This window comes from Phaethon aethereus (assembly GCF_964289735.1).
Source record: "Phaethon aethereus genome assembly, chromosome: 11".
NCBI classification, from domain to species: domain Eukaryota; kingdom Metazoa; phylum Chordata; class Aves; order Phaethontiformes; family Phaethontidae; genus Phaethon; species Phaethon aethereus.
Window position 1 is genome coordinate 8,760,675 of NC_138587.1, and position 144,179 is coordinate 8,904,853.

The 144,179-nt window shown below is 47.0% G+C and overlaps 1 protein-coding gene across 1 annotated transcript; it reads right to left on the reverse strand.

Annotated features, from left to right (window-relative positions):
• Positions 1-3,164: 3,164 nt before the first annotated feature.
• Positions 3,165-114,458, reverse strand: SYNPR (synaptoporin; the record flags this gene model as incomplete). The annotated part of the gene is given in 8 exon segments (XM_082004579.1): positions 3,165-3,431; positions 4,195-4,386; positions 13,473-13,671; positions 31,216-31,340; positions 110,391-110,456; positions 110,537-110,579; positions 110,581-110,736; positions 114,421-114,458. Coding segments are annotated over 8 exon segments (1,086 nt in total).
• Positions 114,459-144,179: the final 29,721 nt, after the last annotated feature.

The window sequence follows — 144,179 nt, forward strand, 5'->3', positions numbered from 1 at the left end:
ACACGTGATAATGCAAATACGCTGCCATCTCCGCAAGCTGAGAAATGGGCTATAAAGAGAAACACATGGGAAAACAGGAGGGACAGCACAGAAGATCAAGGAACATGTTTTTTCCCAGGCTGACCTAGTTATTTAACTAACTGGCAGAGATACTCACTAATGATGAAGTAGGAAAGCAATAGCCTGCCACCAGCAGTTTCACAGACGATGCTCGAGTTTACTTAGCTATTTGTCTTAAACCCTGGAAACATCAAATACAGTCTTTTCCATCTTGCTGCTCAACACTTTGCTATACAGTCACTATTCCCGGTTCAAATAAACTCAGATTTCTCAGTGATTGACGAAGGATGTGATAAGACTTAAATCCAGAGGGGGGAACAGATACATTTTCTTGTATGTAACAGAGACAAGTACATGCATCATTTCTGTTTTCACTTTTGCTGCTGCCACACAAATGTAGAAGCTATAGATGAAGAGATGAAGAGATTTTTCATCCCTCCTAATGCACAGTGAAGACTATAGTCCCCAAAGGATAACAACCAGCTCAACTGCTCTGCGTGGCAGCCAGGAGCTAACGTACCTGTGAATGTCTGGCCAATGGGTAAAGCAAAGGGCACGTCTTTCACGAAAACGTGCACGGCTCTCGCTACTTTTGTCAATTCTCCCACCAGCTCTGCCCTTCATGAGAAAATCTTAGATTTGGAGTTCTGCAAATAATACCCAAAATAAGTCATCATCTTAATTCTGTCCCAAATCTTCCATTAGAAACTGCCCTTTCTCCAGGGATGTCAACCCTTGAGGGTTTGAAAGCTGCCGTTCCTGTGCTCGCATGGTTACACAAGAATTTCAGCTTGTTTGAAATGCAGGAATAAACCTAAGCAAAACCCAAGTTTCTAACCCTCAGCATTGGACAGAAAAGTTTGGAAAGGGGACCCTGCTGATCTGGGTGGAAAAGTTGATGAAGAGAAAGCTAGTTGACACAAAAAACTCTATGTCTAGTGGAGAGGTTTAGGTGACCCAGCTTGGGATATTCCTGATCAACTAATACAAAGTGGATTTTTTTTTTTTTTAAAAGGAGAAGTAGGACTATGTGGGAGGGGGCATGAAGAACATACATCCCATCCCTTGCCACACACAGAGATTTCACTTTCTCCTGGCTTGCCTATATCTAACTTTCTCCAAACTTAAAAAAGCAAGGAACAAAAGAACTGAAAGCCAAACCAAAATTTTTCATTGATCCAGAAAATTGTATTTTGCTTCCATTTTGAATACCAGGACATGTAGATATTCAGGTTTGTCCTCTCTATAGCTCAAACGTGTCTTTCCAGGAATCCACAGAACTGGGATAGTTAGCACAGCACTGGGCTAGTCCTACCGACAGGTGGAAAGAGAGGTAAAGAGGCAGGCAGGCATTAAATTGCACAGTTTTAATTTTTTTTTTATAAATCTTGTGATACTGACCTTTAATGACAAGTGTCTGCAGAAGTGTCATAGTCCACTGTACATTAAAACAATCCTCATAAAAGTGTTGGTAAACAGTAAGAATATGACCAGTAAGGTCAAGCACAGGAATAGTTATTTATCTTTAATAGTTATCTGAGTTATTTTGCAGTGACATTTTAATATTAACATACTCTGAAAACATGCATTGTATGCAATAACTTTATTAGGGTCAAATAGATATCACAATATAGATTCATCCACCGAGTAGCCGTAAATTGGTTACAACAATCATAGAAGAGACTAAGCTGTTTTAAGCTAAGATGCTTTCAACATTACAGCTCATACAATAAGATTATATACTGATACACTTTGATCTAGAAATGCAGATGATCAGTTTTGATTAGTCTATTGTGCTTCAGACTTTCATTTCTGTCAATGCATCCCATTGGGCTGTAGTGAGGAAGGGCTGAGCTTCCCAGGGAGAAATCCAAACGGGCTACAAGCCTGGCTCTGGCTATTTTAGGCTGAGTTCCTCTGAGCCTGGGTTATTTGGTCAATCCAGTTACATTCTCCAGTAGCACCAAGCTAGTGCTCAGAGCAGCGACGGAACAGAGGGATATCTAAGAATCTTTACACAGCACAGATGGAAAGATTTTCTTATTATAAGAGGGTGTAAAGGAATATTTATGCCTTGTAAGGTCCCAGCAATACATGCGGTTTTCATGTTTTGCTGTATTAAAGCAACAGGGCATTTTCACATGGTTTTGTATACTGATATCTGCACCTCTGTTATCTTAGTTAAATAAATACCTTTGTAAACATATAACACAGTTACTTGGTCCTTATTTTCCACAGCTCACGTTAAAAGATTCACAAAACATCCATAGAAATAGTGATTTATAGAATGAATACTTAGCTGAGTTAACTGGAATAAACATTGGTCAGGTACCATAAATACTACTGAATGCCATTTCAAGGAAAAACATTTTAGTTACAAAGCATTCAGAACTTGGGTAAGCCATATATTCAACTCTGCAAAATATATAAAAGATGCATACTTTTTTAAACATACATTTAACAAAATGTAGTGGCAGAAGTTGAGAAGTTCCATCTACACAGTTCAGACATTTGGTAGTATGAAACTGCTTATCCATGCACTAAATTACAGATGACTCAGTTAATTGAAATAATAGTAAAATCTTCTGAAACAAAAAGGTATAACCAAAACAAATGCTCTGAAGAGTCACAGACAGGCAGTTTTGAAAATTTAGGTGCGATGTTACATGCATGGATATACAGAATAATCTGTAGAAATAATAGTAAAACACTTTCATTTTTCACCAAAATGCAGAAGGAAATTCCATTATATTATGCATATTAAATACTACAGACTTGAGGCTACAAAATGCTTCTACCATCTTAACACATACAAAACTACCATAAAGTTATCTCTACAGTACATACTACAACACCGACGCCAGGTCACCACTTGCGATGAGCACGTCCCCTGTATCTGGCTAGTCAGGGTAAAAAAGGCCAAGTCCAGCCCACTGGCCACCTCCCATCTGTCTCAGGAGGTAGGCTTACACCTTCAATTGACATTAAACACCGTGTTATAGTATTAATTTATGTAAAACCCTTAAAAACCTGGTGCAACTGAAACTTGAGACCTGTTAAACTCTCTACATGTGAGGGATGCAAGAGCTTGTGCTGCGTGAACCCTAAATTTGATTAGTGAAGGAGGTTGGCCCACTCTGGCCGTAGCTCTGGGACTGGCCGTATTCACCCACCTGGCCGTAGGAGCCCGGCTGGTTGTAGCCACCGGCCGGCCCATAGCTGTCTTGGTTGTAGCCACCTTGGTTGTAGCTGCTGGTCTGCTTCTCCATAGTGTCCGGAGGGTGCCGCTGGCCCGAGGAATGCCAGCCCGTCTCCTTAAACACAAACCAAATGTTGCCTGCCCAGAGGATAAAGTTCAAGAAGCCAAAGACCTAGGTGGGGAGAAGAGGAGCTCGTCACCCGGCAGCCGCGGTCTCCCAGCCCAGTCTAATGTTTTGGACCTTGCATGGTCCTGTGAGAAGTCAAAGCTGCTCCCAGTCCATCCTTCCCCCAAAACCTGCTGGAAGATTTTCTCAGCTTTGGAGCAAATTCACAAATTCACCTCCCTTCACTGTAGCTCACAAGGTATCTGTTTTCCTTTTTGTTTCCAAAAAAAGGTTGAGTTTTTAGGCCAAAATAATTTTTTTTGGTTTGAAAACGTAATCTAGTTTAAAGAAACTGTGGAAAGATGAAGTTGAAAGAAAATATTTTAAAAGAGAGATATTAATTGCTCCACTGGCCTAAAGTAATTTCTTTTGTTTTTTAAACATTCTGAAGACCCATTTTATGTTGGTTTTTTTGAGGATTTTGAAAGGAATCTGCAAGGCACAAACCCTTTTCTTCCTAAGGGAGCGCACATACCCCTTTTCAAAAGCATCGCAGCGAGCAAGTTAAAAGCAGACGGGCCAACCAATGCACTTGGGCAGACACTTTGCTTTCTCCCCGTCCCAACCCTGCCCGCTCGTCCCGCTGCTGCTCCACGGCAGAGAGCTGATGTGCGTCACACTCTGCCTTTCCCCGCAGCAAGACCGTACTTCCAATTAAACCATGTCAGCAAACTGGTTTACACCAGCTGATTTAGGTCAGTGCATGGGTAAAAGAGATGAAAATATGTTTGCAAGGTAAGGGTGAAAAGTGGTAATCAAAGTCACTTACAACCGAAGTGTTGAGGCTTGACATAACAGGGCTGCGAACAGGCAAGCATTTGTTGGACTGCTGTTTGCAGGCAGACATCAGTAATAGCACTTCGTCTGGGTCGGTCGCAATCTTTACATCTGACAGTCCTTTGGCCCAAGCAGATGAGCCCACTAGCCACAAGAACGAGAAGACCACTGTCACAATGAAATCCTAAAAGACAAATTAGTTAGAATCATTATACTGGTGTGTCCATTGGAAAGAAAAATATTAAAAATCACCAGAAAACTGGAAGCTTGTGACAGAGGAGAGAAAAAACAAGAGCTTGTTATTTTGTGGAAGGTTGTGATTACTGTCGTCACCTACAGAGCTAATTTTCAGAAGCGCTTGACGTGCCTAACGGGGCAGAGCCCTTCGGCTGCCGTTTGCATCCCTGACCCCGGGGCCAGATTCCCACAAATGCATGGCCGGTACCCAGGATGCTGGGATGCCTCGGAAATCCGGCTGTTGACAGCACCTGGTTGATGAATTGGGATCAATTAAACAACGTAGGTGCCTGGAAAGGAGCTGGGCCCTGCTGAGGGCTGACCCTCACCCTGGGTGCTCCGACAGACAAGCTGGGGTGGGTTTCCGATAGGAAGTGTTTCCATCCGCGGCAGCATCTCAGGGAGAACCTGAAACTGGCTAATCCTCAGCTGCCAGATGAGGAGTTTTCTCACCAGCTACAGGTAAGGCCGGACGTCCCTGCTGCATGAGCCACGCAGCCGCTGATTGTCACGAGTGAACAAATAAACAGCAAGACTCGCCAAGCGCAGGGACTCCTCTGCTCCCCCCCGTCCTGGTAAAGCATTTGCTCCTAATTCCCATCCACATGAAAAGAGGGGAAAAGGTGTGGTGGTTCCCCCAGGATCCTGCGCCTCCGAGCAGCTCTGAGCCACCCTGCTCACTTTTCCCTCAAAAGACTCTCAGGAGCACACACAGGCATAAACTTCTCCTAGTCTTAGCCAGAAGAAGTGGCCAAGTGACACTGTTATTGTGTGGGTTTTGGGGGAAAGGAGGGAGGAGGTGTGAGTTTTCAAGCTTTCTTGTGTCTTGCTAAAACAGAAGAGCCTTTCTGCTGGCGTATTTCAGCCCATCTGTCAGCCCGCAACAGATGGTAGAGGTGCCAAAGTCTAACATACCACTAACTGCATCGCTGCGTCTTGATATCCCACCTCCCATGGGGGCTGCTTCCGCTTCCCCCGTACAAAGTAAAGGTGTACAGGGAAGGAAGGGAAACTGTTCATTAAGAACACAGCGCTTCAGGTTGCTATCCAAAGAAATACGTGATCCCTGGGAAACGTCATTCTCCTCCTCTACAAGCACACCTGACATTTGGGGAAGGAGCTCTCCACGGCACCGCAGGGACGGAGGACCCAAGCTTCTTCCACGATGGAAGACGCACCAGTCAATAAACCAGCCATACAAGCAAGCCATGAACAAAGGATTTCTCTGCTCACGCAGATGGGATTAAATTAACTGTGCTTGGATGCCTTCCCAAAGGATACATCTTTCTCTTTTAACAGTGCCACAATTTGTTCTCTGCCGGCCTGTGTCTGCTGCCAAGCTTTGAGTTGCTCTGACCTCCCTTCATGCTGGCCAAATGGGCTCTCTTGAAGAACGTGAAGCCCAGGAGCTGACAACTATCTTAACACCCAAAAAGACTCCGGGTAGGCAGAGACATATAGCCCAGAGTAATTTTTCTTCTCTTTCCAGCAAAAGAAATTACTGTATCTTGTATGCCCTTAGCAGTAAGTGAATGAGAAATGGACTCCTAGAGGCAACAGTTCAACTGCAAACATTTCCTAAAAATTCCAGCTGGTAGAAACACCAGATATTCACTGAGCTGTGGATTATTATGGGATATGCTCTTTATTTGCTATGAGGCTTGACACGTTATCTACCTGGATGCCAAGCCCACATATAGGTTCTGATTGACGCAATAGACAGGGACGCACCAGAGTTTTGGGGAATACGTCTTTTAAACGACAAGCAATTCTCTCTCAATGCCACCACACTATTAGACTTTGCAAGCTAAATCAAGCTCTGCGACCAGTGCCTTGGCAATAACAATAACACAAATGCATAACAGCAGGTAGAAATATGAAGCAGAGACAAATTGACCAAAACCAACAAAATGTAGGAGCTTAAACTTGCTAAAAAGAGGGAAGTTTTAAAAGTGAGCAAAGTTCTTCAAGCAGGTGATGGCAGCAGGCGTTCAGACCTGCATCAAACTCACAGAGCCTGACCACATGTTGGTGAGGCATTTGCACAACTCGTGGCACAAATGACTGCAATCTGCATGAGCCCCTCACTCTAATTACTAGTACTTCGTGTCTTGAGCTATAAAGTCCTGCCAGGAATATGCAGTAGCACTGTGCGGTTGAGGGGCTGGTCCTGAAGGGACTAAATCTTTCATGTTATTTCTCAGGTCTTGTCTTCTCCATCTCACCCCATCCTCCAGCCTTCTGCTGACCTCCCCTGCTCCCCTGCACCAGGGTGTCCACACAAGCCTAATCCTACCCGATCCTGCCCTCTCTGCCACCAATTCCCCTGCGTGAGAGCAGATCAGAGCCTTGGGGAAAGGGTCCCTGCGCTTTGGGGGCTGGGATCCGCCCTTTTACGCAGGAACTCCCCAAAACTGTAAAGTCTGGTTGGGTGCAAGAAACACACTGAGCCAAAAAGGAAAGATCACACAGCTGGGCTCGAAGAACCACCCGCCCAAACCTCTCCATCAGCTGGAGGACATGAGCAGTCCCAGAAATACGTTACAGGACAGAAAGGCTAATGAAACACGAGGGTTTTTTCCGCAGGTGCTCTCACCAAAGCTACGTGGCCAGACTCAGGCTCTCGGAGGATTTGTTCTGTCTCCTCTGCGCCATGCAAGGAGCAAAATATACAACTAGAACAAAATTGCATCTTCCTCTTTATTCTGAATCTTTGCTAACCTTCAGCTTTGGCTGGAACTTGAACCTCTCGTTTTCAAGTGGGCTTGGATTTCTGGCTGAACATTTTCACAGCTCTGGGTGGAACAGTTACAGGATAATGACATGCTGAAAATAAAAGTGAATTTCAAGCTAAGCTGTTCTGTGGCTTAATGTCTATCTGGGGAATTTCTCCTTGGTAATTAAAGCCAGAGTGTCTGCATACTAAAACAAATCTTGCATTTGAATGTCTAATATCCCCATAGCATGGGTGATTTTTTTTTTTCCTTCGGAACAAAGTAATTTTTGTAGTTGTTCTCTTGAAATGGTGTCTACAGATCTCTTCAGTGTGTACTGTTGTATGGCTACGCTATGCTCCTAATTACAAAGTTTCTATCTCCCATCTCAGCTGAGATAACTTTGGTCTGCCTACAGGTGCCTTTGGGAAGGAGGCAAAACAGGAACATGTAGGAGAAAGCAGAAAACAAGATTTAAAATATGCTGAATATCCAAGGAGGAGGTTTTTAAGAGCCTGAAGTATGTGTAACAAAAAACTCTTGCTGCCTTTTTCAAGTTGAAACTTGCTATTACTGAGTTTGCCAAAAATGCCTACTTGGAACAATTTTATATATTATATGTTTTAGAATAGAACTGTGAATGTGCCTTTTTTTTTACATGGTAACTGAAACATTTCTCCTTGCCTTCAAGCTACTGGCTTTTGCAAAATGCCCGTGTTCGAAGGGGACAGTCGTTCAAGTCTCCCGAGCACAGTTTCGGATCAACCAGCGCCCAGCACAGCCTCACCCGGCCAAAACCATCTGCAGAAGCTGCTTGTTTGCTCGGGAAGGAGACGCGTTTCGCCCGCTCGAGCGGCCGGCGGCTTCAGCCGCCCCCGGCGCGCCGTGCCGCGCGTCCCCGCGCGCTCTCCGTGCCCCGCGTCGTTCAAGTGCGGCACGACGGCCCCGGGCCGCCGCGTCTGAAAACGCGCAAGGGCTCAGCTCTGGCCTGGCGTCCCCGTCCCCGTCCCCGTCCCCTCCCTCGCCGAACTGCGGCTGCTGGCCCCGTACCTGGCTTCCACACCGGGCTTTCGGTGCCTCGCCGCCAGCGTTCCCAGCCGCTGATGCTCATGCTACAAAACCCTCTCATTTGACAAAACCCTCTCGTACCTTTGCAGCACACCAGGGAGCAACTCCTCAAACGCCAGAGCCTAGAAGCTCTCCCAGCCAGAGCCTGGTGGCATTGCCCACAGGTTCCATGCGCAGCCACACCGGAGCAGAGGGAGGTTTCTTTACCCCAGGAGAGGCAAACCGCTCAGAGGATTTGCTTCCACACTCACAACCGTCCCAAAAATTCAAGAACCACCGCAGCGAGAGCCATAGCCCCTGCCCCAGCCCAGGAAAGTGGCCAACAGCAGGTTGCTGCAGGCACCACAACGTCTTCCTACAGTGGCATTTTAGGTCTTTTTTTGCTTTGAACAAGGTCCCACCCCAGATTTTCTGCAGCATGAAGCTTTGAAAGAATTACACGCTTCTTGCAACGGTGTATGGTCTTGCAAGCTTGCTGCTGGCAGGGACGTGCAGAGCCCTTTGGGAAGCACCAGGATGTACAGCAAGGTCACTGTGTCTTGTGTTTCAAAAAGGAGATGACAAAGGCAGGCTGAAACAGCTCTTTGAAATGCAAAGAATTATTCAGGTTATTCATAATTTCATTTTTTAACTGCAAATGATTAAGTCTTTGTTTTTACCGATGGCTTTTCGTATCTGTTTACGGATCCTTTTCCTACCTATTTTCCAGAAAGCCAGACAAAGGGGAGGAAATAGAACATGTTTAATCAAAGATGTCTCCAAAGAATAGACTAGGAGTGTACTTAACTCACTTGGTCTGCAACATATGTAAAGAACCAAATGCCTTTCTGCTTAATGTGATTACTCACAGGCCTCCAGATGCAAAGGAAAGATCTCATCTTCTTACATGTAAGCATCTTTATGCACTGTAAGAATGAGATTATCAAGTAATCACTATAAAAATGAACTATCTCTTTTCAGGGCTACGTCAGTCACTTTTCTTGGCTAAATCATTTTATGCTTTTATATTAATTGACTGGAATACTAATAAAGTGATTTACATTTATACATGAACACATAGTTTGGCCATGAAAAATCACATAACTTCCCAAAGACAAACCTGAAGGCACATAGAGACAGTGTTGTCAGAGTGTCGCTTTTAAATGGAGTACATATGGGTATTGAAAAAGTAGTAAGTCCAAGTGATGGGTACTGATACACATTGACCATGACTATTCTTTCCTTTATTTTCCCACTCCAGAGATAGATGGAAGCATCTACCCTTGATGCCCTAAAACTTCAGCACAGGACTAACTGTTGGGTCGGTTACTCTCTGCTTGCAAGCAGCTGCAAACATACAGAGCTGAAGCGTCGAGACAGAGGTGCTTGGGGTGGCAGTGCCAGGGTGCCGCTCATCTCTGCTCTCATTGCAAACCAGCAATGCCTCCCCAGAGCATACGGTCTCACACAAGTGGAAATCTGCTTAGGTTAGGCTTAGAGATGCAGACACACTAAAAACTGGTGAGATTTTGTACATCGCATTCGTTAAAAATCCAAGTCACCGTCTCCAATTAATTTCTTGAAGATGTTCCTGGCTCTGGAGCACTCATCAGTCATTTGAGAACCTGGCTTGCACTTGTTGTAACCGCCGAGGCGAGCTCCCAGCGCCCCGCTGCACACGTGCGTCGGGCAGGAGTTTGCAACGAAATCAAAATCACAGCAGCGGTTTGCAGAGCTCAGAAACACATCGCACATATCTATTGGGCATTTAATCCCTGGTAAACTGCTCCTCGTTCCTTTAGGAACTGGGACTCCAAGGTCCTTTCTTAGGCTTCTCTCTCCAGTATGAACCACCCTGAATGATCTCCCCGCGGAGCCGGCAAGGCAAGCGGAGGGTGCGTGCAGCAAGGGCTCGCTGCCAACAGCCCCGCGGGAAGGGGTGCCTCCCACCTCCGTCGCAGATGAATAACACAGCCGGGGCCCTGTGCAACCAAAAGGAAGATTTTTATCCTCAAAATCTGAGAGGCATCATTAGCAACAGACATGGCTCACTGCACAGTGCCATCCAAACAGCCACGGAAGGAGTTAACGGCTTCTCCTACTGGAAATATTTCCTTGCCATGATGTCTCGCTTCACAGTGAACGTTAAAATATTTTTCCACAGTTGAAGTGATGCTTCGCTGAGATCTCAGCACATGCAGTTGGGTTTCCCTATATTTGTATAAACAAGGTAAACTTGAAGCATTTGTGACTGAAATTTTCTCTGTGAGTTTCTCGTGACTTAGTGGTCATTAAATTCTTTATAATTGTATATTCTGCATCCAGTAAGGCCGCTGCAAGTTGGTAATTCATTGATAACTGCTCTGACTGCCTGTGCAAGGGTTTTTGTGAAAAATATTTTAAAATCTCAAGTGAAAGCTTCTTTTTTCCTCTCTCCACTTCTCTTGTCATACCGATTTTTCAAATCCTGAAAATTTGTCAGGAGGAGAGGCAGCCAGCTCTGAGAGGGTGCTGCTTAAAGGCAGATGTCATCCCAGACTGAGCAAATTCCAAGCCAAGAGGAAGTACAAGGCTTAAAATGGGAATGGTTTTAAATATGAGATTGTGATCAGGCACCGCAGAAGCAAGGACAGATGAAATTATCATCTTCCAACTCTTCACTATGAGGCAAAAAACCGGTAGTCTGGAAACAGTGCCTGACACATGGTGACGAGGAAGGAGCAAGGACTGCCCGGCCAACCTGCACCCACACGTGCTGAGTGGCTGCTGGCTGGGCTCAGGCGTGCACACAGCACCCCAGATTTCTCCTGCACTTTGACTTGGGAGGAATGATCTCAGGGACGAGATGCTCACACATCTGATTTGATATACACATGATCTTGCTGGGTACATCAGCTCAGTGTAGCATCTGCCTGGAGCTGGAGGGTGCTTCGCCCGCCTCCTTTACACAACGCGTTACATCCCTGAGGTGAATCCCGCAGCCGTGGGAAGCTGGTTTTCACTCTGAGTTTCCCTTGACCCTTGAACTTCTCCTGGCTCCGGCTGCTTGCTTGTCCTCTGCCCGGGGCTCTGCATTCTCCCTACAGCTCCATGGCACAGTAGGACTCGCACCCGCTCCCAGTCAGGCTGTGATACTGCAATCATTGCACTGAGCAGAGACCAGCAGGGATGTTCTCCACATGAAAAAGGGTCTTTCCTGTAAAAATACGCAACACATCGGAGCTGGCAGTGCAGAGGAGATGCTGGAGCATGTGGCTGGGGTAGGTGTAAGCCGAGCATAACCCTAAGCCACTTCCCAACACCACTCACTGGCAGGAGCTGCTTTTGCTCAGAAGGATCTTTATATTCTGAACAAATAAGGTCATTTAGGCTTGGTCTAAAGACTGGCAAATTGCGAACAGCAGCTTCGGTAATGGACACAGGTTAAACTTAACCTGTAGATTCAATTACAATCAATTACACAAAACAAATTAAATCAATGCCACGTTAATGCTGCAGCGGATTGCACCGTGCATCCTGTGACACACACGACTGCCGCAGCTGCATCAGGAAAGTCCTGGACAATGGCAAACGGCCACATCACAATCTGACGTTAGTATTTTTTCTCTTTCCTTTTTCTATTGCTACACAGGATAATGTGGTTGGTCAGAAGAAAGAATTATTTTCCACGAGAAAATTAAAATAGCAGATCTGTGCAACTAATCCTTTGATGAGGCAGTTTGAAATGAGGTATTATTTTATATACATTATTATCCACTGAATCAAGCAGAAGCAAGGCACTTTATTTATTTACTGTTTCTGTAGGGACCTCTTTATGTTGCCTGTTCTCTCTCTCCTCTGTGAAGATTTCCCCTCTTTTCCTCACCATTTTCTAAGGAGAGAGGAAAGGTTCAAACAACCCCAAAAAGAAGAGGATTCATTTCCTTTGATGGAACGAGAATTTTTCCTTCTGTATCAGTTAATCAGTTTTGAGTTATGCAAACTTAAATAAAACAAATTCCATCTCCTTGCAGCAGGAAAATTTTTCCCCTCAACTCCCCATGATGCTGATTACCTTCCTACAGTTTAATCTTTTGCTTACTGTTACTGAAGTTATGTCCTTTAACAGGCACAGCCTTTCTGCGCTGATGATTTATTTTCCTTTCTATTATATTGTTCTGATGCTCCTTATTGGTGGCTTTGAGTCACAGCCTCAGCCAAATGTCTGGTTTCTGTCAATCATAAACTTACTTTTCTTAAATATAATAATAATCTTTAAGATTGTTCTTAAAGCCAGAATTAACACTTTCCTTACGTCGATCCTCACTAAACTCCCACCACCTTCCCTTTGAATTGCTCTTCACGTCAAGATTTCAGAGAAATATTTCCTCTACCTTAGTGTAACCTTATCCTTGCAGTCACGGAGGAGAGCGTTCCCTGTGGAAGGGAGAGTGAGGCAACCCTATAGCCTGCAGATGCCGAGACCTGACCCAACTTCAGCGCAGCGGAGAACCAGCACACAGCCCTTACCAGCCTGGCAAGACCAAGGGGTGCCTCACGGGGTGTGAGGCACTAACAGGTAACGGACACCTAGGACAAAACAGCTCTCACTGGCTTTACAGTCTCTATTTATAAGATGACGAATGCACAGTAGCACTTGCTTTTTATCACAAGCCTTCAGGCATCAGTAAAAAGAAAAATAAAGGCATGAACAGCCACAGCTTGATGGGTGCATAGAATGATTAACTAGAAAGTGAAGAGTCTCATAAGCCAGCACGGAGACACAAATATACTGGGAGCTCAGGGTAATACTGGAAAACCAGCCACAAAATTCTCCAAAGCAAAATCATTTGGCTGAACCCAGCAGTAATTAGCAATAAGCAATCTCCCTGCCTAGGCTTTGGTCAGGGGCACAGTTTCATTTACCTGCTGATGATGCCTAAGATCTCCTCTTCCCTTTTTTCCCCACTGATGAAGCTCTGCTGCCACAAGTGTATGGCTTGGACCCCAATCCTGCAACTACCCAGCTACGTGTTCATTATTTGCGTGACCACCATCACTGCAGGGAGAGAAACGGTGAATCCCACAAGCACCTAGAAGATTAGGACCGAACTCCACTTGCATATAGTCTCTGTTACTCTTGATGTTAAAAGCTTAAACCACCATTAAGATTAAAAAAAACAGGTGAATGCAGAGATGCTTTGGGCATTGGATCTCCCAGAACACGCCACAGTCTCAACCACCAAAAAAGCAAAGAGGTTAAAACCTGAAAACACTGCAAGTGCACACTTACAATCAGAGGCCCTCTATTGTTTTCGCGGTACTTGTTCTGGAAGAAGATATAAACCACGGTGGCAGCCAGTGAGTAGAGGAAGGCAAAGACCGCAATGGTGACGAAGAACTCTGCCGAAGAGGAGAAGTCCCCTATCAAGGAGAGCTTTTCTCGGCGCTTGCCTTCACAAGTGGGAGCATCGAAATTCACTTGATGCAACCTGGAAAACATCCCAAAGAGCAGCAGGTGAAGTGTAAAAAAAGGAAACTGTTATCTGAACAAAGATACAAATGCATTTGCTGTCTCCCTATCTTATTCCCGATGCACATTGATCTCCCGCTTGAATAACTGGCCCTATAAGTAGTCTTGTGAGCTGTGCTCTTCAGAGCTGCTCGTACACGTGAGGTTACTTCCATCTGAGCATCCAGGTGAGACTGAGGACCTGAACACATCTTTTAATCAATCTCAGAGAAAAGTTGATGTTCCAATGGTTTGGTACCCCTCATCCCCCAGGGTTTTGCCATAGCAACAGCTGAAAAAGAAACTACTTCATTCTTGAATCCTTACAATCAAGGTGGCAGAAAACAGGTCTTATCCTCTAGACTGAGCCCATGAAATACCTGGGTTTGGAACTTCACAACTTCCTTGCGTAAAATTGCCTAGTGCATGGCTAGCTGTGGCTGTTAGCCCACGGGGCTGTGAGCCATATAGTGCTTCTACATTAAAAGCTTTTAAAACCAAGCTGCAGCTGAAATAGACAACTTGGGTCAAAGAAACAGTCTGCATGCCCTGGTTTAAGCAATCGAAGCCCTAACCTTATACTCACACACCATTTGCAAAATCAGCGACCGAGCTAATAGATTTGCGGTTCTGTCTGGTGGCTTCTGCCAGAGCCTTTTTTGCTGTAATAATTTTAATTTCCGATTCAGAGAGAGAAAGGGGATCCTTGGAGGGGCTACTTCGGCAGGTCCTGCTGCACGGCCCAGATTAGCATCAGCGGGGACATGGGGCCCAACGCGGGATCACGCTGTTCTGCTCCGCGCAGGGGGAGCGGAGGGGACGAAGCCAGCAGCAAGTTAACAGCAGCAATTAAAGAAGTTACGATTCGGCGCAGAGAAAGGATGAGGCCTTCTGGGAGACATTCCTCTGCTCAAGGGCAATTAGTGTGTGCAACAGCGACCCAAAAGCAGCAGCAGCCGTGAATATATGACTAAATAAAAAGTTAGGTCCCCAGAGGAAAACGAAGTACCCACAGTAGAAATCACAAAAGATGGATTAACGGATGTTGGAGGATTACATGACTTTTTGCTTTTCCTGGTCCAAACTAAATGTACCCGAACGCGTAGGCAGAACCTTTTCATCGGCAGTTGATGCGTAATGCCGGTTATTTGCCTCAGGCATTTTCTTCCCCGAGCTTCTGTCACTATAGTAGTGGTGGGATGAAAACAAGAAACACGTCTGCCTAGATTGAGGAGATGAGCAGCGGCTGAGTTGCCTCCCCTACGCAAACCCAGCGAAGTCTGATGAAAACCGAACACATGAGAGAGAGACTAACGCTCGCGATCAGACAGTTTCCTGACTTGGTTTCAAAGCTTCCTGGCATCAGTGCACACACACTTTCTGTCAGGGCTTATTGTTCTTTCCTAAAAGGGGGGAAAAAGGGGGAAGGAAGATTTCCTAGTGCCTGTCATGCCGATTTTGCAGCCTGGAGAAAAAGTGGTTTTGTTTTAACCATCACCAGGATTATGGAAAGATTTGACATGAATGATTTGCATGGTCTGAAAAGAAAGCTTTCTCTGCTTTCCTCACACACAGCTGCTTGGCTGCTGTACTGACACAGAACGAAACTGGGAACCTGGTTCAAAACCCCTTGAGAACAGCGGCAGGCTCCGTGGGGTGCTGGATCGGTAAGAAACTTGGCCCCATCCCTCCTTCCCCAGGAGAAGGCAATGCTGTGCAGCCAGAGGCTGTCCTCACAGTCCTCCTCAGGTCTCCCCTCCAGGGCTTGAGGCTGGGTTCAGGCCAGGTTTCACATTCCACCTGGCCCATGGGGCAGGGGGGACCCCCACGACGGCTGGGGACCACCCTGTGCTCCCGTCCACGGGCCAACCCCGGGTCCCCTGATCAGCCCAGACTTTGCAACTCAGCTCAGAGGCACATAAGGTTGGGTGTTCCCCCTCCCTCAAACCACCAAATGCTTCAGTAGCGTTTTCTGGTTCTTAAATAATTAACTATATTTGCTGTGTTTGAACGCCATGCACGGGCACTGCAGCTGCTTGCTACGGGCCCCGCTGCAGCGTGCGGTATCTGCTTTTCCAGCTGCGCGCAGCGGGAAGGCTCTGGCCGCTCACGGGGAAAGCCAGGCTTTGCTGCGATGGTGGGAGCTCCACGGTTTGATGTTACCACCTCACACTGCAAATAGGCTTTAGAGAATTGCTCTGGTCCTCACATTTCTTTCACAAGCCCTACGGAACTGAGCAAAGGTACATTAAATACAAGCTGATTGCTTTGGGGAAAAAAAAAGCAATGGAAGAATAAGGCAATTCTGCATGCGTTTTATCATGTAAAACACATCTTCGGGGTAGTTGGGTTTTTTTCTCCCCTGGAGTCCTGACATAGCAGACTGGGCAATGTATGGTGTTGCATTGCAGGTCACACTCCTGCACATACCAGAGATGAAATAATTTACGGAAAGATTCTCTCCAGATTTTGACCAAGAGCTGCTGCCCACCCCCTGGCACCTCCAGCTGGCCTCAGTCACCACAGCCCCATCCAGTCTAATCACCGAGAACCCACCAGCCTTTCTGAAACATGGCAAAGCAACTGAGACCCCTTCCCTTTTCTATTCCCTGTTTTCCTGACTGCACCTTAGTTGTGAATCATGAGCCAGAAAGAAACATTCATATATTACATTAACATCTCACTCATATCTTCCCAGCAGTGTTTTGTGGCCAAGCATCTGCCAGTGATACCAGATCACAGAAGCTTTGTTCCATCAAGTTATTTTTATTCACTTGCTTTTTTTTAGATTTCCCTAGCCTGTAAGAGGATGTGCAGTAATTGGTGCGTCTTGTGGCCACCTCCCCTCTGCCCAAAAAACCGAGATCTCGGTTGTGCAAAGGGCCCCAAAATAGACCATGACTCAGACCTGGGAAGAGGAGAAGGTGGCAGGGAGGAGAGGTGAGCCAAGCCCTGGGGTGGTTAGGGTGGATGCTGACTTCACAGGAGGCATTTGAAAAGTTTCTTTAAAGCAGGGGAGGATCAGTGACAGAAAATCCAGTTTTACCAATTGAAACCTCTTTGATCCGGAATGGCATCTCAGAGGGAAAGCTCTGATTCTTCCACCAATGTTGCTGAGTCAGCCTTTCTGGGCACAGGATGGCTTAGTGATTACTCACAAAAAATTAATTGCCTCTACCTCTGCCTCCCACTTTTTATGTAATTCTACCTGTTCTGCCTCTTACTTCCTCTGACTTATTCTTCTTTCACCTTCTCTTATCTCTCATTCTTTACACCCCACCTTTTCCTTCAAGCGATCCTTGGCCAGTGTCTTCCTTCTGCTGCTTTTCTTATGTCCAGCACCACCACTGCATTTCACCTTTGCCTCTCCATTTCCCAAACAAAACCAGGGGTCCCAGGAGCAACCCTTTGCAATCACGTCCCTTGCACTTTATTAAACGTCTGAGCAATACTGTTGGGCTGCATCAGCAGGAGAGATTTTTCACTGATTGACAGAAAATGCCAATAAGGAACACTTCAGTAATAAATTTACCTAATTAGGGAAAAAAGTAATGAAAAATCTTCCCTCCCCAAGTTCCTCTAAAAATGAGCTGGCCAGTGCTTTTTGCCTTGTATTGCACTGAGTATTGTTATTAATTCAGAAATAAAGCTGATGACTCAGGAACATGACCTGGCACCCCACGCTCAGCAGAGCAGCGCTAAGGTCAACCTCACTGCTCATGGCTACTGACACCATCCCCTTCGCCTGCTGGGTCTGTTTGCCAACAACAGCCACCATTGCCAAGCCATCCGGGTCTGAATTCCCTCAAATTCACTTGAATCTGAAGCAAGTCCACCAAAGGCAGTCAAGTTTCAGTGATGAAGTCACAGTAATTAAGGGCTTCTGAGGTTTCTTCTACCATTTGGCAAACTTTCCGTTGCCGTGGGAAATATGATGACAAGACAGCTGTATTGTTTAGCTTGACAAGATCAAAAGAGGGCAGGAATGTTTTACAGTGAAAAAAAGGATTTTTACATTGTTCCACAATAGCGAAGAGCGGTTAGGTTTTCAGACACTAATTACCCCTGCTCTGAAAACAATACATGAAGCCAGACATGCCGAACAAAGCTACAGCTGTTACATGTGCGTGGGGGAGCAGAAGCTGTGCTCTCCCTGTAAATGTGAAATTGCCTTTCTTTCCTGAACTTCCCTAGCACAACACTCAAGCCACAATTTACTTTTAATTATAGCCCCTCTTTCCTTAGAGCAGCCCAGTCTACCTGATGACCCTTGAGCACAAAAATGGCCTGAGCCAACAGGCCCAAAGACCAATGCTGTCCCATGTCCCACTCTACCAGCGGGCACAGAAGAGCCCAAGCAGGAGAGTATGCACCAAGTGATCTAATCTTGTCTGACTTGCAAAACCTCCCCCTTCAGCAACGCACACAAGGGGGAAACCAACAGAACATGCAATTAACGGCAAGGATGCGCTCAAGTATTATTGATGAACTGGCACAGATTTCCTCTCCCAGGCTTTGATCAACGCCTGAATTAATAAATAACAGAGCTCTGTCTCCAAAAATTCTCAATGGGGGTTAGTGTTTCTCCATTCCTTTACTAGGACGTGGTGAAAAACAGGCAAAAAAAGCTATCTGTTTTGGCAGGTTGTCCTATTTTCTGAAAATAGCATCTTGCAATCCACCCCCCAACCCATCTACAACATGCTTGAGCAAAATCTGCAACACCCACACAAAGTGCTTGCAAAAATGCAATAATCTGTTATCCTTTCATTGGGCTTTATTTCCCCCTCACTTGTTTCTGGTAGTCAAACTGTCAATTGTATTTACCATCTGCAAAGCAATGGGAGAAATACACCACTGGAAATTAGTTAGTTATTAGTTCCTCATGCAGGAATTTGCTGTGAAATGTTTATCTTGGCTGATAATCTCCAAAATGAAGGAAAAATGAAATTTCAAAGTACAATAGTGAAATGCTGAAATGCACAGGGCCCCTTAGCAAGTCAAACTGCTCTGGTGAAGCACAGTAACAGGACAGGGGTTTTTGCCTTTCTTTCTCTGGGGTACAAAGTAAAGGCATTTCTTTTAGTCAGCCCTGGAAACACTGCGGCTCCCTCATTTCGGAGGTCTGTGCTGATGTGTTTTCACACCCGTGCCTCCAGCCAGCCAGTCCCTGGGCAAATGCCCCTTCTCGAGGTGTCGAATATGGATTTTCTGCAGGGTTAGTGGAAGAACACTAATAAACGAAAGCCTTTCCTCTCATAGTAGAGCTCATCATTCCCATAAGACCTCCCTAGAGATATTACCTGCATGGAGAAAAATACTTTAAAAGTGACCTTTAATACTCAAGTGAAAGTAGAAATCTGCCTGAAGAAGGAAAAGTCTTTTTGTTAATGAAATCAAGGTCCATTGACTCTTCCAACACTCTTCAGGAGGTTCTCAAGGAGGAAGCAAAGCACACAGTGCTCCTCACTGCAAAGAACACTTCCCCTGGTGCTGGGCAACCCCGCGTGTTCGGGGATAAATCCTGGCTATCTGAAAGGCTGCCCACACAGCAAGGAACAGGCTTCTTTCCTGCCTTCGGGAGCATGGTTGGAGCTGAGCTCTGCAGCTTTCTCCTCCTCCCCCCAGATCTGCTCTCCAAGACAGGCTCCTGAGGGGGAGAACCCTGCAGCAGTGGAGCCATGCCACAAGCTCTCACACCCCCCGTGAGCTCTTGCAGAGGGGGCCACTGCTAAGCAGTTGCCCTCAGTCCGTATTTTTTGCTAATTATAACCATTATCCACTAATTCCTGTAGGATCTGAATCTTTGCGCCCCGGCATCCTGGAGCTGTTGAAGTCAGTCTCTTTTTGAGGCAGCCAGCCTGTTAATACCACATTTGAACTGCTTGAAGTCATTAATGCTGAAGTTGTCTCCAGCCCCTCAAAGTCAAATAGCTGAAACGTTAACAGAGCCCTGGACAGCCGTGGGGATGCGATGGGCTTAGCCCAGCAGCGGGACAGCAGGTACCACGGAGGCGACGGCTGCCTGGCCCTTTTGCACTTGAGATGTTCTGGCAAAACCAGAGTTTCCCACCCCTTTGCTAACAGCGACAAGACTGTTTCTCACCCCAAGCCTGCTCTCTAACAGGTCTTTTCCCAAGAGGAAGAAATCACCATTTACCCAGGCATTCCCGTTCCCCACTGCCCATCTGCCATGATGGGCATCCCAGCGCTGCCTGCATATGCCACAGCCATTCGAAATTGTGAGGTGCTTCTCGATATTTCCTGTCTCAGCAGTTTTCCATACCTCATTCTACCAGCCCCCAAACAGCAACACCCCCTCCAGACTCCCCAGTACCCTCCCAGTACAGTGGTGCCCTCACTACCATCCTCTCCTTGGTCTCCTCCCTTTCCAGAGCAGCAGCACATTAGTTTCTGCCACATACCTATGCCTAGGAAATCAGTTCCTTTTTCTCTGGAGATAGGAAACAAAAATAAAATTATCCAGCTGACTCAGCAATCCAAGCTCGGTCTTTTGTTTCTTTGCTTTCTAGAGGAAGAAACAATACAGTCTGCTGATCAAAGAATATTTGAAAGTGTTTCACTTTGAACTTCTGTCCTCTCAATGAAACCTCACAATTTTTTAAAAAAACATCCCAAAGCCCATCTCTCTCTAGAATTATTCAACACTACCAGCAGTTTCACACAAATATATACTTCATCTTGCAAACATTTATTCTTAACTCCTGTCCTGGATCGAACATCCCCTTTGTCACAGCTGCCTTCAGCGGCTTATACCCACCCAAATGCATGTCCAGAGCAGCATCACCAAAAAACCCCAGAAGACGCTGCTAGAAGCTGACCACGAAAGCTGTATCAACCTATGTAGTCCTCTGGTTTGCATCCAGTCAAAACAATGGAAAATATTCCCCCCGGCTCGTATTTTCAGTTTCTTTACTTCTCAGGTTTCCAGCCCTCACTTGCACATAGCTGTTGCGCAAACATTTGGCCAGTACTATTTTCTTACAGTATCGTTTTTAATAGGACAAGCTGTCAGCCACAGTTGCTGTCTCAACACACCACATTGCGTGCGCCGTGCTGGGAGAGGTGGCAATTCCTCCAGCGCCGGCAGCTCGGAGCGCGCACGCTGCAATGCCTACCCAGAGCATCGCAATACCGCAATACGTACGTCTTCTGCTCAATCCCTTCTCCCATTAACACAGCAAGTCAGAGACCCTCTGAGGTGCTCAGGTCTTGAGGAAGGGAAGCTACAAAACCCTTCTGAGGATGGGGTCTAAAGACATTGCAATAGGGACAGCCCCAGCGGTGGTGGGGAGAGGGCACCAGTGCCACGCCTGCAACTTGGGATCCCTCTCGCAGGACCTGCTCCCAGTGACTGCATTCATAAAACTCTTGAAAAACAGCCTTCACAATAGCTTCATCACACTCCCAGAGGAAGAAACGTCCCGGACGCACGCCAGCCATAGCAATGAACCTCCCCAGACTGTGCACGTAACAGTAATGCAAACCCTAGTACTCTGCCGTAGCACCAAAAAGGAAATAAACCGGCTCATTATAGAATACACGCCGCCGGGAGCGCTCAGAAAGCTGAGTGGGTGATCCCAACCCCACTTCCAAGCCTACATCCACACCCAGATTTATCTCCCGAGATATTTTCACAGCTCTTCTCAGAAACACACGCTTTTCCTTGCTGTGCAAGCAGAGCATAGCACTCAAAGACATGCTCCACTGGTGTTTACAAACCCAAATACCTTCTCAGATTGGGCTCTTACATTCTTTGTGGTATAGACTGGTGGCATTGCCCTCTGATTTCCCAAAAACCTGAGCTATTTTCTTGGGGTGAACTGCTTCCTAGTCACTGGGAAGCTTAGGTACTACCTCTGAAGGAAAGTAGCCCTTGATTATCGTTAAAAAAGTCATTGTGTCTGTGGAACAACGCAAATTAGGAGGCCTGGAAACGCCACAGGCCCGTATTCTCATTGCCACATACACAATGGTCCAACGTTACCGGGTCTCACAATGAGATGCTGACTGAACCCATAGCCCTGATGTCCCTCCAGCTGCCCCGTCCTCTGGATGGACACGGGAATCAGCTTCTGAACTGACAAGCCTCTGTCAAGGCAGAACAAAAGCATCCATTTAGAGAAATGACGGTCTAAATATCTAGAGATGTAACATAAGCAGTAGAAAGCATAAAGCAAAGGCCTAAAAAGCAGTCATTGAATCTAATAAGACCGTTCCTGGGAAGTGGGTGCATCAAGTCCCCAGGCGGCGCAGTTGCGTGGAGCGATGTGGGGCTGCTGAGCCCCCCTCACCTCAACACGCTCTGCTGCTGCTCCCATTGCTTCCACCTCCAATTCACCTTGCCTTCCACAGTCGCAGGGGCTGGGGACCTCCACGTAAAGTCAGCACAAATTCTCGGGCATCACCTGATGTTCAGCCAGAACCACCTGAAAGCATACATCCTTTGCCCTGTGAGACGTAGGGTTCACATGCAGTTTAATCTAGGTCTATAAACCCCGAAAGCAGCAATTTCACCTCCAAAACCAGCTGAGCTAAATGCAAGAGCAATTACAGAAGATGCAGCAACGTTCATTCCTTTGTATCGTATTTTAACATTAATTTTGTGTTTTAACTATAATTTTCCCAGGTATATATTGTCCTAAGGCACTTAAAGCATGACTCCAATAAAACTCCCAGCCAAAATATTTTCATTTGAAGTACATGCCAAATCCTTTTCTCAGGGAGCCTGTGGGCTCGATTGCAGGCTGAGCAGCACACAGGGCAGGAGCCAAGGCAAACCTGCAGGTCTGCGGACGGACCTGCAGGCAAACTGCCAGCATCTTCACACTGAATGACCCATGAAGTGTCGCTTCTGGGAGTCCACACAGGACAGTGAGAGGTACCTCACTGAGTGGGGCTATGTTGGATGGGGTCGGATGCCCACCCTCTCCAGAATCTATTGAACGAGAAGAAATATTGTGTTAAACTCTTGGCAAATAAATTCATGTAGAAGCCACATGCAGGAGGAGACCAAACACATCCTACATATCCCATTCCCTATGCTCCTGGGGAAACCTCAGGGCTGTTGCACTGCAAATACACATTTGGGAGCAGGGGAAAGGGGAAGGACGTGTGCTTGATCGTCCCCTAGCCGGGTCACCACATGCTGCCTGCGGTATGGGATCAAATGCCAAACAAAGCAAAGCCGAAGGGTTTCTGCTTTGGTTGCTTCTGTACCAGCAGCATGAAAAGGTGCAAAAAGACATCTGCAAAGGAAGTTGTAAAAAGCCTGACTTTTAGAAAAACCCTTTGTGGCAGGCACAGATAAAACACCATCACTGCACAACACCACAGAGACTATTCATGAATATATATTAAAAATTCAAATTGGGAAAAGCTGCATATATTAACAAATCCAAAAGTGACTTCCACTTTAAGAACAAAATTCTGGCTAAAGTATTAACGAAGATTTTTTCTGTCACCAATACAGTGTTAAGCATAAAACACTGCCTCTATGAAGCAAAATAAGACAGTCTGGATCAATACAATCCAAATTCATAAACAATCCAATTGCTTTGAGTGCCAAAAGAAAAGCTTCTACAATTTAAAAAAGATTTAAGAAGCAGCGTTCTCCCTTCTCTGCAGCAGACACCATCTCCAGAAAGTTGCTACCGCTTTCCTTCCCCATTTACTTCCCATCCAGCTGTGCATCCATGAGCTCTGTGTTGATGCAGTGTTTGTGCATGGACGTTCGTAACAGAAGACGTAACAGCTGACCAGCCTGAAGAGCTGCAAAGCAAGACAAGTCTCCTGTATGGCCCCAGTTCAGCACTCAAGAACGTGTTTGCCTCAGGTTTTAAGGGATTAAAATCTACAAAGCAGAAGTTAGAGAAAAATGAGGATAGTGACAACAGAGAAGACCTCAACACCTGGAAAAGTCATCTCCTCTGCAGAGCTACTGCCCTGTGACAAGCCTACTGGCTGCAGCAGTCAGCCTCTCCCTGGTCATGTGGTGACTGGGGACTTCACAGTTCTACAAATACTGGCAGCCAGACCTCCTTCTCCGATCTACGCAAGCAACACACCATTGCGCACAGCCCAACACACCAGCAGCATGAATGAGCCAAGACTTATGTAGCCACCCTTGAGCTGTGGCTTCTTGGCTGAGTACAAAATAGTTTGGCACAGAAGCTAAGCCTTTGAGATCAGCTAGCAAATTGTGGGGGTGGATGATCTCTTCCATCATATGACAAGAGCATCGGATGTGCTGAGGACCACGTGCCCAGGGTCAGCTTCAACGAGAAAGTGAAGATGTAGCTGTATCAGATTTCTGGTGGTTTTCTACAGATCTCGTGCAGGAACAAAGTGTCAAATGACTGGAAGCATCTCCCAGTCCCTCATTGCTGGGAAAAGGATACTTGCATTTATCCACAATTCAAACACTGGCAGTAATAACTATTCTTTGGCCAAGTTGCCAATCTTGAACATTTCTACAAAGTGGGTTTTGAGGACTGTAATTAGGGTCAGGAGGAGGCACTCAAAACTAGAAAAGCCACAGAGTCATCCTTATTTTTATCTCTTTTAATCAGACCAGCAATGATTTCAAACTCCCTGACACCAGGAATTAAATGGTACATTGTGCTCATGGACAGCCACTACTGCAGACCACGGCTGTCCAAGCACAAAGCACAGACATTTTCTCCCATGCTACTATCCTCTTAGTCTAAAAAAAAAAACCCACAGGACATGCAGGAGCAGAGACAAAAAACAGAGACAGTATTCCCAGAGCCATTGCGGTCTCTGAGGACCCAGGGGTGCTGGAGAACACCGATTTGCAGATTTTAATTACTTCAGTAGTCTGTAGCCATGCACAAGTAAACAAAAGTCATATCAAGCCTCTGAATTATGGCATTCACTCTCTAATAACAACTACAGCTGGTTACAAAAATGTGAAATATTCTTTCCTATTGAAAACTATGTTAATTCGAAGCTGAAAAGAAATATATTTATTCTGCAGCCTTGGATCACCTTTTCCCTGGCCCAGGAGACAATGTAAGAGCAAACAGCTCTAAGCCAATAGCTCATTGATTAGAGTGCTCAGCTGGGCTGTGTGAGCTCCATGTTCAGGTTGCTTATGGACTTGCTTCAGTAGAGAGACTTGACCGAGGTCTCTGATGCTTTCACTACCAGAGAAGCCATTAAAATACCTCAAATAGCTCAGGAAGTTCTTACGTTCATGTCACTATGGAATAAATCTTTTTATTGGGTTTCCAGTAAAAAAAATAAAAGATTTTGAAAAAAATGGAACTGCAATTTTCTGGTCAGCCCTATAAATTGCCAGAATGTATGAATCACAACTAAGAAAAAAATAATATCTGTACTTCCTAGTTAAAAATACAAGACCAATACTTTGGTCTGCTTTGCATCATTAGGTCACATTAAATATGAAGAGACTTTTGTGAAGGTGTCAGTTAGAGATATCTGTATCCTGAAAGATGTATTTCCTGAATTTTGCTCAGCAGGATGCAACATTAGGCTCCTCACTTGTATAATTTCCAGCTTCCACTAGCAGTAGTTAAAACCTAGAAGTCCTTGTTAGGCAAATCTATTCAACAAAAGGCCAAAACTAGGTATAAAAAGCACTGCTGAGCTCAGGGCTTGAAACTGTTGTGGAAGATGATAATTAAAGCCATGACCAACCTCTCAGTGCCCATCCTAAAGAGCCAGTATATGTAATCGGGGCATTGATGAAAATCTCCAGCTTCACTGATGTATTATTGAACGCCGCTCCTTGTCACCCCAGATCTGCAGTGCTAGATGAGGTGGTCACAGTTTGGCAAGAAAAGGGACTAAACTGATGAAGCTTTTGTGGACCGACTGATCGCAGACCCAGACGGGACCACTGTGACCAAGCAGTTTGTGCTCTTCATTGCTGAACTTCACCCGACCATCCCTGTGACTCCTGTTTGTGCAAAAGCACAGCTTTTCAGAAGGCACCAAGTTTTGATCTAAGGAGTTCCAGGATGGATATTTCTCCCTTCATTAAGCTGGAATTGGTCATACAGAATTTAACCAGCACCTCTTACCTTCCCAGGAGCTCTGCCAAACCTGCCCAGGAACTAGGGCATCTACATTTTGGCACAGAGCACACCTGAAGCTGCTGCAACTTCTGCTGGCTTGCTTGTGCTTCTGTCTGCCCTCAGAAGTGTTATGAGGCCACAATTTGCCTTTGCAGAACGGGCATCTTCTGTGTGATGAACACGTGCAAAATAAAACATGAACCTTAGGGAGTTTAACTGACTCGATGACTTCCTTCCTTCCCATCTCCCATCCTCAACTGGTTCAGCAGTCTGAGAGCGGCGAGGAGAGCCTGCCATAGTTGCCTGAAAGTCAGCATTGCAGGCAATTACTTAATTTAAAGACTTTCTATTTACGAGCAGTTTCTGGTCTCCCAGCCACAATAGACATTTATAATCTTTTGGCCAAAATGTTTTCCACTGAATTCTGGAGCAAGATTTACTACAAATGGATAATAAAAAAAAGAAGGCTAGTACACTCTGGCACAGAAATGTGCTAATATCAACAGAGGCTTTTTCCAAAGAAAGATAGTTGCAAAGCACAAAGAGTTGCCTACTTTCTCCTTAATTATCATCTATAGCTTCTAAGTAGGCAATTTAGATCTGGCTGTCATATTTCAGATGCAAGACTAGCCTACCCATCGCATGCAGATGAGGTGTATAATTTAGAGGGTGCTCAATGGGAATGTCTTTATTCAAATGAGATGCTTAGAGAGTGAACGAAAAACTCCCATAAAATACAATTTCCTTTTTCTTCAGAAGCAAGGATTACTTCAAGAGACAGTTTTATTAGCACAGTGGAAAGATACTAATAGGTGATTTAAAATAAAATGGAAAACAACATTTGTTTTGCTCACTGCTGTGAGTCAGACATATTCCTTCATTGGGTTCTCACGTTAGTACCACCAGGCAATCCCATTCTGTCCCACTAGTACCTATGGCTCAATTCTCCTGACAGCTATGCACATACTTACCTTAACCACTGGTTTAGGTGAGACTGTGCTTAAAATTTAATCATATGATCCTCTGGGCCAGTATTTTCCAAATAGCTTGCAGGATGTAAGCCACAAGAAAAGGCAAGATATACTCCAAATGACTTCCCATGCAGCATTTGACTTGGGGATACCCTGTGTGTGTAGGCTGGGCTAAAGCACCTCCAAAAGTTAAAGGCAAAGAGATTTTAGTTCAGGATCTGCCTCAAGTCTTAACAGACAGCACACTTACGGGATTGTAGTGAAATGCTCCTCCCTTCCCATTGCACTGCGGACCCGCGCAGCCCAGCGCCGCCGCTCCTGGTGCTCACCCCTACCGCAGCCCCGTGCAGCATCCCCCTGCAGCCAGGGTCTGAGCGGGGCATTCCCCCCTTGGTCAGGAGAGGATTTGCAGAAGTGAAATAACCACAAGGCAGCAGGTGATGACATGAGCAGATAATATCTCTGGCTGGCAGTCCGCTGCCTGTCTGTCCGCACAGCAACATGAGAGCATTTCTGCTATGCAAAGTTTCATTTAAATCGGTAGCTGAAGCCCAAACATTTCAGTGCAACTCTGCCAGTTACAAGAAAAACATTAAATTTGTGACATGAACAATTATATAGCAAAAATCTTCAGGACGGACTTGGTAAGTCAATCCTGAAACCAGGCTGGCAACCAAAAAATTTTACTTTTAGGAAGATTGGTTAAAAAGCACCTTAAAATGATGAATACCAGCAACCAATACATGCACAGCTGGTATACTATTCAAGCACTTACCATCAAAGTAAAACTGATGAATAGCGAAGTACATGATAAAAATGTTGCTGGGAGCAGAAGAAAATAATAAACAAACAAAGAGAACCTTCACTAGTACCCTCACTACAGAAAAAATATTGCTTCAGGGCACTTGGATGAGTGACAAATCTGATCTGAAAGGGTGATGGACTGCAAGAGTAACAAATAATTCCAAGATGCTGATTCTTTTCCCCCACTCGAAGAATCATTACTGAGGTGAGGGTCAAGTTGATGAACGTCCTAATGTGTGCCAAATTTGCAACAGATGCTTTACCAAGCACAGATCCTAATGCTAAGAAAAATGGCTACTGTGGGACCAGAGAACGGGGTATCCCTCAGACAGGGAACAGCTCTGCCTCACCATGCTCCTGTCACACACAGGTACCCACCACATGGGCTCTTCTCTGAAGGGATTGCTTCTCCCAACCATGCATAAGCACCACTTCACCAGATTACTCTGATGGTCTTCTCCAGTGATTAACGTACTTATCTGTATTTCCTCCTTTCTCCCTTTTCAAAGGGCAAATGAATCCAAGTCCAGAATTAAACTGGGAAGAGAATGTGATTCTGGTAGAAATGAGAAGCAACCACCTTGTGCAGGGGGTTTCTCTGGGGTACTTTTTTGGTGCTCCAGAAGTTCCTGCTGCCAGAGTTACAATGGCAGTAAGATAATGCAGGAGCCAAGCACAGCTATCATCTTACCATAACTTTAAACTAATATTAATTCTTTCTTGATTTTTTAACTGTATCCTTCAAAACTGTATGATGGAACTAATGCTTTCTCTTGAATTAATTTACATGGTTTGCAACTTGTAGGTTGGAGCCAAGAAAAATCTCAGTAAGAGAGTATGAGATGCTCCTTGGTTTGCAGGAGCATCTGGAGCTACCTGCTGCGGAGGGCAATGCTTCTTCAGTATATTCAGGACTGGCCTGGGGCTAACGTGAACCACAGGTTTAAAGTCAGCTTGGCAATCCGCATGTTTTAATCCCACATCCCCAGACCCCATCAGCACTGGTGTTGCCCTCCTGCATCCTCCCTTTCTTTATCTAAGGTGATGGGCCCCAGAAGCACATGGTCACAAGTGAGATGCCCCCCTTTCAGTCTGGAATACTCCCTCCCTGTTCCGATCTTGCTTTAACATTTTCAGGCTCCTTCAATCTCATTTCCAAAACAGCCAAGTCCTCTTGCTTTGCCAACCTGTCCTGTTGAGCCTTACAATTTTACTTGCTTAAAGTTCTTGACACTTACTCATCAACTAGCCAAGGTCTAGCAGTTCAACTTCTAGGAGAAGAAACCAAAACCCCAAACTCCCAGCAACAGGAATGAAAGCAGCTGCTAGCAGCACTGCATGACTTTCTTCAATCAAGTCCTGCTGGAAGGCACAGCTCAAGCAGCAGCACTCAGGTATTCGACGGCTTCAGTGTCGTTGCTGACAGCCACAACAGCACCATGGTGTCAGATGCTCAGCAGCATCTCTCCTTCCACCTACACCTCCCCCAGCTGTCAGACAATAATCAGAACACTGAAGGCATTTGAAAGGAAAATGCCATGTGAATATGAACTTATTCAGACCTGGATGCAAGACAACTGGTGGGAAATTCATCCTACCTACAAAAAGTCTACATGCCCATGCAGGCAGATAAGCTTGAGGACCACAGTCTCGATGAGGGAGCCTGAACTTAAAATGTGTCTGCTTTTTTCAAGGGTATCAGCTGTTCATACATGAGATATTGCCTTTCCCAACTAAGCTGACTTCTGTTTTTAGAGTATCCTCTTTCCATTCTCTGGAAGGGGCACTGGACAAAAGCAGAAAGAGCAAATTCATGAGGAAGTCACAAGAATATGTAGATTAAACAGTAAAATGACACCAAGTTCCAGAGGCAGCAGCAGGCCATCTTTTCCAGGCACACAGCTGCTACCCCATGCAGTCTGTACATCTTTGGACACTTTTTGCACATGCCTCAGGAACGTGAAGTTCTGCATTGCACAAAAAACGAGTATCTTCATGCTTCTCCCAAAACGTCAGCTGCCTAAGTGTCATCTCCCTTCACACCTGCAAATTGCAGGTACATTTCTACCATAAAATGTACCTGTAGATGTCCATTCGCAGGTACAGTTCTACCAGGAAACGTACCTGCGACGCAACACCAGCCATGCCACCGTACGTGCCATACACCCTGCCTGTGCATGCCGAGCACGGCCAGCCACAGCTGGGAGCCACACAGGCCGTGTAAAACAACCTCAGCTGTATCTCTTCTGCAAATAAACTCTGGTTTGCATCACCTTTCCAACACGCCGGAATGCTACAATTACCCAGCAATGTTTCCAGTTTTCTAATAAGCAAGACTGTGGGAAATTGCAGATCCAGCCACATCCTTCTAAAAGCAGTGGTTGACGTGCCTGTTAAAACACCATGAGATACTTGCTGGCTACTTCTCTCTATTTTATTAACATTTTACATAAAGTACTATTTATGATTATGCAAATTAAAAGTGCTTTACTGTAGGGTGTATTCTGTAATGAATACTGGAGAGATGACCTATTTGGAAGTGAATCACATTACAAATTCACATAACTCAATTTTCAGGATCTCTCTCATGCATACTAAGCAGGAATTAAAGAAAATGCAGACAAGTTCAAGACAAAAAATAAACATTTGTAATAGGAGTAAATGTGCCTCTTTAAGAGTAATAAATGTGTGTCAAGGAAGAACAACAGTTCAAGGAATCAAATTTAGTCCCCACTAAATTCCACTGTTTGGAAAATGTTATATTTTAGAACATTTTAAAGTAGATGCTATTACATCTGGTCTGTGCATAGCAATCATAAGAAAAACAGCATGTGATTTCCCAAGGAAGCAAAATAATTTTGGAGTCATAATGTACTGGGCTTGAGATTGGATTATGCATTCTTTTCTTAATCATCTCAATTCCTTAAAGAAATAACTTATACAGAAGTGAAAGGTTTCTAGAGTGGACTTGACATCTTTAAAAACAGAACTGCGGATATTCTTTTGAAGCAGGATCCTAAATGGCATGAATTTTTTATATCTATATATATTTTAACCTCACTACAGCTTCAGACTTACTTAAACAACATAAAATCTGTTTTTCTAAATCACTAGGTTATAAGGTTTAAAGTATGCAGGCACCAAGAGATGCAGACAGGCAATGAGTACAAGTTTCAAAAGCATTTCAAAATTATGGTTGAAACTCGTTTTGTCTTTTGCTCCCACTTCCCCATGGAGTGGCTATTCCAGATCCTCGCTACTCCAATGGCTGGGAATCCTCCCTCATTTCCAGTTTAGTTAATGGCTACTTTATCCCCACTTTTTTCTTGGGCCAATGTGGTTTTGTTCTTTTTCCTCGCCTGCTGTTTTCCACCCCCTGACCTGTCCCGGCCTTTCCGGGGCTCTGCATGCCCACAACTGCTCTCCTCACCTTTGCTGAGCTCCCGTTCCCCAGCGGTTCCCGCGGCCACACCGGGTCTAGCCAAATTCATTCCTCCCGCACACCCAGAGCCTGAGCAATACTGTGAGGAGAATTCAGGAGCCCCAGATCGCTGCTTAATCAAAAGTTGTTATGAATGATGGGAAACCCCACCGAAAAAGGGCTTTGCATCAGCCCCCAACGCCTGCCTCCCTGCCAACAAACCGCCACGAACCAAACCGGGTTACCTGAAGGGGTAGGCAAAGGCTATGTCAATGCTGAGGTCACTCTCTGACTTGTTTGCACAGTCCACACTGAGGCGCAGTCCTCCAGAGTACCCACCGCATGTTGCAAATGCAAAGATTGCAAAAAGCTGTCAAAAACAAACAACATTTTTATTTTATTTCGTTTCAGCAACCACCACAAGCAGATCTGTGCAGCAGCTCTCGCTGCAGCACCAGCCCCCTCGGGTCAGGTTATCCATCACTCCGTGCACTCAAGGCATTGCCAATACATTACTCCTACGCCCTTCCCAAAAGCCGACACAAAGAACACAGAAGGTGAAGCTCTGTTGCCACACGTAGACAGACACAGCACCACTTGTCTGTGCCAGGCATCTCAGCCCTCCCCTCCTGCCTTGAACCCCATTTGGGATTCACAACCCCGGCAGCTATTTAAATCATCCAGCTGACAGGCAAGCTTGGACAAGAGAAGGATGAATATTGACTGAGCATAATGAGTCAGTCTTAACCCAAATAAAACCCTGGCAGAAGTATTTATAAGGAGCAACCAGGAGTAGCAATAGTAGACCAAGACAGTTCCTGTGGCCACCATCCCATTACATGGCAAAACACAGACTTGTGCTGCCCCTCTTCCATTTAATGTATAACTTGGAAAAGACACAATGATTTTTATTGTTTTTCCTAAATTACTACCATAACCCAAGATGGATACAGAAGTACAGTAAGCTGACACTCAGCAAAACAGAAAAACAATCCAGACGTAGGATAAGCTCAGGCAAACTGGAGAGGAACAGAGCTTGGGTGGTTCTGCTGCAAACCTGCATCACGTCTTAATCTTCCAGAAGAAAAAGGTGAAGAAGGGAGTGTGCAGGCCAGAGGATCATCAGCATCTACATTTATATCAAGGGTTCAGAGGAAGTGGAAACAGGAATGGGTGTCTTAAAACATCATTGATGTAGGCTTCCCTGGAAGACCCTGAGCAGAAGTGGGGACAGCTTATTTATGCACTTGTAATTTAAATTAAAGGACAGGCTAGATTTTGTTGATTGCAGCACTATAGAGCTGAAGTAACACTATCAATCAGCTTTAACAGAGTTGCTCTGAGATCTACAGTGGGGTAGATATGGCAAATGACAAGTAAACCCCTGATCCCAGCCACAATTAAATATGCTAAAAGCCATCAACACAGAGGAAACAAAGAGTGCACGCATCTGGAAAAGAAAGATTGTACTTGGACACTGAAAAAATATACAGCAAGCAGATGTAATGGCAAAATAAAGGACTGAACGATTCAGTAAAAGCAATATGGAAATATAATAAACAGAAAAAATAGACCTATCCTTGCTGCACAAGGCTCTGCAAAACACGCTGTTAATCTGAGTTCTCCCAACTCCCCGCACGAGCAAGGCCAGGCGTTTCAGCAGCCTCCTTGCACTTCAGCTTTGCATGTGCTTCTTTTCCCCAGACACTGCCAGGTTACAGGAGCAAGTCCTGAGCGTCGGGGTAGGGAGAGCCTCCCCGACTGCGAGGTGATGGGCTGAGCACGATGGAGCAGAGAGGATAACCGGAGAACAACGCAGGTTCCCACTCTGCTACTCACTGCCAGTGTGACCAGGGCATATCACCGAGGACAGATCTGCAATGCTGTTTAGGTGCCCAATAAGGAAAGTTGATAAAAACTTCGATGGAATCAATTCTTCATGCTGACCTCACTGAAAAAAAGGAAAGCTGAACCTTACTGTGAATCGACTTGTTAAGTATGTGCATGAAATAAGTGTTTCTACTATAACTTGAATAGTGTTCTTTCATCCTAAATGAGACACTTCCTCTGTAAATACAGGAAGTTTCTGCCCTTACATGTATTACAACACTGAAAAATCAGTATTAATCATCTCAGTTTAATTTGTGAGGCGATGTCAGAAAACAATATATTAGGGAGAACAGGAGAGATTAGTGCTGACCTGCTTTCTGGCCTAATTAATGGAGTTGCAAATGCAAGTGTTTTGCAGATACATAGAGAGGCACAGAGATTAATGCAGTGAGAGAGGGAACTGAAGGGCTGCCGTGTGACAGACCTGCCATCAAGGAAGAGTCACCTCTCAGCACGGGGACAAGCAGAGGAAAGAAACGCAAGTGCCATGCATCTCCCTTAATCAAGTACTGGAAATCAGCGTAAGTGTGTGCCACCACGTTTGTTCACCACGGCCACGGAGCCATGCCCAAAAACACAGCTCAGGCTACCCCTTCTCAGACAGGATCTCCTCCGGAGTTCCTAGTTTTGCCTCTCCGCTGTTGAGAGCGCCTCTGACAGCAGACTCGGGCACCCGAAGTCTCAGTCCCTCAGGCAGTTCTGATCTAGCCCTTACTCACCTTCAGCCCCGCGTTCAGAGGCTGGTCGGATGCTTTCACTGCTCAGCAAACCCTTCAGCCACATCTCCCCAGGGCTGCCCGCGGGCTCCCACCCGCACCCGGCACACGCTCTGCTGCAAGCGCCCGGGCAGCACCCACAGGGCAGGTGGGAGAGGGAAAGGACCCAGCTGGAGGTTTTTACACCAAACTTCTGCGAGGCCTCCGCCAACCCGAGCCTGGCTCTCTGCCGCGGCCGGGCTCGCCCAGCTGCCAGTAACGCCCGGCCGGTCCCTGCAGCTGTGTGCCGAGGCCGCGCGGCACCTTGTGGAAGCGTATTTATGTTTTGCGTTGCAGGAGAGCAGGGTGAGGGCTGTAAATATCTGGTATTCCCTGGTGTATCTTGGCCAAGCAGCTGGGATAATTCTCTTCTCGCCCAAGCAACCACCTCCTTCTACCTCTGCATTTTCCCTTCCCCCCCGCCAAGTTTTGCTGCTTTTTGTTGGCAGCGGAGCGCCTGGTGCATTAAGCCGAGATTTACTCCTCGGTTTTTGTGCACACTGTAATTCTGTGGCAGTTGCAGGAATGCTGTAAACACCACTGTATTTTATTATAGCAGGATTTGTTGTAAATGGCAGTTGTGAACCCCATAATGGAAGCTTTATGGGCCAGATTCAATAAAACCTCCATCTGCGAGGTAATTTTATTGAATCTGGCCTCTCTGAAATTGAAAAGTTTATGGAGAAAGGGAAAGTGTTTCCCTATATTCCTACTTACTCCTTGCCTATAAATCCACACTCGGCTCCAGTCCCATCCGCAGCGTGCGTGCAGATCGCTCTCCCCTTCTCATTAGACAGACCCCCCAGCGCACAGACACCGCTGGTTATCACAGGGCTGCGGCCTCTCAAGGCTCGGCCCCGACGGCCGGTGCCGCGCCTGCCGTCCCCGGAGGAACGGGAGAAACACGTTGCCCTTGAGGCAACAAAGCTTCGCTGCCGTGGCTGTGCTGGGCTGCTCCTGCCTGCTGGCACGGGAAGGGGCGAAGCCCAGCCGTCCCCCGCGCACCCCGACCCTCCCGCAAGCACGACGCCGTGGGGAGGTCGGTGCCTCCGCTCCTGCCTGGACCCCCGAGGGAAACGGAAAATGCCTGTACCCTGCGTGGATCAACGTCCACGGTCGATGTGGGATAACGCCCCAAGCAAGCATCGCGCTCGTTTGATGTGCGCTAGCGAAGCAGCTACCAAACCACCCGATGAGGCCGCAGACCAAAGGGAGGCGGAGGACGGGATGCTATTTGTGCTCCCCGGCACAGACCGGAGCAACACACATCCCCCGTGTCCAGTCCAGCCTGGCTGGGAGATCACCCTCCTTCCCCATGGTTTCAGACACATCTCGAACAAGGCAGCACATCTCTGCAGCTCACAATGCCTTTTTGTACGGCAATTAAAACCCCATCCCCTGCTCCCGACATGGTGATATTCCCTCCATGACCTTGCAGCCTTGGCCTGCTCTATTGGTATATTTTTGTAAGGAAGTCAGGTAAATACTATAGTCTAACTTAACCAACAGAAAATACATTTATTCTGGTACTGTGCAATAACAAACAGTCTTCACTGTGAAATCAGATTAGCATGTTTTAAAGATCCGTTGGCTCCTTAGCACTTTGAGAAAAAAATAGCAATATAATTTGCAGCAGAGCACATGCTTCTCACACCAGCTCAGGGCAGGCAAAGGTTCATCAGCTGATTTATGGGATCAGCTGGAAGCCCTCCTTTTTCTGGTGCCAGGCTTCAACACAATGGCAATAGATCCTCTAATTCAGCTTTCAGGAGCTGTTATTTATCCAGGCTCCAGACTCAAAGGCTGGTCCCCTCATTTCCCAGCCCAGGCATCCTTGGTGGCCGTGGGCTTGGGGTGTGTGATGCCCTGGGGGAGCTGAAGTCCCAGCTGTGCATTAGACAGTTGGCAGCGCTCAGCACGCAACCCCGGACATCATCCCACCGTGGAAAGGAAAAATGGGATGATTTCCCATCGCTTCTCCGCGTTCAGCTTTCCGACAACTCCCCTCAATGCCTGCTGAGCGATGGGCTTGCTGTGCGCACCAGAAGAAGGCAGAGCGGTTCCTGACAAGGCGAGTTAAAAGGCTTATGTAGAGCATGTTACAGCTAAAACATCCTGTTAGGAAGATAACACTGTCATTTAAAATTGATGAAACTTTTATATAAGCCACTTGCTTTTCCCGGGAGCACATCTGTCCCATGCAGCATCCTTTGGCAGCTTGCTGGCAGATGAGATGGAGTTGGCCTGGGGATGCACCCCAAATCGCCCTCATGCAAAGGGGAGATCCCTGCTCTGCATGAAGGCTCCTCGGCTGCTCCTTCAGGATGGTGAGATCTTAAAAAGAGACCCTGTCGGTCTTGCCTGGAGCTGTGGTGGCCAAAGACAGGCTGCGAGGGACATGCAGCTCACTCTGTGGGTTGGTCTTCACTGCTTTCACTTGGGGAGGAAAATAGGAATGAAACTGCTGACGCTTTCCTGAAGAGGTCCCCCCAGGCCCCCCACTCCTGCTCTAAGACTAGGAACCCGAAGGGAACTCCTGACACTTTTAAAGAGCGAAATGAAATAGTTGAACCGCCTACGCTTTTATTAGTCATTTTACGCGTTCCAAGTGTTTTACAAAAGACATATTTTTCTGGCACCATTTTTGGATGTAAGACTTCCCTTCCTCCGAATCGCCATAATAAAGAGACTGCAGAACGTTTGCCAAATGCTATATTGCTTTACACTTTCTGCCGCTCACCGTGGCCAGCAGCGTGCGTGAGAGCGGGGAGGGAGCGTGCCGCTCCGAGGGCCCTGGAGACATCCCCCCACAGCCAGCATCGCTCACCCAGCAGTGTCTCGTTAAACTGAGATTATTTATTTATAGAGCAGAGCCAGTAATTGAACATTATTATTAAGACTGTAAAGGGAAGGTTCAAAGGCACTAAATGACTGTACGGGAAAACATTTACTGCAGAGCTGATGGCCCAAAATATGTCACCAGTGAAGGATTAGGAAGCACTCTCTCCTCCAGGTCCCTGCCTGTTTCTTTTTTAAAATCTGGCATTTTTCCTGCACAGATCTGAGCTGCAGACTTCCTGGAATCACTTCTCCTACATACAAGCCTTTCGTGCACTGGAGATTATCAGATTATTGACTTTGGGTTTCCTAATTATATCAGCTTGACTGGTTGATGAATTGGAGGTGGATAGCACCGCAGCCAATGCAGTGCTGGGGGGGTAGGTGATGACTAGCAGGAGTCATTTTCCTCCGACAAGTTATACAGGGAGAAAGCTGAAATATGTTCCGCTCCTGCTGAGCATAAACCCTAAAGCAATTGTTCGCTAATTGCTGGGATTTTGTGTGCCCCCTTACAAACAAACAGCAGCATTGCAAAGAACGATCCCCGTGCCTGCCCAGACCTGGTCTGCACGGAGGGGAAAGCCTAGGGGATGAGGGAACACCTTGGAATTTGGGGGCTTGAAGAACTCACCTGAGGAATGCTGTACGTCTGCCCAGACATTGACCCCAGCGGTGCCTCAGTTTTAGCGCACCGCTGAAGGACCTACTCAAGCAACTGTCCCACACCAGGAGCCACAGGCAGACCATGGGCACCTCCAGAATGTGGTGGCAGCTGGGAAAGGGCTTTTGGTGTCACCATGCCGGAGATGGGGACATACAACCTGCCCAGATCTCACGCAAAGCACCTCATAGTTTTCACTTGGCTACCAGACTGAATGTCTCCAACGTCTTCTGAAAGGGAAATGGAAATGCAGTTACAGTTGTGTTGAAGGAAAATCTTTGCATCAACAATTTTGTATGGCTTTACATTGAGCTAAGCAAGTGAGGCCCTTTCTTAGGCACGCTGTGTGGTGAGGATGGCTATCGCTGGAAAACACCGTGTCTTCCAGCCTCTGAGGCCGGTGGGACCCACCTGAAGGAGACCAACCCACTCCAAGACCTCCCCATTTTGCTGGGGTCTTTGCCAGGGTGTTTGCAGCAGCAAACCTCTGTTCTGGATTTTAGGGCACCCTGCAGAGAGCTGCCCTCGATGCTACCGGCTGGACGGAAAGACCTGACCCCGCAGCGGGCAGGAACCCTGCAGCATCCTCGGTTTAAAGCACAGCATTTTATCTAATGCTTCACATTTTTAAAATGAAAAAAAAAACAACACCCACCTTAATTTGATTCTTAATGGAAAGATTTATGGAAATGAAACTGGGGTATTTTTAGTGAGTAAAGATCATGTTATAATAATATGGGTCTACAATACTTTAATCCCAAGGAGACAATTTTCTCGCTTTTTCTTTGAAGAAAACCTTTATCTTTTTTATTCATCTTTCATCGATTATTCTAAAAATCCCATTTAGGTCCACCACATAATGGTACGTAGTCTTTTCTCATTATATTTTAATAGAATAAAACTCAACTGTATATGAGAGGATTAGATAGCCATTCGTTGAGGTAAAGAACATTGTTCCTCCAGATGGCCAGACAGAATCTGTGTAATGCCTTTCCTATTTATTCAGTTCAAAATGTAATGCAAGCTGATGAGATGTGTTTCATCCAGTATTTAATGGGTCAGCCATAAATCTGAAAGCTAATGATGAGGTTGGCAGCATGCATGGAAGAGTTAACAAGCAGAAAATAAAGACATATTTAGAGCATCTCTTCTTGGACTCAGTGAAATGGAAAGTTGTCAGAGGACAAAGGTACTTACACAAATGCGGCAGAGATGGTAAGCTCTTCCAGCCCCTCTAACAATTTGCAAAGGTTTGAGATAATTAAAGACATTTACAAGGACCTGAGAAGTTTTTTTTATTTATTGTAGAAATTGCTTTCTGCACATGGACATTGATGGGTAAGCAATGAGTCTTCCACGAAACAAAGCACACCAATACTTGCTGCAGACAGATTTAGGAGTACCTGGGGTAATTACTGGGTGTACACTGCTTCGTTTGGGATGTATCACAGAACAGTAGTTTCACTGCATTTACAGCCTGCAGCCCTTTTTTCCCCACAGCTGTAGAGCAGTCTGGAAGCTACTGCAGTCTCCACAACTCCACATTTGTACCCTCCTCTTCTAAGGAGGTGGGAGCACAAGTTGGACAGACTTGTTTAGATTCGTACATGTGATCCCTGAATAACTCATGTTGTGACACGCAGCACTTCAGCAAGAGACGTGCGCTCCTTTTTGGGCCTGAAAACTTTTCCAGACCTAGTCTGCCAGCAGAAAAGACAACCGTGGTGGTCTCTACCAGGATCCACACTGCAACAGCGCCCAGAGCATCGCAACTGCCAGCCCAGGAGAGCGGCCACCCCGGGGCTGTCCCCCCCGCATGCCCACATCACCTCATCACAGGCAAAAACCAAGGAAAGGCACGGTTAGTTAAAGGAGAGGTTTTCTAACAGGTGATGTTAATTCTTATTTTATTAACGGGTAAGGTTCGGCAACACAGCAAACACTCAAGTTCATGCATAAATGTGATTCTGTGCCTGCTCCCTCTTGAAAACACAGGTTTTGTGCAGGCTTTACAAGCTGATTATATGGGATTTATTGTGTAACAAGTGTAAACATTTAATTATAAAATAAAAAAGATTGGACGGTTGCTCATTTCCTTGCTCGCTTGGTGGGTTTAAAAGCATCTGGGTTTAAAATAGCCCATGATCTAACATTAAATGCATACAGAGATCCAAGTTATTACTAAGTAGGATTTACTCCTGCTAATAAACACAGGGATTTACATTATGGCTGAGTGAGATACACACATGGGAAGCACTCTGAGAAGGGAAAGTGCCCCCAAACTTAATGTCGCTAACCCCTCGATGGTCAATACAGCCTCAGGGGCTCGGCGACAAGCACAACTACACCGTACCTCCTCCGCCACAGCGCTGGATGGCAGGGGACCCCAAACCCTGCTTGTGAAAGCAGCGTTGTACACGACGCGCACACCTTCTGCCCCGGGCTGGAGCTGGGACAAGGCACCTCCCAGCTGGGGAGCCCAGCCCCATCCCAGCTCTCCCAGCATCACCACCAGGCAGGTCGAGGCCCTTGGCAGCACCGTCTGACGGCAGTTGCAATTTGCTTCATTATCTAATTGGCTTTGTTCTTTCCGTGAGTTTCGGCCCCTTTCCCAGCACTGCCTGGTAGACCTGGGCTCCGGAGCAGCGTTCTCCGGCTCTGGTGCCAGATGGCCGCCGCGGAAACGCGAGGCGGGAGCGCGGCTCTGACCAGCGCTGACAGCCCGGTCCCCGCGGCGGGGCACCGCATGGGGCTGCAACAAAACCCTCCCCGGGCCAGCACCAACTAAAAAGGATTCCTACAGGAAAGGCTCCTGTCCTTCAATCACGCTGTATTATTTATGACCTAATGATCGCCCATTGACTAGCAGGGATTATACATTCGCTAAAGCGTTTCTGGGTGAATGAAAGGGCATTAACCTCATTATTATCACGTCGCAGCTCATCAGAGGCCATTAGTAGCTTCCTCTCAGCTCCTGCTATCTGGTGTCCTCTGCTGCCTCTCCACCCGCCGGCCCCACAGGCACACCCGCCCACCCGCGTTCCGCTCTGTCTTCTTTCACAGGCAGATTTAAGGAAATAGGTGAAAATTATTTCATTTGGGAAGGAATCCAGAAAACCCTTGGAATTAATAATCTGGCACAACAGCTCTTTCCTGTGAGGATTTGAGAGTTCTTTCAAATTGCTAGGCAATGGGGCCTCCAAACCCTTCTTACACACCCAGCAGCACTCTTTCAGATGATGTCTGGCCGTTTTTTTCCTTTTTTTCAGTCCCAAAACACCCGTATCAGCAAGACCACCGGGAACCAAGGCTCTCCTTTTGGAAAAGCATGGCTGGTTTTCTAGGCAGTACATATGCAAAGCCCTCTAGGCACCACCCAGCCCTGGCCACCAAGACCCAGTAAGGGTGTCCTTCGCTAATCCAACCATCGCAGATGTCCCCTTCTTGCTCCAGACCCAGCCTCACCATGGCACCTTTTACAACAGAGGAAGGCTAGAGCGCTCTGTACGAGAGCTCAGCCCAGCGTCCCGTGCAGGGGGGACCCAAACGTGGGACCCATCGGCTCAGCTCAAACCAGTTTTGGATGGAAAATTCCACTGGAGCTGGCTCTGACCTTGGCACCCGCCTCTGTGCAAAAGGCTGGAAGAAGAATTCGCCTCTGGCTAACTATCAGCCCACATGGTAAAAATAATTTCTTTTCTAATAATTAAAATGATAGTCTATAAATGAATGTTTGCCTTGCTGAGCTCTGGGAATTCACAGGGAACATTTTGAGCAAGAAACATTTTTAAAATTAAAACCCCCCTTTCCTCTTTTTTCCCGCCACTTCTCTTCTAGTCTGTCCCCAGAGATGGTATTGCTCTCCTTCCCCATAGTTAATCATAAAAAGCAACACCTAAACACAAACATTTGTAGGAAATGCTAATAACAGTGTCCTTAAATTAAAATAAAAAAGATTCCTTATCTCGCTAGCTCTTGATACACTTCATCTGGACAGCTTAAGTTGTCCTGTTTCCTCTACATCCTCCCCGTCACTGTGCTCCTCCACACCTCTTGCCTATCTCTTTTTCTTTTTACGCCCTTTCATTCATGTTCCCTGAAATCTGCAGCCATACCTGCCTCTAAACACAAAAAGAAAGCAAAAAAAATTGGCAAAAGCCTTGCCTGAATGTTCTCCATTTCCTTCATGGTTCAAAATACTTAATTTTGAAATAACCAGGTGTCCTTTCCTTTCTCTCAACTGCTAGCAGCTGCTGTACACCTCCTGTGCCGCTTCCCAATGTACTTCAAATCCTCCCAGACCTCGGAAAAAAACAGGCACTTGTGCAAACCCAATAATGCATCAATATATTTTTGGCTGTTGCAATCTTTATACCTGCACTGCTGGATATCATTATCTAGCTTTTTTTATCTGTAGATTCAGGCCTACAGAATAAAACCAGCGCCAACACAAGAGAAGGAAGCAAAGAAAACACAAGCAGAATGAAAAAAGCAATTGAACATGCTATAAATTCAGAATCAGGTGAAAGCTAATTATGGCCACGCTCACTAAAAAGATGAGGACACAGCAAGTGAGACAGACTTATTAATTATTTGTGTTATGGTAGCACTTAGAAGCCCCAATCCTTTCTCTGGGACTAGCTGTGCTATACATGGCAAACACTCAAATATATCTTTGTGTAATTGCACATAGTTTTACGGAAAATGTGCAAATGCTCTGTTCTTTCACCTTCAGCAGTTTCTGGTTTGTTAATGCTGTTAAAGGAGTCCCAGATCACCATCAGACTCAATTGGAGCAGCTCATGGGGTGGTCTCATAGGTCAAAGAACAAATAATTTGGTAGGAGGGCACCCTCCACCCATAGCTGGATTGGGCAAATCACAGCAAACCCCTCAAAGTGGGCATGAGATAATCCGTCGACATCCCCATCCCCTGGCGTGGGGGGGACCCAGTGCTCACTGTTGCCAACAGGGACGTTTCATCCTCATTGACTCTGCGCAAGTTTGATTGCTTTTCTAATTAAGATACATTTTATGGTAATCTACCAAGCCCCTTAGACTAAATCACTCACTTAATCTGTTGTTAGTGCCCATATGTTTACAGCTTTCCAGCCTGCTGCAGCATATTTGCTTTGCCACGGCGCTGGGGAAGTTTGGTGACAGATGAGCCGCTGCGCAGCCGTTCAGGTGGCGCGGAGCCCTTCCACCCTGACAGCCTGCACACGGCACGGACGGACGGACAGACAGACAGACGTCCCCCGGCGATTTGGGGAGGAGGGGAAAGGCGCAGCACTGCAGATACGGCACCCCATGCTGATCACCTGTCTCTTCCCCTGTCTCTGCAGAAGGGCTCAGCACATCTATCTCATTTTCCTTTCTTTCCTTTTTTTTCCCCTCCAAAATAAGAGGTTGTATGTGACAGGAGAGGAAGGCTGAACAGTTTCGCAGTATCGTCACATCTCTGGCCCCAGAGCTTGCTTACCGCGGAGTTTCATTGCAGGTTCAAGGGCTCTGAGCATCCCCTCGCGTGGGGGGCGACAATCACATTTGCAAACTAAGGGCAGGCAGAGTCAGACCCTCCAGCTGCACTGGACCCTGAATTAAATAAAAACTCTGCGAGCTCTCCACAGTTCTGCTCCTGCTGACCCTGCGAGCCCAGGCAGGAGCGTGCGTTCCCAGCCCCAACCTTGCCGGCAGCCCAGACACACCGATGGGCCCCTTCCACCTTCTTCAGGGCGGGCACTATGCCACCCTACATCTCTCCTTCAGGCCCGCCTAGGCTCTCTAGCAGCCTGCACCCCCCGTACGGACATGCGTGTGCTGTGCTGGCAGACAGCAGCTTCACTTCTTCGTCTTGAATCAGGCTGCCCACGCCGGCTCTAGATGAAGGAGCGAGGATGCGCCAAACGGGGCCGTGGCTCCTGCCTGTCCCCAGTCCACGGCTCTCCTCACACCCTCCCGCACGCCTGCACCCCGTGCAGGCAGGGCTCAGGCAGGGATCGGGGACCCCAGTTCTGCTCAGACCGGCTGGACTGAGCCCCCAGCCCACCGCACGCAAGCGCGTGTGTTTACGAGGGTGTTCCATGATGCTATTTGCAACGCCCTGTGCTCAGCTTGCTGAGGGAAAGACAGCCCAAAGGCAAAATCAGGAAAGACCAACCTCTAGGTCAAGTTGCCATCTGCCATCCTATGTAGATGGAAGTATTCCCTGAAAAAAATGGTCATATAATTGAAATATTCCCTGAAAAAATATGGTCATATAGTTGTACAGGAACTCCTAATCAAGAGTGACATGAAGAATAACACATCACCTGCCATCACCAGCAGTGACAGGCTGCTGCTATCTCGTACCAACATGAATACCTTTCCCCTGTAGAGTGCCTATTGACCTGACCAGGATTAACAGAGGTGAGGAAAGTACTCATTAAGTCTTCCAAGGACTTGGCTAAAAAAAGAGTATCTAGCATTCAGGAGGAGCCAGGTATGTAAAGAAATCAATTTTTTAAGAGTTTAAGGAATTTCTCTGGGAACTGTTTGAGCTGCTAGGGGAGCCACCATGGAAACAGGTCTCAGAGAAGCTCCCCAGGATCCAGGCACCCCTAAAATAACGCTTCAAACTCCTTTCAAACCCTGATGCACCTGCTAGAAAGGGACAGCGACTCCTCCATCCCACTAGCACAAATCTCACGTTTTCAGCCCTGCCAGCTTGCAAAGGACCGCACTGTGAACCTGTCCCTGCGGCCGCCCCAGCCCTGGTTTGCATATCAGCCTGAGGTCATCTTGCGAGAGGATGTCACGCTCCTGGGAAGGTGGCAGAGGCTGCTCTGAGCTCTGAGAGGCGAGTGGTGGTTGGGAGAACTGGACTGGGGAGAAGCTGCCCCCAGACCTGCTGCCACCAAGTAGCTGGAGGTGAAGGAGCACCACACATTGCAACATTAGGATGAGCAGGTTTTCCACGACAGATGGAAAACCACGAACACTGAAGACTTTTGCATGTACAACATGAGGAGCAGGGCAAGTTCTCCTGTCCCCCTGAGTTTGTCTCTGCTGTATCCTGTAGCGACGGCATGTAGGATCATTTCTGCTCAGCCACAAGCTCCTCTGCCAAGGGAAAAGTCTGTAGCTATGGACTTTAACCACATTAACCCTGCCTTCGGGGACAGGAGTGAGACCTCCCCCTGCCTGCAGTCAAACCAGCCATCCCTGGCCACTTTTCCTGCTTCAACGCTATTAAGATGAGCTCAACTAGCTTCCTTAATAAACCGCAGCCCAGCTTGCAGGGCAGTCTGGCACCCTGCCATGATGAGTTATGTGGCACAAAAAACCCAGGCCTTTGGTTTTGCAGGGTAGGAAACGGGAATCATGCTCCTCAGTTCACACTACCCGGCCCCTTCCCCTCCAGGGTCACCCGGACATACTCTTTGAGGACACTGCACGGAGCCAGATAGCAAGGCTCAGCTAAGCTAGAAATGCTTAGTGCCGTCCTCAGGCAAGCAGGATCGTGCTTAGGAAGTGTGTGAGAGGTGCAGTGCTCAGACACCCATGCCCTCCATGCCTAGGGAGTTAGGCGACTGTGGAAAAGACAATGATTGTTATGTACCACGTTCTCCAACACTGCGGTACGTAACACATTTTATGTACCATGTTCTCTAACACCGTGCTGAGCACAATACTTCCAAGTTACGCAGCTGGTATAAATATATATGGTCCTTATGAAACAGCAATCATGCAAAAACCAAAAAGGCACTGAAACTGGGTGCCTCTTAACTACGTTTTCAGGAACGGGGTGCGCGGGCTCGCCCGTGTGCCGCGCGCCGGCACCGGCTCCTGCCCAGCCAGGGCTGGGGCAGCCGCGGCGCAGACCCCAGCAGAGCTGGCGAGCCCGCTGCGGAGAGGCACGCCGCAAAATACTCCCATCAGCTGCTCTTCAGGCAGGTGAGAAGGCAAGTGCAACTATTCCATTTTGAAAAAATCAGGAACAATTAAACCGGTCCAAAAGCAGGTTAAAATGACTAAGCAGTTATTGGCAATCTGAAATTACTCTCTGGAAGACTTCAGCTTGGACTGCCAGACACAACGCCCTTATCTTCTCTGGGTTTAACAAACCCAGTTACAGCCTTCTAACATCTTATTAGTTAGTTAGTACCCTTCATTCACATCTATTAGCATACCTTGGTATCACAAGAGTAGGCAGATAATTCTGGGTCTAATATGTGGATTTTCTGAGCAGATATACACTCAAGCATGTTCTCACAGCAGTTCCAGCTTATGCTACAGTTGGACTTTTTAAAGACTTCTGAAACACCAAAGCGATTGACTCCCAGGAATATGACTCAAGCATGAAAGATTGAAAGTGCCAATTCAAGTATTTATTACTCCAAAAGTATTACAGCTACGTATCTGGTTTTCCTCAGCCATACTATTACAAGCACTGTCTGGCACTGCCTGGAAAGCACACCAGGAGCAACGAGGGAGAGAGAGAAATAACTGCACCTCGCTGTTATTTACAGGTAACAAAGAGGTCTCCAAGTTAGCTGAGAGCGCTGAGGAATAAGCCTGCTGAGCTGTACAAAGCAGAGGCAGGGAGCAGAAAGTCAGAGCAACAGTCTATTGACCTGTATCCATGATGTTACACTCTGAAAAGCAAGCTATTTTCTTAATTACTTTACAGATTTTATTTCTTTATTACGTTTTGACGAGGAGCATGTTGGTGCCAACCTGCCATACTTTAGATTGATCTTTCTAAGGTAATATGCAGTCAAATATTCATACTTCAGCTTGATCAATATTAAATAGGTCTTATTGATTTTTTTTTTTATATCAAATATTGCTGCATTATTTTTGAGGCACCTTTGATTTACAGTGCCAGAATAAACACAATAAATCAGAATTCCTTTTCCCCTTAATCCTCACTCTCCACATTTCTGCTATAAAATGAAGTGCAAAACAAGTTTTCAAAGCAGGCAGCCCCTCTGCAAAGCAAAATACAAACCAAGAATACTTCAACGTAGCTAAAAACCACGGAACAGTTGGGCTCAGCATGACAGTACAAAGAAACCAAACCTAAAAACAATTTTGTGAGCTTCACAATTCCTGTAAAACCCCGCTTCTCCCCCAAACACCACATTTACACAAATACATAGAGCTGCATATAACTTACCGGAGCAAATATCACCATACACATTTACAAAAGGATTTATAATCCAACTTGCGTCTCCTGAAATAAAGCAAGGTTTGTCTCATACTAAAAATAAAGGCTCCCAAAAGCTTCTCACGGTAGAGAGGGAGGGAGGGAGGGAGAGAGGGAGGGAGAGGGAGTGAGCGAGCACCGGCTCCTTGCCTCGCTTTTTATGAAGCAAGTAAGGAGAGCAAGAAAATCAATGCCGAGAGAAAGTGAGATGATATACCAATCAGGCGGCAGCCTCAGCCTTATTTGCAGAGGGATGGCAAAATGCTCGTATTATTAGACAACGACTACACACCGCCTAAGTGGAGAAAGCGAACACTTCCCCCTCGGCGAGAGGCTGAGCGCGTTGCTGCGGTGCAGGTACCACCATGCGCACGCAACCCCTCCCTCCCCGCTGCCGAGGCAGCCGTGCTCCGGCCCTCCTGCGTGCCCTGCGGGAACAAGCAGTTCACAGTTCTGGGCTAAAGTTGCGCGAAGACTGAAGAGCCTCCAAAGCTCTGACGCTTACAGACTGTTACCGGAGCAGCGCGTCTCCCTTGCTGGCTCTGGGGGCTTTTTGGACTCTCTGTTACGTTTTGAGATGCCTTTCACGGCGTCTCGGGAAGCTGCCCTGCAGCTACGGCAAGGAGCCCACCCAGAAAGGGGGAAAGACCTCTCAGGCCTCCCATACTTTAACGTGCACTGAGCTGCTCCTGTGCTTGCACAGGACCAGACCTCCAAAGCGTCTTCCGAGAATTTGAGCTTTTGCCCTTTTTTGTGTATCAGAGGAAACCTATGGGTTCCCTTGTGGCAAAAGGGAAAATTTCTCTGCTATTAACCTACCCAAACGAAACCTTTGCAGTGCCTCCATGCGTGTTGGAAGGAGGAGGAGAAGGTAGCAGGAGATAAGCTCGTTGCCTCCAACATCCAGGCACCTGCCTGCGAACGGGACACATCAGTGCCAAACGCACGGCCCTTCTTTGGAAAGATGCCACATTTGCTCCCCCCCGGCAGCTGTACAGAGACACAAAACCCCACGCCCTGTCACCGCGAACCTCCTCGTGAAAGATGTTTCAGTCCAGCCCTGTGTCTCCTGCTTTGTGTTCAGGACTCCAGCACATTAAGAGCACAAAATGGATCCACGGGTCCCTCTCTGCAAGGCTCTGCGCTTACCCCGCGCGCCTCCGTCAGCACCAGCCCATCGCCCCAGCGCTCTTTGGTGTAACCGAGACTGTGAATCATGCTCTATGCTATTTATTCATCAGCCCCGGGTTTACTGCTACTCTGCCCTCTTTTCTACACTGCATCAAATATGTTCAAATACATGTGACTTAACGGGTGAGACACAAGGTGAACTTCCTCTTTTATTTGGACACCGAAGTTACATGCTGGTATACGGAAATACCTGCTGGGTGACAACAGTTCTCTACGCAGCACAACTGGAGCACAATTGCTTTTCCCCAGTGGCTTGGGATTTACATTGTGCAAGGAGAGCTGGAATTCACAGGGAGAATGCTGCAGACAAACCCAAGGAGACTGAATTCATCTGGTAATTCAATTTCTCTGTTCAGGGTTGGCACTTCTAGCACAATCCAGGCTCAGAGGAGACTCCAGGAGCCCTGTACGAGCGCTGAAACTCGGGGCTCCGTTCCCACGGGCGCAGCGGCACGGCCACGCTGACGGGCGGCACCGCTGGCGACGTGGCCCCACGCTTCCAACAGATACAGCCTGATGCTGGCTGGTGCTGTAGTGAGACGTCATGGTGCTGAGAGGGTTCTCCAGGCTGAGGCACCGCTCCACAGATCTCACTCCTTCCTTGCCACCTCTGGAAACGACAGAGCAGCCCAGACAAGGTGTGGAGGAGGTTTTGTGGGTGCAACACAGAGCCAAAGAGGAACATGAATCAAAAGCCAGCAATGGGCAAAGGTGACCGTGGACCACACAAAACTTACCACCATCAGCATGAGGGGTGATGCTGGATCTCCCACACTTCTCAGAGAACTCTTCTCCAGCCTGCAGGCGCCTGGGCTGCTCCCACACCTTGGCGGAGGATGGCAGGAGGATGCTGAGCCTGCCTGAGCTCCCCAGCTGAGACACCTCATTGCTCGTGGCCTTTTTCATTGCATTCAGCTCTCCAGCTGGCACTGAAACTCGCTGTATCTCATGGTGACCAGCCTCTTGCTGCAAGGTGTGACAGTAAGTGAATTGCAAACATCTCTCATTTTCATTTTCCAGAGAGATAATTTTATTTTCCCTTCCCACAGCTACAAAACTGCCGTTACTTAAACTCATTAAATTCTTCTGAAAACTTTGAAAAACATCCATTAAAATAGTTTTGCAGAGGCTCCCCTGGCAGCTGCCAGGTCTTAGCCCTCTAAGATACGTGCCCACTTGGGCATCGGCACGGCACATGGGGTGCAGGACGCAGTTTTAACCAGAGCACGATGGGTTGCAGCAGGCGATGACCTGTGCTGTCACACAGCTCCCTCAAACAACACTGCAACAAGGACTCCACGGCATAAGGAGATCAAAGCCTGCTTTTTTTCCCCAAATCGGTGACACGCCATGAATGCTAGACCTGATCCCGAGCATTGCTGAAAGCAGATGTGTCGGTGTTTGCTGACAAGGCAAAACGCTTGTCGGGCTGCGGCGGACCCTGCAGCACTGCGGGCTGGTGCTTTCTTCAGCTGTATTAGAGATTCGTTTGCAAAAATTCATCTGAAATACTTGATGGGCCACTCGGCATCACCAAGCATAAACACAGCCGCTGCCAATGCCAGCGCTGCTATGCCACGTCTCTCTCGGTGCTCTATCAGAGCTTTCCACTTTTGATTTCTAACTTGGGATTTTCAAAGCAAACTACAAAGCTTCATAGGATTTAAGCCCCAAACTCCTTTAGATACTACTGAAAAGCTGTACACATCCAGCAGATTTCTGCCAGCTTTGCCACGTCAGTCAGGGGCTGAAGAGATTTAATCCCCCACCCGTACAAGGTTCATGGTTCACCAGTAACGGCGCGGGCTGCAGCCCGGGGATAGCCTTCTCCTCCCCGGGTACTGCAGTCATCACGGGAGGCATCTGCACGAGGACAGCATGAGACGGTGCTGCCCTTCTGGCTCCCCCCTGCCCTTTGCCATCTTTTCCCACAGCCCCCAGCCCACCGCAGGGTACCTAATGCCAGGGGTGTGAGCCCAAAAGCACTGGTTACGCTTGGACGCTCTCATTACTGTGTTGCTTTGCTCTTAACGTAATTGCTCCTGTTACCCCCGGAGCCCCGTTCATGCTTGCGTGTGTGTGCAGATTCACAGATGCCTATAAAATCACACAGACGGCGCGGCGGAGGTGAAGTGGTATTGGTCCTGCCATGGAGGACCTGAGCTGGAGTTTTTTCAGCATCAGGGTCCTCAGCCCTGCCCAAGGCTGCATCGCACCCATGCTCACCCTGGCCAGGCTAAGGCAGGAGCAGGCAGCATTTGGACCATGCTGCTACATCTGTGCCCACTCCACATTTAACAACATCAGAGCCTCCATCCCAGCTGGGCTGCAGAGAAACTGTCAAGCCCTGCAGCCCCAGGCAGGGAGAGAGGAATCAGCCAACCCAGAGCTGCTGCTGCAAATAACCCACCGGCCCAGGAAATATTAAGATGGGCTGCCTGTTTGCCAACAGGGATTTTCACATTTCTCTTGCAATCTTTATTTAAATTTGGGAAGACAGAAAATTAACTAAGTCTGAGATATGTAACTGGAAACCATTTGCTTTTCTTGTGGAAATGGAACGTTTCCTAATGAACCTCCCCTCCCCCTGTGCTGTTCAGGCTCTGGATGCAAATATTGCTGCGAGTTTATCAATCTGCGGCTTGTTTCACGCAGTTTGCAATGCTAATGAGTAAACTAATTTTGACATATTATGTAAGCCAGTTTCTGAAACAGAGATTCTTGGCAGGCCAAATGTAAACACAGACACCCTCTTGCATCCAATTTAAATGAGCATGTTGCTCAAAGCACTAAGGGCTTGATTCTGTTGACTTATTCCTGATTTACTCCAGTGCAAAAAAAAAAAAAAAAAACAACAAAAACCACCCTTCAATTCAATTACTATCGCAGCAGCAATTTGCAAAATTGAACTAATTTTGTAAGAAGGAAATGTGCTGCAGTAAGCTAATGCAGGGTGGTGACTCGGGCACGGTCTGAGCATCAGCACAGCACACAATCAGGAGCGCACATGCCCTTCCAGATGGAGCTAATGGGGGAGATGTCAGCTCGCCTTTCCCTCAACCTCCCAAGCCAAATTTAGGTCTGGGTAGAGCCCCATGGGTTGGGCCAGCCCCAGAGGGTGACTCCCTTCAGCCTCCCTGCTCTTCCACCACAGCCTTGCAAGAGGACATGTCCCACCTGGGCAGCAGGCAAAGCCCAAAAGCAGCACTGGGCATTTCAAGCCACAAGCTGCCCCTGCTGCAGTTACGCTGGGTGGTGGGAACCCACTGGGTGGTGGAGGGAATATTCATCTCTGCAGCCACAGAAGGTCTGCACCACACCAGTACACACTAGTACACTTCATGGGTGCCGAGATCCCATGAACCACTTGCTATCTTGTCTACCTGGTCCAAAACAGGCAGGTGGCCCCACCACTGAGACAGTTGGACACCCTGATTAATGGATTATATCCAGTTTTTGTGTGTGGTTGTTTTTTTTTTTTTCCCCAGACTATGATCTGAGCACCAGAATGACACGCTGGAAAGCACACGCGTCAGACAGCAGACTGCAATGACCAACAGCACACCTTCCAACAACACAGGGATGAGCTGAAGGTCACAAGCTCAGTTAGGGGTAGGAGAAGGGATGCATTTCACAGCCCCTTAAAAAAAAAAAATCTACCAGAAAGATGAACAGGATTTATTAAAGCGAGGAAGAGCTGGAATCAAATCTTTCTTTTGCACTTTTCCCAGTACCATCTGGAGCACTTGCATCTGCCAAAAGCACAGCGTATTTCTGTCGACAAGCTGAAGCAAATGGGGTAGCAGCATACCTGGAGGTTGGCCTTTGTCCTGCTAATGGCTCCAGGCACCTCCAGAGCATTTTAAAAGTAGAACACAACTGTGAAGCTGAACTGTGATGTCCTACCATGGGAGAGGAAAAGAAATAAAGTAAGAGACATGCTCTGCTGTGAGGTCGGGTGTGCTGCTGCAGAGCAGATTTATTGCACGTGTCAAAGATCCCACCAGGCACAGGAGCTGCAAAACACAACCTCACACTCACTTCCTTTCACAACATCAGGACCAGGGTATCATTTATCATACCTGGCTCTTTTACATTATAAAGGCAAGAAAAAGAATACTTTTAGCCTCCAAGCAAATATCCCATCCTGAGCTTTCAATGATGAGAGCAAACCTGAGAGCTCTTTCCTTTATGCTGCGCAGCGCTTTCAAGCTATGATCATAAGCAACTGAAATGCCACACATTTGCTGGCTCATCGAATTTTACCCTGCAAGTTTGGAAATATACAGATGCTAAAGTAATTCAAGTTTTTACAGCATAAGAGAAAACTTACTGCTGTCTAGACACAAAAAAAGAAAAGGGCAGTGCTTGAAAGGAAGGCAGCAGACCAGTAAGCATCACTTGGGATGTAAACGACAGAGAGAGGAGATGCCTGTACAGCCCCAGCAACCGGCGTACGGACTGACGCACGACAGCATCTCCCTCCCTCCCAGCAGTTCATCTACCTATGGAGCATTACAGTAACAGGCAGGCAAGAGAGCACTTAGAATTTCTAACGTCTCATTTTAACTCCAATTTTAAATGATTTTTAATAACTCCTGTGGTTAGAAATCCAGCTGTTACTCAGGGTGAGTCAATCTGGAAAGCCCTCACTGCACATCCAAGCATCCCTTGGATTTCTGATGCACAGAACAGGGCTACTGCCACCCCCTTACTCTTAATGCTTTCTGCATTTTTCAACATTAAGTCCCGTTTCTGCACATCTTAAATACAAGACACTAAAAACATATAAAATAATAATCTGAAGGCCAAATGGGCACAGACTGGATGATGAAAAAAGCATGGAATAAAAGAATCAGATCAATTTCTATTCTAATTTTTATAGCTATTTAACAGGAAGAATGAAAAAAAAATCTAATTACTGTCAACTGTAAGTTTTCAGCTACCCAGCCAGCAGAGCACTGTTATTAAACTACTGTATAATTGCTTCTTTTACTCTGCTTCCCCCAGAAGTTGCGTTATTTTGCTCATAGTTAAACTCATAATATTGGCTTCACAACTAATCCTGTCAATCGAAATCCCTGGGGGCTGGTGCAAGGATAAAAATAGGAAAGAGTTGTTTCTTCCCTCCATTTTCAAAACCCATTTCTGCAAGGACCGGGGCTGCGGCGCCCACCACCGAGACCTGAACGCTGCTCCTCCGGCTCAGGCAGAGCCCGGGCGGGGGACGGGCTCTTCAGCAGGCAACGCATCCCCCGGCACGGTGTGTCTGTCCCGGACAGGGTGCATCCTGTCCGCCTCCTGCCGCAAGCAGCTCCGGCAGGGTATCCGTCCGGCGCGGCCGAGGCGTCCGGCTCTGCGGCCGAGCGCCGCCCCGCCCCGCCGGGACCTGCCTGCCCCGGGGCCCGGTGCCAGCACCGGAGCGCAGCCGACACTTGCAGTCTGCGGATGCAGGAGAAGCACCCGTTTCTTCCTTCCCTGAACGCTGACGGCTAGGATGGCCTCGCCTAAAGCACCCGACTACACGTCCAAGCACCAAAGATATCCCCCGACACGAGCGCAATTTGTCTGCGCACTTAATCAGGTGACTACATAAAGCACTGGACTTCACCCATCCAAGTTTTGTAAGCTCTGTCTGAACCCCTACTTGCTCCCTGTGCATTGGACTGATGCTCCCGGCTAACTCCTTCCCTGGAGACGGCGGTGGATTTGCTGCAGAAGACCCAGGCAGGGTCTCCTGCCAGAGCCTCACGTAGCGGGATGTCCTCCCTGTCGGGTGGGATGCTCCTCTTGCCCAGGATGCAGCGTGCACGGCGGGGCCAAACCCACCGTTCAGCTCCGGTTTAGGACGAGGTGATAGGGCTGGAAAGGGTGAGGGAAGACGATTTGGCCTCGCACCCAGACCTACCATCCCTGCCGCCTCCTCTCTGGAGACAACAACCCTGTGCCAGGGTTGCTCTCTGGTGGGCACACACAGAAACTGCCGACAGCCGGCAAGGAGCCGATGGGAAAGGACAATTCCCAAAGTGGTGTCCCAGAGCGAGGGCCCGGGGTGCCGTGCCAGCAGGGAGCCAGCGCCAGGGCTGCACGCACCGGTACCAGCTCCAGAATCATCGCACCTGCCTCTACCCTGCTCAGCCACCACTGCGGCAGCCCCTCGCCTTGCCGTGGCCAATGCGCACTGCCCGACAGCACCAAGCGCGCCAGCACACTCGCTGTGCCATGGGTCCATGGTGGAGTGACGGGAGATGGCTTCAGCTGAGGTGTTTCCTCCTGGCAGAGCCACCACCCTGCCTACTACAGCCACGGGCAGGTGATACCACACCGAGCTGCGGTACTGCAACCTTCACTCATGGGCTGCAGCTGCAGCCATCCTCGGGATGGAGGGCAGCAGCGTGCATCAACCCAGGAATGAGAAAAGCAGATAAGCAGTTTAAAAATCCGCACAAAAAAACCCTGCTTACTCCATCCCCCACCCCACAGCAAGGAGGGACCAGCCCCAGTTTGCAGCCACACGGAAACCATCACTTTCCACACAAGCCTGAGATACTCCCACCAGCCCTCGGGAGGGGTCCCAGGGTTAGAAAACCCCTCTGTGCACTGCAAGAGCCATGAGTGTGCTCAGCGCAGCCCTCTGTGGGAACACAGCTCTTCCCTGAGCTGCCTTCCCCCTCCCTCCCTCCCTCCCTCCCATCGCTTTACCGTTTGAGACGAGATCATAGAAGGTCTTTCACGCCACGGCCCATGCTGCCAAGCAGCACCACGGTGCTCTCTGGCAAACCAGAAGAGCTCCCAGCAAGCCCAGCCTGGAGAGCCCCAGTGTTCCCAGGGGCTGGGGGTGTCTCCCCAGGAGCCTCAACACCATGTACGGCTGCCCCCCAGGAGGTGGTCCTCACAGCTTGCAGACCGCAAGGGACACCCCTGGAGCTCACAGGACCGCCTTGGCTGACACAGCTCTCGGCAGCCTCTCGGATGTAAAGTAAACACAGCCTGATGCGGCACTTGTTTTCTCACCCATGGTGTTTGTGCAAAGGAACCCTCAGGCTGATGGAGCTCCTCACCCAGAAAGCTGCAGAGACCCACAGCCTCCACATCTATGCCAGACATGGAAAGGCTGAAGGAGGGAAGCACCAAAGCATTAGGGCTGAAGCAAACCCATTAATGTGACTGAGAACTATCCGTGTCCAACTACAGGATGAAAGAAGAGTAAAGCAGAAACAAGGAAAATTGACACTGCCAGATACAGGGGCACCAAAAACTCTTATGGGAACAAGAGTTGTTGACAGCACAGCATGCTGAGAAGCTCAGAGCACCAGAACAGATAGGGTGGCACGATCCAGCCTGCCTCCACTGCGGGTGACAGCATATACCTCCTCTTTGGATGCTCAAACAGGTCTTCAAGGAGAGTATGGCAAAGCCATTACCCTTGTAAACACAGGCCTTAATATCTAAATGAACATCCTTCAGAACCAATTCTTCAAAGCCTCAAACACTGCCAGGAGCTCCTGATCTTCCTCCATCTCCCCCAGACTCAACTGCTCATGGTGTGTCCAATTAGTCTTGTAAACTCTTCATCCTCAAAGAAGAGGGACAAGACACCCAAGCTCTCCTATGCTCTTCCTGATGTGGCACAATGCATTTCAGCACCTCCCCATCAACCAGCAGCAGATCCTTCAGGAGGAACCTGGAAGTGGAGAGCACAGGCTGCGTAAGCTCCAGGTAAATGAAAGTTGGACTGGTCTTCAAGTTTGTACAGTGGTCTGAGCACACAAGAAAGTGTGTGCAGGGTCTGACTATTCCCTAAATTAAAATACAATAGATAAAATGGGGAAAATGCATTTCAACTGACTAGATGGCCAGGGAAAAAGAAAAAACCCACCATATTCCTGCTTTGATAACTTCTAATTAGCAGTGGGATTTTAGATGCAAAAGCATTCACCTTGCCACCTACTTTTCGTTTAACATAGTTTAATCAGAGGCCATCAACTTTTCTAGATGGAAGTAATTAAGGAATGCAAGGGCTGCTGTGTTTGCAGTTGAGAGGGAAGCCTTTCCTTTGGCAAATCTTGTGCCCCTGGATGCAACTAAGCCACGAAGTTTTCAGCCAGCTGTTAGCCCAAGGCTTGTGCCCAGATGTGGGGCACGCCACTGCTCCAGCAATGACCCTGCACTGCTCCAGCTCCCTCAGATCTGCAATCCTTCCCCTGCCACATGACTACAGCCATTATGGGAGCAAAACACAGCTGCTTCTGATGAGCACATGCCACAGACCAACATGCCCGTGTGCAAGGGACAGGAGTGGACTGCATGCACCCATATCATGCTGCAGGACGCTTGCACTTTGGCCCTGTGATGGATGTACTTCTAGTCACACCCAAAGGAGTAGGTGGCCCCATGTGACAAGACCAGGGACTACTGAAGAACCTCCACATGGAGGAAGAAGCTGGAAGAAGGTAAGGGGTTGGCCATTTGGTGAAAGATTAGTCTTGAGAGATGCCCAGGCAGACAGTGCACTGTAAGACTGAGAAGGTGGCTACACCACTGTGCTGGGTATCTGTTCATTCTGTCTGAGACATGCTGACCACTGAATATCATGAGGGTCTCTCATATGGTCCCAATACTCCAAAAAAAAAAAAATTCATGCAGCAAGTAACATAGCCGATGTAAAAACCAGATAATATCTTACCCAAATCATCATCATCAGGGATCTTCAAAACATCAGCTTCAGGAAGGTCAGGTGGTGAGGTACTGTATTTCCCCTGTGAACGAAGGGGAATGGTGCATTTTTTAAGTTTCGCATTAGGCAGCTGCATAAGTGCTTTAGGTGGACCTTCCCTGTGCATCACAGAAGAGTGTCCTTGTCCAACCATCAGAAGGTTTCTGTGCAAATCAGCTCACTGTCCTTGGGCTTTCGCACATTTTTGTGCATATAAGATTCAAGTGTTTGTTATTATTTCTTGAAGTGAGGAACCTGCAGGAGCACTTAGTGGGTTTGCATGGAAGACAATACTCTTGCACACCAGTCATTTCCAGTAAAGTAATCCACAAAAGTCTGGGTGTCCAGTACATGCTTGTTGGGAATTTATGCATATTTATTCTACAAATAATCCTGACAGAGACTGTCTGAGATCAAAGGTGTTAGATTATTAGACACAGTGGGTGGCATGTTAATGAGTTCACTTCTGAACTAGTGGGTATAAGTGAGAGGTTTGGTCTACAACTGAAAGAAAAAACTGAACGAAAAATTGAATTTAGAGCACAACAGCTATTCCTGAATAGATTTGCATATGGGCACTTGTTTTATCGCAATGCCTACATAAACATGCATGGAGCAACAGAGTAGCCCTGTGTATGGACAAGCCTGTAAAATTAGATTTCTGGTCTAAATATTAAAATGGACTGTCTGCAAACAATATCAGGTAATACTCTCTTACAAAGTCACCATTTCTATGTATTTTACTGGCACCACCTTTGTTTATCTGTGTAATGGGGGGCTGGGGTGTGAGGAGAAGCATCAAACAGGCCTGAAAGCCAGCAAAATAAATTCATAGTTATTCTCCCAGAGGATTGCTTGTCTCACAGTTCAGAAAATACACCAGGAGATGGAAGAACAGGTGTAGGTCCCATCTCTGCCATAGTCTATTTTTTTCTATGTAGAAAAGCAGGGTGAATTTTTTGCACCAGACACTAAGCATTTTCTCTTACTTCAACCGACACTTTTTCCTGAGCAGCTACATCAAACTTACAGCTCTTTGCATCCCATTGTAGCTTTGTTTTATTGTAATTGTCCTTGGGTTTTTGTGGGTTTTTTTTCTCCTTAAAAAAAGTACCTTCCCTCTTCCTTAAAGCAATTAGAAATGTCATTCACGTTACCCTCCAGATGTGAACTGAGCTATTCCCAACAGCCACTCAAAAACTATACAATCACCATAATTACTGGTGGCATCTAATTAACATTCAACTTTCTCTCTAGAGCAGCTACAGCTGGACAACCCATTTATTCTAACCTAAAACTAATGGTCTCCTCATTATTTCCCATCACACTAAGCAGCCACCTGTGCCCATCTTCGCCGACGTCCGTGTGGCACGGCGGTAAGAGGGCAGAGCGAGCCAAGCGAGCACCTCCGCACGCACCACACGCGCAACAGGCTCGCTAACAAATGCCCTGTACAAATGCAGGGACCCGCTCCCACTAATCACGCAGCTGCTGGTTCTATTAGCTTCCTTGACCAGGATTCACAAAAAAAAAAGAGAAAAGGCAAAAGAGCTGCCTACCTACCTCAAATGCAGAATACCCCCTGCTTGGCACCGTCACTAGGGCGAAAGGCTGCAGCCACCCCGAGGTACTCAGTGCCCCGGGTTTGACCTCATGGGAGAGGGCAGAGGACAAACAAGCCCGTAAAACACACATGCCTCTTGTTTCTGAGCATGCTGGGGGCTATTTGCCCCTTCCCATGTCCGTGGTCCACCCTGACTGGTGTACCACAGCCCAGCAGGAGGGCTCTGCCTACACATGTGGCTGGGGCACCAGCAATGGGGTCAGGGTGGGCATACTGATGGCCCCAAACCCTGGCATGTCCTGGTGCTGGTCTCCACGCTGGGGCAAACCCTCTGACATCAACTTTGTTCTCCTTCCCTGGCCACTCTGTAGTAGCAACAAGATCAAAGCTGTTCAACCCGAACATGGTTTTTAAAAGAAAGACGGACAGGGACTGGACAGCTAAAGAAGCCTGTTTTTATGAACTGCCCAGTATCAGGCACTCATTCTGAATAGACTGAAGTACATACAAATTCATGATACCGCAGTTATTTCAGCCTACTCCTTGTTCTTCTTTATAGCTCTTTCTACCCCATCCAATAATCAGGAAACTTTTTAATTCTCTTTTATTCTCTAGGCACACATCACCTCTCTTGGTAGGAAAAGCAATGCCTGCTGCTGCCATCTAGATGAGCTCCAACTCATTAGCTCTCCGTTTCTTTCCAAAATGTGGCTGAAAACTCATTTTTCCTTTTGCTCATGCCTCTCCATTTTCCTCTCTCTTTGCTATTATCTCTCCAATCACATTATTTCATCCTGCAATGATTGTAGCACTCATAGGAATGATGCTCTGCAAAATTACGCTGTATTTGCATTTACATTTGAGCTTTCATCACTACACCGACTAGATACATATATATATATAAGGGGATGAAAAGGGAACTGACAGTTACCAGGGGAAGCTCTAGCTGAACTTCTCCCAAACTCGGGAATTACTAATGTCTCTTTCCCTTCTCCCCCGCTTCCATTTGTCATCTTTGGTGTGAACCTCTGCGGTCTCTGCTCAGGCCAGCCACAGTGGGTCACAAAACCCACAGCAATGCAGTATTTACCCCCAGTCAAATTTGGTTAAGACAGGCTAATGCAGTTCAAAATCAATGGGAAGGAGGAAGGAACTCGGACAGCATGATCTTGTAGGCTTCATTTGCTTCAGAGACTAATGAGAAAAACACAGCAGATCAAGAGTTGTGATAGATGGCCTGAGTTTCAAGGGAAAATAAAAAAAAAAAAAAAATCAGTGCATGCAGATTGTCGGGCTATTTATGCAATACTCAAGTAGTGATGGTTTTGCTGCCAACATCAGAACTGCAAGCCACTGTTAGGCTCAAAAATTCAGTATCTTTAAACTCTGCATGAATTTCTACCCCCATCACCACCCACTGAGTGGTAAAGTATCTCCAAATTGAATTGTTCAGCCTTCTCCAAACAAATTTCCAGCTCCACAAAGGATAATCTCATCTTGGGAGCTGACTTGTGAAACATTTTAGACAAGGCTATAAGCAGATGATCAAACTTTATGAAAATGCCTTAACTCTTATCAGGGCAAATCAAGCCAAGATGGATCACAGAATTGAAGTCTCAGTGTTTCATAAATCAAGAGCTGCCCATGTGCTCCGCTAGCTGTCCAGGAGCACTTGTGTTTGAAGGGCTAATTGCAAACCAGTATATTTTTCCTTGCTATTTTTCCAGACAACAACTTCAGAATTATCACAATGATGCTATTCTCCAGCCAGCAAAACATTGCTAAGTTTGCTCAGGTGAGTCACTTGCATCTCATCACCTTCCCAACACAGCCCAGGTTTGCAGACACCTGGTTTTTGGGCAGCTCTGCAGGCACCAGCAGCTCACCCCACACGCTGCCCTGCACAGCATCCCCTGACACCGGCTGGGCTCAGTCTCCTGCTCCACAGCAGTTTCCCTGGGAAAGGGACCCAAGAGCACCAGAGGGAAAGAACCCTTGCAAACCCCAGAAGCCCACGGCCGGCTTGGCAGGAGACGAGGTGTGACGGTGTCCGGCACGGCGCAGCCGCCCTGCGGCTCCACCACCAGCACAAGCACTCGGCAGTGCTGGCATCTCGCATGTGCAGCTGCTTGGCTGCTCCTGCACGCTCCCGCGGCCAAAGAGGAGACACGGCCGCTGGCAGAGGCTGTGGCTGTCAAGCCACGTGCCATTTGTTGATGGAAAGAGCAGGCAGGCACTTTTCTTTGAAGGCAGGAGGTGTCGGTGCTAAAAAAAAAAATTGGGGAAAACACATCAGAGCAAAGCAAACGCATGAAGCGTTAAATCCCAACGGTCGCTCCGGCCCCTGGCTAGCGCCGGCAGCTCCGCATTTCAGCCGATTAGACCCGGCTCCGCAGGGCTCCGCTGACACGCTCTGCCAGAGCGCGCCAGCCCTCGCCTCGCTGTGCTCGCCCGTTCCAACTGCCAGCGAAGCGGAAGAAACCAGCTCTTCCCTTCCTCTCACATCAGCCCCGGGTGCGGCGCGGCGCCCTGCCACACAACCTCGCTTCCCAGACACGGCGCCTTCTTTGTGAGCACCGGGGTAAGGAAGCCCCGCAGAGCTGCCTTTCCAGGGCGTTCCACCGTGCGTTCTCGGGCGTCTTTAAAAAGTTGCACATACGCTACCTCTGCAAGTAGTCTCGGCTGGGGCAGCATGGGAATTGTGGGGTTTCATTTATTTACTTTTTCGAAACTTCCAGAAATGCAGACACTTTGAAACCACACTACCCTGCCCCATCGAGTTGAAGCTGGCCAGCAGGTCCACAAATGGATTTGTACACCTTGTCAGGCTGCAGGGAGCCAGCCACCACGCAAGCCGAGTCACAACCGAGTTATTTCAGCTGAGGCTTAAAGACAGGACTTGCCAACAATAAAACAAACACCCCTTTTGAACTAATGGCCCTCTCCAAAAGCCAAGCAGGTAGCAAGCTATCACTTCAAGCCGCAGCTAGCACTCACCTGCACTCCTAACTGCTTTGTGTCTCCTTTTGAGGCAATTAACACCATACCCACCCTCTGACACTTCCTCACTCCAAAAAGCAATTCCCATTTTACCGGCACGGGGCTCTGCATTTGGATCTCAAGCTTCCGTGCTCATCCCCTTTCCTCCGCAAGGCGCTGCATGTGTTTGTGTCTGGGCATGCGTTTTCTCACCCTGATGAATTCATTATTTACGGGGCTGAAAGAGCAAAGCTGTTGAAATGGTTGTTCATCATTTAGCTCTTCTACACATCTCTCAGAGGCATAATAAACATTATGGGAAAGCAAATATCAGACTTGATGGGGTTGCTTGAGTGAAAATACAGAAGTGAACTTGCAGATGCTGTGCAGAGGGTATGCCAACATGTGCCACGCTCCCCTGCCTGGCACGGGGCTAAAACCCTCCTACCTGGAAGCTGCCAGGTCTCAGCCGTTCCCTGCCCGCCAGCACGATGCCCAGGGCAGCTGCTCCAAGGGGTGCTCTGGGTAAAGCATGTTCCCAGGATCACCGTGTTAGGTGTGAACAGATTTGGCAAACGGCACTAGAGGGCAGAGCTGTTTACCCTCAACATAGCTGAGACAAGGGAAAAAAATCCATGACTTTCAAGCAGCTCCCAAATTCTCCACAATCCTGTCCAATATCAAAAGCCGGTTAATATGCAAAAGCCACCCAACGTATTTCCACTTCGAAGTGGCAAGCATGGGCATTAATGAGCCAACTGAGAGCCTGCACTTCCACTCTTGGTAAAGGCAGTCAAAGCAAGGAAGACCTCCAGGTGCAGGACAGCCTCTTGCCAACGCAGCAGCGCTGCCAGCCAGGGCCAGCCCCAGCTTCTTGCAATCTGGGGTGCACGGGGCAGTACGAATAGCCTCCACAGCAGGGAGAGAACAAAGCCTGTTTTCTTCCCACCACTGATGTAGATAAAAAAGCCTTTACTCATCAGGAAGCTCTGATCACAGAGACCTGAAACTATGAGCCACACTGATACACACTGCCCAGGCTTGCTGCTAAGCATCTCAACAGATAAAAAAATAAATGCTTCCAAACAGGCAAAACCTTCCAGGCTTTGTTCAGCTTTGGTTTCAAGCAGCTGACCACAGCCCACGGGAACCCCTGCAGCTGGGCAAGCAGGACTGTTTGAGGGCATGTCCACCCCACCTACAGTTCCAGAGAGCAACTCCACCAGCCACTGCTACGGCTGCCAGACCTCAGCTCGCTGCACCTTGTTCAGGAGGGCTGGGAGGGACCATAATTCCCAAACCTGACACCCTTGTACTGCCACATGCAAAGGTTTTTGGACAGTACACACTTGCTCGCTTCTTTTATTGCACTTCGCTGCAGCGTTCCTCTTACTGACAGCTGCCTTGGACAAGGATGCTAGCCCCAAGAATCCCACTCCAAACCACTCAAAGCCTTTTCTTCTTATTTCCCCACTGCACACAGCGTGCTTTTCTTTATTATTGTCAAAATCTGTCATCCTGCAGGCCTGCCTGCTGTTGAGTAGGGAAGCAAAGGAGTCTTGTGTCAGAAAGTCACCGTTTGTTCCAGAACCCGAGGAACTCGTTCCTAAAGCACCACACCGCATTGCACACGAGCGCCCGGCTCCGCTGCCTACGACAGCGCTTCATCAGAAAATCTCTCCTGAGAGGGAAAGGAAAAGGCCTGCAAAATATAACTCAAGAGCACAGTGCATTAATGGCTTAGGCAACAGCATAGAATAATGCTGGCTGCCTTGATAGTATGAAAAAAAAAAAGTCTATTATAAATATTTAAAGAGAAGGAAGGAGATAATAATTGTATTGATTTCAGGTCTCGGTCATGTTTCGCCCCTTGCCACAGCAACTTTATTCCACATCTCCTCCTGGGCACACCCTGCATCTCCTTCCTTGCAGAGGAAAGGCAACGCATTGACTTATTTTCGTGCAGAATCTGCTTTCTGTGTCATCACGGTAAGGAGGGCTGGAAGGAGCCTCAGAGCAGAGGCCAGGCAGCCCATCGCCCCACCAGAGGCAGGGTCAGCTCTGTCTTTTCTGGCAGATGTTTGTCTAACTTCTGACCCCCAGTGACAGCAATGCCACAGGTTCCCAAGGCAAATCTATTCCAATGCTTCTCCATTCTAATCTTAAAACTATGGATCCCTCACTATTGCTTCTTCTCAGCCCAAGCACCACAGAACTGCCCATTCCCTTTCTTTCTGCAGCAGCCCTGGAGGATCAAAGACAGTGAACTCATCTCCTTGCAGTTTTCTCTTCCTGAGAGTGAACAGACTTAGTCCCACAACTTTTCTCCTCCCAGCCTCTATTCTCAGCTCATTTTTGCTGGATCTTTCCAGACTAGGTTTCCTCAATCATCTCCTCCTTTGAGGATGAAGCCCAAAGTGGGATGCTTTCCCATGGTCTCACCAGCACAGGGTATAAAGCAGGAAGGACTGCCTCACCTCCCCATTAGCTAGCCCTCCTGGCTTGCTGTAGCCTCATACTTATTTGGCTGCCTTGCAGTAGCACTCCTGCTACTTCCAGCCTGAAACACCAGGTCATAACCAGACCTTTTCCTCACAACTCTCCTCCCTGCAGAGTCCCACCCCAGGCCATACTTGTGAAGCTGTTCCTGCAGCTCTCCAAAGGATGCTTGCACAAAACCAGATGGCTCCAGATGTTTCCCCAACTGCAAAGTCATCCCTTAAATTACCTTGAGGAGCAGCTTATCTCTTTCCACTGGCTACATAAAAAACCCCACCAAACGACACAGCACAATTTAATTATCCTAAAATCTCTTGACCCCTTACTCACTGGTCACTTTGGCTTGCCTCGCGCGCTTCTCCAGTCCACGCGCCGCAGAGGAAACCAACAGCTTGTGGCCTGATTGCCACAAGCACATCACCCACAGCACTTGCATCTACACCAGCCACAGTCAAAGCTGCTGCTCCCTCCCTTAAAAGCAACAGCCGAATGAGACACTGCAGATGTGATTAATGACGGTCTCTTAAACTTTCAGTCCGGTTGACCTGAGCTCACCTGCGCTGACTTAGGCATTCAGGGTTTGGTGATTTCATTTCATGCTCACAAATCCCAAACTCACTTGCAGGTGTGGCCAGGCTGCTCCTCAGCTCATCCATCACCGCACTCTCCTTCCCTCTTTCCTTCCCTCCTTCCTTCCCTCCCCGAGAGGCTCTGCACAAGTGCAGGCAACTGTGGGTTTGTGCAACACCTGAACAACACTTAGATTTGCAGATAAACTTCCTTCACTCCTCTCTGTGCACTCAACAATTTGGCATGCGCTTACCTTCCTTAAACTGAGTTGGGCAGAGCACTAAGATGGATACTGTTCCTGTTCTCCAAATAATTACTAACAAATTACTCCTGGAAAGCAGCAGTAGTATACTAATATTAGACATATTTCTTTCCCCAGCTGCATGGTCATCCCTCTAACTGCAACTGCGGTTATCACGCACAGCGGCGTTGGAGGACTCTGCTGGGCTCATTTAACTTACGCTTTATCTCCAGGTCTGCTGCAAAGTCTCATGACCACTCCGAAAACAAACCTTCATTTTTTCATGGAAGCTGAATCTGAATTACTGATCACTCAGGAAAAAAAAGCTTATGAAAATCAAAAGTCATATACTGTATACGCATACAAGTAATAAATCCGAAAACAATATAAAAGGACTAGCTCCCTCCCAAGGAGAACACAAAATACTAGCACCCCTGCATAAAGTCATATTAAGCCAGACAAGGTTTAAACAGCACTACAAAGATAACGTTCTTCTAACATTAACGACCAAGACTGAGCCTGGTTCCAGCTACCCTCCAGGTTTTTAGCATATAGCAACTCTTGACTCTAGCCCAAATATACCTGCCAAACCTGCTTATATGCATTTGCAGCAACTCATACAGCGGTTGTGCAACAAAATATCTGATTTGCACATGCAAATTCTCATGAAAATCATAAACGCACAATTACCTTAGCCAATTTTTTAGTGCGTGCTCAGCAGCTGTTTGACAATTTAATAATTTTAAGCGTAAAGCACCCTTTTTGTTAGTGCAAAACTGTGACCTGTCGTGAGGTTATAAATAAAACACGTACAAACTGCGACCGGAGGAGTACGAACCATCAAAGCCAAAGAACACCAAGGCCTGGATGGATTTAAAATCAGAGCAGAGCTGGCATGACTCAATAGTGGTCAACAAGAGTCTTCAAACAATTTAATGCACCGATCTCTGTGTGCGTTTGGCTACACGATTACCGTGTTAAACGTGACGTAATACATGCTTATGTAATATTTAGGCGTAGCTGGCCACCCCGGAGGAGCTTGTGGAGGGAGCGTGCGGGCGCCGTTCCGTGCTGCAGTGTCGGAGCAGACGGTGCCCATCCGCGCCTACCTGGCGCGTCCCGCGCCCGCCAAGCCGGCCTCTCACGCGCTGCAGCCCCCGGCGGGGAGGAAAGGGACCCAGCTCGGGGTCTCCGGGCCCGCAGGCTGGCGCACGTGCCCTTTCCAAGCGGCCTCACAAGGCAGGCAGTGGCAGGAGGCAGCAGATGGGTGGGCGGCCGATGGGCGCGAGCAGCCCATCGGCCGGGGTGGGACAGGCGGTGGCCAAGCTCCGAGCGATGGGCTGGGGCAGCGGGCACGGCGGTGGGAGCCGCAGCCGCGCGCTCCCCGCGCGCCAGCAGACGTCGGACTTCTCCCCCCGGGCGGCTGCCTCTGTCACCCCTCTGCCCTGCACCTGCAGCTCGCTGCTGTCTCATATGGCTGCCACGAGTTTTTGAAGTTATCTCATCCGTTAGGGAAAAAGAAAAGGATTAAAGAACGTGGGATGTGACATTTAAAAACAGAATCGCCTTGTAGCTGCAAATCCACATAATTAACAAACTCATTTTCTCCTCTTCCATCATGCAAGTATTCTTAAATTCAGCAATACCAGCTTTAATAAAAACATGTTTCATGTATGAAAGAAAACAAAGTCGCCTTATTTGTAATGTAACTATTTGATTCTCTTCTCAAATATTTGCATAGTTTTATTTAATTTTGTAGAAACTCAAAACGGACACTGAGATCCAAGAGACTGATTTCAGTAGAGACGGTAGGTTTTCTAGAGCTCTGCAAAGTTCTACCATCGCCTGAAGACATTTTAATGCAGGAAAAATCTTTACATTTCCAGCCTGCCAGTTTCAGTTCAGACTAATAATTACAGTCGTAAACGGACTGCTCGTTCTTACCAGAACTGTGATTTTAACACCCAGTTTGGAGGCGACATTTTGCTGCTCGTACTGGGCAATTTGGGGCAGGGTTAGAAATGTTTGTATCAGCCAGGTCATTTACAGCAGATGACACCAGGGCTCATGTTTTGGATTAACTCAAACTGCAAATAATTCACTGTACCTTGAGAAGGAAAAAGTGGGAAATAATAAGGAAAAAAAATCTCTAGTCCTATGTTTATTTCAGCCAGTCATTTAGCATTACACTATTTTATTAAATTTTCTTTTCGTTGTTTCTAACTAGAGTTTGCTGGCTCCTCCGTATAAGGACCGTCAGCGACAAAACTCAGTGATGTTCTGCAGTATGTGACTTCATACACAGGCTTAAATGAGGCTTTGTAGACAGTGATACTAAGGGGTGTCAAAACAAGTGCATTCACTCAGCTCTGGGGGAATCAACACTGTGACTAAAGCTGCTTGCATCAAAATCAAACAGGAGTCAGACTCTGCCCTCACTTTTACATCCATTAAGTGCTGGGAGGTGATGGGGGAAACAGGCCATTATTCATATGGCATATGATTTCAGACAGCTCTCTGCAATAACCACGGCACTGCAAAATTAATTACAGTTATTTCTTTTTAAGCTATCACAAAAAAAACCCCAAACCACTAAAAAATGAGTATCATGTTTTCCAAGCCGACAGCTGAAGTTCTCCACTGCCAGCACGTTCCCAAATTAACGCTGGGGAGTGAAATGCAGTTCCCACGGGGGATGCCGAGCATGGCCCAACCTGGGGTCATGTGTCCAGATGCTGGAAGAAATCTCTGGCTTCTTCTGCAGTGGGTTTCCTTGTTTCTCTGGAGCTTGATCATCATGGAAAGGCAGAGCTCAGTCACTATCCGCTCCAAGCCAGGGCAGCCGCACGGAATCCTCAAGATTCTAGCTCATGAAAGAAATAGAGCACAGCAATTTTTCTCTCTCCCCCACCTTGAGGTTTGGACCCAGGAAAGGCACAGAAGCTTTGACACAGCCATACGCAGGACTCCCGGGAAAGCCGGCTTTCCTGCCGGCGGGGTTTGCCTTGGCGCCAGCCCGCTGCCGAGCGGGAGACCCCTGGGAGCGCTCCGCGGGGTCGCCGGGGGCACGGCCGACGCTGGCTGCTCCACAGGAAAGCAGTCCGAGGGGTGCTTCGTGCAGAGGGATTTGTGAGAAAGCTCACGTTACCCAAACACGCAGTTCTCAAACACGCCAACCGCTCTGTTTTGTTAAAACCCCGAATTTATTCATTCTCCAGCTCTCCTCTCCCCGGGCACCGGTCAGCCCCCTGACCAGCGGGTTGCCCCCGGGCTATGCGCCGGGGCTGGCTCTGCCGCAGGGACTCCCTACACCTGGGCTGGAGCCGGTTGAGTGCAGAGCAGTTTATCACAGGGAGACCCAGCTCCACCGGCAGAGATGATGCCGACCCCGTGGTGAGCGATGGTCTCCTCCAGAGCCTGGTTTGTTCATCAGCCTTCCCTTCTGCAGATCCACCTCGTTCTCCTCAGGTTTCATCTCGAGCAGGTCAGCAGCTCCTGTTGCTATCAGGGTAAAATGCTGCTCCATCAACCCTGGTCCCAGTTTGGGGCTTATGGAGAGAGCGTCAGACCAGAGCTTCCCACAGGAAGGTCAGGGTGGATGTGTCACCCAGGGCACAGGCCAGCGTGTTCTGGAGGAGGTGGTATAAAAAAAAAAAAAAAGGCAGCAAAGGCTGCCTCTTCCACAGAGCTTACAGCAAGTAATGACATAATGCAGGTATTTAGCGATCTTGTCATTGCTATAATCTGGGCAAGGTCACAGCTGAGTCCTTATGGTGCTTTGATTTTAAAGCTCAATCCTTGTAAACAAGTTGGCTGAACTAAGGACACCGATAAAGGCAGTGGGAGGCTTTTCCTCTGAAAAGAGCAGAAAACAGTTTGTCTTGAAAAAATTAATCACAAAAACAGGCCTCTAGTTAAGCAATTTCTTTCCAAAATTTTGGAAGAGATTTCATTTCCCCTTGAACTCGACATGAAAGCAGACATCACATTTGGGTTAACAAGCACCAGAAGTAAAACCAATTAAAATTTTACTGTCACTGAAGACAGAACTAACTGGGTGTAACAGCCTTCCAGATTTTCATTGATGCGGTGATGAAACGCAAATATTTATGAGCTGAACACTGCTTCCAACATCATTCAGAAAGGGTCGTTCTTGTGCTCCAACCAATGTGTCAGGACTAGAGAGAAGGCTTACAACAGATAAGCTCTTCACCTGAGCCCCCCCTGCAAGGTGAACACCAGCGGCTGTACTTTATCACCACGGGTATCTCCTCTTCATCAGCGTTAGGCAAAGGCAAATGAAAATACGAGACAGGATAATACCACTCAGTAAAGAAAGAATGAAAAATCTGGAGATAACTTTGAAGTGACGAATCAAAACTACTGCACCGAAGTATGCAAAAGAAAGATTTATATCACAGCAACGAGGTTGGTGCATTATTAAAAAGAACAGCCTTCAGCTCCTGATAGAGGAAAAGATGATCTCCTCATTTACAGCCGAGGCACAAGAAGCAGCTGCTTGCCAGCATCTCACAGAAAGTCTGTGACCCAGCCAAGAACCGAGCCCAGATTTCTCGGTGGCAGTCCAGCACCATGAATACAACCTTCCTATCAAAGGAAGGCTGGAAGAAATGCCCCGGCAGTGGAAATCCGTACAAGAAAATTAAACCTGCCTAATTTACGAAAATACTCCTCCATGTCTGTGAAATCTGTTGCTACAGGCCAAGAGGAATTTGTCTCGTGGCCTCATAAATGTCACGCATGCTTCACACCGCTCCGCGCTACCTCAGCAACGCACGGTGGAGGTCCAAAGGGAGGTGGAGAGGTCCATGGCACCCGTGGCGCAGCGCCAGCGGTCACTCCATGGCATCCTCCGCCGGGCACACAGGAAGGGCCATCGGGGGCAGCCCGCCCGTGCACCTAGCTCGGCGTCACAGCTGAGAAATGACCAGTGCCAGCTAATGCTTCGGAAAAGGGGAGGAGAGGGTGAGAAGCGGGGCATGCACAGACCGATTCTCACCTTCCTCACTTCTACCCATGAGTTAGGTTAAAGACTTGCTGAGCTGGAAACCGCCTTCTTAAAATCCATTTTTTTATCTTCTCTTCCTTATATCTGCCTGCTCCTTTTTGCTTTTCACTTTCATGCCATTATCAGGCAATGACTGACTACAACGTCACTCAAGTTCTCTCAAATAAAAAGCTGTTCATTTATTCAAGACTCTGCTTTCTAAAAGACTGTTCACCGTTGCCTGCTATTATATAACCAGTTACACCCAAGTCACACATCTGAGTTTAGAAACTGAAGTGTTTGTTTTCTGTATCATTTAAAATCCTACAGCAACAGGTACAGCAGTACTGTTACATGGTTATGGCTGTAACCGAATAGTTTTAATTTTTTTTACGTATTCCATCACACACTTTTTATGTACAATATAGAAAGCTACTCAGCTTAATTTGTGTCAAAGCACACTATTGTAAGGCTGATAGTCGTCTACTTCAAACTTCTGTCTTCTTCATAGCATGTTAATCCCATGAAATAAATGGAAAGAAATAGTTACGGGTACTGAAGCACTGTTCTCCTTTTAGGGAGCTAATGGGTCTCCATCACGGGACATATTACAGGACATACAAAACGTTGGATAAAGCCCTGTCAGGAATAGTTTAGGCTGATCCTTGGGGCAGGAGGATGGACTAAATGAACTCTTGAGATTGAAAAGGATGAGAAACACCTGAATCACATGAAAAAATTACTACTCAATGGATGGACAAAATTGAGCAACTAATTGGTTATCTTTGTATTCTCTAAATGAAAAGAGATCCTGTAAAGCCAAGTGTGGTCATACTGCTCTGGAAAGAACTGCTCATACCAGGCAACCTGTTCCCAGATTCACTGTGTCACGTACCTGCTCTTACGTAACGCTCACAGAGGAAGAGTAGTTACAAACCTGTTAGGAAAATGACTCATTTCGTATCTATGATGATGTGATCTACAGTGCGTCCTCAGAAGGCTGTGGAAGAACACAGCATCCAGAAACCAGAAATGGGCCAGTTCTTACGTTCAAACAACATGTTAATTAGGGAAAAAAAAAACCCCAAACCTGTAGGAGGGATGGAGGGAAACCACTCCCCCGCCATGTGCCGGGTCGGTTCAATATCCAGCTGCAGGAAATACTGTGAAATGGGAACAAGTGCTGCGTTCTTGCCTGGGATGGTGCAGGACTCGGCTTTTGTTTCCTGCCCAGGTCACTCTCTTCTCCATGTGGAAGGAAAAGCTGCAGCTATAGCTTCTAGAAAATATAGGCAAGAAACCTCACCTTAAACTAATGGAGGGAGATTCCAGCTTGACCTAAAGGGAAGAACTGAAGGTTAGTTGAGATGCTGAACGAAAACTCCTTTATAATGACCATACTGCTTTTGCCCATTTATCAGTTTGCAATTTCGTTCTACTTTCAAAACTACGAATTTACTATCAAACACCTTATTTTCTGTATCTATCTGAGGGACACATGAATCCGAAGGCTGAAGCGTGTCGCAGAGCCGTCTGCGGGGGTGGCTGCTCAGCTTAATAACTGCCCAGCCCACATCTGCCCACAGGTGCCAGACGGCGACAGCACGAGTGTCCCTGCAAGATCCATGGGCAAGGTAAGGAGTGCGACACTCGGGAGAGGAACAGGAATTTTCTGATGACCAGCAACAAGAAGGAAACTCGCTTGACGTACCGCAGGAAAGCAGGGAGCGTGCCTGTAAAGCCAGGGAGCTTGTCACGGTTGCTTAAACAAACACATAACAGAAAACAGATGCTTTGCTTTCAATTCTACTGTAAGGGACCACCACTTGTGCACTCACTGAAAAAAACACACTAAAACACTTATAATTACACCTATGGAGACTACCGAAATGAAACCGTGGGATGATGTCAAAATATAGGTATCCAGGAAAAAATATTTTCAAATATCATTTCCTTAACCTGAACCGACATGCAATATCCGGGGGCAAGTTTCGCAAGGTGTGAGTGTGGGATTACCCTCAGGACTTCTGTAGACCAGCCTGACTTCGGGGAGCACCTCCCCAGGCACTGCTTCGACAGCCGAGCTGTGAAAAGACGGCAATGCAGGGCGGCACTCGCCATTAAAACCCCGTGGAGATGGGGAAACGATGGCAGAGTGTTCCGCAGGGCAAACCTGGGATGCGGGCGGTGCCGTCGGAGGGGTGGCCAAGCCACAGCCAGAGAGTGATGCTTTCCTTGTGATGGACTTCAGACAGGGCTTTTTAAGCAGCTTCTTCAACTTATTTCTAACTTCCCTGATTCTCCAGATGCGCGTGGAGTGAGGGGCTTTTGGCACAGGCAGAGCCCCTGGCGTGGGGCAATTTGCTGTACCCAGAAACACTGGTGTCCAGGTCTTGACAAGGCAGCCTTTTTTGCATTGTCCCTCTGGTGCTGCAGACAGCTGAGTAACTTTAATAGCGCAGAGCACCAAGAAGCACAGAAAGAAAGTCTATTAAAAGCAAGGGAAGAGTCCTAAGTGAGTTACAGTGCCAGTGCTGTCGGGGAAAGCTGCGGTCACCGCAGGGCCCATGAAGGACAGACACTGAAGTTCATTAAAGAGCTCTCAGCAAACATTTCTTGTGTCAGTCCCACTCTAGAGTTATCCTCCAGCCTCCACCTATGCTGGCTGTACACCTGGTTCCTCTGTGGTCTTTCAGAGACGAGCGGCTCTCAGGAAGGCATTGCCTCCCTGCTCTGCCCAGGAGAAGGGCCAGGCCCAGGAGGACATCAGCAACCTCAAAGTGGTGAATCGTGCTGGGGTAGAGCCCATTTGGAAGAGTTTGATTTTCTCTAACCCGTCCCTGCTTCACAAGCAGCAGCAGCCGAGCTCAGCCGGTTAGCATTTTCCTGAGAAAACAGCATTGGATCTGGGCTGCATCAGGGAAAGACACGTTTGTTCTTTTTGTATTCTCCATCCGCAAAGACAGTCCCCTCTGGGCCAGACTTCCGAATATAACATACACACATCTGCTCAGGAACAGCTGGATGTGATCCTCCCTTTTACACACAGTTGCTTACTTGTCATCGGTCCTCACTGCTAGAGAAGGTCAGGCTGCCTCCGTTCTCGCCTCCAAGCTTTTGCATGGAGCCCCATGCAAAGAGCATCCTTGTACTTGCCTCTAGTATCAGGGTGGTTGTAGTTCCCCAGATAAACATAGATTCTGCTCGTATGGAATCATCCCCCATGGCACAGGAGCAAGAGGATTGAAATGTGGCTGAGAGCTGTGTCCATTCAACATAAGGCTGAGCCTTCAAACTGCCCCATATTCCTTTTGTTTTTTATTTTGGCTTTTTTTGTTGGTTTGTTGGGTTTGTTTGGGGTTTTTTTCCCATATTCTTACGTCGTAGCAGCATGTGCATTGGGGACGGGGAGACAAACTGTGGCACAGTAGATGAGCAGGCAGGGGAGTGGGGATTGAGGCATTGACCACATTTTGGATGTTACAAGAGAACATGGGAAATAGTGGGTTTTTAAAATCTTTACAACTCTATGACTGCTGCCACGCAGAGGAACAGCATGGGGAACAGGAGCTCACCCCAGAGGAGAGACGAGTTGCATGCAAACCTTCATCCTCGGCACCTCATCGTCTCACTGCAGCAACACAGGCTCCTTCTACACTATTTTAAATACCATTAAAATACCACTTTCAGCATACAAGACACAAAAATATGCACTAATCCATGCACAGGAATACCTTTGGCTGTCTCCGATACCGAAGTTATAACTGATCGTGCTCTTCATACCAAAAAGCTTTTCCCTGCATTCAACTTCATCACAAATAGGTTCTTACATGCTAAATTTATGCCAACAAATGTTACTTTGGCGAATTCTTTTGTCAGCATTTTATGGCAACAGATACATACATAATGCAATGAATCCTTCCCGCTGAAGAAAAAGGCAAGCGTTTCTGAGAAAATTAGGAGGATTTAGGAGAAAAAATATTCTGGTCTGGAATGACTGTCAGTATCTTCATTAAATTATTCTGTTACTGGTGAAATTTATTGCAAATGAAGGAAAAGCAAACACAATTAATGAGAAGCAGATAAGTCTCTTGCTGACCACCCTCTGCAAGCCACCCTTCGGAGCTTGCTTGCCCATTTACACCACGCTGAAGTATGCAAGGATGACAGGGCTGGTTTCCCCCGCGAGCTCACGTAACACACGCCGTCAGCAGAGCCTTCCTCTTGGGAAGCTTTCCAAGGCCCTGATTCACCATCGCACACATCTGTAGCACACTAAGCTGTGCATTTGTTATCTCTGAGCTTTGAGAATAATGTCGCCTATCTGACTAAATAAAATCACATTACAGCTTCAAGAGACACCACCGTAAGGGCTGAAGACCCAGGCAGATCACGTTAGTGGAGGTCCTCAGTCCAGTGCCTTGCAAGAGCATAATCCCTTCAGTCAAGCCTTGAAAGACCAGGCTGACAGCAAAGTTCAACCTGTTGCACCTGGGATCTGCTCAGGGCAGAGACGTTGCTGGTGGCTTTCTAGAGCGGTTTCTAAACCACAACTGCAAGCAGACCTGTGGCCTTCAAGATGGCTCAGTCCCTGTTTCTGGTGAGTGCAAAGCACTTTGCTGCATAGATAAGGCCAGATATCTGGTTTTGGTTTTTGTTCGGGTTTTTTTTTCCCACAAATATGCCATGATCTACTGATATGTGTAATGCAGATTACAGACCCTGTGTACATGTAAAAATGGCTACTTGCTTGGCCAAAAGGTCAGAATCACAAGGTTGTCCCGGGTCACAAACAAAAAGGCAACATCTTTCCTTAAAAATTTTAAAAAAGTAATTACTGTTAGTGACTTTCACCAATCCAATGATGCTGCACTAGCTGTTCAAGCTGAGAGATGTTTTATAGAAAATATGTTGGGTAGCCACATACACATGGCATAATCCAAACCACAGCATTTTCGACCTGGAAAAGTCTCTGCAATTACGATCCTGTCACTGTTCCCCCCAATACATAAGAAGAAAGAAATAACTCTCTTTGGTTTGCTTTTAGCAACATTCTATGAGATTCAATGTAAATATAGGCACCTGTGCAAAACCAGGAAACTCTCATTCAAAATAAGTTTGATTGCCAAGCTGACCCAGCTGCAACAAAGCACAACGAAACACAAACCCCCAGCCAGAGAAGGAACATTGGTTTTCCCTCTACTCCGCTTTCCTGACACGTGCATGAAAGGCCATCTTCCAAACCAAAAGAGGGACAAACTGCCAATTAAACATGGGCTTTTATATCTTCATATTCCATCTGAATAATACCATATAGAAGTGGGTTTCAATGCTTAATATTTTCATCTTTATTGAGATGGAGCATTAAAAAAAACAAACCACAAACAAATTCAGAATGGTTCCAAAAGTTTTCAGTGATTCCAACGAACACCCAATGGATCACAACAGATATACTTGGCTGGTATATTATTAAAAAAGTCACCTAGAGTGGACAATGTTACGGTTTTTGTCCATTGCAGAAGCCACATGAGCTCAAAAAGACATTTCTATGTATTTCCCGGTATTGTAGACCAGGAAAGCTCGTTATGGACTGTTGCTGGGAGGTATACACAGACTTGACCTTGACTGGAAACAGTTGTCATCTTCATCCTTGCACAGGCTGAGCTGCTCACAAACTATTATAAATGCCTATACATGTAAAAAAATAGTATATACTATACTTTTTATATATATATATATGTGAATAACACCCTGGACTTCCTAAAACAAGCTTACACTGGTACATGCCTCCCCATTGGCTTCTGCAGCAATAAAACTACACAAGTGAAGTGTTGTACACTTAATAAACATGGTTACACTACTGTACAGAAAACAGCAATACACGCAAAAACAGACACAAATCTATTTTCAGCCCAACGAGGATAAATGAAAAGATCTACTAAGAACACAGAGAGAGTGATTTTGATATTACCGTGCCTCGGAAAGCAGGGAGATAATGATCTGTCACAGCAAGGAAGAGTTTGGCACCAGTGACGCGGCTCTGAATGGTCACAGCTACCAAATAACAATGTTTACGTCAGCACTTTGTCGAGATGAACTTGACGCCTCAGGCAGTTTGGGGAAGAATCACTCAGTCAACATGCAAGATCCAAATTCAACTGGAGAAAACAAACTGAGAACATGAAAGACTTCCAAAACATTAAATAATGACTGAAAAGACACCTTAGTACAACTGAACTGACTGGATTTTGGAAAAGTCTCTATTTCTCTGGTCTTAAAACACTGGGGTTTTTAGGCCATCCAAGAAATATGTTTCATAGTTAACGTGTTGCAATAAAGCCATCACTGCAGAAGGACATCAACAGCAATACCTTCAGATAAATTCTTTCATGTCATTCTTCTGATAGAATGATGCTACACTTCTATTGACCGGAAGATGCGATTATAAAGAATGAAAAGTCATGTTCAAGAAGTCTTTGTGAATATTTTAGTTGGTTTTCATTTTACAGGGTTTTGGGACTGGAACCATTTTACTCTTTGAGATGCAGAAGGATCCTGACTGTAACCTTGCTGAGGCTCTCTCTTTGGCTTTGCAGTGGTGAACACCACCCTGAACGGTGGCTGTTGCTCACCCCAAACCACCGCTCTGTATGTGCACCAGCCCAGCAGGCTCCGGCTGTGCACAGGAAGGGTGCTCGCACCAAAAAGCGTCAGTGACTCCAAACCTCCCCTAACTGAGCAAAAGTATTCTTCCAAGATGTCTATCTGGAAGGCAAGTATAGCAGCTATGGATAAATGCAAGCACGTTATTATCTTTTTCTTTAACTGATTCCCTATGTCTCTATAAGATGAGCCAGATACTCACAAATTATACAAAACTTATATATCCTGATAAGTTGAAATGACATTTAGTTACTCCAAAATATACTAGATAAGAAGTCAGTTGAGCCTAATCTCTGCTACAGCCGATTCTTCCCCAAATTTCTCATCCCTTACAGCAAACACACTCCAGGTGATCAGCTGAATTCAAGCAGCTAGAAAAGGCATGGACAGTCTTTGGGGACATCACCCTGCCTGTGCAGCCAGGACGCACGTAGTCGGGATGCTCCCATCGCTGCACACAATTACCTACCACCTTTTATCGCTGCAAAATCCTGGAAAACAGTAACCCTAAAGTGGACCGTTTTGCCCGAGACAGAAAACAGCAGCAAATTCTGCAGAAGCACATTTAAAGGGCAGAAAAGCGCGTTTTCCGGCGGGTTTCGCAGCCGCCGGAGCCTGCCACCAGGTGTCACTAACTTCTTGATTAACGCAGATCAGATCTGCAAACGCTCCTTTATCCGGCCGTTTGTTACTCAAAGGGCTGATTTTCACATATACCACCAATATAACCACAAACGACGGCCACTGTCCCCTCTGAAATCGGATGCTGTTTGTCTCTGGTTTTGTACGAAAGCTTTCGGTACAGTTGCCTCTGGATAATTCTCTTACGTTTGCATAAGCCTACAGCCTGCTCCTTTACAGAAAAGGCAAACCTAACCTGACCATTGAGTGTATCCCTCACCCCCAAAAAGGATGTGGGGGCTTGGGGGTGTCGGATGCTGCCTCTGAACAAGGCAGACTGAAGCTTGACACAGTCTTTGAGGAAACCCAGTACTTCAGCCTTTGTTTTACTGTCAAAAACCAACCCACAGAGCAGTTATGGTCCAAACTGCCAGAGAGGATCTAGTTTGGGTCATTTGCATAACTCCAGCTGTGGGACAGTTAGCCCCCAGATGTGTAAAGCAAGGTATAAGACATGAGAGTTAAAGAGTACCTTGGGAAAAGGTAAGTGATAACTGTAAAAAGCACAGTTACCTATCCTGGTGTCTGGAGCAAATGGTGTTGAGACAGAGACGTTCTATACCAATGCAAAATAACACAAAAGTGAGAGCGACAGAAAGAAAAACAGCTCAGATGGGAGAAAACATCTTTCCAAACAGCCTCATATCTTCATGTACACGCATGACATTTGTACAATTGGGACAATGTAAGAACTAGAGAAAAAATATGAGTTACTAATACTTCTGCATCAGTTACAAAACTACCCGAAAAAAAAAAGTTATCACAGGAGATAATGTATCCCTGGCCCCCGGTGCAATGCCAGGCGTGGAGGCAGGGATACACAAAGGCAGCTCCCAGCACTAGCTCTGGGAATGCTGCCACCATGCTTGGTGCCTACAGACATTGCCACATTTTGAAGATGATCAATGAGGAAATATTCTTGCAGCATCTTGACACTGCCTCATCATGTGAAAGATACTCCCGGAGGGACCCAAAACTCTCTTTTTATTCTGATTTGAGCTGCCATGGATACAAATGTCTATGTCGTTAACTGGGAACAGACCTTCCTTACTGGTCGATAAGCCCCAGGTCCTTTGGTTGAAGCAAGCAAACCCTTGCAGAGTGACAAAACTTAACAGCAGCCTTGAAACCTTCAGAATCGTATGAAAATTGGGACTTCCTGTTCTTCCTCTCTCTCTCCCTGATTATCCGTCCCATTGCCAGAGCTTTGTCAAACACCCCAGAACTTACAGCATCCATCTGGCAGGTCCTCATTTCACCATATTCTTTGAGACCATCGCTGTAATGGCCACTGAAGGCACCACCACTGCAGGCACCATCCATTAGGTTCAGGGAGGACGTTGTCTGTATCTTCATACAAGATAATTCCTGGAATCTGAATTTTTTGCAGATGCTGCATTAGACCATTCAGATGATCAATTTGAGACACAGACACAAGACCAAAAACGATTTACTTTATTTTCAAGGCACCACTTTATATCTCATCTTATTCTAGCAATATTTTGACTTTGGATGGCCACCAAATTTCTGCATCCTCTACATCAAGCTTAAGCCAAGATCTTCATACCAAAGCTGCCAGAAACCCTTCAAGATTTTAAATTGTATTTAAAAATCTGAACGTTTTCAACTCAATGCAAAGCTATAATCAAAAATGCCTCCAATCTGTATTGATTTCAAAGATGCTATGTAAAATCTGCAGCCCAGCCTTGCCTGATAGCAATGCGAAGTCTCAAGGGTATTGTACAAGGTGTCAGAAAAACCCTTGTGATCCGGGACAGCAGAGATTCTGACAGTCGGAAAAGCAGAGGTGCTAACTGCAGTTTTAGGACAGGCAAATTAGCTGAATTGTTCTGGTAAGATCTTCAACAGTAAGTGACCTCGGCGTGTTCAGCTCATTTATCCCCAGGAGTCGCAAACCTTGCACCTCTCTCTGGTTCTCTGCAGAGCCAGAAAGATGCTGCATTCTGCACGAGGAAACGCACATCAGGCCTTTGAGCCCATGGTACGTTTCACGCTGCATATTCTGCTGTGAAAAACATAATGTACTACGAGATGTGCAGCGAGGCAGAAATGTCCCAGGTCTGGTCCTGCTCCCGCAGCGGATGAGAGCAGCGTCCTCCTCACAAGCCCAGGATCAGGTCCTTTGCATAAACAGCACTCAGAAAGGGCTCAGCAATTTTCTGAGGAAGGTACCTTCTCACAGCGCCTGGCTCAAACAAGCAAAGAGGGCTTGTGTTCTGCTTTGATTTTGCATCTCGTTATCCCACTCTTCACAGTGAGCAGATGTGAGGAGGCTTTTCACTTTTTGGAGCATTGCTGTATCCAGACCAGGTAGAAAATACTGCACGACAGCAGACGACCGCCCAAATACATCGAGGTGCCATATCCTCTTATCCCTTAACCTACTGGTTAGTCTAGAAGTAATTCCAGACCTCCTCCTCTATTAAATTTTTGTTTTTCTTGCTGTTTGATGAAACCCAGCTTTGTTAGCAGCATCACTAGGGGAAGAAGGTTGTTCCATCAATAAATCAGTGATGGGCACTCGGGAACCCTGGATTAAATTCCCAGCGCAGACACCTATTTCCTGCATAAGCAAACACCAGCCTTTCCTGCCCCTTGCTTTTACATGCATTAAACCAAGGTGGTGACGGTTTCTCCAGCCTGTAAAAGCGGAGGATGTTTGGCAGCACTTACAACCACATTTCAATACAGCAAAGGGCGAAGTGAATGCCTAGCCCATACTGAAGGCTTTTAGTTGTGTTTTTATCAATGGTGAGGCATTGCAAGTCAAGAGCTGTGACAATATACCCTAAATCATACAGGATTACTACATTGTGTCAAACAAACATATAATTAAGCAGCTTTAATACGTTAACAGTTTGGAATCAGATTAGTGTTGTATTAGGCTAATAGAGTTGGTCCCCATTAATCCAGATCAATTGCTCAACTCTGTTAGTTTATTTAAGATTTTTTTCAGAAATTTAAAAACATGAATCTAATTCTCAGCAGAACGTGCGCATGCTGTAGGGCAGGATGAATTCATCAAGATAACTGGGCACGTGGATAAACCAAGTGCAGCTTAACTGGTTCAACCGCACAATGCAGAACTAAACCCTCTAATCCCCTGTGATGAGATTTTTGTGCCGTACGAACACGCAGGGTAACTCACGAAGAGACGACGTATCTGGGCAGCAAAGTCCTGAGGCACCTCTCCACGTGTGCGAATGGCACCGAGCCCCGTGTGGCTTAACACACCCCCAGGACCAGTATTAGAGCCCAGCACCACCCGACGTCGCAGTCGCAGGTGACGGAGAAAATGCTGCTTTTGGAGACAAAAACGCAGGCGTGCAGAGCGCAGATGCACGTGAAACCTCCTGCCCAGCTTCCGCGCGCTCTCCTGGCTTTAAATACGGGGCTTTAGGGATCACACACATCACGAGAGCAATGCTGGGATGCCTGCACGTGTTTGTCATGAACAATCCAAAATGCAGTGCTTGCACTGTAGCAGTCTTTTTGTGAGCCAGCTCAGAAAGGGTCTTTATTTTCCATCCATAGCTTACTCTTAAGGGTGACTACATGGAAGCATCCGACTGAGAGAAACTGTGAATACTGGGGCAAGGAGGGGGGCCAAGGGCCAACCCGTATTGCTAATGACCTCTACAGCACTGACGAGATTTAATCCAGCCTTGATTAATGCAGCGTACTCTTGGCATGTCCAAATACAACCTGCAGCAGGTGACATCTTGCCCCATGAAGGTTTGGTACGGATTTCAAACTCAGAGGTGATGCTTCAAATCCAGATTCCTACAGCCATCCGCACACGCACTCTCTACTTGATTTCTATATATAAGTCCATGCGCACGTGTGTGTAAATATATATATTCTCCCTACATATACATATTTTCTATAATCTCTACATAGATATATTCTATACTGCAGCAGGGCAATGGCAAGATTTTAATACTTCAGTTAATCTAGCTAAGGCAAAGTCACACATTATAAATGCAATCTCAAGCCAATTTTTATTGCTTTATACTTTCAAAACATGGAATAAGTTTAGACAAAATCAATGTATACTTGTCTTAAACTGTATCAGTTGTCTGTATTTTTCTATGTCACTGCAAACAAACAATTTTAACAGTTACTTTAAGCTGATAACAACACAATTCCTAAAAAGACAATTTCTGAAGTTATCGTCTACATTCAAGGTAGCATTCAGCCAGCGAGAGAGAGATTTGACTCACATTGCGTGAGTACTAGTGAGTCACCCACGCACCCATAAAGCAGACTACACGTGTAGAAATTAAGTGCCAAAGAGCTAATTCATCATACCTTTTCTGAGACAAATCCTGCGGTGCAGAAGGTAGGATGCTGTAGTCACCTGACACGTGGACACCGAGCTTTTATTCATGGCGAGATGTTATTCTCAGTACAGAGTACCAAGCCTTGAGTTACAAAGCATAAATCCTGATCCACAGTGCTTATGCTACTGGGGACAAAAAGTCTGCTTAGAAATATTGCTGGGAGAATGTCAAGCAATGAGCTATACATGATGGAATGACATGGATATGATGGGTCTTGTGCTGAGAGTAAAATGTAAATAGGTTTGGACAGCTTTGTTTTTTCCAAAGCCTGAAGCTCAGCGCACAACACTAAAAAGAAAAAGTGCTTGCATCTGTTTTTTTATGATGGAGTCGTAAACAGCAGTCAGATTTTTTTTGTGTGCGATCAAGCACTTATTGATGTGTAGCTCACTAAGATGAAAATATTTTATGGCAAAGACATTGGCAAGCACCCTCGCACCAGCAGAACGAAATACTGTGCCGAAGCCCTATGGTATAAACGCTTCTCTTCGCATATATTGGTATTTACAACACGCAGCAGTAAACAACACATAAAAACCATGGCCATAGGCACTTACCTTCAAGGGTAACTTCAGTGACATGTCGTTAACATGTATTTGCTGACCATTTTGAAAGCAAACAGCAAAGCCTGAGCTGCAGCTATGCTGGCAGACAGTTCACCAGTGCAGCTCGCTCTCCCCCCACTTCACCACTGCCTGATGGCCGAGCATGTTTTCTCATTAATATTAGCTACAAAACTAGTACTGGACACAGTGCTGCACATGGGTGGTTTCCCCTGAGGGATGGGAGGCTCCTCTCGATTTGGGGGTGCGGCTTTGGTAGGGTGCACTCGCTCCTGACCGCTGTGCCCCCACAGCCGAACCAGAGGTGCTGCTTTCGGAGGGAAGGAGCGGGCCCCACGAGGAGGTGCTGTGCGAACCCGTACTCCCCAAACCCTGGCATTTCTCCCAAGGTCACCTTGTGAATCTTATTTGTTCCCAAAAGGTGCCAGCCTGACCTTCGCTCCTCCTTACCCTTCCCTTTGCAGTCAGCCACCTGCACAGAGCCAAAGTTGCAAAGCGGCTGGGTCCTTGGTTTTGTCTTTCCATTTCCAAATGCCTCAACATTTCTTCGCCCTTCAGCAGATAAAGCCACTGGGACTGTGACGGCAGTGCCATCAACCACATCGTTCTGAAACCTCCTGGCTTCTGCTAATGGGGGGCAGCGGTGGGAGATGATTTCCTGAGAGCTCCCCCAAAGCGCCGTTGCGACAGCAGAGGACCCATCTTCCCTCCCCATCAACAAGAGACCGACTGATTGAGCCTCAAGAGGAATTGCCATTGATTCTCAAAATACGCTACAGGTCTATACTAGCCATTTCCCTTTCTGTTAAAACTGAAATAATGCATTAAGCAATCAAGCTGGAAAGGAATTTCCCAAAGAACTATTATTGCTGTTTTCCCCTTAAAACTTTGATTTGTCACAAATAATTGTAGACAGAAAGGATGACATGTTCCGTACAGAAATTTTTTACATTGTCAAAATTCTTGTTCTGAACTTTCCAAAGTGAACAGATTAGGTTGAAAAACACCGTGTTACAAAATTTTAACGCACATAAAAAAGAAAGCATAATGGATCAAAATACTTAGTTGACCAGCTCTGAGTTTTGGGGTGTTGGTAACTTTTTCAAAGCAAACAGGCTTTCAAGATTTCAACATTTTTTCCTGACTCAGACAAAATTTTGGCAGTCTTGCCTTTTTTCAGTGAGACATGAAGGCTGTTTCACACATGGCTTTGCCAAGCATCATTGATGAAGAAATTACCCTCACGTGCGGGGAGAGGGCAGATTTTTCTCCTCCCATGCCCCGCACTCCTTGACAGCCCCTTGAGAGCGTGGTGGCGGCCGCAGAAGGAAATGCCCAGCTGTGGCGACCAGGGCCATCCTCTGCCCCGTCCTGTCCCGAGGGCATCGCAGCCACTGCGCTCTCCTGGGTCTCAGAGGGCTGGAAGCAACTGTGAGGGTCACCAAGTCTCCTGCTGCTGAGGAAGCACTGCGTCATCACTCTCATAAATTTCTTAGTTTTCTCACAAAACTTCGCTTCTTTTCTTCCCACCATGCTGTGGCAGAGGAGCCTCGTTCTCCCCAGAGTTGCAGTGTCCCTCTAACCTACGGTGCGTCTATGGCCACACAAAGTTGGTTCATTAGCTCAAACAGCTGTTGTCCCCTTCATGTGTTTAAAGAGCAAAGATATTTGTAAGTGTGGCCATTACACCAGAAAAACCAACCCGGGCCCTCTTTTGTCTCCTTGCACCGCAGTCTCAATTTCTCATCACACCAGCACTTTTTCGCACCTTTCCCTGCTATCAGAAAACAATTTAAAATCAAACACCAGGCAGGAAAGCTCTCCTTGGCCACCTCTTTTGCTCCTTTTGCAAGGTGTGGCCCAACTGTAAATGTTTATCTGCCACAAACACTGCCTAACCTCCACAAACGCAGAATATTTCAGCCTTTTCGGTGTGATTGCTAACAGATTTATCACCTCCATCTATTACCCGGCCTATGACACTGTTAAGATTAATTCAGTTTCTAGTACATTGAGGAGCAGACCATGCTGAGGAAGAGTTTTTCCCAGAAATCAGACTTCCAGCAGCATGCAGAAGAAAGGGAGGTACAGGGACTCCCGACAAGCCCCCCGTTATCTGCTCCAGCGAGCCAGCCATGGGTGCCCACCGCACCCCAGCACCCAAACGTCTCGATGCCTGAAGGGAGACCAAAAGCTCGTTGCTTCCTCAAAGGCACCACAAACCTCGCAGGCTTCACGCTCAGTCTGGCAAACGTGAGTTTGTTTTCCTCATGAGCTTGTCCTTCTGCATGTGAAACACGTAGGAAATGCGGTTGTGCCACTGCATCCAGGACGCTCATTGCACCGGGACCATGAAACCCACAGCCAAACATCTTGTCTCACATAGAGGTAGAGGTTGTGGCCGCCACCCCCAGCCCAACCTCCTCCCTTCAGCACTTCGGTGTTTTGGCTGACAATAATGAGCCTTTGAATCATTTCTTTTAAGACTCCGCCACTTTCAATAAGTCAGATAGGGTCTCGGTTTGGTTTTATGTTTTGGAAAGGAGAAGGAGAGAAGCTCTGATATTGCCAAAACACCAAAAAAAAGAAATCCAACAAAGTCAAAATAAATGATTTGCTTACCAAGATCAGAAAGCTTGAACTAGCATTTTATTTGCATTTATATACAGTGACGACATTCAGCTGAGACTGATAATAAAGTACTAAGTGTCACAGGCTCAAAAGTAATGACTTCTAGGTAACAAAGCATTTATGAAGACAAATCTGCATCAATTTCATTCATACTCAAATCCGTGTGAATGAGCTGGTATAATTGATGACTCCATCTTTTTGCCATATTTGTAATTTGCTTTAAAAAATTAATGCAAGCACAAAGTAAAAATGTTCAACACAGAGGATAAAGAAACACACCATCCACGTCTCCTGCTCCCCTCAGTTGGAGGTGACACATTCCCTCAAACACAGTATTTATCTTGGCATTTCTAAATTATTCACTGTTATTACTATTTTGTTTCTTAAAGACACGCCAAGGTATTACTTTCTAAATTAGCGGTCTCTATTCTTTAGTCACCTGCAATTTCCACCTCCTGCAGAAGTCAGGGCACTCACGTGGAACTGAAGGCTGGAAGCGTGAGGGACTGTTCGCCCACGAATCCCATGGCCTTCAGGACGCCGCGGCTCCGGGACCCCTCCAAACCCACACCGCGAGAGCTGCTGTCCGTACTAAGGAGTGGAGATCAGAGAGAGGGGACGGGCAACCACGCCATGGGGCTGCCACTTCGTGGGGATGGCCCCGGAGAAGGGGTGGGTGAGGCGCTCTGGCCGGCGACCTGCCCGATGCCTGCTTTCTCCCCCGTGAGCAGTTGCGTGATGACTACACCACTCCGCAGATGGCCACGGCCTCAGCAGAACATATTGCTTAAGCAAGTGCCAACTGTTTGGCACTTGCAAGAAATTCAGCCAAGCCCCATTAGAAGACGCTGTTTGGAATCATATTGATGCGTCATCCTCTTGCCACGGTATTTTTAGAGATATCTGTGATTTCTAGCCCTTCCTGGGCTAGGAAAAAATCCTACTTTGGCCATAATGGGCACACGTCAAGGAAAAGCAGGCACACAAGCACCATTGTACGATGAACATGTAGCAAGTGCTGGTACCCTTTTGCTGTAAAACAGAGGGAGCAGACAACCAGAGCATTTGGATTCAGATCTTCTTTCTTCAGGTAACAACTTTAAACACTTTGCAACAGCTAAAGCAGCACCAGGATTCCACATTCAGTTCTGAACTTCTCCTTAACCTTTGTGGTGGCATTAGCATAAGGCAAGGAGACATATTTTGACTCCCATCTGTGCAAATCCTCCCCGTGCTGCAGAATCAACATTCTGTCAACCAATTATTTTATGCTGTATCACAGCATCGGGGGGGGGCGAGATGAGAGGGAATCATCACACCTACAATCAAAAGAGCAAGGTTTTGCAACATAGCATGTACTAAAGATGTCTGTCTTAAGTCAAACTAGCAGCCATATTTTATTCAAGAAGCATGTAAACAAATCTGGCACATTCATTATAAAAAAAATTGTGTACCTAGCATGTTCATCACATTTCAGATATTCCATTCCTCCCTCCCCACTGAGCTCCATGGAGACAAGTCAATCACAGTTAACCATCTGGTAATCCTTAGCCCAGGCTGTGCAGCTGCTACCTACCATTTTTAATCAGGGCTATGTCTTCCATTCATGCTAAATAGGAGGCATGAACAGCTGCTTGGCCAACATTTTCAAAGCAAGCTTGCTCTCTCTTTAGTATTCCTGGCTTCTCTTCCTTTCAGCTTTACATTTTGCCCATGTTTTACAAGCTTTCACTTAAAAAAAAGAAGTAATAGTGAAACAAGAGGAAAACGCTTCTGATCGTTAAATCTTTAGAGGGCATATCTGCTCTAAACAAGTTCCTGGGGGACAGACTGCGATCACAGTTTCTGCCTTTAGAAAGTAAAAATCAGTGTGTCCACAGAAATACATTGGTTTTTTACCTGCAGAGCCCCGCAGAATGGCTCTCCACTGCACATTTCATGTAGTGAAGTTTCAAGCATGTCAGAGGTAAGACAAATTTAAATTACGAATGTAGGGATTCATTTGTAAAATGGGCACAGTAATTCCTCTAGCTTGCAGGGAAGGTTTCTTGCAGGCTTTTCTGTATCCCAGCACCCAAGCAGAAGCCTCCTTGCCTCCAGGAGATGCGGGGCAAGGGCACGTGCCAAAGGCTCGTTATCCAAAATCACCACAAATCAGGCTGTGTCACCTACTTTGCTTGGATCCAGAGGAGCTGCTCCCCTGTGAACCATGTCTTAAGCTTCCCTCATCATCCAAAAACCAACCATCTTTTCCAGAGATTGAAATATTATAGCATCAGCATGCAAGTAACCCAGCTCTGACTGCTCTGGAAGGCAGCACGTATCCTGCTCAGGTGAGAGACACCAGCCCAGCTCCACGCTGGGCACACAGATGCCATCCCTCATTCTCTCTCTCGCATGCATCCGGAGCAGTGACTGTAAATGTCTTACCACATAGCATGAAAAAAAAAAAAAAAAAAATCAACTTTCATCCATTGCCAATGACAGATTTGCTGCGAAGTCAAGATGATGGTCATGGCAATCTATGGTGATGCCAACTAGTAGAAATGACACGGAGACAATCGGTACCCAACCCAGCATGACTTCCACCCAGATTTTGCAGGTGCAGACACTGAGGTGTCAGCTGAGCCTGTTTGTTTAGGCCACTCCGCCAGCATAGGCTGCTTTCGTAAAAAATTGTTTTGTGTTTGTTTTTTCCTGAAATCCTCCTTCAGCCAAGAGATGCATGGCTTACGTTGGCCTTTTCAGAAGAACGGTATCTTGGAGCATGGAAATCGCCCATCACCTCCACACACCATGAAACAATAATCACAATTTATACCCCAACACCACTGTTATAGATAGTGCTGTAACAGTGCAGAACATTGTTATTTACTCAACCCAACAGCAGACAAAACCAACGTAAAGGTCACACTGAAAATAATAAAAAAAAGACACAATGCTATAACTATTAGAAAACACTGTCTTTATTAATGACATGTCACTGGGGAGGGAAAATCTTGCATGGGCAAATCAGTTAGTTGGCCTTAACAGAAAATAAACAGAGGACATTCTCAGCACAGAACAATGCATAAAGGTTAACATAATCATGTATTCCTCCTAGCCCACCATGAATTCAGCATTTAACTTCTAAGAGTTTGTCACAAGTTAAAAAAATAAAAATAAATTATGTGAGAGAATGGTATTTCATCTTGTGGAGGGAAGATTCCTCCAAAACACAAAACACCTCAGAGCAAATGTCAACAGAAAATAAAAAAGGTCTAGAAATGTGGTGGAAGGACCCTGTGAAAAAATAGCTCTAGGATAATGAGTACCATCAAATCGATAAGGTTCACTTCTCTTTATGGTCTTCATGCATAAACACACATAAAGTTACTAAAACATTCTGCTTTAATGGCATTTTAGTATTGCATAGGGGGTAAAAAAAAAAGTCTTCATTGCTGTATCTAAATATCTAAGAGTTGAAGCGAATCTTCACAAGTCAGAGTGGATTGGAAAAATCTTTCTCTGTCACAGATTGAAGAATAAAATACAAACCCTATGTTAGCCCTTTTGGGAAGTCTTGTTTCAACCAAAAAAAATCCTCCTCATGAGTGATGGACCAACGCACGTACATCTCTAGGCGCTGATCAGGCTGATAGCAGTGAAAATGGGGCAAGAGAGGAGCGCAACTAAAAAACGCCCAGTGAAAAGCACAAGTATGGATGATTCCTTGGCGGGAAAAACAATGCATAATACAGTGGAACGGTTTTCTGCTGCAAACTAACTAAACTAAACTGCAACTATGTGCTTACATATTAAACCGGCCCTTGCTGAAGGCTGTCTTCTCCTTGTAGGTCAATGTTCCCAGTCTGCAAATTCTGTGTATGTTCTCCGATAACCTCTGACGCACCCTCCCTGTTGTGCATCCCCCCCATGTTATAGAAGCATATCAAATTTAAGCTTACGATAGAAAACACAGTAAAGCCAATCAAAAATTTACCTACACTAACAACAGGCAGCACCAAACTAGAGGCGTATGAACCATGAGAGCCACAGATTTTATGGTACTTGCTCGGATTGTGCCAGCTGCTCTACCCGCTCTACGACAACACTAAGAATGATGAATGCTTTTCCAGAGGTGATGATGTGGCAGAAACTCGGGCTCAGCAGCACCACCTGACCAACTTTTACACGAACTACCACACGCCAAAAAAGTGCAGAAAACACCTTCTGCGACTGAAGCGAAGAGCAAGAGATTTCCCTCAGTCACTGTAACGCTACAAAGTTGTAAAAAGCTAAGCTTTGCAGCCAAAATATTCTTACATGTTATCCTCAGCAGCAATGCCCGTGCCACAGCCAGCGGTTGCTATTTCTGGCAGAAAAGCTGATTTTCTGGTGACACTGCTGCTACACCAAAAGGGACCGAGTTTTATGATAAGGAACCCTTTCTTCGATTGCACTGTTACAAGTTGAGGCAAGTGATGTTACCCCTTCCCCAAGCCAGGGACATCTCCTATAATCAGGAAAATCTTATGGCATTTAAACCCCTTGACAGGCAAGGGAAATCAGTGAAGTACCTTTAATCCTGACAGCAATTAATTCAGTGTGGAGCAAGCCCTGGACAGACACACATCCACCACTGAGAAGACTCAGAATGGCTACGTGCTTCCACACTGGCATAAAATGTGCAGATCCACCTCAGATTTAAAAAAGTCCAGTGTGCAAATACCGGATGTGCTGGGATGCTGAGCACAAAACACATGCAACGAAAGGTTTGGATTTAATAATTTAATCTTGGGGAGGGGGTTGTCATAAAATAACACCTACCCTTTGGGAAAAATTTCATTTTTACAGAACATGGTCCCAATAAAAGAATGCATTCTTCCTTAGATTTACTCCTGAATAAAAACCAGCTTGGCATATTTGCTGGTTGAGACAAAAACAAATCACAACCTGCCAGATGTAAGCTATAATAATGGTGGTGGTAATGAGTTTGAGATTGGGGTTTTTTTTCCCCCACCAAGTATATCAGTTATGAAACAGAGACTGAAAGGACTGAAAGAGAGTTTCAGCATCTTTAGTTAAGACGACAGAATGAACTAGAAATCTGGAAAAATAACTTGTGACTAATATGCAGATTTTATCAGCTTGTGGATCGGAAGCTACAGTTTGCTGGAAGTTGTATCCTTTTTGCTAATTTTCCTCAGATGAAAGGCGCTTGTGTTCCCTCTCTAACTGAATGCTTTGCCTCCACGCTTTTCGCAGCATATGCTCAAGTTTGCAGTTACTATTGATAGAATGGGAAGGAATTACAATCCTTAAGATTTTATAAAAATTCTTTTTAAGCCTAAATTCTGTAGAATTTAAATTATAATTCAGATATTCACACTCAAACATCAGTCCTGGAACCTTCCCTTGCAAAATTCCTTGCACAGATAGAATTTTATTTAAATAAAGGCTGCAGCGGTGCGCACGTTTAGACTGTGCCTCACTGGAGCCTGCATACATGCGTGAAAGCTGGCAATGACAATGAAACAGTAGAAGTCTTCAGACTATGTTAGGCCAAATGTCCAGTGGGACACTTGAAAACTGTTAATTTGGAAGAGGACAGACACATGACTTCAGAGCAAGAAGAGAAGCAGAGGGAGCTGGCTCAGCAAGAGGGTGCGGGCTGGGACAGCAAAGCCCCACAAGTGAAGGATGCCCACGCTCTACGTACGCCTTCATATCAAGCATTTCCTGCACCCACCAGCTCCAGTGCCAAGGTATGGGAAACTGAAATCATCAATCATAATCTGCAAAAGGGACAAAACTTGTACCACACACAAGATTACTGCAGCAGGTTTGGGTTTTATAACCCAGGGGTCAAACCCTCGGTTCCCTTTCCCCACTCCCCCAATAAATAAATAAATAAATAAAAAGCATCTGCTAAAGTGCCAAGGCTGATAGACTCTGGAGAGCATCTCAGAGGCTCTGTAGCACCAGCAGTAGATTCGGTCCCCCACGGCAGGGACAACCGCTGGCAGAGCATTACCCCTACCCCAGGTGTTGGGGCAGCACTTGGAGTTTGGGGGAGAAAGTGCACGAGATGGGGCACATGGGCCCAGCGGATAGCGCGGCTCTGTTCCTGCCATTACTCACCTCTGAGGCTATAGCCATGCCACAGGAGACGGGACGTACGGTGGGGAAAGGGCAGGTGGGGCATTACACTGCCCACCTCTGTGTTTCTTCCTTCTGCTCTGATTTGGGAATTTTGCAAGACGTTTCAATCAGAAAACACTAACTAGGCCAAACTTAGATCACACGCGTGTACCACAGTATGTAACTCTGAATAGGAAACCTGATTTCCATGTTATTAAGCGTGCAATAAACTAAGGGCACCACAAATAGGAAGTGTTTATTCCATCTAGCTATAGGAATGCCTTTGTTACGCTCAAGAACTATGAATTAGACCTGGGAAAAAAATTTCCATTTCCTAGGGTTTTTTCTAAAGCAGCATCATACTGTTATAGATACAGATACACAAGCTCACGCAATCTCTTAGATGAAGTGACTAGAGCTATGATAATGTGTATGACCAGGTAAGAAACACGATGCTGTCACTCCGTTAACAACACAGAATCACAAAGGTTGGAAAGGACCTTCAAGATCATCAAGTCCAACCATTAATCCAGCACCACCATGTCCCGAAGTGCCACATCACATGTTTTTTGAATACTTCCAGAGATGGTGACTCCACCACCTCCCTGGGCAGCCTGTTCCAATGCCTGACCACTCTCTTGGTGAAGAAATTTTTCCTAATATCCAATTTAAACCTCCCCTGGCGCAACTTGAGGCCATTTCCTCTCATCCCATCACTAGTTACTTGGGAGAAGAGACCAACACCCACCTCACCACAATCCCCTGTTGTAGAGAGCGATAAGGTCTCCCCTCAGCCTCCTCTTCTCCAGACTAAACAACCCCAGTTCCTTCAGCTGCTCCCACAATCCCCTGTTGTAGAGAGCGATAAGGTCTCCCCTCAGCCTCCTCTTCTCCAGACTAAACAACCCCAGTTCCTTCAGCTGCTCCTCATAAGACTTGTGCTCCAGACCCCTCACCAGCTTCATTGCCCTTCTCTGGACACGCTCCAGCACCTCAGCATCCTTCTTGTAGTGAGGGGCCCAAAACTGAACACAGGATTCGAGGTGCGGCCTCACCAGTGCCGAGTACAGGGGCACAATCACTTCCCTGCTCCTGCTGGCCACACTATTCCTGATACAGGCCAGGACGCTGTTGGCCTTCTTGGCCACCTGGGCACACTGCTGGCTCATGTTCAGCCGTCTGTCAACCAGCACCCCCAGGTCCCTTTCCGCCGGGCAGCTCTCCAGCCACTCCTCCCCAAGCCTGTAGCGTTGCATGGGGTTGTTGTGGCTGAAGTGCAGGACCTGGCACTTGGCCTTATTAAACCTCATACGGTTGACCTCGGCCCATCGATCCAGCCTGTCCAGATCCCTCTGCAGAGCCCTCCTACCCTCCAGCAGACCAACACTTCCACCCAGCTTGGTGTCATCTGCAAACTTACTGAGGGACCACTCGATCCCCTCATCCAGATCATCAATAAAGATATTGAACAAGACCGGCCCCAGAACCGAGCCCTGGGGAACACCACTCGTGACCGGCCGCCAGCCGGATTTAACGCCGTTCACCACAACTCTCTGGGCTCGGCCATCCAGCCCGTTCCTCACCCAGCGAAGAATAAACCTGTCTAAGAGGGTACATGAAAATCTAACACAGAAAATGCATTCCCAAGGAGTGTGAAAATACGTTAACTCCATGATGCTCTTCACAATCCATTACCAGCTAGAGAAGGCACGCCATAATACCCAAATGCCGAGTGTCAGAGATTAAAGGAATGATGCACAGCCATAATCAAGTTTAATTACATTGTTTCACCCACAATCACCCTGTAAACAGGTCGGGAGCTAATTGGATCAATAAAATGAATTCCCATCAAGTGCAACGAGCTGCACATTCAGCAGGGTAAGTTATCCCTGCCTATGGCTACAGCAAAAGAGTTTGTTCTCAGCGTTATTGGGACAAGATCACTTTTAAATTAGCTCAAGCTGCAGATGACAGCATTGCCAGCCCACTGCTTCCCAAAGGCTCGCTGCAAAGGGCAAGGCTTTCAGAGTGCCTGCAGATAGCTTATGTACCCACCGCAGTGGTCTTCATTATATTCGGTATTTGAAGCATAAAACATTCAACAACGGGATATTTCATCTCCTAAAACCAGTCAATTATGTTTGCTGAATTAGACTGACTGAGTTGGTAAGCGCAACGAAGGAATAAGAGTGAAACAAAAGGCCTGTTTAAAATAGGTCGCTCCTTTAGAAAATTTTGTAATTACACACTGCAAATGCATTTGCATGTTCAATGAGTAATATATGTTTCTTGCGATCAGAAAGCCTGGAAAAGCTTAATCAAAGCCTAGCTTATCAGCAAAGGCTAATTGGCTTCCACAGTGCATCACCCAGCAGAATCTAGGAGTAGTGCAAGCTTTGCGAACCGTTAGTTGGCAGAAAATCCCAATTTATTTTGATAACAGAGGTCTTACCTCCAGGGGTTTCCATGACCATATAATCAGGTGGTGCATCAGTGGCCCATCCCATGCCCTCCAGTCAGCGTCACCCAGTTAATCGACAGCCAAGAAAGATGGGAACTGACCATGATACAAAGAGTAATTTGGAAAGGAAAGAAAGGTACAAGGGTGATATATAATGAGTTGAAATCTTTTTCTTTTAAGGCAGAGTGCAAAATAGAAACTAATTAATGAACTGCCATGAGTAATGCAACCCGAAAATGCAAAATAATGATGGACTGAAGTTTTCCCTACAGCGAGTTGTCATCTCAGTTTGGGAACTGTGAGGCTGATTTCCCCAGCGTTACGCAAAGAAATGGCTCTTTTTTTCTTTTATTTAGCCTTCATATTTTAGCTGCTGAGTCTTCTTTATGGTGAGGTGGATTTGCAGGCAAGGACTAAACCTAACCCTTCACTTCCTGGGCACGATCTGCCTGTGCAAAAATGTGGTAATATTCTGGGGAAGCACATCTTAGTACTTCCAGACTTCGATTTCCACCAGGATGACACATGACAACAAACGACAAAATCTAAAGAAAGTGAGACCTTATGGGGGGCGGGGGTTAAACACATTTTATATAAAGATGAATTTATTCATTTAACACTCCATTTGAAATCATCTTACATCTGTGTCACAGATTGAAATTGTTATAATCAACCCAGCAGAAAATATCATGAGATATCATTGACTTAGCCCAAGTCAACAGCAAGGAGCTAGAACCAAACATATTGCCACACTAAACCTACTATGCAGGAAAATTTCTGTAATTTCAATTCAGTGACTAATTCAAGGGTGAAGAATCAAGTCCCACCAGGATGACTTGTAAGCCTCTTGTGGCTATTTGCCACTAGGCCACAGCAAAACGGTATCTTCTCGGAATCTCATATAGGTATCAGAAAAGTTTGTATGGTAGAGTGCAAAGGTAAATGAGATAGCTCTGTAAACTCTATAAACTCATCAATACAGCACTTCGTTGCTGAGAGGCTGAGCTAATTAGCACTGCCCCACTGACAGCATCACATTAGGATCTAACCCATCCCCTCCACATGGCACTGGCTGGTGTCGAGTAGGTCCACCAGCTCATCCAGAACCAGCCAAGGCATCTCTGGATGATGTGCGGTGCATGCCCCGCTAGTGTTTGTCATTTAAATCACCCAGCTACGAAACTCCAACTACAACGGTTAAACACAAACAAAACAATCTAATTTTGTGCTTCAGAAGACCAACTGAGAGTCCCCTCACTACCTGTAAATCCAAGTGCCAGGCCTGGGCGATTAGGACTGCGTGTTTCCTAGGTGATAAGCCTTTCATTTTTCTGGAAGACATTTGAAATAGAGCATAGGAAGATTAATCCTCCCCAGAGAAGGGAGAGTTCACCGGCTAATTTCTCTTGCATCTAGAAGTAATAATTAGGTGTATTGATTCTTCTGCTTTGTTCCTTACTATTATAATGAAATAATTAAGACAACTTCAAGGAAATATTTGAAAGCTCATTTCACGTTGTCTCTTCAAACACGGGCCACCTAACACTTAGTGCACACTCAAAGGGAAAAGCAAAGGCTGACTCTCGCCTTATTTATCTCCGTAATTCATCAGGCACCAACTTCAGGCAGCAAAGTGCTGCCTCAGGCTCCACTCCATTTGCTGCCTATCATGACTATGAACAGCAACACAAATGAGATCCATCTGGTGTGACCAGGACACACATTGCTCTGCTAAGCTCTCACAGCAGCTTGTTATCAAGGGGCACTGGAGAGATGCTGACCCCCTCCAAGAGTTATGAAGGAAAAAAAGCAATATTTGTAATATTTGTAATTCCCCTTGCAGAGCCTCATGGTAGCATTCTTGCAAAATATTATGCAAATGTTATTTCCAGTTCAAATTTTTAAGTTTAAGATTCTTGGAAGATAATGCTGAAGTATCTACACTGAAGAGCACTCATGATGTCCATCCTCTCACACAGCAGCACAACCAGGTTTTTCAAATACAAGTACGAAATTATCCACGAAGGGCTCAATCTTTGCATTGTGTCCACAGGAGGAAAATATACCCCCAAGAAGTGGATTTGGGGCTCCCTGATGGTCCTCAGGGAAGTACAGCATGGCTAAATGGATCAGAGCCCGAACGGTATGCATTGTGCACACCTGCACGGATACTCAGGGACAGCCAAAACTGTTATGAGTATTAGAAGGATGAATGAAGATACTAAACATGTAAAAAGTTCTGAGAAAAGCCACTTAAACTGAAAAGGATTTTGCCATGTCTAATTCAACATTACTAATTCAACAGTTGATAAGAGTTCTCTGATCTCACCAGCATGTCTCAGATTTAAATAATTTTCAGCAACTTTGCATTAAATAGCCTTTAAAATATTAATCTTGTAAAAACACAGGGAAATGCATATGCATTTTAACACATGCTTGCTTCAAAAATACCTCTAAGCCCAGCTGATACAAAATTATAGTTTGCCAGCTGCTGAGGGGCAGAGGGGATGACTGGAAAGACCTCACTCCCTCAAAAGCATGGAGACATGCTGTCCTGGAATATGACACCAGATGGGTGTGGATGAGCATTTAGGTCCAAAGTGAGCACAAAACTTTCCAGGAGCAAGGAGACTGTGATTTGCTGGAGCATCTTGATCCAAGAAATGAAGTCACAGCCTTCTCTGCCTCTTCCCTTCACGCAAAGCTCACGCGGACCCTCGTGACTGATGTAGCTCTGGCACAGTATTAGCTATTAATATTTAACAGGTATATCCTGCATCCAGTGGTCACTCTGACAGCAGGGGACCAATGTTTATGACTGAATACTTCAAACAGAAATCTTAGATGTGGCTACCTCTCAGGAGGAGGAAACATCTGAAAAATGTGTTTCTCTGATATTTATATTCCCTTAGAAATGAAGGGTGTTTTCTGTATGACTCACATCCATGTTTTTCACTTGTGATATTTTTAAACTCCAAGATCCAGCACTGATTGGAGTGCAAAAAGTGTGACTTTTCTCCCGTCCTACCCTGAAGGGCCTTTCAGCCAGGTACAGGTGATAGTAGGAACCGGGAATGGGTCATCTCCAGGTTTACTATGGGAACAGAAAGGCTAAAAGAAATAGCTTTGGGATTTATGGACATCAGTCATATGAGAAAGCTAAAACCTGGCAGGTTTAATGAAAAAGAAGTACCTAGACCCATTTCCTATGAGAACATCACGTATATTGAAAACAAGCCGAAAAACCCACCTAGAATAAGAGCCCGTTTTTCTCCCCTCCACCCAAAAGTATCTTTACAGTCTAAATCAGAGCTAAATTAAAAGAAATGCAATTAATTAAATAAAAAATTCAAGGAGATATTCTTATGACGAGTGACCCAATGCAGATTGTTTACATGAATTTCCTCGCGCTGCACATCCCTTCTCAAATTCAGCGTGCTCACGTGAGGGCATCACAGAGAAGCCCATGTCTGTCATGGCTACGTGGTAGGGGCTCCACCCAGAGTGTCCAGGTCTGAAATGTCCAGGCCTCAAAGAGCCAAAAGATGCAGAAAAGAAATACAACAAATAAAAGCATCAAAACTCTTTTATCGTTGAAACTGCTCCCCGGAGTCCAGCTTCTTTCAGCTTGAAGAAGGCTGAAGAGTTCCTTGCTGGAGCAAGGCTCACCATGAGATCTTGTTGGTTGGGCTAAAATGTCTTTAACATCAGGCTAATATAAATGTTGCCTTTCTTTAAATACAGTTTGCTTCCTTTATAGCATCATTCAAGAGACATAAATGCCAGCCCCAAGCTCAGACAGACACAACTAGCTGTTTGAAGGAAAATCACGAGAAAGATCTTGCTCTGGGCGGAAGGATTTTGCAAAACATTTTTTCTGCAGGAGCCAAAAAGAAGAGGAAAGTTGAGGCAGAAGAATGGCACAAACAGTCAGAACAACGATAAAACCTGGAAACTTGAGAAAAGGTAGGAGAGGGCTTTCTTCCCAGCCCGGGGGAAGGAGGCTGCGGATGCAGTGTCCTTCACTGGACACAGGAGCACACCAGGCTCCTCCGTACTGCCAGTGCGAATAAACTTGAGTGCATCACCAAAACGTCTGAAACAACTTCTTCCTTTAAAAGAAATAACCTGCAAAGGACTGAAAATTTGGCTAACGATTCAGCTCAAAAGGGGTAACGTTATCATAGAAACCCATTCAGTCTATACAAAAATTTCTCCAGCTCTCTAAGTGACAAGGAATACACTGTTTTCTTTGCAGTAACCCAGAACTGTACAAGATACAGAGTTTAAATCCATTTCCATTCAGATAAGTTATCTCTTCCCCTCCCCACCAGCAGCTTTTAAAAGATGCATCTTGAACTCATACCACTGGAGGGTTTTTTCTTCTCGGATTTTTAATTCACTGGCATCATAAAGACCTTTAGCAATTTACGGTGTGAAGAGCACTTTCTCTTCGGATTGCCCTGCTTTGAGCCAGTTTGTACATTACAGTGACGTCACTACTTACATTGCATTACACAGGGGCAAACGCAACAGCCGTGCTCCTCTCCGCAGCAGATGTGCCCCGGGGCCAGCACGAGCCAGATGTCTCCCAGAGCCCCACATCAGGCGCAGAGGCTGGGCTGCCCGGCTGCTCCACCCCAACCGTCCCTCTGCAGTGCCGAGCCGGACAACACACTTCTGACCCTCCCGCTAGCTTGAAACTGGGGTAAATCAGAGAAATGCTGCAGAGGAGACAGCCGCATCATCAGGCTACTCTAATCAAGGTGTTGCAAATTAGCAAAATCAAGAAAACCCCACCCAAACAAACCAAAAGACTTGTGGGAGATACCCAAATTCTGTTGAACGATGGCAAGGAACACCAGAGGGACCAGAACATATTTCTCCCTGGCTCTTGCCGTTGTGGTCTCAGCTATTTGTCCTCCTGCGAGTCCGCGGGATGCAAGCCAGACTCCTCAAACCCTGAAGCAATGGTCTCCACACATGGTTCCGGTGACAGTTTCATCTGGGGTTAAGAGTCACAAATTTCAGGTTTAGCAACAGCGACCAACCAACATGCACGTTACTCAGTTTCTGTCTAATGAAACGGCATCTTGGTGGCCAGAAAACCCCATGGGTTTTCTTGACACGCGTTCAAAGCGGCGCGCTCCCGCAGCCAGTCGCCCAGTTCCTGACGGCCGCTTCTGCGAGACATCCCTTTTCCCTGGTCCCTTCCCATCCGTACGTGCTACGTGTCGGCTTTAAACGTCACAAACGCAGGTGGCAAAGACTGGAGTGGACTGCAAGAAGCCCACTTCCCTCTCTGAGGGCGCCCGCGCTTTCTCGGCGATGCAATAAGCTGATGAAATGCCAGGAGGCCGGTGTATAGGGAGTACATGAGTGCTATAGGTGGGACGTTGAATCCGATTTCGCTGCGTACCACCATATGGAACAGAATCTCAGCAGCATCTAACGTTTACCTAAACTCCATTAATGTCTTCTCCAAGCCAATATTTATAGCGTACACACCAGTAGCTGCTGTCAGAGTGTGTATAAATGTTAAACTGAACTGTTAGAGAAACATAATGACAGATGTAGAGATGCTGAAGAGTGCAATCTATTCTAATTTATGATAATTTATTTCCATCATCTGCAGCCCTATTCAGAAGAGAAAGCTGAACGCATCCCAAAGCGCATCACGGGGTTGAATGTAAAAATCCCCAGGAAAAAAAAAAAAATCTTTTAAACCAAGCAAAAGTACTCTTGTCCTAACACCCAGGACATGCTCAGCAATCTCTCTGTGCAGAAGTCATACAGGTGTGGGGTACTCGAGCCCTGCCTCCCGGCACCCCAGTGACACACAGGTTTCACCGCAAGTTGGGAATAGCTGGGAACTGTTCGTCCCATGAGAGATGGTTGATCATTGCTGAGTCACTACTTTTAGGGACTAAGCTGCACTAAAAAACATTTATTAGCTGTCAGAACCTCTTTGGCTGCATTAACAACCAACACTGCACCCATGGGTGGCCAGCACTAATAAGTACATCAACAAAAAGACAGAAAACTATTTTTAATAATGAGTGAACTATGCCATGGTGAGTTATATGGCAGAAAGAGCCTTTCTGTTTCACTCCTCAGCAATGCAAGCTGTGCTGGATCGGTTCTACCATGAGACCCGAGCCTCGTCTCGGTCTCCTGTTGCTGTCGTTCTGCTGTGAAAACCATGACGCAGGGAATGAAAAAAAGGGAAGAAGAAAAAAAGAAAAAAAAAAAAAAGCAGTGACAGCGCTTGGTCCCCACAGCGGGGAGTGCCGCGCACTCATTTTCATGGCATCGTCCCGCCCCGGGAAGCGCCGGTAACGTGCTCACGGTGGCAGGAGGCTTCCAGCCGCGTGGCACACCCAGCGTCCCCCGCGTACGTCGGCGCGCCGCGAAGCCAGCTCCCGCCGCCCACCCGGGTCTCGCCGTCTGGCCAGGCGCAGCTTGGGGCTGGCGCGGGCGCCCTCGCCGCAGAGCCGCCCGCCGCGGGCTGCCCCGGCGGAGCCGGAGCACGCCCAGCCCGCGCAGCCAAACAAGGAGGCTCACGAGCGCGGCTCGCTGACCCTCTGCGACGTGGACTGTGCGGTGCAGCTCTGAGAAACTCCACATTTGACAAAAATTGGGCTAGGCAGACAATATAAACGTAGACTACACCACCAATATGCACATGCCGCCTTAAAAGTCAGATCAAGAATTTCCGCCAGGACATTTTCTGCGTTTTGTTCTTGTTCACCTTTTTCCAAAAAAGTTGTCATCTTCCCGCCAAGAACATTGACTCTTCTTTGCAAGTCCCAGCGCTAAGGGCTTGCGATATCTACCCTGGGAACACTAACGCTGTGCCTCCAAGGAGTTTGGGTTGGCCCCTCGTGCTGTAGATCAGGTTCCACGGCCAGACTACACCGCGTCGATGCGCAGGAGGGTCACGCTTGACGCGATCCATCCCCGACTCCTCCAGGAGGAGCAAGCCTCGGGCATCGCAAGGGGATGCTCTGGGCTGCAGAGAGGAGAAAAAGAATACGACCTGACCGCTGTTTCTTTACTGAAATATTTTGAGCTGAAATACTGTAGTTACTGGAAAAAAAATATTTCTTCATTCACAATCTCACCAGAATGCCCAAGTTTCCAGTGTAAATTTAGATTAAAAATTATTCTTTCCCCAAGGAAATGAAATTCCTTTTTCCCAATCAGTTCTGCCAACAACGCTTTTTGATGCGGCAGTGACGGACACTTCCCTGACTTTTAGGCACAGCCCGAATCTCAAAGCACAAATAGTTCGCACACCCGTCAGTCACCTGCCCCAGGCTCTGAAACACGAGGGAGCTCACTCTAACACCTTTCCTTGCCGTGAAAGCACCGCACGCTCCCAGCTCGCTTACCTCCTCCCGTCACACCGAAGCCCAGCCACCAACAGCACAGGGGAAATACGTAACCACGTCTTTATTTAAAGACTTCTCCACACATTCAGAAATCGGCTGCGGCGGGACTGCTTGGCTACATGCCGCTCGGTCCCACGTTTCGCAGGGCTGCGTAGAAAGCCAGCAGCCTGCCAAACGCTCTCAAACCGGGACTAATCAATAGACGTGCCCAGCCAAAGCCCTACAGCATTGCTTCTGCTCGCTGACCGAGGGATCAAACTTTATTAATTATCCCACTTGAAACTGATTCTGTTTTGCAACAAAATCTTATCTCCTGGCCTCAACCCTCTCAATGAGTAATTCCACCAAAGAAACTCTTTTTGCAGCATCATTCACAGAAGTAGATTAAAAATGGGGAGAGAATATGTTCCGAAAGAAGCTCTATTGAGCCATACTCATGAATAATCTCTCTGTCCACATGCTGGTCACCAGTTGGAAAAGCCAGTTTGCGATGCACTCGGTACTTGGCAGCGTGCAGCTTTTGTGCTTTTATCCATACTCAAATGCATCCTTGCGTCTGCGTGCAAGGTTAGAACAAAATGCTGCTACGACGCAACAGCAGACACCATGTATATCGGCTTGCTGAGATCAAAGGCATACGGCAGCAAAGAATTTAATTAAAATGTTAAAATTAAACAGGAAGGCATCCATTGTTTAATTTTTTGGCAGGCGTGTTCTTTCAAACCGGGACCTAATTCCACTCCAGCAGGCTGACTGCCCTTGGAGATGGCAACCAGGAGAGCTCTGCCGGATTTATCGGCTGCTGGATTTGGCAGTGGGGGGAATCCCACACTTGCTTTGCTTTTGAAGCACAGTCTCTAAAAAAGCACTTGGAGAAACTGCTCAACTCCAAAGGATAATTACTGCAATACTCATGTCCTGCAATAATAAGCCAATTGCCAGTATCAAAACTAGCCCCACCAGGCTGGGCACAATATACACCCACGGGCATCACTTTCCCTTACAGTCCCAGCAGGGAGCTGCGACCTTGCCATGTTCAACCGCTCCGCACCACCACTCTTTCCAAACAAAGGTTGTTTTAAATGGGGTAAAACACTGATGCAGAGCAGTGCTTTTCTGCGTGCAACATAGCCTCTGCCTGAGCAGTGGCAGGGGGAAGCATCTATGTGCTTTTAAATTTGTACACACATGGGGGGCTTGTCCCGTTTTGTTTTGCTTCGAGTATACCCCCAGCACACAGCCAGGGAAAAGATTATTCTGAAAACACTTCAAGCAAGGCTGAAGTTTGCTCTTTAAATAACTGTAAGTTACTTCCTGGCATCCTGGGGCATTTTGACCCGGATGCTGAAGGCAGCCATAGGCTATAATGTGGCCCACATCAGGGAGGCTGAACCAAGAAGCCAGTTGTCTCCTTGGTTTTTTGAGAACCTGGCAAGGAAGATTTCACTACTTCCTATAGTATTATGGGTGTCACAGAGGCTTTTCACCCAGTATTAGGAAGATCGGCAAATGCAGTGTCAAACACGGGGCCCCAGTACAAGCACCCAACACACAAGTGCCAAAGGGTTTGGGCTGAGGCTTACCATTGCAAGCCAATGATACTTTGGATTTGCATCACCTGAGAAATAACACAGGAAGGCAGAGCATCAACATCCGAAGTGAAGACTGAGGACAGACACAACAAACTTCTTTTTGAAATTCCAAGAGCTACTGAAGAGCTGTTGCTATAAATTACTTCCTGAGGTATCAATGATCTTGCCACTGTTAGGTAGCATTTCTTTCAGAGATCTTCTGGGCAGAATTTCACCCTCAACACTTCAGGTTCTTGAGCACTTCTAGTTAATATTCAGTCAGGCTGTTTGAAGCAGGCTCTGGTATTTCTCATGGAATAAAGATCAAGTCGAGAGGTCAGGAGTTTTGCAAGACAGTCAAATCAGATTTACTTCTGACAGCGGGTCTGGAACTCTACACCTCCCATCTGAAAATTTATAACACTTTATTGAAATCTTCCTGCACCACAGTTTTTTCTCCTGCTTCCTTAACACAGAGAAACAGGAGACTACCTCCCCCCTGCACACCTCAGTGCCTAGGATGCTTGTTGGGGTCTTCTTAGCAGAAACATCGCCAGTCCTTCAGCAAAAGCCTCCTGTGTGGGGTGTCATGATTTCTTACCACTCTGAAAATATCCGTGCTAGCGTCTGCCTCGCGATGGCAGCGCCGAACTGGGGCTGGGGCGGCTGTACCAGCACTTACCCGGGAGCAGGAGCCCACAGAGCTCCCGGCTGCAGCACTTACTGCTCCCCACAGCACGAGCTCAGCCTCTAACACAGCCTTGTCCCCAGATGCTAAGGCATTTTGGAAAAGGCACAGACAGAACAGCCTGTTCAGAGAAACACATTTATCCATCCATTAGAACATTGCCAAGAAAGGAGAGTATTCCTGGATCATGCACATACCCCACTGCTTCAAGGACCAAAGTTGGCATTAGGCTCTTTAGACCTTCCTGCTTTCCTCTCCACACTGAGGACCATAACACTGCGTCTTGCCACAGATGGCTGCTCATCTGGAAAACTCCCTCACTCGAGAGGCCACATCAGGCTAATCCTCTGCTGATCCCTCTCCCCTACCAGCATTATGAAAATACTCAACCACGGCAGCAACCGGGCTGTCCGATGCAGAGACGCCCTGCCTGGACTTCGCTCCTCTCACCACAGCCACCCTCTGAGCCTGACCAGCAGAGGTTCTCACCTCTCCATGCCTTCCAGCTTGGGTTTGAGCAGTTTGCAAATGCATGCCACCAGTACGTGCAAAAGTCTTCTGGGCTGCGTGCCCATGGATGTGCCTGCGTGCCTAGGCTGCCAATGGGGCAACACCTAATATTTTGTGTTTATATAAAAGGTTCTTACAGAATACTTCCTTACCTGACTGAATGCCATTACCAAACCCTTTTAATGCCATAATTTGTATCTACAATTATAATCATTGAAACACCCATAATTTTATGTGACTTAAGCATTTTCTTAAGAACTGGGAGCAATATTAAGTTTTCTCACCGGGTGAAGTGTTCAGTATGGGAAAACACTGCTTCCAAAGACAAACCCGAGAAGTCTCTATGATGGCCAGAAGATGAAAACCATGCAAATTAAACAAAGGAAAAGCCTACAGTTTGTCTATATTCAGTATTCTTTTGCTTTTGCCAAAAAAGCAAGCAAGCTGTCACCTTAGCAACTATGTCACACTTCGCAGTACATATGCCACTTTGAACAAACACCTTAAAAGCAGCAGCTCCACACCGTGTGTTCCTTTCCGTATTGTTCTTCGCAGCGCATTGCAGATCCCTCCTGAGAGTAAAAGCCATTAAGACCCCTCTGGCCAGCTGCCAGGCTGGACAGACAGACAGCCGGCCAAGCGCCATTTTCCACACTGCACCCCAGGACCATAAGGCCACTTAACCGCTCTTATTCGATGCCGGAGGCGAAAGCCGCGCTTGCAGAGGTGCGGCGGGAGCACTCCGCCTGCCACCGCCAGCCCTGCTCAGAGCCCAGCGTTACCTGCTTTCCGCCTCCCCCTTCTCCCGAGCCCGGAGCAGCTCCCTTCTCCTGCAGCGCAGCCTTCAGCCAGCGACCGGGAGGTCTCCTGCCCCTTGGGATCACGCGCAGTGCCGTGAGTCCAGGTTAAGTCAGGGACCATAGGAGCCAAGTGATGAAAGGGTTTTACCAGGAGCACCTCCAAGCCTGTCCTCCCCCGACCACAACGTCCGAGTCGAGAGATGTCAACACGCAGGGCTTTTACCCGGGGCTCCAATTATGCAGATGCTGATTTATGGGAGGGATGACTGAAACATCTCCCTCATAAAAATTGGCAAGGAGACTTTAACGGCGTATGTCTAATGGCAGAACCCTCTATCTCCATACATCTTGCTAGTTTGAAAGTCAGATCATTTTTGTTCTTCCTTTCACAGAAATCTGGTTTGCATATATAATCAAATTTAGCATTAATGAGTCTTTCTCCTCATCTTCTACTCCTGATGCTTCGAACAGCCATGCTCGGATAACACCAGCAGATTCTACCATCGAGAAGGTGGCTTCCCATGAAGCGATTTTACCAGTTTCACCCAGGGATCTCCATGAAAGCAGCACATAACTCCAAGAACTCCTGCCTCCTGGAGCACTGGATCTCAACCGTATGTGCTAATCCTACACGAACTCTTTTATACTAGGTCCCACTCTGGGCTGCCAAGAATCATCAGGATTTAAATGAATTGTTAGGTGACCTTTTAAAATCAACTCTTCCACAATCACGTGAGCCTAAGTGGAAAATGGTAGGCACTTTCCAGATGAAAGATGTCATTTATTTGCAACGTGGTCAGGCATTACTGACGTTTTCTCCTTCTCTCTTTGTCTGTACCAGCATTTTTACCGTTTTAACAGCAACTTTCCAATGGGACAAGATTAGCACGGTTCTCAGTTTCCAACAAGATATGCACACAGATAAACATGCATGTGAAGAGCGTGCAGAACAGCCAGCTCTCTGCAGCCTGCATAAAAATATGGGATCACCAAACAGATTTTCCACTCTTTCACCGGTCTTCTGGGTTTTCAGTCTTTAGAGCTTCCATCCTTCTTCTGCTACACTGATCTAAAAGCATATGGTTTATCAAAGTCAAAGGTTTCAGAATCACAAGACTCCCAGAAGTTGAGACTCAAAGACCACAAGGTAAAATACCACGTAAGCACTGTTCCTGCTTCAGCTGCCTCTACCCCAGCCTCACTGACAGCATGGCACGGGGCTTTCCCATCTGTCTTTGGCAAGACTACAAAAACTTTTCAGATCTTTCCTATCACACACAACAGAGCCTGATGTCCAACAGCAAAATCCACCTCCCGGTTCTTCCTAACAGAAATAACTTGTCCAACACCGTTCCCTGCCTGCAGATTACTGATGCCCGGAATAGGTGTTCAGGAGTTGTAAGTCCAATGCCAAGGACCGACAAAGCCCGTTCGCAGGGCTTGGGGCTCTGGGGACGCTCACATCCCGTGGTTTCACTCTGGCGATTTTTGCCTGTAGAGAGCTGCAGCATATCTTGCATGCATTACGCTAAGCTGCCTATAAGAAATCATCCAATTAATCACAGCTTACAGGGAAGGGTTAGTTACACCATAATTACCTTTCTAATATTAAAATACCATAGAAATGGATTTACATTTTTTGATTAAGTGGCACGTTATATTGACCTGACACTACAAATACATGACCTTTGAGGTAGTAACTGAGACCAGGTTTTCAAGAACAGCTAGGTACCTACGTCCCAAGGCAGACATCAAAAAAACTGACAATACATTTTTTACATGTGTTTGTGTATCTTACACATCAAGATGGATGGACCCAGCACTGAATGCACCATCTGATCCTGGCATTGCATAAGCAACATCAGCAGGCAGCAAGAAATATTCTTTTTATTAAGGCTTTTCTTTCAACATGAGGGTAGAGAAGATCAAACACTCAACTGTTCCAGCCCTGCAACCACGAGGAGCACTATGCTTCAGCAAGGTTACCCTGCTCCATCACCTAAAGTTTCTGCCCATCCCAGAGTAGACAGCAGCCTTCTGGTTAAGCAAAAAACAAATGAGTGCAAGCAAATGTGACTAAGAGTCTCAAGTAACTATAAAATATCTCAGGCCCATAATACACAATACAGGGCAAACTACTAATCACACATGCCTCATGCAAGAATTACCTTCTTCATTTTTTTCCGTTTATTTTCAGCATCTCAAGATATCCAGGCTTTTCTAGGACACACTTGAAAGCATGCAGCTACTTATGTCCATTCATATGCATGCAAATATAATCCAACAAAAGCGCTCCATGGCCAGATGAGCAATCAGCATCAGGACAAAAGACAAGACTTATTATCAGTCTTTCAGGATTTAGATTCCCTTTGCCTTCCAAATACACATCTGCTAGCAAGGCAAAGGTTGCTAACCCTTTCAGAAGCTAAGCAATTAAAGCAAGCTTGACTCTTGCCAGGCTGGCAACAGCCTGGCCTTTTTCCTGGCTCACAAGTCAAATGATCATACTGTGAAGGCAAGGAAGCAAAGCAAGGGTCGCTTGGTCCATGTACACACATATTTTTGAAATCGCCTTGCAATTCCTTTGTCCAATTTTCACCAGGGATGAATGGGGATTTGTTGTCCAAATGCCCTGGGCTGCTTTGAAAATCTTTGGCACATCCCATGACGATGCTCACGAGCAGTGATGATCTGCAGTCATGCAAGGCCTGGAATGTACTTTTCTCTGCACAAAGGCAAGAATTAAAACAACTCCTCAGACACATTTGGGTTCATTGAATATCCTAATGTCCACATCCAAGTCGTCCTATCAAGAAAAGCCCCAGTATCCAGAAGATTTGTTCTGCAACATAAATGACTCACATCTGCCCTGACACAAGCAGCGCCGGCTTAGACAGAGCAACTTGCACGGTCTTTGCGCCCAAAATACTCCCTCTGCTGTGTCCATAGCAGCCGGGACACGGCTGCAAGCTGCCGGAGCAGGGAGCTTGTTGCACGGTATTTTGAAACAACCACCCGCAGATATCAGCAAGGCAATCACAGCACCTCCCAGCTCGCAAAACAGCGCAGGTTCTGCATCTCTGCTATTTATCAGGGTTTACAGGCAAAGGTGTTACGGGCAGTACTGCTGCAGCTTCTGTTAATTTAGATGGGAACTGGACGAACGTCAGGTTGCTTTGGGTCTGCAGGAAGACAGTTGTTTGTGGTAAATCACTGCCAGGAAGCAGCACAAGTAATTAAAAACCCCAGCCTAGTGATACAAAGTTTCCATTTTTACTAAAATATTTTTGCAGGAAACCACCTGATTATACATCAGGCAGTTCATACACACATTGTGCTGCTCCGCTGAGCCCTGCTTTTCACTTGATTTGCTTTTGTGGGGCTCCAGGGAGGCAACGGCTGCAAAACAGACCTCAACTGACAAACTTCCTTGATTTGCTTACTTTTTGCAGACCCCAATAAAAGCAGGCTTAAACACATCCAAAGATCCACAGGACTGAAATTAATCCAGGAGATGAACGAAAATGTTTCTTCTCTTTCATCTTTCCTTCTTCATTATTGTCAGGAATAGGACAGTCATTTCTCAAGTGAAGTCGTACTAGTGTTTGTGACATCGCGACTGGTTGTAGTGCCACGGTAGATTATCACGACGAATAAGCTTCAGAAGGACACCCTCTTCTCATGCAAAGATTTGGGGAGTAACGGTCAAGGGAATAAAGAGGAGCGACAACATATACGGCTTTAAAACAGCTTTTCCCTGCCCCCAGCACATGCCATGAAGCAAGAGTTGACTCAAAGCTGGAAACACCCAGGGCCTCCCTCGTTCAGCTGTGAACAGTTTTCCAAGCCCAGATTTGTGATCCACATACTGTAAGTACACAATCTATTACCAAGGTCGAGTTCAAAAAATGCAACTCTTGCTCAATTGCAAAAAGTAACTTTTTTTTTTTTCCTCCTCTCCCTCAAACTTTCTTGGGCCTCAGCCAACAGAGTCTCTTAATGGCTTCTAGATGCAATTTCTTGGCTGAAAACAAGATTACAAAGTACATGAGAAATACAAATGAAAATATATTACAGTGCTGCGAATATTCAGAAGAATCGGTCTTATCTCAGCATCTTCTCTCTGGGTGTTAGGTGATAGTCGAAGTAGAAGATTGAAGAAGGTCAGATAAAGTCCCTGTCCCTCGGGACAGAGGTCCATGTCTGAGCCAGAGTATGGGCAAGCTGGAATTTGCACACCTAGAGATTGCTTCTGCAACAGTCACAGGAGCACGCCTGGGAAACCTATGGCCACCCCAGTCGCCTCCAGACTTGCCAATGTTTGCGCTCGTTAATACACAGATTTCAGCAGCACCGTTGTACAGGAGGTTTATTAATATAGTCATGCCAACCCCTGAACCATGGGCCTACCCAAATTGCCCAAAAGATGAGAGTGCAAATTCAAGGCTGGACTGCCTGGACCCGCTGAGACCATTTTCAGTCCGTTCCATCTCCACAAAGCCTCCCCTCAAGCCCCAGAGCCACCCAACGCCCAGAATCGCTGCGTTGCCAGCTAGGCTGTGAACTTCATTTCCTTGCAGATGCAATCTAGGACTCAAGTGGGAGGTGTTAAGAGGTGCCATGAGTAGCAGCACATGGGCTACAGTACACAAACAACAGGGCAGAAACACCAGTTTTACCCCTCTTAGGTTGCAGAAGGGCTTTCCCCACCTCTGTGCCCTACCTGGTTGCTTTTCACACTAGAAATCCAAAACTTGACTTTCTAGGAAAAATGCATTAAAAAAAAGTAAGTTTTCCAAAAGCAGAAGTTAACACCTCCCTTTTAGATGACAAATAAGCCCAAAGGTGGCAACATTAAAATTACTCGCACTTGCTTTCCCCATTCCCAAAACTCTGTAAAACTGGGAGTTACGCTTCAGCTATGACATCACTCCACATGACACCAGCCACACCCTCTGACAGGTGATGACTGTAATGCTCTGAAAAAACTCATCAGCATTAACAAGAGCAGGTTTAATAAATTCCATCGTCACCAGGACTTTTTGCATAAAAAACCCCCCCACTCTCACACATCATTTAACACCTGAAATGAAACAGCTGTAAATCCCACAATTAGTGGTGTAATTCGCCTGTTCTGATCAAGCGCGCTGATGGCTGCGATGCCAATGGGGAAAGTGGAAGCGGCTGCAGAATCAGCTGGAGCATTTGGTCTTTTTTTAAAGTTTAATATCATAATTAGGCTGGTAATAGGAGTCTGAGGGAGAGACGGACACTTGAGACCAGTAGATGGTAGTGAAAGGTGGACAGCAGTTAGTAGGCATGGTGAGAGGAGAAGGAAGATGGGAGCAACAAGATGAAGTGAATAGAGCTGGAATTTGGGTAATCCAAAAAGCCTTTCAGGTATATTTAAGAATATACATTTAAAAATTCCACACTCTAACATACACTTAAGTGTGCTTAATTTGACTGACACATACATGCCAGAAGGGGAAAAAGTAATTTCTCACACCATCTTAAACGTTAACACACTCTGCATCCTTCTCCCGCATTCCCTTATTGCCAAGGACTGATGCACCACAGCCGCGCCAGAAGAGCTCCGTTCACATACAGCCGCACGTGCGTTTAGATATACACACAACCAAGCAGCGTGCAGACAGAGCAGCCAGAAGAGCTCCACATGTGGCTTTCAACCATGACAAAGGCAGCTTTTGTATGGGGCTGCTGGAAGAAGTTACAGACCCAGGAAACTGCCAAGAGAAAAGAGGTCCCACTTGCTGTCCCAAGGATGCCAATGCACTGCGGGGGACACTTTCCTCAAAGGGTGCAGCCCACACCCCCCAGCCCAGAGCCCTTCCCGGAGGAGCTCACTTCCCAGCCATCACCAGACATAGCTTCGCTGGACAGATATAGTCAAAAGATCACACTCCCAGCAGCTATTTGCCATAGAAGCAGCTTTGCTCCCCATTCTTCTGCTCCGCGGCGAGCGCTGCAGGATGGTTGAAGCACCCCCAGACCAGTGTCCAGACTTCTCCTCCAGGTAACAGCAGCAGCACCGAGTGGGTTTGCAGGAGCTCCGGGCGAGGAACGCAAGGGACCTTGTCCATCCTCCGCATGCAGGGACCCCGCTGTGGGGCCACCTCGCCCCAAGCCTGTGGCAGCACCACATCCCCATCACCCAGCTCTGGGGGACCTGGTGTTTCAAGGTGCCCAGGGGAAGGGGAGCTGCTGACTGCGGGCAGGGACCGGGTGTGGGGTGAGCAGCTGCCCCCGGCACGCCAGAACACCCCCTGGTGAACGCCCCACGGCCGGGCTGTGCGTGGCGGGTGCAAACATGTGGGTAAACGCACACGCATGCGGACGCACCCCCCAAAATACGCGTCTTACATAATTCCCCAGCCAGCCGGCGTTAGGGGAATGTGATTAATCCTCCATGACATGTTCTGAACTTTCCGTTCAGAGAGGCTCTCTCCTCCCGCAGACCTACTGGCGATGAATGTCACTTGACCTGCAGACTTCACTACGAATGAGCATCAGCACGACGCGCAGCGACATTGCTCCGCAAACCAATTATCTGCCTCCTGCCCCGCTCGGCCCAGAGACAAGTTTGCTAAATGCATAGCGAGGATTGTTTGTTGTTGTTGTTGTTGGGTTTTCTCCCCCGTTTTTTTAAAAAAAAAAATTCGTTTACATCCAGCACAAGGTGGGGGGGGCACACACAAACCCAGCCCGCCCCGCCAGCCACATCGCCGTAGGACGACGGGCCCCGGCCCCAGCCCGTTCCGCGGGGCGCAGCGCCGTGCGCCCACTTTGAGGACAGCCCCCCCCTCCTCCCAAGCCCACCCGCGGCCGGACCCCCCCAGGACTCACCCACTCGAGCACCCTGAGGAAGGCCAGCGGCTCCTTCACCACGCGGAAAGTGCCCGCGGAGGCGAGCTGCGAGCAGAGAGAGGCAGTCAGCACCGCACCCGCTCCGCGCTCCCCTCCCCCGCGCCCGCCCGCGGGGCTCCGCGTACCTGGTCCACCGCCTCCATGGCGCCGCAGCCCCGCGGAGCCGAGCGGAGCCGCCCGCCAGCCGGGGATGCGCGGGGATGCGCGGCGCTGCCCCCGCGCACGCCGGGCGGGGCAGCCGGGCGGGGCCCCGCGCCCCCCGCACCGCCCCGCGGAGCCGCCCCGCGCCCGCGCAGCGCTCCGGCCCCCGCCCGCTGCCCTAGCGCTGCTCACCCCCCTCCCCGGTCACTCCGCCACTTTTAAAAATGATTATTCATTTTTAAAAATTTTTTTTCGGAGCAGAAAGGAAAAGGAAGACGTCGGGGAAAGAAAAACAAATCAAACAAAAAAAAGAAGCGAGCAAACCGCCCCCCCTGCAAAGAAACCCCCAATATTTTGGGAGTGGCAGCGCTCCCCACCGCGTCCCCCTTCCCCCCCTCGCCCTCCCGGCCCCCGCGGAGTGGGGCCAGCCTGCTCTCTGGGCGCTGCCTCCCTCCTGCCTTTGTAGCATTTCCTTGACAGCAGAACTGCATTTTCTGTCTTGCCCTTGTCCTGGCCTCGTTTCCCAACATAGTCTTAATAATTACAATATACCCGGGGTGACACAGCCTGGCGGGAGCAGCGGTTCCCTGTGCCCGTCCCTGCTTGTGCTGCCCTTGCTCACTGGCGGCGTTTCCACCTCCCTGTGGCATGAAATTTTAGTGATGGAGCCAGGTTCTGCCCCAGCAAAGGCTCAGGAAAGTGCCGAGGGCACAAACCCATCACCTTATTTAACAGCACATACCCAGCAACTAGATTTAGGCCCTGATTCTGCAAACATTTACACGTTCACTTAACTGCCACGCTGACAACTAGTTGTGCCACCAGAAGGCCACCGAGTGCTCAACGGGATTTGGGCGCTAAGTAGGTCAGAGACTGCGATATCTGCCTAAAAAATACCTGAAGATTTTATGCCCTGTAAGGAATCATCCATCTGCAAAAGTTTAATAAGTCAATTAGTTTCGCCCAGACTAAAGCTCTATTAAAAAAAAAAATATCCAAATGTATTCATGGAGTAAACAAGATGCATGGGGGGGGGAATGAATTTTTGAAGGTTTAATTGGAAATTGAGGCAGAGGATTTTGTGTCAAAGTCATAGATCTGTAAACCCAGCTGAAGTCTGCAGTAGCAACAGAACTGGGTCCGGTTCTATTTTTTTAAATAACATTTTTTCACCTATGAGCTTTGAGGTCAGAATTACAATTACATATCATTTTTTCAAGAAAAAGAAAAAAAACAGTTGGTGTATTTTGTGCCCTCTTTTCTGCCCTAGGAGAAAAAACAAGAAAGAAAAATTGAGAACTACAAAATGTTAACAAGTAAGCATTTTTATTTAAATAACATCCTCTAGGAAATACAAAACACTTCTCAGCAATTCCAGTAACTGCCTGCTGGTGGCCTAGCACCGTGGGAGGCAGAGTCCCACCACAGATGCATAAGGGCCAGAGCATCCCTAAGTCTCCAAAAGGCACAAACAGGCAGTGAAACAAAATTTGCCCTCTGACTTTCAGCCACCACTTCCCCCACTGATGCAGAGCTGCAGGGCACTGTGAGCCACTTGCCTTCAGCTCTCACATTTGAAGAAGAAATTAGTTCAGTCTCCAAGAAGAGCTGGGTAACCATGCTCTCTTCTGCAGAGGTTTCCAGCTCTGACATCCAATATTGGCCGTAGTTCGTTTGCGCCAGCACAAGTAACCACCAAAATTCTTGGCTGTGGGAAGCTTGATTGCTTGCGGTTTACTGTGACTCTCATGTGCCCTTTCCTTTAATAGGTTTCTTTCATGGAAGGACCTACAGCTGTGGATATATTGAAGCAGTTCATAAGCCTCCTGAGAGATTAAAAAAAAAAATACTGAAACATTTAGTAAAGGCATAAACCGGAAAGATGTAGAGAATCTTTTTTCCTTAATTTCATTGATAGTATATTCTGGAAAAAAACCATATGCCCAATCTCTGTTGACTGCCATGGAGAACTGGAAGCCTAATTCATGACTGACAGGCTGGGCCCTCTTGAAGGCTGGGCTGGTTTCCCTGCTGCGCTAGCTCAGCACACTCGGGCTTGCTGCGGCTACAGGAGCTCCCTCATGCTGTGTTTTCCATTCCCTTTCTACTGTCCCAGCTGTGTTTTGGCTTGGTGCCTTTAGGTGCTTGGCCATCCCCACCTCAGCTCCCTCTTTGGCTGGAAATCCTTGCAGAACCATGGCAGCAACCTGATTTTATAGTCACTCTATAGTGACTATAAGGTGCCTCTTCCAGCCATTAAGTCTTCCAGATGGCTATTAGCATTTGTACTTCAATATGGCAGAGAGTCTCTGGTTTCACAGCTGCTCTCTTTACACGCGGTCCCAGTTAGCTTAGAAGTAAGAGCATCTCCTTCCCAGTTCCTGAGACTTGCTCTGCAAATGACATTAAAGATCCACACTTTTCTGATACTATATGATAAAACACACTGTGAAACGTATGTTCAAACTAGCAGAGATGATATGTCTGCAATTACTGAAAAAACAGCAAGAAGCTATACACCAAGATACTAAATCGTGTTCACTGTTCTTACACCTGGATGACTGTGCTTGACGTGCATTAATCAATGAATGCCACAGAGGTGCAACTACAAATCTCCGTGAACGAAAAATAGCCTGGAGAGACCCAAAGTGTTTCACAGGGACAGGACCTCACACTGAATGTACTCCCTAAAGACAGAAGCCTCCTGCCCTTTCCTTCTCTTGGGGAGGCCCACTGGTGCTGTAGGGGAAGCGACAATGCCCATCCCACGTCACTGCTGGGGGCCAAAGTCCCCCACAGGGCACGGTCGCTTTAGCACTCTTCCCTCGTCACTTCAGAAGAAGAAATTTAATTGGCACAAATCCTGATAGGGCAAGTTTAAAAGCTAAAGTCCTCATTCAGGATTAGCATCTTGTCCAGCTACAAGCAGTGGTTTCTTTCCTGTTTCTAGGAAGCACCTGATTTTTACTTTGGGTACAGAGGGCAGGAAGCTTCCCTGATTAACGGCAAGTGTAAGAACTGCATCTGTTACATGTTATACATCAGTAGGAAATGCATCAAGAGGTGCCTACCTCTCACTCTTACCTTGGAAAGGTTTCCTCCCAGGGCTTTACCAAAAGATACACGTTAGACTTCTTCCGAGCTGCCTGAACCTGTATTCTGGCAAGTCATTTCCTGCTGGGTCCTCCAAGCAACAGGCCAACTAAATTCAGCCTTTCGCTCCACACCCACGGACTGCAGACCACACTGCCTGGAAAGCATCAGATCCATGTAAGCAGCAGACCGGTGCAAGCACATGGCTCAGGATCGAATTGTCCCAGTGGGAATGGAGGAACGGTCGTTGCAAGAAGGGGACACTAACTGCAGGGGTGGTAGTGATGCTGCCCCTGCCCAGGGCTGCGGCAAGCAGAGCCGTGCCGACCTCGAGGGGCTGAAAGAGGAGAGCGGGGATTTGTCTTTGCTTGGGACGTCTTTGGTTTAAATCTTACTTCCATCTGCTGACAGGGAAACGGTAAGGACTGATCTCTTCTTCTGCTAGACCGGACATTCAATGTAAACCAGCTATACTGACATACAGATATAGGCATCTGCACCTACAAAAGCAAATAACTGAAAATGCATTTCTCCTTGCATGTGGCAGAGCACAAAGCTTACGACCCGTGGGTCATCCAGGCTGCAGCAGCGAGGACCAGACGGTGGGGTCACCCGGTCTGAAGCGAGTTTAAGGCAACTGGTGATAGCACCAGCGCTATTTTTTTGTGAGCAGTTGGGTGCAGAAATAAGGTCTCGCAGACGTGCTAGGACGACCATATGGCGCTTAGCACACCAGATTTCCCAGCTCCAGCCAGGCCTCAGTCTCACACTCTACCTGTCAGTCTTCTCAAGATCCACACTGTCGAGGGTCATTTCATCCTCTCGGGGTCTCCATCAAATTTGTTCGCAATACATTATCCCCGGAAAGGGGAGAGCTTGGTGCCATCTCTTGGATCTTTCTGTTGTTTTTAAAGCTACCAGTCATTTTGACTAGGTTACAATATTTTCCCCTGGGGCTGTATTCTGCCCCAAGGAGCTTTTAACCTTTTCCCAGCACAGGAAGTTTACTTTCCCATCCCAATGCCAATTGCCAGTCATTTCATGGCTTGGCTTCATTTTTTTGATGTCTTGACTCCAAAATTTAACAGATAAGCAACAAAATATGAGACCTTGGGATAGCCAAGAATTGCCTTCCACGTGAGCAGGGACTACACATGGGGATCTGTGGGAGAGGCCAGTTTCTGCCCATTAGGTCCAGCCAACTCCTGTACCACGCTTTCCAGTGCCCATGGGCCTCCCCTCCTCGTTCCATTTTCAAATTCTAGGTTTGCACCCCTGCCTATAAATGATCCTTAACAAACCTCATTTCCCAAGGAACCCCATTTCCTAAATTTCTTTGTGCCCAGACAATAGGGCCAAATGAGGATATCACCCCCCTCTGCCACATGCTAAAGTCAATAAACTAAAATGCCGCAGTATTGTAGAATATTCCACCTCCAGAAGCTGAAAAAAGTCTGGATAGAGAAATCCATGTGTGCTGGTTTCAAAGCAAAATAGCTTGGAAAAAAGACATGCCTCAATATGGTGACAGATAAATAACAAAAAATTTTCAGGATTCAAATCATTAGAGCAGTGAGGCCATAGCTCATTATTAAACTAAAGGTACAACAGTATTTTTAAAAGGAGCTTTGCTGAATCAGCATTTGTTTTTCTAGCAACATGCACAATTTCTTTAAGCGGGGTCGTTTTCAGAGTACAGTATGAAAATAATCATGGAGCACTTTTTAAAGGTTCGGTGATTAAGGCAAGCAGCCGGCTGTTTGGCTGCACAGCTGATGTTGACCAAAAAGTATCATGTCTACAAGTCAAACTATCTTCATGAGATTTCTAGATCTCACACAAGGCTTACAACTATTTCTCCCCTGATCTCTAAGAATAGCTGCAAAAATCATCTTTGCTGCCTCTCTTCAGATTTCAGTTACGTGCACGTAAAATGAAGTTAAAAGTCATATTATTGAAAGTCAAGTTTTCCTGAGTCCAAAAGGATTGCCTGACTTTGCTACAACCTTTGTTCCATGTACAGAGGGATCCTGATTTGATTTTAAAAAATAATCAGTCGTTTTTCTTTTCCTTCTTAATCCTTCACTGACATCAAATCTTGTCATTTTTGATCCTAGCTTCCAGAGCGCATTGTCTGGCTTTAATCAAAAGCATTCTGTAATTAGGTTCCAGCTAATTTAGCTTAGACTCTTTAAAAGCAAAAAATAACCTTGCTTCCTGGTAAAACCCAGCTAAGTTTCAAAGGAGTGAACAGGGGTAGCTTCATTTCATAAATATATTGCTGGCAACTAAATCCTTCCTTAAAAGCATGGGGTTATAATTTATCCTGGGCATTTTCGGGGTGATTTTGTGCACAGGAACCCAAAGAGCACAGATGAGTGCGAGCAGCACCGCTGCAGTCATATTCTGTCTCTCTCCCAAAACCTGGGTCTGGAGCTCTAGAAGGGACGCTGTCATGGCTGAGGTCCTTCAAACCCGACCTACTTTTCCATTTCATCCTTTACCAAAGCAAATGTTGAAATGCTAGAATTTTTTTTTTTTCTTAAGGGAAGAGGGAGAAATGTCTGTGCACCGGCTCCAAGGTACAGCTGCAGAAACCAGAGCTGCTTTGGGGTAGCCGCAGAAGGAAGTGCTTGCACCACACCCTGCGTGGAGACGATGCCCTCGGCTGTCCCAGCCCCATGAGGGACACGTCCGCACATCCATGCTGTACCCTGGCCCGATGCCCGTTTAGGGCATCAGAGCAGTAGCAAAACCCTGAACCCACCTTGCTGCTGTTTCGCATGAAAAAAGCTCTTTTCAGGGTAAGGGATTAGAGGGTCAGGGCTAGCCAGTGCAGAGAGGATTCACCTTGGCGGCTCCAGGATTGAATGAGAAATACTGCAAACCCAAAGTTTGCCCCTCAATACTGGTATAAAGGACATGCACACCGCTTACATCCTTACAAAGGGATGAGGTAGGCATCCTGCGTGCACATCTCTATCACAACAGCTATTTCCCCTAGGGAAGCATCTATTTGCCTCCCTCAGTCTGGATTAAAGCTCTGCAGTTTGGCAGCACAGTAGGTGCAAATATTCCAAAACACAAAATGGAAAAAACAAACTCACCAAAATCCCCAAATTCACAGCCCTGCAAGTTGGAAGGCATTTTTCACAGCTGGCTGTGTAACATAGCTAATAAAAACGCAAAGGCTAGGAACCATCCCAAACACCGTTGCTCTCCAAGACATACCGCTGTAACTCCATGTGCACCCACAACCTGGAAGAGCTGGTGCCCCATCACTTCAGAGCGCGGGAAGAGCTCCTACACCTTGAAACCGCTGCTTGCCTTTTACTCTGCCGCTTGCCGGTCTGAACCCTCAGGCAAAGCACAGGAGAAAAATTCAGTCTCTCCTCCAGCCAGGGAAAGTTCAAACTCGCATCGTCCTTCCCAGAGGATGCCCCGAGCACGGGGCTGCAGAGGAGGCCAGGCTGAGGGGCAAAGCATCATCTGCTGTGCAGCCCCGGCAAGGTCACAGCACCAAGGGGGATGCTCCAGATGAGATCAAAATGCTCAGCAGGTTTCACTGGTGAAAGCCTGGCCACGCGAGGCATTAAAGATAGTGACCCACTCGCATGTTCTTGTAAAAGGCATCTAATTAGTACTTGATGGGTGGATAGAAGAGTTAGGCATGCCACCGATTCCTGTAATCTGTAACAGGAGTTCCTAAAATAACCTTTTAGGAAAGGAACAGCTCTCTAGGTCTCACTTTTGGGGATCAGAAGCAGACAATGGACTAGACAAGTGTAAATTATGGGAAAGCAAGAACCTACTGATACCAAAAAGATTACCTACAACATCCCTGGACACCAACCCCTACCCTTGCTCTCCTTGCAGGCAGTTCACACATTATCTTTGTTTTTCTCACACTGACCACAGTTTTCACAACTGCTTTCTCAAGCTTTGGGGTTGAGCAAGAAACAGTGCTGTAAACCTTCAGGTTTTAGTAAGGAACTTTGCTGGATTCAACTGGAAGTTTTGTAGTATGAAGAGTTCGCCAGCATGTGCTGAAGTCGAATTATCAGTAGCACCTCAAAACAGAAAAGTTATAAAAAGAACTATTTAAAACAATAGCTAATCACCAAAAAACAACTGGAGACATTACTTTTCATAACAATTAACATCCCCTTCTCATGCTAAACTTTATCTGAATTTCCTTCAGATCTGCAATCTGGCTAAAGCTGTTGCAACAGTCACGCGGGTTGCTGACATATATTTATAGCACCGTTGAGAACACCGAAATCCATTCCTCCCTCCCAGGATTGTGTGTTTTTAAATTTGTGATTCATCAAATTGGAACTAGTGAAAAAATATAATCAAGTTTTATTTGTTGGAAAGATTAAAATACAAAAAAAAAAAAGCACACAACTTTTACTGCCCACTCCAACAGCCTGATCAATTTGTTTTCCCTTGCAGCATTGTGCCAGGGAGGGGTACAGCTCCCCCAGCCCAGCGCCAGCTCTCCCCAGCCCAGGGTGGGCAGCACTGAAGTCTCCCCTCCCTATCAAGGGCTTCCAGGCCCTGCTGCATCCTTATCTTCAGATGTGGACTCAGGGGGTACTCACAGGTAAAGCTGGCTGTGCAGCTTCACAGGTGCCCATTCCTGCTTACCAAACACCACCCAGTTTTCACGGGGATAAATTAGCCTTTCTATCTGGTTAGAAATGCCCTTTCAGAGTTGTCCAAACACCCACAGTCCCTGAAGCTGCAGAGAAAGTGACTGCCTTTTCTTTTGAAGAACTTAGAAAAGAGAAACTGCAGGAGACCCTTCAGGACACAGAGCAGGTAGAGACCACAAACACAAAAGCCATAGTGAAAGGGTGTTACCAAATACAAGAAACAGCATGAAAACTGAAGTGGAAAATTAGAATGGAAAAAATAATAGAAAGAAATTAAAAAACCACAAATATATAACCAAAAGGACAATTAAAAAGAAAGCAGACACAGCCCAGCACAAAAATCTCAAACAGCTGCAGCTGAGCAGAAGATAGAAAGAGCTTTGTTGGAGGGAGGGATTATATTGAGTTAGCTCCTCCCAGAGGTGTCATTAAGTCCATTAGTGAGAGGTGGGGAAGGCTACGTGTAGTGTTTGAGGGTTTGATTTGGTTTGGTTTGGTTTGATTTGATTTGATGGGAGATAGGAGAGGCAGGTAAGGCTTTGCATGATGTAGCAGCGTGTTATGCACTGAGCTATTCCAAAGTCTGGCTGCATCCGCTGGTTTAGTCTTCCTTATAGCTGTGTGCTTCCTAAGAGAAATATTTTTTTTTCTTGATGAAGGTCATTTTTCTTAGAAATTAGAAAAATCTTGAGTTTTGAGACCTTAAAAAGAAAGGGGAGTAGCAGAAAGGAATTCTGCAGCATCTTCTTTATTTCTGTTCTCCTCCTTGTATTTTATAATTTCTTGTCTCTCTTCCTTGAATTTTGGCTTTTGACTATATTTCCTGCTACAGTTTTCAGAAACATTTGAAGTCCTGCAAGGACATCTCTTCAGGTGCGGAAGGAGCTGGGGGCTATGGCAGCTCTCACAGTATCAGTCTGGGAGATGGAAAACAAAGGCTTGAGTCTCAGAAATAACTTATCAGGAGAAATGATAAGCTCAGGCTGTCTGAGAGCATTTGGTAGGCCTGGGGAAGAATGGGAGGCTGGAGAAAAAAATAAAGAAGGTTCCTTTCCCCTCAGGCTGTTGTCAACAAGAGGCGGTGTAGTGACATTGCACTGCTTTACCCCAAATCTGCCTTGGCAGAAGCAACTTCTAGAGCAGCCTGATCTTTATGAAGGCCTTACAGTTTATTTCAGTGACCTGGATACACCAGAAGTTCCTGGTGAGGCTGGAGATCTGTAAAGCAGGTACGTGTATCTTGGTGGGTGACAGTCCTAGCACTTAAAAGGAAGAGTGACTTCATTGGCAGTGTCTTCCTGTAGGAATGCAAGCTATGGGGGACGCGTGTGACCGAAGGACCAAATCCAGCTGTTCTGGCCTTAAGGAGGGAGTTCCGCAAGTGTGACTAGAAGGACAGGGTCTGGCTATTCACATGTCAGCGGGCAGCTATGAGCCAGTGGTGCGACATGAAGAGACAGACCCAGTTACGGACCCTCTCGAGGTGGTATTTTCAGTGGGGATAAAGGAGCGTCTGTACCCCTGTACAATCTGGGGTGTTGTGCGGTGTTGTGGCCACCCGGGAACAAGAAAGGTGTAATCACAGGGAAAGGTGTAGAGGGGAGAGTTAAAGAGCTTAACTGCTTACCTGAGCAAAACAAGACCTGCAAGAAAGCATCACTCCTATCCAAGTGTCCTGAGCGTGCAAACGTACCGAAAGCTCAAGTCTCAAGCTTAGTCTCTCCAGCCAGAAACGGCAGTTCCCACACACCTGCTGCTGGCCCCTTGGCCAAGAGGCTCAGAAGCAGCCCTTGGCTGTGTAAGAACGTCCCTGTGCCTCCCTGGGTAGGTACCGTGGCATGGGAGCTGTCAATCTGAGAAAAAAAACATTGCCCACTGAAGCCTAGATTTCCCAAATCTTGGTACTTCCCAGCTGGTGGTTCCTCTCTGTTCCTTTTCTCCCGGCTGTCTGGCAGCCGTCTCCGACGCGGGAGCGAGCCTTGTGAAACTGTGGTTGTGGGGTGAGAGTTTGGCGCTGGGGTTTCGGTTCAAACCTGAAACTGGGTCTGGCTGAATTGGCTCCTGACAGAGGGGTGCTCCGGGAGGGTAAGGTCATCTGCTGAAACTTGGGCTGTTTCATGGCTTCTCTCTGAGGCTGGATCTGCTGTTTAGACTGAAGGCTCAGTTGTGTTTTGACAACAGCTTTTCCTGGTGTGAGGGAAAGGAGTATATCCCAAAATCTGTTTTGCCCAGGCTTGCGTCTCAGCAGTATTTAATAATCTAGGTTTGGATGCTCTACAAATAAAGGAAAAGGCTCATAAGTCTCCTCGAGACCGTCTCCTTCCTCTCCTCCCGAGTTTAACGTAGGCTCCCTGCAAATCTGAAAGCTAAAGGCGTGCACGAGAGAAGGGGAGCGTTGCATCCAGTGCTCTGCAACCTGGTCCTGTTGCTGCACCAGGGGAGAGCAGGGGCTCAGATGCAGGACAGCAGCGACTGGCGTGGCCGGGCTCTTTTTGTCTCCATCACATGAGTGAAATGAGGGGAAAAAGGGCAATAAGCATAAAACCTGGAGAATACTTTGTTAAATCAATGAATTTTTAATCCTAAAATATTACAGAGGTCTTAGGCAAAGCGGATGAGTGTGTGTGTGCGCGCAAGTACCTGATCCGGTCCTGTTGTGCTGGAGGAAAAGATTTAAGAAAATCCATCATGGGCAGGTAACAGATTGAGGGAGGGAAAGAAAAGGACTCCAGCTGAAGATCTGATCTCCTCCACATTCATTATTCACTGTCTGAGCACGCAGGCCCAGGACCCGCACGAGCTGCTACATTTCAGAAGTAAAAATCATGGTAATTGATGTGAAAATGTTGATTTTAAATACCTTCCTATGGGGACTTATTGATTTAAAAGCAAGGCCATATCTTTACAGTGCTGTATTAAACATTCTATCAATGTAAATAATACGATTAATTTAAAAAGATACAGGTCAGGTGATTAAAATGCTTTTCAAAAAGTATTTCATAACACGTTCCTTTCCTTTGATGTGAAAAGGGGGGGATATCTTCCTTTGTTTTACAATAAAATCTCTATTGCCACAAACCACCATGCCACTAAATGAAGAAACAATCAAGTCATTGAATGAAGAAAAATAGAACAGCATTCCTTGTGTTTTTAAAGGATTTTTTTTTTTTTGTATAAAATTTACCAGTCATTAAAATTATGTGTCTGTAACAACAGGAGGAAATAGATTCTTAGGAAGATTTTCACATCTCTCAAGCAGGGCATCCAGTGCAAAATCTGCTGTGTGCCATTCAGTGCAAATGTGAAAGCAGCAGGATCTGGGGTGGTTTAGTTGAGTTTCACCTAATTCTTTCAGAGAAACTCAGTTTGTTGTGAGGAAATCCATGACCATATTTCTTTTATAAAAGCAAGCATTTAGATCATGGGGGAAAACACAAATTGAGGATTATTGATAAACTGTAAGCATTTCAGCAATACATGTTAAACATCATGAGTTTTGTGTTTTAATGTGTCACTTCTCCAACATTTGAGCTATTTTTTCTATCTTTCATAATTCAGATGAAGTATAATTCCATTTCACAAATCACCAGCTCATTCGCAATCCTCATTTGTACAAAAGCCTTTCTACACCTTTTCGGTAAAGCAAAAAGGGCCTAAAAATAAGAGTAATTTGCTGGCACAGCATAAGGCATGCAGCATGAGTAAGAACCAGGCCCCTTACCTAAAATGCATCAAAAAGAAAAACCTGCTTGTATTCCGTGACGACAGGAATAATTTTTGAAAATAATGGCCTGATTACATGCATATTTACATGTTAATCTGAGCTTGCAAAAACGATGTAATGTTCAAAGGGAGAATCAGGGAAGGCTAAATATTTTATAAATATTAATTTGTTTTGTTTTTTATTGTGCAATTCGTCAGGGTGGGTATTTTTAGTCAAACTTCCTCTGCATTGCCATCATACTGCCTTGACACGCCTGGCAACACATACTAGTTATCATCTCCATTTCTCTGCGGCGTGGCCATACCCAGCAGGGCAGAGGAGGGGCTTCTTTCCACCTCTGGTTTTGAAATTCTTAGTGGGTTTGGGGTGGTAAAGAGCAAATAAAAAGGCCAACATCCAGATACCGACGAAAGGACTGGGGAGAGAAAGCTGTCACTCAAGCGCTTTAAATCAGTGGTGTGAGCTCCAGAGAGAATGGTTTTCAAAGCGCGGGTTTTAAATCGGGCACCGGGCGGTTTCCAGCCCGGTTTGCTGCTGCGGGGCTGGGATGTGTGTCAAGAAGCTGGGGCGAGCCAAATTTCTGCCCAGGGACGGTTCATTTAACCAACAGAAAGTCCTTTCCTGGCCGCTTCCATTCCGGTGCAGTCAGGCACTGAAGCCGTCCGGCCGCCCCGTTCCTGTGGTACCCGGAGCTTCTCCCGGGGGAACCCCCCGCTCTCCCGGGGACCGCTGGCCCAGAGGATGCTGCAGCACCCGCCCGGGGCTGCTCGGTGCGTCGGGGCCGGCAGCCCAGAGAGCTGCAGCCGGTCTCTTTCTGATCCTGCACAGAGCTAAATCTGGAACGAGCCCTCTGAGATCAGTGGCATTTCCCTCGCATAAAGCCACCGTACGGGGAGGCAGATTATCCCAGAGCAGATGTCACTCTCCGCAGCCACTGCCGGCTCCTGCAGGCTCTGGGTATGACTGTCTGCACCTTTCTCGGCTTTTATTGGGCTTTTGCACTTACCTGAGCTTTCCTGAGTCCTCACGCTGAAGCTTGCTATCATTTCTTGTTTGTCTACCTGATTTTTCAGGAGCTCAGTTTCATCCTTCATAACCACAGGCCTGGCACCTTAAAACATGTTTTGCTAAAATAAAGTTAGGATTCTTCCTTGTCAAGCTTAGGTGACACAGGGATCAACATTATTTACAATCCTGAGGGGTGAAATCTTTTGTTTCATCAAACGAAAGTCTGAAATTGTTCCTCAAGTCACGACAACTGTAGGAAAATCCCTAAGCATTGCGAGGCTTGTGACTAAATCACGAGATCTGTCAGCACTGGAGTGTGCGGAAAGCCTCTCAGACAAACACCATCATTGCATTTCATCTACCATCCCTACCTCTGGTGCTGGCCACGGTCTAGCCACACACAAAACTATTTTTCCCTATTGAACAAACCCTCCAACAGCAGCAAACCACCCTGAGATCCCAGGCTCCTTCCAGGAGCATCGCTCTGTCTCTCCCAGAGCGAGCAAAGGAGCCTCGTACTGCCCAAAGTCACCGTCTGGGCAATTCACCTTTTCTTCCTGAATAAAGCAAATCCTTGCCTGGCTCTGGATGAGCATGAGAGTTTCAAAGCTGGCTGCATTTAACTCTGAGCGAAACAGAGATGGGATTTATGACTTGTATTGGAGAGTAATTTACAGTCTTGGTCATGCGTTAGGAACTGTAGGAATGGAGAACAAAAATGCTTTGTTTGAAAGCTTTGCCAAAAAACTAAGTACATACTGGATGTTTAGCAGATTTGATATTTTATTTTCTTCAGTTGCATTTGCCATAGGTAATTGTGTAGCTGCTGAGGGAGAAAAGATGGTTCTGTAAGAACTTCTGGCACAGTTCAGAATACACCTGCTCGTGAAGGAGCCCTTGAATTTGCACAGATAAAAGCGTCTTCGTAAACATCTGTGCAGTCAGATCCTGTCACGCACATTACTGTGAGAAAAGCAAAAGAGGGAAGGTGATCCAAACATGACTAGATATCATGAAGATTTAGACATTGCAAATATATTTGCATGTCATTTGCGTGCTCTTGGTCCCATTCTAATCAACAGTGTAGCATCTGGACCTGTAATTCTTTGGAGGCTTTGAAGAGCAAAGCACTTGTATGTCAATTGAACTTCCCTTTTGCTTCAGTTTCAGACATCGAAAGACATCAAAACCACACCAGGGATAATAAATCGCTAGAGTATAGATAATTTTTCATTGTATAGACTCCCTAATCACAAAATGCATATGCTTTCCCTAATACATTTTATAGCTACAGCAGGAAAAGCTCTCTTTGGAGCTATTTTGTGCAGGTAGACTTTAATTTGGGGAGAGAGAAATGGAGCAGACATCTGTGCTCCATTACATAGCTTGAGTTTAATTTTGAACAGAGAGAAATGGAGCAGAGGTCTGTGCTCCACTGTGTAGCTAGAGTTTAATTCTGGGGAGAGAGGAGAGAGGTGTAAGCAACGGTTTTTCCCTGAAAGTTCATACCTATTGTGCCAGCTGAGAGAGGCGACATTTGCCCATGTTCCTCCAGTCCCTGCTGTACCCTGACCATGTATAACCTCAAAGGGAAAGGAGCAGGAATATCTGATATACTCCTCTGGAATATGTCGTATTTCACAGCAGGAGTTTAATGCCTAGCCATAATATTTTTCTATAGCCCAGCATGTAAGTCAAAATTCCCAGTGCTTTCAATTACTGGACATCTGAGTGAAGAAACTGCTGCTGACAGGATTAGCAGTGGTGCAGGGTAAGTGGCTCGCAGTGACCCGTGGGGACCTCGGAGCGGTTCCAGGAGCTGATTTCCGCAGCAGGAGCAGGGCTGTGCCATCAGTGCCGGGCGGCCGGGGTCCTGCTCGTCGGACCAGGGTGAGCCAGGCGGTTGTAGCTGCTGATTTCGGCAGGGATGGAGTATCGCATACTGCAGGAGCGTGAGAGCAAGCCCAGAAGCTGTTGCTGGTGGCATTAGGAGTCCCATGAATTTCCTGGGTACAGGGTTGGGTCTCTGATCCCCTGCATTATTTTGAGCAAGATATTGCATCTTCAAGCTGACACTGAAGGAGGTAACCTAAGCTGTCTCTTGTGCTTATAAATACAGCAGTATGACCCCCAGAAATCTCACCTGATGTGATAATATGCTGCTGGTTCTAGGAACCGTAGCAGGTCTCCATACGTGAACAAGCAGCTCAGTTGCACAGCATACGTGTCAGGCTACACCAGTCATGGTGCTCCATCGGAATGATTTGGTGTGTCGTGATACAGAACTAGGAAAAACAACCCAGGTATCACTCATCCAAGATAAATGGCATGATTATAGTGATCACATATAACATTTGAGAGCTATCAAAAGGCAGAGCACAATACAGCACACACAGTTAGGCTCTGGTTTCAGCTGGATGGGAGCTACCTATGTTCTTTGTGCTTCCCAGTGCACAGAGTTTGTTTCAAGTGTAGAGAAAAAAGGATCCTTTAGATGGGCTGATGCCTTTGTACTCTGTGTTTGAGAATGAGGACTGAAAGTACAAGTGAATATACCCTGAAACTTTTGCATCGCAAGGAAAAGCAGCATCCGTGCTCACCTGAGGCAGGAGGGGCAGAGAGCTCTGCCTGCCACCTCATGCTGTCCGAGGCTGCGGAGAATTCATCAAGTGTCAGCCCCAAGTATGGTTTGGGGATTTGGGTTTGCCTTTCATGCGAGATTTATACGAAACCTGGTGCAGTGTGTTCCCAAGGGGGTGCAGTGAGGGCTCCAGGGAGGGGTACTGGGGGAGGCAGAAGTGGGGGGAGCTGCAGCCCACCTACTTCATCTTTGTAAGTGTGTAAACAGCAGAGGAAAAGTCAGCAGAGGTGAGAAACCTCTGCAGCCCTCAGTCCCTTATCTCCAGCCAAAACACAATCCAAAGAGCTTTTTATTTTAGTCAAAAAGAATCAAAAAACACATCAGAGTATCCTAAGAAATGAAGAAAAAATGAACTTGATGGATGACCCACAGTCAATAATTGGAATCCAACTGGTAATGTCACCTGTTACAGAGTTTTCAGTGGTCACCACCAAATAAAATATCTGAAAATAACACAAGTACATGAGTAAAAAATGTTTTTTCAAGGTCACTTGCACTGGGAGGATGCACAGAACTGGCAGGCTGGCAGCTGAGGGGCAGCAGAGCTGTCGTGCATCAGCATCTTCCTCCGAAATCTCCCTAGTGCTAAAAAGCTGCTTGCTACCCTTAGGCAGTTGGATGCCCTAGGGGTTTAACCGTAATTACTGGTCAAAAAGCTGTGTTCAGGAAAGATATGATTATAAGAAGTCTGTAAACTTCTAATTCCTTAGCCCTGTTTTAGGCTGTAGCAGGTAGCTTGGGCTGTCCGTTACATTTACAAGCATTCCCAGGCTGCTTTTCAAGGCTCCTTTTGCACCTCTTACTTCGATTTTCCTCTTACAAAATGCAAACTTTTCATGAGTAATGGTCTGATGTAGAATAACTCACCCCTATTTCATTACAGAATTGCCTGAGCTCGTAACCTCACAACAGGGAGAGTTATGCCCCTCTGTTTAATATATGGGCCATATTCCATATTTCCATATTCCAATTCCCATAACAATATATTGTTACCACTCTGTGGGTAGAAACATCCTTTCGGAAGCAAAATCTGTATTCCCTTGCAACAATATTCAGCAATCAAGAGTTTGACTAGCTCTTAGTGTTTCCAAAATGGATGGCATAATTAAATGATTTAAAGCCTGCTCTAATCAGGAGTGCACAGTCAATGAATATTCAGGCTGCTCTCATTGTTAGGGATGATAAAGAAACATCTTCTCTTTAGGTGGGTTATTTTTTATTTTCTAAAGAGTCATCCAGAAGATGGTGCCACAGTTCTGCCTGTAAAATGAATGCCAGCCCAGAAGAGAGTTCTTGCATGGAAAAGAATACTTCATAGAATTTTAAAACCAAACTTAATTTCAAGAGCAGTTCAGAGCTCAAAACCTGACATTTAGTCTGTGTTAAGGCTCTTATTGAAAACTAGGGCAATGTATCTTTATTGCTTTTGCTTTGTCACTCCAGGCAAAGTCAGCCTGCATGACAAGGAAGAGAAAATCCATCCCATCTCCCCGTTCTCTTCTGAAAAAGGGACAAATTTGGGGATATTTGTTAAACTGTTCTTTCTGGGTAGCAGCAAGCCATCAAAACCAATAAATAAGATGAGGACAAAATAAGCCTCTCTCTAGCTGCCTTATGAGGCTTCAGTGGAAGTAGGGAGTGCAACATAGAGTACGTAGCTGTTTCTTTCAGTTAAGGAACGGAGGCATTTCTGAGGCTTTGTGTCATGAAGAAAATGATGATATCAAGCCTGTAGATCATCATAATCAGATTAAATAATCTGATTTCCATTTCGCGAAGCTTTGCACTAGCATAGAAGGAAAAAATGAAAAGTGAGATTGGTATGAAGCAAAATCTTTGCTCCTACCAAAAGCAGGCATTTAATTTTTTCTTCCATTACAATTTTCTGTTGTCTGAGGTCTCTTCTCTGTAGCTCAAGCAATTTGTCATCCGATTAGTCTGATGAAGCATGGAGAAGTCATTTGAACTGTAAATTTTCTGCAGGCAAAATAAAATGCAAACAAGAAGAGCTTCCTGTGCCTGCCAAAGTGATGATACTCAGAATACAAATAAGAAAAAGCCATGCTGACAGCATAAGCTATTTTTATATTCTGTCATTGGCTCCTGGGCATGGCAGTTTGAGCAGGACCGCATCTATATTCCCAAACCTGTGTAAACCATGTAGTCTTAAGTGAAGTTCATGTCTTACAGAATAGCTGTTTAATCACAGTGAAAGGATACATTGCAGGAAGGATGAATCATGATGTTGATTCACACTCAAGCTGTACGTTTACTGTTCGGATCAACCCGGACAGAACAGCTAAAGAGAGGAGGGTTTCCTGCTGCGTGCCATGCAGGAGAAGCCATCAGGGACTTTCATGCTGGCAGCAGGAGCTGAGGGCACTTCACGTCGCGGTTCTGTCCTGGAACTTTTAGGAGCTCCCATCGAGACCCAGCTTGTTGTGGTGGCTGGGCACGGCTGCATGGGCATGCTCAGGACATGGGTCCTCTGCCACCCTCCCATGGTGACTTCCCACCTTCCCCAGGGTGGCTGGTTTCATTGCCTAAAGTTTATCCCCGGGGCAAGATCTTACCTAGGACAGCCTTCACTCTGATGGGCTGAACGTAAAGGGTGATAGATGACAGAGATGAGGAGGGATGCTAGACTAGGTCTGTCCTTTCCCACAGCCTTAGCACCTCTCAACCTCACCCTCACGTGGCTCCTCTGTGAAGAGCAGCTGTGGCCTCATTCTCTTCTTTAAAACCTAAGGCGTTTAGAAAACACAAATTCGTTTTCAACACTCTTAAGCTGCTGAATTACTGTACAGACATATGTCATGTACTCATTACCTGCCAGGATGTGCTTAATGTCTCTGGCTAATTGCAATAACATCTTGCTCTCATACACCGTTTGGCATTGCTGGACCTCAAAGCCTTTCAGGAGGTCAGTAGCATTAGCAACAGGCAAGGTTTCCCACAGAAAGCAGAGCTGAAAGGAGCACTAATAGGACTGTAGGTAGCAAATGGACCGTGCAGTCCCACAGAGGCCTTGATCCTGCAAGTTCTTCCAAAATAAGCCTCTGGAAAATATTATCAGAGCAATAGGAGACTTTTGTGATGCAAAGGAAGTGCTGCTTATGAATTTCTGGGAAGTAATCTTTCTCTAGATGAGCATCAAAGGGGGACTTCTGCCAAGCCAGGGAGTGCTTTACTATCCAGGCACTATTAATTCACCACCATGCAATACTATTTAAGTAATGCCATTAATTCTCACCTCCTGAATTAGAAGATTACTCTGTTCTCTACAATAAATCACTGTGCGAAGTCGGGACCTTGCCTGGGTTTGCACAGACAGTCCCACAGCATTTTGCACTTAGGGAACCATCCTTCCCTGCCTCAGCAGAGCTCGGGGCAGCTTCCCGCTGGGGTTGAATTCGGCAGCCATCCAACCCGGGCGACCCCCCCGCCCCCGTCTATTAAACTGGATGTAGTAACCGAGCCTATCATCAAGTTTAAATTTAGTTCTTCTCTTGATCAGGAAAAGTGGCTGAGGGCTTTGCTTCTCCCCTCGCCGTCCCCAGCATTTGCTTGGCCGACTGCTCAGCAGCTGCTTGGGCCATGTGGCTTTCTGGCAACTGCGGGACGCTCAGTCAAGCAGCGACTTGAGTGGCACCAACGGCCACGTGGCGAAGGGATGATTGATAACCTGATCGGAGCCACGACTGTGTTTCCACCCACGCTCATTGCCAGTCCCTTTCAAGAGCGAGATGCCTCTCTGCCGTGCTTTGCTTTTGACGAGTGAGTACAGCAAAACGCGCAGTGAGATGAGTCCATCAGGCTTTTTACAGCTTTGGACAAGCCTGACTGCGACTTTATCCCGACTTTGCTTCTGAGCAGCTGAGCATGTTCAGGGATGCTCCCCGTGCCCCTCGCTTTGGCATCCCACAGCCAGGGGCTCTCTGGCAAACTGCCTCACACCCTGGATGCCCAGGGTGGATATCGGCCTGGATATAAAGGACTATAAAGATCCTTGCCTGATGAGGATGGGAAGGGGGCAGGAGATGTGTCCTGTGTCCCAGGTGAGTGATGCAAACCGGGGCCCTCTAATGTCAGTGCTCTCCCAGGGCCCAGAAACCTTCTAAAAACTAGCAGAGGTGGATAATTCCCATGCAACAATTCCATTTTGAGAAAATGGGGCTTCTTGGTAGGAAAGAAGTTGATCAATTGATTTTTTTAATTTTATTTTACTTTTTTATCGGCCATTTCTCTGCAGGAGGAGGTGAGAAGTTGGGAATTAGGCAGTTCCTTGCTGGTGCTGCGGACTGGGAAGATCCTGCGATTCGGAGATGCCAGTGTCGCGGTGACTTAGCCAGCAGTGCGGCGAGGGCTTGTGGGAGAGCTCTGAGCTATAAATCCGTTCTTGCTGAAATCTACCTCACTCAGGTTTGAAAGAAAGGGAGGAAAAAATAATACGCAGATTATTAGCATTGAATTTTGCCTTTTTCAATAGGACTTCACCCTGCAGGAATAAAAAAGGAAGGCAGAGCTAACGTCATGGATAAAATTGAAGCCCAAACCTGATTTTCATGCTCTATTTATTACAGTAGATCAGAGGTTTCGTCTGAGATCCTTGGGAATGTAAAGAACAGTGAGTTTGTTCGAGCAGAGCAGCAGTTGCATATTTTCTCCTGCCTCGACACAAAACTCGGCTGTTTTCTCAGACTAAATTGGGTCCTTGTTCAAAAACTGACCTCAGCAACGAAGGTCCTTGATGCTGCCTGAGGATTCGACCCCAAACGCTTTAGACACACACCCGTCAGCTGCGGCTGGGCCCGAGAGCCACCCCTTTCCCCGGCGCTGGAGGACGCATCGCCCCGGGTGCCGCCAGCGGCGAGGGCACCGGGGCGCAGCTCGGGTCACCGGCAGACCCCCGGCACGCGCTGAGCATCCGGCGCCTGCCAGAGCCGCGGCTCGGCGCGGGAGCAGCCGGCGGGCCCTGCGCAGAGCTGCCGGCTGCAGGCAGGCGCGGTGGCAGGGCGGGGGGGACGCAGCCAGTCGCAGCACCCTCTGAGCACCTCCCCTCCTTGCCCAAACGCACCCAGAAACAGGGGCCCCGCTCCCTCCCTCCAGACACATGCCTTCCCCGGCGACGCTATTGGGTTTCGGCTGCTATTTCAGACGCGTGGTAACTTACTGGCGCAGCGGTGAGGCACACGCATCCGCGCGTTTTCTCTTTCCAGGATCCAGCTGGGTGCCTTGGGGGCGTTCGAAATCCTCTAACATGAAATTAAACCGAAAATCCCAGCTCCCAGCGAGCAGACTGTGTTTCTAGCCCGAGCTTTGTCTTTCCGGGAAAATGGCCTCACGTAGCGAGTTATCTGTGAGAGCGCGTAGGCTGTGTGCCAGTAATGCCATCATCTCGCTATCGGCTGCGTGCTAAATTACTCCCTATTCAGTGACCTTTTAGCAGATTATTGGAATTATATTGAATTTCAATGGAGGTTGCTGGAGCCTGCATCACTTTCAGGCCTGGTCTGCCTGCCCTCTTGAATCCCTGAGCTGGCCAGCACACGCTGCCAGAGCCAAGGCAATGGGAAGAGTCCTTGTAGCTGGGTGACTTGCGTGGAGGCCTTCCATGTGTGTGATCCATCAGAAAAGTCGTGCTCTGAAACCAAAAGCAGCAGGACCGTCATGATCCACTATTCAACAAAAGTGAGATTTTTGGGTATTGGTAGCAGAGGTGCGGGTTTTTTCTTGTGGGATACTTCATGCTGAGGTAGATGCAAATCTTTTCTTTTGGTGCCTGCATTCATTTGCACAGAAGAAGTAGGTTTTAGATTGCTGTTTCCTTAAATGAACATAATGGAAGGTGAAGAGGAGAGAAAATAACTAAGAGATTCAGTCACAGAACTGCTTTCAAATCTGGGAAGATTTTGAGTATGCTGATGGTAATCACAAATGGTCCGAGGTTAGTCGGGTTTTAACTGGTGTTCCCTAGCTGGAGATAGAGCTGCTTTCCCAGCTGGACAGGCCTCTTCTAGGGATGCCAAGGAGCCATTTCATTGCTGACAGATCAGCACGTGGAGGAGGGAACACTGCTCGTGAGCCACAGCAAGGGCCACTGGAAACTCTTCTCCTGTGCAAGAGTCTCATAGACTTTCTCATGACTTTCTGCCCTATGAAGATTTCTTGAGTGTACTTGAAATGGAGCTGAGCTGGGATGGAGGGTCTTGCTAACAGCAGAGCCCGTCTCTACTCTTCCCTACCTGTGTAGGCAGCGTTAGAAATCAGGACATCAAGCATCTCAACTATTTACTGATTCATTACAAGCCCTAGGATTTGAAACCCTGCTCAACACTTCAATGCCAGTAACAGCATCGTTTCTTATCGGGTTACCACCATGACAATGTTCAAGTGCTGCTGCTGCCCTTGCAGTTTCTAAGCCTGTAGTTCGTGCGATGGGTAATGCATCTAATAATCCAAAATTCATTTTGTACTAAGCTTCCCATAGTGGGAAATTGTATTTGCAAGGTTGCACTTGTGCCCCTGTCTGGGTTGTGCTGGGGTAAGGGTCGGGGAATGGGATGGTCTGCAGCCTCGGCTGGAGCTAAAACCACCAAAACTGTATCATATCATAACTGTATGAGGTTTAATAAGGCCAAGTGCAGGGTCCTGCACTTTGGCCACAACAACCCCATGCAACGCTACAGGCTTGGGGAGGAGTGGCTGGAGAGCTGCCCGGCGGAAAGGGACCTGGGGGTGCTGGTTGACAGCCGGCTGAACATGAGCCGGCAGTGTGCCCAGGTGGCCAAGAAGGCCAACAGCGTCCTGGCCTGTATCAGGAATAGTGTGGCCAGCAGGAGTAGGGAAGTGATTGTGCCCCTGTACTCGGCACTGGTGAGGCCGCACCTTGAATCCTGTGTTCAGTTTTGGGCCCCTCACTACAAGAAGGATGTTGAGGTGCTGGAGCGTGTCCAGAGAAGGGCAACGAAGCTGGTGAGGAGTCTGGAGCACAAGTCTGATGAGGAGCGGCTGAGGGAACTGGGGTTGTTTAGTCTGGAGAAGAGGAGGCTGAGAGGCCTTATCTTATCGCTCTCTACAACTACCTGAAAGGGGGTTGTGGCGACGAGGGTGTTGGTGTCTTCTCCCAAGTAACTAGTGATAGGACAAGAGGAAATGGCCTCAAGTTGCACCAGGGGAGGTTTAGATTGGATATTAGGAAAAATTTCTTCAGTGAGAGGGTGGTCAGGCATTGGAACAGGCTGCCCAGGGAGGTGGTGGAGTCGCCATCTCTGGAAGTGTTCAAAAAACGTGTGGACGTGGCGCTTCAGGACATGGTTTAGGGGACATGGTGGCGCTGGATTAATGGTTGGACTTGATGATCTTAAAGGTCCTTTCCAACCTAGTGATTCTGTGATTCTGTGATTTGTAACCCACTTATGCAGCACAGGGTAGTTGTGCACTCTTATGTGTGAGGCACAGACACGTACTGTAATCCTAGCTACATTTCTAAGCATTACACTAAATAATTGCACATATATTATACGAGAGCCTTACAAACCTGACAACACTTTCAGTGAAGAACAGCTATTATAAATCGTAGTACTTGGAAAAAACCAAATTAGTACTTCTTAAATTAACCGAACTTATTGTTACAAAGAAAGTGACCGTTTCTAAGCTTCCCCTTTAGCAAGTGTAACCATTTAAATCGGTGCTGCTAAAAACGGCCAGCACCCTTTTCATTTGCAAAAGAGAATGCCCGTTCATAATGAATGCCCATGCATAACATGGGTAACTCTGACTGTGGCAGGGCAATAGGGAAATGAAATACGTAAATATTTAATCCTCAAATACAACTAATTTAATTCCGTTTTCCTGCAATTTGCTGAGCTGCCACTTGATGGGGCCGAATGTCTCCTTTTGGCAGAGCCGCCTCCCCACCTTTCCCAGGCCGGGGCCGGGCACCCCCCTCCCCAATTCCTTTGAATCCATCACCCTGTTCGGAGTCTGTCATTCCTTCCCAAATCTCACCGTGCTTGCTTTGCCTCCTCCTGCACTAATTCATGGTTACATATAAAATAGCTCTCTGAAACCCTCTGCTTTGCCCAAGGAAAAAGACAGTGGCAGCAATCCTGCCGCTCATGACAAAGGACATGGAGCATCTGGCTCTTTCGGACAGGTCAAATGGCCTCACAAAATGCACATGCATGGAGCTGACTTCCCCAAAGAAGCCAGGGGAACTTGTTTTCCTAACTTTACTTGCTAAGTATGTCTAAAAGCTTCCACAAAATCCTTGTCGGTAGATCAAGGGAAGTTATTTTCCGCCTCCCCTCAGCGCACCTGGTGTAAAACATCCAGTCTGGGGTTCTCCAGTTGAACAGGGATGTGGAAAAATAGGAGAAGGACTCTTGGAGAGCTGCTAAGACGGCAAGGGACTGGGGCACATGGTGACAGGCAAGACATCGGAAAATCATAGCTTGTAAATAAATGCCCTGGGGCTGCTGCAGAAAGGAGCTGTTGTGCTCTGTTCCCTTCTTGCTGGATCAAACAGCTGTGGAGTCATAGGGTGTCAGCTGAGCTGACCACAAGCCACCCATTTTTATGGCTTTATGCTTGCTAAAACTAATGTAAAGACAGCTGTGAGTGTCAAGGGTGAATGAGGAGAGCATCAAAGCCCAGGCCTTGCACAGCTATACCTGGGTGGCCCAGGAAAGCCATGCTCTTGGGGAATGGGGCTCCACTTCTGCCCTTCTTATTCCCAGCAGAGCCACAGTTTTCCCACCTTCAGCTGAGGTTTGAGATGACCCCCTTTGGGCTGCTTTCCTGCCATTCCAGTACCAACTCGCAGGTATCAGGAAGATTGGGGCAGTATTTTCTCAATTCAGAAACAGTTTGGGTTCTTTTGATCCTTTATTTTCTGCTGAAGGAGATGAACAGGCTGCAGAAAAGGTACAACGGCACTTGGAGGTACCTCTGTCTGAGCTGGTGGCCGAGTCTGAGGCTCAGATATAATAAAAAAACGGTATTTCATTACATGTGCTCTAACCTACAACCTCCTTGGCTGAACTGGCAAGTATATGAAAGTCATATGACATGTTGATGAAGAATAACCAGCTGAGGACTTGAAGGAAGAAAGAAATTAGACCAGTGTCTGTGCACAGGTGGGGTGTATAGGCTTTGGGAGGGGGACTGATTTTGCACAATATTTTAGCATTTCCATGCTCCTGAGTTACCATGCTCTGCAGCATTCATGGTCTGGATGAGGGTGAGGGCACGGGCTTCAAACTTCCCACTCATTACTTGGCATCACTTTTGGAACACACCACACGACCGGGCCGATGTCACTATCTTAATACTTCGCTGTCTGTAAAGAAACTCCCTTATATTGTGCAAACATGCCATATGCCGGCAGGCAAAGGAATGGTGCTAAACTGCATCAACTCTGAATATGAGGTTAAACACAGAGCTCCTTTTATAATACCAGAGCCATCTTTGTGTGATGAATATGGAGAATGAAGCTCATCACCAGCCCATGGGAGGAACGAGGCAGGATGGCAACAGCACTGCTGGGCCAAGGGACCACGACTTGCTAGGGGTGGGCTAAACATAGGCTTTTTCCTCCCTTACATGATCACAGCTACTTGCAGCCAAGTACTTCTAATTGCTTCCACCAAAGTTTATTACCTTGAACTACTCAACAGTGAATTGCGCTGAGGCCTCCAAGGATCTAGGGAAAAGATGCATTAAAGAGGTTGTCATCTCTGTCAGTCAAATACAGTAGCTGATTTGTAAAATGCAAGAAGTGTGGCAGGTTTAACAGGCTTGAATATCAACAAATTGTTTGGTGATGGTGTCCCCAAGGGAGATTATTGGACTTAAAGTTAAGAAAGGACTCGTGTGAAAAATGGTTGACACAAAAAGTTGGGTAAAGGTGAGAAATCAGCATATTTCTAGCACAACATCAGGCTAAAGAGATGGGAAAGGGGGTGTTCCTCAAAGAGCAGCCCAGGCTTGAGCCTGTTTCATGTATTAACGGCCTTTGCAAACAGTGTGTGCTGATGAAGTTTAGCAAGAAGAGAAAGCTGGAGGCATTTTCACCACAGAGAAGATATGACCACTGGGGAATAAATATGGGATGTAATTTAGTAGAATCAAAGCACCAGGTAATGCACTTAACAAGCGGTTCTGCTGTAAGTCGAGGGCTTATTATTTGGAAATGATTGCTCTCCATGTATCTGTTGCTAACAGACTGAGAGACGCGAAGTATGGATCAGGGAAACAGGATCCAAGGATGTAGCAGCAGAGAGCTTCTTCTAATGCTAACATGGATCTAAGCAGGCACCCGTGAGCCCCCATCTCAAACAAAGAGGTGCTGGGTGGGAGTATCAGGGAATATGAGAGGGGTCTATGAGAGCTGGGCTGCTTTAGCTAAGCAGAACCAAGGCTGTGTATGGTGCTCAAGGGAAGCACCTCACGCAGCAGCCCCAGCCGCAAGCGGCACAGTGCCCGTGGGGCCAGCTCAGCTCAGAGCAGGGCTCCTTGCCTCAGCAGCTGGTGTAGGTGGTGGCAGACAGCGTGGCACAGCACGGCACAGCATGGCATGTCACCTCGCTTTGCCCCACCAAGCATGCCTCTGAGTGATGCTGAGACCTGAAGGCTTTGCTGGCCAAGGGCAGGGTGACCAACAAGGAGGCTCCTGGCAGTTTGCCAGCCCCCTCTTGCCCAGGGGGGGCAAAGGGGAGTGGGAAATTAGGATAATTGGAAAAAATAAGCAGTTGTAGATTAAGTACAAAAGAACAATATTTGGTTGATTAACTTTCCTGGGCAGCAAGGTTGCTGCAGCTGAAGGGGCAGAGCGAGTGCCTCTTCCAGACCCCTCGTCTCCATCCCCAGGTGACGGGGACACTGTAGGCGCTGCAGATGCCTCTTGCGGTTGCAGCTGAGAACATTGCTTTGCTCTGCCGCTCCCCTTGTGCCTCCCCTCCCTTCAAATTGTGGGACTGAGCGGGGAAAGCCTCCTCAGAAGGGCGAGTATTGTGATATTGTGTGTTTGCATCCAGCCTACAAAAGCAGCGCCTGGGGGGATGCTGCTGGCTCTGCTCCTTCCTCCTCGCACTCCTCCTCGCACTCCTCCTCGCTGTGCGGCGGCTCTCAGCAGCTGGGCGCTGCCTCGGGCAGCAGGGGGGATGCCGGGAGCCTGAGAGCAAGTGCGGGTGGTGCTGCCAGCGGAACTGGAGAGGCTCTTAGTGCAATGCAGCACCCAGCCATCCATATTCATTTCATCCCCAGTCATTTTGATTTTCTCTGGGTTTGAGAGAGCTAGCAGAGGGCTCCTCCTTTGAAAGACAGACTTAGTAATTTTTTTCCCATTTCCTCTTCCAAGATTGCTTCAGAAACAAGGATTTTCCTAGATATTTTTATATACACAGTGCTTTGCTTGGTGCCATTTCCGAGACTGACCTGGCAATTAAGATATTTTGAGAGATATTTTGACCACGTTATTCCAGGGAAGGGCAGCTGGGTGCCTGGTCATTGAATGGGTCCCAGGTCTCTGACTGGCTTATAAAGCTTTGGAGGCAGCACACCCAGACTAAGGGGGTGTCTGTAGCGGGTGAATGAAAGCAAATCTCAGCCACCTTCATAGCTCCTTCCGATAGGGGTACTTACAGAGCTTCCAGAGTGTTTAATGAAAAAGGCTATTATTACCCCGTCTTAATTATTTAATTAATTGTTTAATATGTAGAAACCTCCAAAAATTATAACAACTTCATAGAAGCTTCTGTGAGCCTCCCTGCACCCCTGTCATTGACTCTGCCAGTGCTGGTGGGCTCCCTAAGTTGCCTGCAAATACTTTTCCTCCTTCAAAATGTTACTAAAATGCTCATCGGGTCCTGTGGCTCAGAAAGCTCAAGAAATTTCAGACAGAAGCACTCTGCAACAGGGTTGGAAAGCAAGAGAAGAGCACCATGCTTGGCCATTTCTCCAAGTGCCTCGGTAGGTATAGCTCTTGGGATAGTCTCCCTCCTCCTCCTCACAGCAAGCCAACACACAGCTGGAGAAGACCTTTCTTGCCAACGAGAAGGATGCGTCATTTTGTTGGATGCCCTGTAAGGGCAGAAAATGGCAGTGCAAGAGAGGATACTCACAAGTGCCTGGCACGGTGTGCAACTTGGCTTTGAAAGACTTGGCAACACGCTCAAGGAGATATTAATTACGGCCAGTGCCACTAAAACCCATGCTTGCACCAAGCTATGGGCAAGGCATAATGCCAAACATGGCAGAGCAGCCCTGCGTGGCTGATGCCAGTTAGGGGTTTATTGTCAGCTTGACATGGGGCTCTTCTTTTGATGTGCCCGTGCTGATTATTTGAATATTGAAGCATGTATTTTGAGACACATTTACCATAATATAGCTGTTGGGTATTTGTTAAGTACCCTGTTACCTACAGTACTACCCTGTTGATTTCAACAGCAGTGAGCATAAAATAACAGTGGAATAGTTTCAGAACTTTCTACACAAATACCATTCAAATATCTGCACATTGTCACACTATTTGTAGTAATGTTGTGCTGAGTTTAACAGAATGAGAGGTTCATGCACTAATGCACTAATAGCCTACACAAACTTTCCTGCCCCCAGCCTAGGAGATGGGGCCCAGAAAACTTGCTTCATCTTGGCCACGCTTTCAGGGCTTTGAGAGTTTCATACAGGAATGTAAATTTTTTCTGACTATTTTAATAAAGCATCACTAAAAAGTTAAAGGAACATGAGCACATATCTGATTTAAGCACTGCTTGAGTTTGTTGGTTAATCAATAGTATACTTACAAAAATAGCAACAGCATGACCTATTTCCCCACTCCTTTTTGATTTGTGTTTCCTCCTGCTACCTCATCTATCAGAAACTACCTCTTGACCCTTGCCAGCTCTTTGGAGTAGGTCCCTTTTTGCTCTCTGTGTTTCAAGAGTATAGTGCAGTGAGATCCTACCTGTGCTCAGAGAGCAAAAAAGCCCTTTTTTCATGGAAAGCTGCCAAAACTACCTAGAAATCTGAGGATATCATACCTCAGTTCAGAGAAGGCAGCTTGGTTTCAAGATGGTGTGTTTAATTTGCCCCGGTTGAGTGAGTTCATGCTCCTGTGCCCCTAGGCAGGGATGCTGCCCCAGCCAGGGATGCAGAGCACTGCAGAGGTTTGCCCTGGCCGTGTGCCCGGGAAAGCCAGTTCTCCGCTTCTTCTGAGCTTTTTCCTGGAGATGGCTGTCTTCATGGAAAGTGTTGCTGCCAAACAGCTTCTCGTGTTTGATTCACACAAAACGGGCTAAAATCACCTTAAAAAAACCTCTCCATAGCTGTTTCAGAGAAATGAGGAACAGGGAACTTCTGAAGGGTTGATGTGATTTCTCTCTCTGAAGCAGAGCAAAATTTGAAATTAAGAGAAAATTTTTTGACCATAAGGAGATTGCATTCAATTTAAACACATTGATTTGTTAGTAGGAAGTAGAAAGAGTCTGAAGCTGTCTCTGTCTTACATCTGCGAAGTAAGGGTTTTTTTGCTTACCAGAAAGAAAATGCTATAGGAAGGATCAGGAAATTCAGATTTGGTTCAATTATGCCCTCTGCTGCTACAGGGGTGAAACAGGGTCCAGCACAATTCAGAGTTACCGCATGCAGCATCTGATTTGAAAGCTCTGCTTTGGCTTAGAGGCTTGGAGAGCTGATTAAAACCCTTTTTGCTTAGAAGACCTTCCTGTCTCTCTTCCACTCTCTTCCCTCCATCTAATAAGTGATGATGCTTCGTTAGATCAACATTATGCAAGAGGTATCGCTTGACTACTTTGCTTGGCCTGAGAGCAACTGCTGCTGCCATCAGTATTGGCAGAGACGGATCCAAGCCGTGATGTATTAGTGGGGGGCCGTCAGAGAAATCCTTGCATAATTTATTTGAAGAAGTGCAGGAGAGCAGCTGGGGAGGAGAGGGAAAAGAAGAACTGCCAAGGCCTGGTCAGGAAGATGTCTTCATCTGGAAGGGGTCCTCTGCTCAGATAGTGCTTACAAATTTTCAGCCAAAATAAAATGCTTTGGACTTTGTTTACCCAAGAAACCCATTTACTCCTCTCAAAGCAGAACTTATTTGTGGAATTTTTATTTATTTTATTTTTCATGTATTTATTGGTGTATACAGGTATTCAACAAGCATTAGTGGGGAGTTTCACAGGGAAATAGCTGTAACCCAATATCTGACATTCAGGCCCGTTTGGGGGAAGGAGGGACTCCACTTTTGACCTGTGATTTCTATGCCTCTTTGGCTTTTCGTATCCCAAGACTCTCTGAACACTTGGTTCTTCATATGCTGTCATTGCTCTCCTGAATACATGAAGCTGTTTAACCCGTGCTGTCTGTCTCACGACAGATCTCAACACCAGCAAGTTTTCTTATGAAATGTTACAGTATAAAGAGAAGACAACTCAGAAATACTGAAATACCATCCCTAAAACTTGCAGGGATTTAGGAAGACAAATGGATAGACACACGTGGCGTTACAACAAGCCCCAGCCATATGAGCTGTGATATGTGAAAGACAACTGAAGGGAAAATTGGGAAGATGCATGCTGAAGAATGACGAGGATGTCTGAGATGGCGAGAGTCTCATGGAAAGGAAAAAAAAGGAAATATATGATAAGAAAAGATGGAAGAGAGAAGCAGTTTGCCCATTGCTGCTGGCACCACTGCGTGGTGCGAGACGACCAAGATGTGTTTCCCCAACCCGTGTGGTGCTCGGGCGCTCGGCGCTTCCACAAGCTGACACCCAAGGGTGCAGATCAGGGCAGAAGTTTATGTAACGCAGGGACACACAGCACTGATTTCCAAACCTAAGGGGACTTTGGTGCCCGTCATTGGTGTCTAGGAGAAACGTTCCCCCGTAGCTGGATGATTGCATTTGATGTGACGTGGATGTGACAGCTTCACGTGTGAAATAGCACTGACTTGGACGAATCTTTGAAAGGCATCAGCCTTGTATCAACAACGAGTGCAGCTTGGATCAGACCTGAGCAGAAAAGGAGAAAAGATAATTGTGTCATTAAGTCATCTCAGTATTTTACATGTAACAAACGTTGTAGAAGGTTCCTGCTGTTACACATTTCTGTTCACCTCAAGGAAAGGAGAAGGACAGATCAAATATGACAATAGGTGAAGAGCTCTTTTTCTAGCAATGATTTGGCAATGTAGGAAGCCTCTTGGAGCCCAGGATATGTTAAGAGGTGCAGGGGAGGGATTTAGGTCATGAAAATTGTGGGTTTAACCAGAGAGCAGTTACGGAGGGGTGTGAGTGAAGCCGGCTGCCAGGGCTGATGCGCAGTTTGCTCCTGCTCCCCCTCCTCGCTCTGCCAGGGTCTCCGGGAGGAGACAGCCCAGCCCTGCAAATTCGTAGGGAACCAGGGTGGGAACGGGTGGTGTTTCTCAGAGAAGCAGCAGAGAAGAGGAGGGGAAGAACAGTGCAAAGCAATAACGAATTGCACCTCTCTCTCCCATGTTTGCATGCAGCTGCTGGACGCAGACTGGGTGCCAGTGATATGCTTCCCGTGGCCGGCAGACAGGTCTGGGTGGCAGGAGCTGCAGGGGACAGCCACCGCCGTGCTGCTGCTGCTGCTGGGAGGCATCAAGGACTGCTGGAATCTAGGAAACCGAAAGCGCCGGCAGAAGTGGGAGCACAGCAAGAGCAGGCAGGAGATGACCTGGGCAAGCGAAGGCTTCTTGTAAAAGGATGCTGGCGACTGTGGGCTTTAATCGCCTTTGCATGGTGGGTGCTGGGTGCTGAGCAGAGGGGGGAATGGCCATGGAGGTGGCGAGCAGAGCCCCAGCGTCCCCGAGGCACCGGGCACGTCCCTGCAGCAGGGGACGAGCAGCTGAGGTCATGAGTCTCTTGTAACATTTTCCCGTAGGGAGCTGAGTCTTCGTCACCTTCCCAGGGTGGAGGAAGTTTGTCTCGGCCAATGTCAGGCGGCAGGAGCCATGCCTGGGCCCTGCCCAAGGTCTGAAGCCAGCGGAGGGATGCGGGCTCCGTGGGGATGGTTTATGCACGACCCACCGCAAATATCAACCCAGACTCCAGGCACTGTGTTCCCCTGACCTGCCCGGGGAGCTGAGGCTTCCTCTGGCTCCTGCCCATCAGGAGGCAGAACTGGGCTGGGGTGTGTGTTTTCTTGCATGAGCTGTTTCTAAAGCCTGGGAACCGAAGGGGGACGTGATCTGCTGCAGGTTGTCAGAGCACTGTGCTCGTGAAGGTGCCACAAGAAGGGTGCTGCACGCTCACTGTTTCCATCACCATGGAGGGTACGCAGGGGCCCGCAGGCCATGACCGTGCTAGTGGCTGCTTGTCATCCTTGTGAGCAGCCGTCATCAGATGTTCCTGACGAGCTGAGCTGCAGTATACTATAAAAAACACTAATTTATTTTGGTGGTTTCTTCTTGCATCTCTCTGCTTTTTTTCCTCAAAGTGCGTTTCATCACACTTCATATTCCTAGAAATTACAATGGAGGGATAGCTGCTATTTTATGAATGGGCAGCACTGTTGAATTAGTTTTAAAAAATCGCCATTTGGTTCATGGCATTTTAAGAATTCTGCAGTTACATCAGGTGTTTAAAATGCGTGGGCCTCTCCTTAGATTTGCTCTGTGTTCCGTTTTCCCACAACCTGTGAAAGAGCCGAGACAGTCTGCGATGCCTCTGGAAAGATGCAGTCCCTTCGCAAGTCTGCAAGCGAAAATGAACCAATTTCATCCCAAAACCTGAGAGCCTGGGGGCAACCTCAGCCCTGGCTAAGGCTCATGCTAATGGATCGCTCACCCTCATTTGCAAGCTGAGACAGCCAATACTAGCAGCATTTCAGAAAACCGGAATACGACAGGTGCCTTTATTCTTGCAGGAGAAGATTAAATGTCTTCCAGAGGCAGATTTTTGCCGCCCAGTTCTGTCCAAGTTTGCATCCTCCTGGGAGACAGAATTTGGGCCCCTGAAGGGGAAGGGCACGAGGCTGCTTCTCTGCTGATGCTCTTGGATTTGCACAGTCTGCATCTGCCCGCCGGCGGCCGCCACATCCCCAAAAGCTGCTTATCAACTCTGCCTTAATCACCCGGCGACATTAGAGGCATTATTAATAACCATGCACCCAGATGGCTCCCAGCCACCGTCCCCGGCTTCCCATTGAAGCTGCTTGCTCAGACCAACTGGCTGCACTGGGTATTATCTCAGAGACAGGAAAGAACCAGCGAGACGCAGCAGACGCTTTCCAGCAGCGAACACCCAGGCTGCACGCTGCTGAAGTTCATGCAAGCGCTGCCTTTACTGGCAATAATCTTTGGATGGGACTTTAAGCACGATCATTACTGAAAAACAGGGATTTTTATTCCAGAACTACATTTTGCGTGTGATTCAGACTCTCTCTGATCTCATTCCTTTTTTATTTATTTATCTAAAAGAGAACAGCGAAGGAGGAGGATGTGTGAGGGTGGGCAGCGCGGCACGAGGGCCAGGCTGGGGGACACCGCTCTGCGGCCGTGCCCTGAGCCCGGCAGGCAGCCGGTCTCTCCGACAAGATGCCCGTCTGATGGACCGCGTGCCTTGCTTCTATCCAAGGCAATACAGCAAGTCTCACAGCAGGGCAAATCGGAGCAGATGGGGAATCTTACATCATCTGAATTTCAGGAGAAATGTAAGGTTAGCTGTGCCTTATAACAAGCAAACTTCATTCTCTTTTGGCAGCACACTGGATTCAAATGGAAGCCTCCTTGTTCTCACACTTAGCTTTCTGAAATGGTTGGCCTTAATTTCTGTTTAGATGTACAGTTTGCAAACTATTTTGTCAGTAGCTGTATTTATTTTTCCAGAGCAACTCCTTGAGTATGGAAATTTTCAAATCTCATGTAAAAATCGTGAAGCAGAGCTCTGCCCTCCAAAGACGTGACCCACTTGTTGGGTCTTTTTTTATTAGATACTTCTTTTTCTGAATCATCAAGTCTCCTAGCTTTCAGAAATGACTTTACATTTTACTTCATGGATTATAGGACTTCATAGTTAAAGTATTTGATCTCATCTTTTTGCTTTGGATCAATTTGTCCACCGGTTTTATCTGTACAGTTAATTATCTTATGAGCTCTTATGATAATAGGGGTTCCTGTTCTGACAGTATTTCTTGGCAATGCTGAAGATAAGAACACGAGTGTGGATAAAGCCCACCTTCCTGCCATCCCTGTCACTGCTCTCCCCACCGCAGCTGCCTCGGCTCAGCAGGAGCTGGTACGTGCAGGTGAATTTGCTGATTTACCCAAAGCAGAATCGAGTGTGCCGTATCTAAACAGGCTTCACATCATTTTCTTAGGCTTAGAAACAGGCAAGGTCTTCAGGGTATGGGGGTTAAGGAAAAAGAAAAAGCCACAATTGCAGCGGATGTTACTATGGCTGAAAATGATAACATGCTTCAAAAATTAGAGTTTTTGAAGTGCTCTTTAGTTTTAAAATATATTCA